This window comes from Callionymus lyra, chromosome 10, assembly GCF_982586985.1.
Source record: "Callionymus lyra chromosome 10, fCalLyr1.hap1.1, whole genome shotgun sequence".
NCBI classification, from domain to species: Eukaryota; Metazoa; Chordata; class Actinopteri; order Syngnathiformes; family Callionymidae; genus Callionymus; species Callionymus lyra.
The window spans coordinates 3446755-3590933 of NC_141827.1; the positions used below are offsets into that span (position 1 = coordinate 3446755).

At 38.7% G+C, this 144179-nt stretch overlaps 7 protein-coding genes, 1 long non-coding RNA gene and 1 other non-coding gene across 9 annotated transcripts in view; 3 read left to right on the forward strand and 6 right to left on the reverse strand.

Annotated features, from left to right (window-relative positions):
* The window catches only part of LOC148069926 (G protein-coupled receptor 22-like), a 30851-nt gene extending 23954 nt beyond the window's left edge, over positions 1-6897 (reverse strand). The window contains exon 1 of the mRNA XM_087800484.1: positions 6813-6897. The gene's annotated coding sequence lies outside the window, so the exon portion shown is untranslated. The remainder of the gene's footprint in view (positions 1-6812) is intronic.
* A 5058-nt stretch (positions 6898-11955) lies between these two features.
* cidec (cell death inducing DFFA like effector c) lies at positions 11956-15549 on the reverse strand. Its single transcript, XM_087801014.1, has 5 exons — positions 15284-15549; positions 15082-15223; positions 13482-13631; positions 12283-12461; positions 11956-12213 (listed from the first exon to the last, which is right to left on the reverse strand). The coding sequence occupies exons 1-5, from the start codon at positions 15334-15336 to the stop codon at positions 12009-12011; spliced, it is 729 nt and encodes a 242-aa protein (XP_087657140.1). The 5' UTR covers positions 15337-15549; the 3' UTR covers positions 11956-12008.
* Positions 15550-46685: 31136 nt separating this feature from the next.
* Positions 46686-46983, reverse strand: LOC148069928 (uncharacterized). Its single transcript, XR_015712929.1, has 2 exons — positions 46898-46983; positions 46686-46820 (listed from the first exon to the last, which is right to left on the reverse strand). It is a non-coding gene; the product is annotated as an uncharacterized LOC148069928 (long non-coding RNA).
* Positions 46984-48913: 1930 nt separating this feature from the next.
* On the reverse strand, positions 48914-53283 carry efcab10 (EF-hand calcium binding domain 10). The gene is made up of 4 exons (XM_087801486.1): positions 53181-53283; positions 51759-51923; positions 49126-49216; positions 48914-49048 (listed from the first exon to the last, which is right to left on the reverse strand). The coding sequence occupies exons 1-4, from the start codon at positions 53281-53283 to the stop codon at positions 49003-49005; spliced, it is 405 nt and encodes a 134-aa protein (XP_087657612.1). The 3' UTR covers positions 48914-49002.
* Positions 53284-54409: 1126 nt separating this feature from the next.
* trnaf-gaa (transfer RNA phenylalanine (anticodon GAA)) lies at positions 54410-54482 on the forward strand. The gene has a single exon. It is a non-coding gene; the product is annotated as a tRNA-Phe (tRNA).
* Positions 54483-55147: 665 nt separating this feature from the next.
* Positions 55148-63393, reverse strand: uqcrc1 (ubiquinol-cytochrome c reductase core protein 1). The gene is made up of 13 exons (XM_087801334.1): positions 63283-63393; positions 62355-62495; positions 61768-61854; positions 60781-60910; positions 60508-60706; positions 60349-60428; positions 60175-60290; positions 56959-57102; positions 55995-56155; positions 55844-55929; positions 55691-55779; positions 55549-55624; positions 55148-55482 (listed from the first exon to the last, which is right to left on the reverse strand). Exons 1-13 carry the CDS (start codon positions 63343-63345, stop codon positions 55418-55420), a joined length of 1437 nt encoding a protein of 478 aa, XP_087657460.1. The 5' UTR covers positions 63346-63393; the 3' UTR covers positions 55148-55417.
* Positions 63394-65724: 2331 nt separating this feature from the next.
* On the reverse strand, positions 65725-72767 carry LOC148069932 (gamma-glutamyl hydrolase-like). Its single transcript, XM_087800731.1, has 9 exons — positions 72671-72767; positions 71320-71434; positions 71150-71200; positions 69859-69943; positions 69620-69758; positions 67409-67515; positions 67239-67329; positions 67045-67182; positions 65725-66079 (listed from the first exon to the last, which is right to left on the reverse strand). The coding sequence occupies exons 1-9, from the start codon at positions 72765-72767 to the stop codon at positions 65958-65960; spliced, it is 945 nt and encodes a 314-aa protein (XP_087656857.1). The 3' UTR covers positions 65725-65957.
* A 3379-nt stretch (positions 72768-76146) lies between these two features.
* Positions 76147-79448, forward strand: LOC148069933 (gamma-glutamyl hydrolase-like). Its single transcript, XM_087800976.1, has 4 exons — positions 76147-76255; positions 79021-79148; positions 79228-79318; positions 79375-79448. Exons 1-4 carry the CDS (start codon positions 76147-76149, stop codon positions 79446-79448), a joined length of 402 nt encoding a protein of 133 aa, XP_087657102.1.
* Positions 79449-81961: 2513 nt separating this feature from the next.
* On the forward strand, positions 81962-90151 carry LOC148069934 (gamma-glutamyl hydrolase-like). Its single transcript, XM_087800448.1, has 9 exons — positions 81962-82477; positions 83252-83366; positions 83486-83536; positions 85149-85233; positions 85329-85467; positions 86826-86932; positions 87012-87102; positions 87159-87296; positions 89791-90151. Exons 1-9 carry the CDS (start codon positions 82381-82383, stop codon positions 89910-89912), a joined length of 945 nt encoding a protein of 314 aa, XP_087656574.1. The 5' UTR covers positions 81962-82380; the 3' UTR covers positions 89913-90151.
* The last annotated feature ends 54028 nt before the right edge of the window (positions 90152-144179 follow it).

The window sequence follows — 144179 nt, forward strand, 5'->3', positions numbered from 1 at the left end:
GACACATACACACACCTATGTACACACCTACACACACACACACACAGACACACAGACACATACACACACCTATGTACACACCTACACACACACACACACACACACACACACAGACACATACACACACCTACGTACACACCTATACACACACACATAAACACACTGGTCGAGTTAACATGTCGCACACAAACACGACAATAGTTGTATCTGGAAAAGACGACGACTGTAGAATTAAATCATTTTCTCGCGTAAGAATTTTCTCTTTTTCTGCCTTTTTTTGTCGTCGACTCGACGTAGAATCACGTCTTGACGAATAATAACTGAGTTAAGATGTTTTTAAAAAGTGGTGTTTCCTCCGATCATCGGAGAGAAGCAACACTTTCATCCTTCTGTGCTCCGTCCACCTCCACTCATCCCTCCTTCACGAATACCCATCATGCCGCTGTGTGCGACTGCATTTGTCGTACTTTCTAGCCTCGTTGTGTTGTTGCTCGCGTGTCTCCTCGAGTCAGTTTCCACCGACGGGTTCGAACGAAGAAGTTCAGAGACGTCGTGACAGTGAAGCGAACGACTGAAGAGTCGAAGAGAAACGATTGCGTTGAACAACATTTACACCGTAGTCTGTGTCAGAGGATAAAAATACCAGATTCGTCAGAATTTGATTCATTTCAGGCTAAATTTATCACAAATCTTTTCATAGTTTCAGCTTCTGTGTCAAACTCCAAACTTCACTCATTTTCTCATGTCGACTGATATTTTCAGAGTAATGTGTTGTTTTTAGTGTTATAGACAAAAATGTTTGTTCATTTTCATGTAGCGAGTAATGTGTTGTTTTTAGTGTTATAGACAAAAATGTTTGTTCATTTTCATGTAGCGAATAATGTGTTGTTTTTAGTGTTATAGATAAAAATGTTTGTTCATTTTCATGTAGCGAGTAATGTGTTGTTTTTAGTGTTATAGATAAAAATGTTTGTTCATTTTCATGTAGCGAGTAATGTGTTGTTTTTAGTGTTATAGACAAAAATGTTTGTTCATTTTCATGTAGCGAATAATGTGTTGTTTTTAGTGTTATAGATAAAAATGTTTGTTCATTTTCATGTAGCGAGTAATGTGTTGTTTTTAGTGTTATAGACAAAAATGTTTGTTCATTTTCATGTAGCGAATAATGTGTTGTTTTAAGTGTTATAGATAAAAATGTTTGTTCATTTTCATGTAGCGAGTAATGTGTTGTTTTTAGTGTTAGAGACAAAAATGTTTGTTCATTTTCATGTAGCGAGTAATGTGTTGTTTTTAGTGTTATAGATAAAAATGTTTGTTGATTTTCATGTAGCGAGTAATGTGTTGTTTTTTGGTGTTATAGACAAAAATGTTTGTTCATTTTCATGTAGCGAGTAATGTGTTGTTTTTAGTGTTATAGATAAAAATGTTTGTTCATTTTCATGTAGCGAGTAATGTGTTGTTTTTAGTGTTATAGATAAAAATGTTTGTTGATTTTCATGTAGCGAGTAATGTGTTGTTTTTTGGTGTTATAGACAAAAATGTTTGTTCATTTTCATGTAGCGAGTAATGTGTGGTTTTTTGGTGTTATAGATAAAAATGTTTGTTCATTTTCATGTAGCGAGTAATGTGTTGTTTTTAGTGTTATAGATAAAAATGTTTGTTGATTTTCATGTAGCGAGTAATGTGTTGTTTTTTGGTGTTATAGACAAAAATGTTTGTTCATTTTCATGTAGCGAGTAATGTGTTGTTTTTTGGTGTTATAGATAAAAATGTTTGTTCATTTTCATGTAGCGAGTAATGTGTTGTTTTTTGGTGTTATAGACAAAAATGTTTGTTCATTTTCATGTAGCGAGTAATGTGTTGTTTTTAGTGTTATAGACAAAAATGTTTGTTCATTTTCATGTAGCGAGTAATGTGTTGTTTTTTGGTGTTATAGATAAAAATGTTTGTTCATTTTCATGTAGCGAGTAATGTGTTGTTTTTAGTGTTATAGACAAAAATGTTTGTTCATTTTCATGTAGCGAGTAATGTGTTGTTTTTAGTGTTATAGATAAAAATGTTTGTTCATTTTCATGTAGCGAGCAATGTGTTGTTTTTAGTGTTATAGACAAAAATGTTTGTTCATTTTCATGTAGCGAGTAATGTGTTGTTTTTAGTGTTATAGACAAAAATGTTTGTTCATTTTCATGTAGCGAGTAATGTGTTGTTTTTAGTGTTATAGACAAAAATGTTTGTTCATTTTCATGTAGCGAGTAATGTGTTGCTTTTAGTGTTATAGACAAAAATGTTTGTTCATTTTCATGTAGCGAGTAATGTGTTGTTTTTAGTGTTATAGATAAAAATGTTTGTTAATTTTCATGTAGCGATTAATGTGTTGTTTTTAGTGTTATAGACAAAAATGTTTGTTCATTTTCATGTAGCGAGTAATGTGTTGCTTTTAGTGTTATAGACACAAATGTTTGTTCATTTTCATGTAGCGAGTAATGTGTTGTTTTTAGTGTTATAGATAAAAATGTTTGTTCATTTTCATGTAGCGAGTAATGTGTTGTTTTTAGTGTTATAGATAAAAATGTTTGTTCATTTTCATGTAGCGAGTAATGTGTTGTTTTTAGTGTTATAGATAAAAATGTTTGTTCATTTTCATGTAGCGAGTAATGTGTTGTTTTTAGTGTTATAGATAAAAATGTTTGTTAATTTTCATGTAGCGAGTAATGTGTTGTTTTTAGTGTTATAGACAAAAATGTTTGTTCATTTTCATGTAGCGAGTAATGTGTTGTTTTTAGTGTTATAGATAAAAATGTTTCTTCATTTTCATGTAGCGAGTAACGTGTTGTTTTTAGTGTTAGAGACAAAAATGTTTGTTAATTTTCATGTAGCGAGTAATGTGTTGTTTTTAGTGTTATAGACAAAAATGTTTGTTCATTTTCATGTAGCGAGTAATGTGTTGTTTTTAGTGTTATAGACAAAAATGTTTGTTCATTTTCATGTAGCGAGTAATGTGTTGTTTTTAGTGTTATAGATAAAAATGTTTGTTCATTTTCATGTAGCGAGTAATGTGTTGTTTTTAGTGTTATAGATAAAAATGTTTGTTCATTTTCATGTAGCGAGTAATGTGTTGTTTTTGGTGTTATAGACAGAAATGTTTGTTCATTTTCATGTAGCGAGTAATGTGTTGTTTTTAGTGTTATAGATAAAAATGTTTGTTCATTTTCATGTAGCGAGTAATGTGTTGTTTTTAGTGTTATAGACAAAAATGTTTGTTCATTTTCATTTAGCGAGTAATGTGTTGTTTTTAGTGTTATAGATAAAAATGTTTGTTCATTTTCATGTAGCGAGTAATGTGTTGTTTTTGGTGTTATAGACAAAAATGTTTGTTCATTTTCATGTAGCGAGTAATGTGTTGTTTTTAGTGTTATAGATAAAAATGTTTGTTCATTTTCATGTAGCGAGTAATGTGTTGTTTTTAGTGTTATAGATAAAAATGTTTGTAAATTTTCATGTAGCGAGTAATGTGTTGTTTTTAGTGTTATAGATAAAAATGTTTGTTCATTTTCATGTAGCGAGTAATGTGTTGCTTTTAGTGTTATAGACAAAAATATTTGTTCATTTTCATGTAGCGAGTAATGTGTTGTTTTTAGTGTTATAGATAAAAATGTTTGTTCATTTTCATGTAGCGATTAATGTGTTGTTTTTAGTGTTATAGACAAAAATGTTTGTTCATTTTCATGTAGCGAGTAATGTGTTGTTTTTAGTGTTATAGACAAAAATATTTGTTCATTTTCATGTAGCGAGTAATGTGTTGTTTTTTGGTGTTATAGATAAAAATGTTTGTTCATTTTCATGTAGCGAGTAATGTGTTGTTTTTAGTGTTATAGACAAAAATGTTTGTTCATTTTCATGTAGCGAGTAATGTGTTGTTTTTAGTGTTATAGATAAAAATGTTTGTTCATTTTCATGTAGCGAGTAATGTGTTGTTTTTAGTGTTATAGACAAAAATGTTTGTTCATTTTCATGTAGCGAGTAATGTGTTGTTTTTAGAGTTATAGACAAAAATGTTTGTTCATTTTCATGTAGCGAGTAATGTGTTGTTTTTAGTGTTATAGACAAAAATGTTTGTTCATTTTCATGTAGCGAGTAATGTGTTGTTTTTAGTGTTATAGACAAAAATGTTTGTTCATTTTCATGTAGCGAGTAATGTGTTGTTTTTAGTGTTATAGACAAAAATGTTTGTTCATTTTCATGTAGCGAGTAATGTGTTGTTTTTAGTGTTATAGACAAAAATGTTTGTTCATTTTCATGTAGCGAGTAATGTGTTGTTTTTAGTGTTATAGACAAAAATGTTTGTTCATTTTCATGTAGCGAGTAATGTGTTGTTTTTAGTGTTATAGACAAAAATGTTTGTTCATTTTCATGTAGCGACTGGAGCTAAAAACAACCTTAAAATATTGACCGGTTCATTTTTTAACGTGGAGCTACAGACGAGCAGTTTGAAGGTATTTGGATGTTTTTAAGTGTCTTTTCGGAGAAGATAACAATGAAGACAACTGAGCTCCAGTCGCTACATTAAAATGAACAAACATTTGTGTGTATAACTCTAAAAAGAACAGATTACTCTGAAGATAATCAACATTAGTCGACATGAGAGTAGAAAACAAGTGTCACTTTAAATTCTTAATTCTTTTCAGTTTTTGGAAGATTTTTCTTGTCATTTTTATGAAACAAACAAAGAGTTTCTGTCACGACGCCAGCAGATCTCGAGGCAGAACTGACTTCACTCTTGAGCTTAACTTTGTATTTTAAAGTCACAAGAAATAGGTTGCAGTTGAACATCTGAAGAACATTATGAAGGTCATCGGTGCGACTCCTGCATAAGGAGAGAACGCCATGATTTAAGACGATCAAGAGACAAATCTCAGGTGGAGAACGGAGTTCCCCAGGGTCAATCCTTGGACCGCTTCCATTCACAGCGAGTCACGTTTTAGCTTCTTTAGCTCTGATCTGCTGGAGCTGTTGATGTGTTTTGTGAGGTTCCTCCAGCGTCACGTGTCTCTGGTGATGGACGTTCATGAGACTTGAGCCAGTGTTCACCCACCACTGTTCTCTGAAGCCTCCACACTCCATCGTCTACACAAGCTTCAGGTCGACACGACAACATCAGACTGACGACACTCGTCAGCGGTTAACTTTCACCACAAATTGTTATTATTCGTTTAAATTCATTGTTTTTATTTCCGTTTATAGAGCTAGAGGGGCTGGAGCGTGTCCCAGCTTGTCGGGGCGATAGACACTCAGTCCATAGCTGGATGTGTATGAATAGATAGGACTTTTTTTCTTAGTTAATTAGAAAAAACATGTTGATATTTATTATATTACTATTATATTATCATAAAAATAAACTTCTGAATTCTATATTTTTTGAAAACTTTTTATTATTATTATTATTATTTTGTGTTAATTTTAATTAATTAATTTTTGAATATTCATAAGTAATTTAATGTAAATATAAAGAAAGAAAGAAAAAGCTATAAAAATACTTTATATAACAATAATAGTATAATAATTATAATAAAATCCTCAATATCATCTTATTTTCTTTGATCATAACAAAGATTCAATAATTAATGATCTGGTTATTATAATATATTTAAATGATAAGATCTTTCATTTTTAAAGGACGAGACGAAGAATCAGCGACTTCACTCAGTAGAATCTAAAAGTAAAATAATAAAGTTAACATTTCTGTCTCAACCTGTTTGTGTCTCTGTGTGACTTTTTTTTACATTTATATTATTATTATTTATCATTTGGAGTTTCATGGAACAAACTCAAATCTAATGATACTTTTTAAATAAGCATTTGTCACATATGTTTTTTTTCATTGTCATTATTACTTGTAATTACAATGTAATTAAATTTATAAATTTTTATAGTTTAATTAATTAATTAAAAATAAATGTTAACATTTTAATAGTAACAACCTTGTTACTGTAAACTTGTGTATCTTTGAAATTTATTTTGAAGATAAAGATTCTCCTAAACTCAATTAAAAACAACAAACCTCATATATCTCATATAAAATGAATGGTTTTCATTAAAATCAAGTGTATTTTCATTAAAATCAAGTGTATTTTCATTAAAATCAAGTGTATTTTCTTTAAAATCAAGTGTCTTTCCATTAAAATCAAGTGTATTTTCTTTAAAATCAAGTGTATTTTCTTTAAAATCAAGTGTATTTCCATTAAAATCAAGTGTATTTTCTTTAAAATCAAGTGTATTTCCATTAAAATCAAGTGTATTTTCATTAAAATCAAGTGTATTTCCATTAAAATCAAGTGTATTTTCATTAAAATCAAGTGTATTTTCATTAAAATCAAGTGTATTTCCATTAAAATCAAGTGTATTTTCTTTAAAATCAAGTGTATTTTCATTAAAATCAAGTGTATTTTCTTTAAAATCAAGTGTATTTTCATTAAAATCAAGTGTATTTTCTTTAAAATCAAGTGTATCATTAATGTAATGAATTATTTGAATAAACTCACTTCAGGATTTGTTTGTGTAACAAATTAAATTCATTTAAAAAAAGGAAGCGAGAGTTGATGGTCTTCCTGGGATGTGTTGAGTAAACACTCGTGCACGTGCACACGCACGGCCAGCGGATGAAGTGTGTGTCGGATGTGCAGTTCCACAGGAGCGTGGGAGAAACACACACTCGTGTCGAGAACCGACTCCCACGTCCAGAGAAAAGTCTTTTATAACATACGTGACATGTTTCTCTTCTTGACTCACTTTAAAGAATGTTGTGAGAGTCTTACCTGCAGCGCAGTGGTCAGTGGTCAGTGGAGGAGAGAGTCGCGTGTCCGGAGAAGAAGAAGAACATGTTGTGAACGAGAAGATCCTCTGATATGATCTGCAGCCTCACGATCATCCCGGTGAAGAGGGAGAGAGAGAGAGAGAGAGAGAGAGAGAGAGGGAGAGAGAGAGGGAGGAGGAGTACAAATGGAGGGAGAGATGGAGGGAGGGAGGAGGGAGAGATAGAGGGAAGAGTAAAGATGGAGGGAGGGAGGAGGGAGAGATGGAGGGAAGAGTAAAGATGGAGGAAGAGATGGAGGGAGGGAGGAGGGAGAGATGGAGGGAAGAGTAAAGATGGAGGGAGAGAGGGAGAGAAAAAGGGGGGGAGGAGGGAGAGATGGAGGAAAAGGGAGAGATGGAGAGAGGGAGGGGGGAGAGATGGAGGGAGGAGGAGTAAACATGGAGGGAGAGATGGAGGGAGGAGGATTAAAAATGGAGGGAGAGATGGAGGGAGGGAGGAGGGAGAGATAAAGGGAGGAGTAAAGATGGAGGGAGAGTTGGAGGAAGAGGGAGAGATGGAGGGAGGAGGAGTAAAAAAAGAGGGAGAGATGGAGAGAGGAGTAAAAATGGAGGGAGGGAGGAGGGAGAGATGGAGGGAGGAGGAGTAAAAATGGAGGGAGAGATGGAGAGAGGAGTAAAAATGGAGGGAGGGAGGAGGGAGAGATGGAGGGAGGAGGAGTAAAAATGGAGGGAGAGATGGAGAGAGGAGTAAAAATGGAGGGAGGGAGGAGGGAGAGATGGAGGGAGGAGGAGTAAAAATGGAGGGAGAGATGGAGAGAGGAGTAAAAATGGAGGGAGAGATGGAGAGAGGAATAAAAATGGAGGGAGGGAGGAGGGAGAGATGGAGGGAGGAGGAGTAAAGATGGAGTGAAGATGGAGTGAAGATGGAGTGAAGATGGAGGGAGAGATGGAGGGAGAGATGGAGGGAGAGATGGAGGGAGGAGTAAGGAGGACTAATCTATGTCGACTTCAGTTTGTGGATTTTAAAAATAAGAAAATAAAAGTTTTTGTTAGATTTAATTTAATCTATTTTACTCTCAAACAACAAAAAAGGAAAACAACAAATATTTCTCTTGAAATTAAACGTCAAACATTTTAAAAATGTATATTATTGTTGTTTCTACGTTGGATTGAAGTCACGACTGAAGAAGAGAAAGAAAAGAGAAAACCTCTCGTTCTTTCGATCTCAACATGTTTATTCAGATGAAGTTGATGTTATGAAAGTCAAGAAGATTCAATGAATTATAATATTATTTGATTCTCATCATTATTGTTGTTTCTCAAGAATCCAGACTTGAAGTCGACGATGAAAACTGTGAAAATATGTTGAACTCAGTGGTGGTTGTGAAGGAGCTGCTTGGCAGAGGTCTGCGCTCAAGGTCATTAGATTGACCTCGATGTCAAAGATTGTTTGTCCTCGACGAACACAACAAACACCGGCTGCTCCCGGAGGTCCTGCGAGCTCGAGGAATCCTGCGACTCTGAGGAGACGATGAAGCGAAACCTTTTATTGTAACGATCATTGAACACATCGTTGATGCGACGATTGATCACGTGATCGAGTTGATCACGTGATCGAGTTGATCACGTGATCGAGTTGATCAGTGTCGGATATTAACGGTTGAATGTAACGCTTAAAAGGTTCTACTTTGAATTGTTTTATTGACATTTTGTTGTGTTTTTAAAAACATTTTTTAATAATTGATTCCAATAATTGATTGATATATATATATATTTTTTATTGAATAATTTAATGAAAGTATTTGTACATTCAAAGTAATTTGTTTTTCAATAATTACATTTTAGAAATTGAATATTTTTTTAAATGAATGATCCTGAAAGAGATTTTCAATAGTTAAAAAAAAAATCTCATTTTTTTTAATAATGTGATTTATTATTAAAAGATATTCTGCACTCAATATTTATTTGATAGTCTTTTATTTATTTTTTATTATTTTTATTATATAATTATTATTTTCTTTTAATACTTTTTTTTATGATTCATAGCCTTTTAAATTTAGATAAAAACCGTTGGTATGAAACTGACTATTTTAATAATACATAATAATATTGGAATAATATTTATTATTACAATATATTATTATATATTATTAAAACGTTATTTTTAATGGATTCATTAGAAAAAAACTAATTAATTTCAATATAAAAAAATAATAATTAAACTTTTCAATAAACCTGATTCAACCTTTCACTATAGAAGTGATTTAATTCAATAATTAAAAAAAAAAGATCACATTTATTTAATAATGTGATGTATTATTAAATCATGTATATTACAATATATTTTTTAATGATATTCTGCACTCAATATTTATTTGGTAGTCTTTTTTTATTTTTATTATTATTATATAATCATTATTTTCTTTTAATACTCTTTTTTTAAATTTTTTTTATGATTCATAGCCTTTTAAATTCAATATAAACTGTTGGTATGAAACTGACAATTTTAATAATACATAATAATATTGGAATAATATTTATTATTACAATATATTATTATATATTATTAAAATGTTATTTTTAATGGATTCATTAGAAAAAAACAAATTAATTTCAATATAAAAAATGAATAATTAAACTTTTCAATAAACCTGATTCAACCTTTCACTATAGAAGTGATTTAATTCAATAATTAAAAAAAAATCACATTTATTTAATAATGTGATGTATTATTAAATCATGTATATTACAATATTTTTTTAAAAGATATTCTGCACTCAATATTTATTTGGTAGTCTTTTTTTATTGTTATTATTATTATATAATCATTATTTTCTTTTAATACTTCTTTTTTTTTTTTTTTTTATGATTCATAGCCTTTTAAATTTCGATAAAAAAATCGTTGGTATGAAACTGACAATTTTAATAATACATAATAATATTGGAATAATATTTATTATTACAATATATTATATATATTATTAAAATGTTATTTTTAATGGCTTCATTAGAAAAAAACAAATTAATTTCAATATAAAAAAATAATAATTAAACTTTTCAATAAACCTGATTCAACCTTTCACTATAGAAGTGATTTAATTCAATAATTTAAAAAAAAGATCAATTTTTTTAAATAATGTGATGTATTATTAAATCATGTATATTACAATATATTTTTTAAAGATATTCTGCACTCAATATTTATTTGGTAGTCTTTTTTTATTGTTATTATTATTATATAATCATTATTTTCTTTTAATACTCTTTTTTTTATTTTTTTTATGATTCATAGCCTTTTAAATTCAATATAAACTGTTGGTATGAAACTGACCATTTTAATAATACATAATAATATTGGAATAATATTTATTATTACAATATATTATTATATATTATTAAAATGTTATTTTTAATGGATTCATTAGAAAAAAACAAATTAATTTCAATATAAAAAAATAATAATTAAACTTTTCAATAAACCTGATTCAACCTTTCACTATAGAAGTGATTTAATTCAATAATTAAAAAAAAGAAATCACATTTATTTAATAATGTGATGTATTATTAAATCATGTATATTACAATATATTTTTTAAAGATATTCTGCACTCAATATTTATTTGGTAGTCTTTTTTTATTTTTATTATTATTATATAATCATTATTTTCTTTTAATACTTATTTTATTATTTTTTTTATGATTCATAGCCTTTTAAATTCAATATAAACTGTTGGTATGAAACTGACCATTTTAATAATACATAATAATATATTGGAATCATATTTATTATTACATTATATTATTATATATTATTAAAATGTTATTTTTAATGGATTCATTAGAAAAAAAAATAATTTCAATATATACAAATTAAATAATTAAACTTTTCAATAAACCTGATTCAACCTTTCACTATAGAAGTGATTTAATTCAATAATTTAAAAAAAAAGATCACATTTTTTTAATACTGTGATGTATTATTAAATCATGTATATTACAATATATTTTTTAAAGATATTCTGCACTCAATATTTATTTGGTAGTCTTTTTTTATTGTTATTATTATTATATAATCATTATTTTCTTTTAATACTTATTTTATTATTTTTTTATGATTCATAGCCTTTTAAATTTCGATAAAAAATCGTTGGTATGAAACTGACAATTTTAATAATACATAATAATATTGGAATAATATTTATTATTACAATATATTATTATATATTATTAAAATGTTATTTTTAATGGATTCATTAGAAAAAAACTAATTAATTTCAATATAAAAAATGAATAATTAAACTTTTCAATAAACCTGATTCAACCTTTCACTATAGAAGTGATTTAATTCAATAATTAAAAAAAAAAGATCACATTTATTAAATAATGTGATGTATTATTAAATCATGTATATTACAATATATTTTTTAAAGATATTCTGCACTCAATATTTATTTGGTAGTCTTTTTTTATTGTTATTATTATTATATAATCATTATTTTCTTTTAATACTTCTTTTATTATTTTTTTTATGATTCATAGCCTTTTAAATTCAATATAAACTGTTGGTATGAAACTGACAATTTTAATAATACATAATAATATTGGAATAATATTTATTATTACAATATATTATTATATATTATTAAAATGTTATTTTTAATGGATTCATTAGAAAAAAACAAATTAATTTCAATATAAAAAAATAATAATTAAACTTTTCAATAAACCTGATTCAACCTTTCACTATAGAAGTGATTTAATTCAATAATTAAAAAAAAAAGATCACATTTATTTAATAATGTGATGTATTATTAAATCATGTATATTACAATATATTTTTTAATGATATTCTGCACTCAATATTTATTTGGTAGTCTTTTTTTATTGTTATTATTATTATATAATCATTATTTTCTTTTAATACTCTTTTTTTTAATTTTTTTTATGATTCATAGCCTTTTAAATTTCGATAAAAAATCGTTGGTATGAAACTGACAATTTTAATAATACATAATAATATATTGGAATAATATTTATTATTACAATATATTATTATATATTATTAAAATGTTATTTTTAATGGATTCATTAGAAAAAAACAAATTAATTTTAATATAAAAAAATAATAATTAAACTTTTCAATAAACCTGATTCAAACTTTCACTATAGAAGTGATTTAATTCAATAATTAAATCAAATTAATATTCCGGTCCATGCGTCTTCACGACGGGGGTCGTGGGGCCCATGATCATGTTCTGAAACTGCCGGATCCGTCCTCCCTGCGGCAGCATCAGCGTCTTCCAGGCGTTCTGGTCGTCCAGCAGGTGTTCGATGTAGCAGGAGGAGCAGAGCAGGATGTGACCCGTGGCCTGCATGGACAGCGTGGTCCACCTCAGCGCCTCCCTGTGGAAGGTCACAGTCGGGAGTGGAACCCTCAACCCTCTGGACCCGCGTCCCACCCTCAGCGCTCACCTCAACACCTTCTTGGCGGCGTAGCCTCGGAGGTCGTAGGAGAGCGAGTAGGCGCCGTACAGCGTCGCCTTCACGTTCAGGCAGCCCAGGAAGTCTTTGGGGTCGTTCTTGTAGAGGTCAAAGGTCACCTTGGCCACGTCCGTCCTGCAGCTCAGGACGTTCTCTCTGGACGAGGAGCTCTGAGGAAACACCAGGAGGGTCTTTACTCGTCAATCAATCATTTCTACGTTGAAAATGTGAATTTGTTTTTATTAGATTCTTCTTTCACACATAGAGTCGGTTATTCTTATTGAAACAATTCAAAAATCAAATTTATAAATTCAATATTGTCAATGCATAGTATTTTAAATTCAATATAAAGTCACCAGACTAAACCAACAGAGCTCAGAGCTACTGATCGAACTTTCAGCCAATCATGGCTCAATTAAAGCAACATTTTTACATTTATTTAAAAGTCTACGAATACAAAATATTTTTTAATTATTCAAAATTGTAAATCTATGTCAAAAAACATTAAAATATTTCAATTGTTTTTTATTCAAATTATATTTATTTAAAAAAAATAAATCAAATTCAACCTTTGAATATAGAAATTATTTTATGAATTAATATATTAATTTAATTATTTCTAAACCATAAACTAATGGTGTAAAAAATAATCTTTATTTAAAATGTTTAATTCAATATTCTTAAATAATTTAATCCAATAATTCATATATTTAAATCTTAAATTTAAATTTAAATAATTTGTATATGAAAATAAATTCGTTTTTTATAAATTTAATTACAAAAAAATGTTCTTAATTAATTTCCTTTACATTAATTTCAATAATTTAAAAATTCTCTAAACCATAAACTCTAGACTATATTATATTATCTAAAAATACCTGAATTCAATGTATTTTTTTCGTAGCATTTTCATTATTTGTTCTTTTTTTTAACGTTAACTTCCCAAATGTTTAATAATAATAGCCTTAAAAGAAATCTACATTTAAAATGTTTAATTCAATTTTCTTATTTCACTGACATATTTGTGTCCCGCCCATTTATAGGATAATTTTAAAAAATATTTTTTTAAATAAATAATTTGATAAGCAAATGAAAATAACAAGATTTATATGTTTCTTATATAATGTGTTTACGTCTGACGTCACAAGAGTATCAACGAGACAACACCGCCCTCTGGTGGTTGAACTCACCAGTGCATGGATCCACTTCTGGTCTTTCTCCAGAACCACCAGCACACAGTTGTCGGGAAGAGTCTGGAAGAAGTCCTCGTTGTCCACGTCAGTCCCGTCTTCATCCAGGACCAGAGCACTGACGCAGGACAGGTCCAGAGAGTCCTTCACCTGCGGTAGGAGACAGGTGTGCGGTGACGTCACAAATGTTTTGTCACGTTAATGTTGCTTTTGTGTCCAAAAGTTTGTCAAATGGACCAGATTTGTGTAGATTCTTGAATATGAATCAAATATAAATACAATATTTGATAAAACGATTGAAAATGAAAGACTTTTTTAAATTTACAAAATAAATAAATCATTTTTTTTCATGTAAAGATGAAAAATCCGAAAATATAAATAATCGATGTTAATGAAATGCATTTTATTTATTTTCTTTCCAACTATATGAATAAGTTAATCATGAAAATTATAAATCACTGGATTTAAGTCTGAACCTTTTTTATGGTCATTAAAGCATTAGTTTAGAGTATTAGCATCTTGCTAATAACTACTATTAGCATCTTGCTAATTAACTACTATATGCATTTTTCTAATTCACTACTTTTAGCATTTTGATAATTAAAGAGTATTAGCATCTTGCTAATTAACTACTATAAGCATTTTTCTAATTCACTACTTTTAGCATTTTGCTAATTAAAGAGTATTAGCATCTTGCTAATTAACCAGTGTGAGCATTTTGTTAACTAAACAGTCCTATCATTTTGCTGATAAATGAGTATTAGCATTTTTCTAATAAAGAGTATTAGCATCTTGCATGTACAACAGCTGTACAAAATCTTCTAAAACTTAAGAGAGCTAATACTCTTAAATATATAATATTTAGCGGTCATGTTAGCAAGAAAGCTAACGCTCTTGACTATATGATATTTAGCTCTTGTGTTAGCAAGAATGCTAATACGCTTGACTATATGATATTTAGCACTCGTGTTAGCAAGAATGCTAATACACTTGACTATATGATATTTAGCACTTGTGTTAGCAAGAATGCTAATACTCTTGACTATATGATATTTAGCACTCGTGTTAGCAAGAATGCTAATACTTTTGAATACATGATATTTAGCACTCGTGTTAGCAAGAATGCTAATACTTTTGACTATATGATATTTAGCACTTGTGTTCGCAAGAATGCTAATACTCTTGAATACATGATATTTAGCACTCGTGTTAGCAAGAATGCTAATACTCTTGACTATATGATATTTAGCACTTGTGTTAGCAAGAATGCTAATACTTTTGACTATATGATATTTAGCACTTGTGTTCGCAAGAATGCTAATACTCTTGAATACATGATATTTAGCACTTGTGTTCGCAAGAATGCTAATACTCTTGAATAAATGATATTTAGCACTTGTGTTCGCAAGAATGCTAATACTCTTGAATAAATGATATTTAGCACTTGTGTTCGCAAGAATGCTAATACTCTTGAATACATGATATTTAGCACTTGTGTTCGCAAGAATGCTAATACTCTTGAATAAATGATATTTAGCACTTGTGTTAGCAAGAATGCTAACCCTCCTGCTCAACACAAGCACCACCTCCCTCCTCTCACCTTGGTCATCAGGTCCTCCAGGGACTCGGCCATGATTCCTTTCTTCACGCTCCGGTCGGCCTTGGTGACCCTGAAAGGCTTGGACCGAGGGGCCCGAGCTGTTAGCGTCATGCTAGCAGCCGACATGCTAGCTGTCACACACCTGAGACAGACGCCACTTTATCAAACGTTCTTCAGAATCTTGGGTTTAGTCTCGACTTACTTGGAGAGCGACGTCGGGGTGAAAATGCTGAGAGACTTCATGGCGTAGTCCATGGTCCACGCCGGAGAAGAACCATCCAAAACAAGAGGGTTATGTATCGATAACTTGGCTCCACAAAACTGCACTTTGCTCTGTTTTGAGCGACACTTGCAATCTATACTTTAAACGCCGCTCAGACATTGACCTTTGACCCGGTGATGGTACGTTCTGTTCTGCTGACGTCGAGGTTATTGAGCAACTCATGAGATTTAAGTGTCAGAAAACAAATTTTGACCCAAAATTCAGGACGAGCCAGTTTCTATTTTAGTATCTAACATGAGAGGAACAAAGTTCAAATCCTCCCTTATCTCGGTTCATGTTGCTATGGCGACCTTTAAAGATCGATCATTGAACACATCAACTACTATAAGCTTTGAGATCATTGATGAAATTATTGATTATGTGATCATTGACATTTCAAATGTCTATTTTTATTATTATCTTAAATAAATGATTTGAAAATTATTATTATAACACATTAATCATAAACATAATTATAAAAGTGTTAGCATCAAGCTAATACTCTTGAATACATGATATTTAGCACTTGTGTTAGCATCAAGCTAATCTTGAATACATGATATTTAGCACTTGTGTTAGTATCAAGCTAATACTCTTGAATACATGATATTTAGCACTTGTGTTAGCATCAAGCTAATCTTGAATACATGATATTTAGCACTTGTGTTAGCATCAAGCTAATACTCTTGAATACATGATATTTAGCACTTGTGTTAGCATCAAGCTAATCTTGAATACATGATATATAGCACTTGTGCTAGCATCAAGCTAATACTCTTGAATACATGATATTTAGCACTTGTGTTAGCATCAAGCTAATCTTGAATACATGATATTTAGCACTTGTGTTAGCATCAAGCTAATCTTGAATACATGATATTTAGCACTTGTGTTAGCATCAAGCTAATACTCTTGAATACATGATATTTAGCACTTGTGTTAGCATCAAGCTTATCTTGAATACATGATATTTAGCACTTGTGTTAGCATCAAGCTAATACTCTTGAATACATGATATTTAGCACTTGTGTTAGCATCAAGCTAATACTCTTGAATACATGATATTTAGCACTTGTGTTAGCATCAAGCTAATACTCTTGAATACATGATATTAAGCACTTGTGTTAGCATCAAGCTAATCTTGAATACATGATATTTAGCACTTGTGTTAGCATCAAGCTAATACTCTTGAATACATGATATTTAGCACTTGTGTTAGCATCAAGCTAATACTCTTGAATACATGATATTTAGCACTTGTGTTAGCATCAAGCTAATACTCTTGAATACATGATATTTAGCACTTGTGTTAGCATCAAGCTAATACTCTTGAATACTTGATATTTAGCACTTGTGTTAGCATCAAGCTAATCTTGAATACATGATATTTAGCACTTGTGTTAGCATCAAGCTAATACTCTTGAATACATGATATTTAGCACTTGTGTTAGCATCAAGCTAATCTTGAATACATGATATTTAGCACTTGTGTTAGCATCAAGCTAATACTCTTGAATACATGATATTTAGCACTTGTGTTAGCATCAAGCTAATACTCTTGAATACATGATATTTAGCACTTGTGTTAGCATCAAGCTAATACTCTTGAATACATGATATTAAGCACTTGTGTTAGCATCAAGCTAATCTTGAATACATGATATTTAGCACTTGTGTTAGCATCAAGCTAATACTCTTGAATACATGATATTTAGCACTTGTGTTAGCATCAAGCTAATACTCTTGAATACGTGATATTTAGCACTTGTGTTAGCATCAAGCTAATACTCTTGAATACATGATATTTAGCACTTGTGTTAGCATCAAGCTAATACTCTTGAATACATGATATTTAGCACTTGTGTTAGCATCAAGCTAATCTTGAATACATGATATTTAGCACTTGTGTTAGCATCAAGCTAATACTCTTGAATACATGATATTTAGCACTTGTGTTAGCATCAAGCTAATCTTGAATACATGATATTTAGCACTTGTGTTAGCATCAAGCTAATACTCTTGAATACATGATATTTAGCACTTGTGTTAGCACCAAGCTACTCTTGAATACATGATATTTAGCACTTGTGTTGGCATCAAGCTAATCTTGAATACATGATATTTAGCACTTGTGTTAGCATCAAGCTAATCTTGAATACATTATATTTAGCACTTGTGTTAGCATCAAGCTAATACTCTTGAATACATGATATTTAGCACTTGTGTTAGCATCAAGCTAATCTTGAATACATGATATTTAGCACTTGTGTTAGCATCAAGCTAATACTCTTGAATACATGATATTTAGCACTTGTGTTAGCATCAAGCTAATACTCTTGAATACATGATATTTAGCACTTGTGTTAGCATCAAGCTAATACTCTTGAATACATGATATTTAGCACTTGTGTTAGCATCAAGCTAATCTTGAATACATGATATTTAGCACTTGTGTTAGCATCAAGCTAATCTTGAATACATGATATTTAGCACTTGTGTTAGCATCAAGCTAATCTTGAATACATGATATTTAGCACTTGTGTTAGCATCAAGCTAATACTCTTGAATACATGATATTTAGCACTTGTGTTAGCATCAAGCTAATACTCTTGAATACATGATATTTAGCACTTGTGTTAGCATCAAGCTAATACTCTTGAATACATGATATTTAGCACTCGTGTTAGCATCAAGCTAATCTTGAATACATGATATTTAGCACTTGTGTTAGCATCAAGCTAATCTTGAATACATGGTATTTAGCACTTGTGTTAGCATCAAGCTAATCTTGAATACATGATATTTAGCACTTGTGTTAGCATCAAGCTAATACTCTTGAATACATGATATTTAGCACTCGTGTTAGCCAGAAAGCTAATACTCTTGAGTGTGTGTCTGTGGATTTTTGAGAAAATAAATTCGACTTATAGTCCAAGAAATACGGTACTTGATGTGCTCAGCGTGGATTGAGACCTGGCCCTCGGAGGGACCCCATTGGTTGCCCGCCTTCCTCGTCCGGAACCAATCGGAGACGTTCACTCGTCCTGGCGTCAGAACCTCAATAAAGTCAGGATTCGTTAACAAGACGTTAACGATCGACTGACTCCGTCTCTTATCAGCTCCGATCCGACCAATCACACGACCGGAGCGACGAGCCTTAAGGTCACGGTCGTGACCCGCGAACGAGGAGAAACAAACGCCGGGATCTGATGAAGACTTTATTTCACTCGGTTGCGTCACACGTGGCGCTCGTGGCAGGAGAAGAGAATGAATCACGAGCAGATAAGAACACGAGATAAAGATCCTGGAATAGAACAGAAGTCGTGAATCATCCGGAGTCTGTCGCGGTGTCAGAGGTCAATATCCTGCCGCCGCCTGTCGCCTTATCGGCCATCGAGTCGTGAGGGTTGTGCGTCTGACGATTATCATCATCATGTGTGTGAGTGTGTGAGTGTGTGTGTGTGTGTGTGTGTGTGTGTGAGTGTGTGTGTGACATGAATGAAGAAAGGGATATGATTGTCCTCCCGTCATGCAAACACAACGTGTGATGTTGACACACACTTAGTGTGCACACTAAGTGTGTGTGTTCAACGACACTATAAGTGTGTGTCTGACGACACTCTAAGTGTGTGTGTTCGACGACACACTAAGTGTGTGTGTGTTCAACGACACTCTAGGTGTGTGTGTTCAACGACACTCTAGGTGTGTGTGTTCAACGACACTCTAGGTGTGTGTGTTCAACGACACTCTAGGTGTGTGTGTTCAACGACACTCTAGGTGTGTGTGTTCAACGACACTCTAGGTGTGTGTGTTCAACGACACACTAAGTGTGTGTGTTCGACGACACACTAAGTGTGTGTGTTCAACGACACTCTAGGTGTGTATGTTCAACGACACACTAAGTGTGCGTGTTCAACGACACTCTAGGTGTGTGTGTTCAACGACACACTAAGTGTGCGTGTTCAACGACACTCTAGGTGTGTGTGTTCAACGACACACTAAGTGTGCGTGTTCAACGACACTCTAGGTGTGTGTGTTCAACGACACTCTAGGTGTGTGTGTTCAACGACACACTAAGTGTGCGTGTTCAACGACACTCTAGGTGTGTGTGTTCAACGACACACTAAGTGTGCGTGTTCAACGACACTCTAGGTGTGTGTGTTCAACGACACACTAAGTGTGCGTGTTCAACGACACTCTAGGTGTGTGTGTTCAACGACACACTAAGTGTGCACACTAAGTCTTAGACAACATACTAAGTGTGTGTGTGTGTGTGTGTGTGTCTGTGTGTGTGTGTGTGAGTGTGTGTGTGTGTGTGAGTGTGAGTGTGTGACATGAATGAAGAAAGGGATATGATTGTCCTCCCGTCATGCAAACACAACGTGTGATGTTGACGATTAAACACAGGAAGTCTGTGTGTGTTCAACGACACACTAGATGTGTGTGTTCAACGACACACCAAGTGTGCGTCCGTCCTCCTCGTGTGAACTTTCCTATTTGCGTCGTCCGATCCGAGCCATCAGTTCGGCGTTGGCCGCGGCCTTGGTCCTCAGGTCCTGGTTCTTGGCCAGGTCTATGAGGACGCTGAGGATGCTGGTGGGCACGTCCAGGGACAGGGCGAAGCGGGACCCCTGCTGGGCTCTCTTGGGGACCTGGGAGAGCGGGCGAGGGGCTCGGACGCCCCGCAGCACCGCACGGCGGGCGAGGGGCCGCAGCCACGAGTTCAGGAGCCCGGCCAGCACGTCCGTGTCCGGGTCCAGGTCCAGGTCCAGGTCGGAGTCCAGGGAGGCGTGAGCCGTGACGCTCCACAGCAGCAGGACGACACACCAACACACACACACACTCCTCATGCTGTGGAGACCAAGACGTTCCGTGAAACACATTTTCATTGACGGCGTTTTGATGTCAAACGAAGACAAAATGAATCTGAGATTATATTACGAAACATCTTTTATTTTAGATTTGATTCATATTTTCGGTTCAAATCCACACAAACGTTGAATTAATGTGAGTTTATGATGTTGATGTGCAGATAAAAATACTGTTGCACGTTTAAATCTAACATAATTACATTTAAAAAGTTTCTTATATCATCTTAAAACATGTAATATCTAATAATTAACATAAATTAACTTAACAATGCAATACTCCAGACAAGAAATAAATAAATTATGGAAAGATTTATTAAAAAATGCAAAGATTTTATCGGATCCTTGTTATGATGCAAATGAATCAGAAAGATAAGGATCGTTTGATGCTTTGATTCTGAAATCATGATCTTTATCTTTAACATAAATGACTTTCAATTATAAAATATCATTTTATATTTATTTAAATCTAGATCATCGTATTATTGCACAAAAAAATGATTTAATCAATAAAAGGAATCAAAATAACTCTTTATTTTTCCTGTGATACTGATATTAAATTATATTTTTTAACTGCTTTAGTTGCCTGTCAATCATGATGTAATTATATATTTATTTTAAATCCTCATCTAGATGTGTTTTATTGCACAAATGAGAAAAGAAAAAATATTTATAATACTCACAAAATGACTATTAATATATATTATATATTATAATAATAAATTAAGGATCCTCTAATAATAAATAATAATTATGTATCTTTAATATATAACTAAATTATGATCATTTAATGTTAATTTAAATTTGGTCGATATAGATCTGAACTAAATCTGCACCAAAATTCACTAAAATTATTTATTCTATGATGTAAAAGCAATAAAAATCATCTTTACTGATGTTAAATGTTGATGTACTGATGTTAAAATCATCTTCTCTAAAATACTTAAATGGTCAATTATGAAAACAAAGTTTTTATTGCATAAAAATAAATAAAAACACATAAAATAATTATCTATGATCATCGTATTGATATAAAAAGTAAATATAAAGAGAATAAAATTCCTCCCATTACAACTAATTTAATCAATAAAGTTTTACCTTAAATCTTCAACATGTAACTGCTTTAATCAACTGTTAATATTGACTTACATTTACTAAGAATATTTACTAAGAATTGGTCGAACTACTTGTGTATTATTTCACAAAAATAAATAAAAAACACGAAAATTGCTCAGAAATATATATAATCATATGTTAAAAAAAACATAAAATCAAACTTGAATTCATGAAACTTACTTTCTTGTCGCCTCCGTGTGAAGTTCTCAACTTGATGATGTCAAGAGTGATGGTCGGAGCTCGAAGTCTCTCCTGCGTCTGATCCACGACTGGCTCTTGATCATCACGTCTTCTCGCTCATGTCTTCCCCTCCCTTCCTTCATCTCCGCTCCTCTAAAAATAACCGTCATCGCGTCTCGCGAGCTGGACCTTCACGTCCACTGGTGAGGGACCATCAGGTGGAGACACTTCAGATCTCATTGATCCATGATTCTAAACGCTGGTCACCAGTTGAAGCTGCTGAAGAAGGTTCTCCAGGATGGTGGGACTGAAGAGCTTCTCCATCCCAGCAGGAGCCCAACATCACGTGACGATGATGAGAACGTACGTCTTGTTTGGAGCTTCTGAGGCGAGGACTTCAAAGCAGTTGCGTAAGAAACGTGACTAAAGATTTTTATTGCTCCCGTGACTCGCATTAGTCAAAACCACTGATCGTGATCCAGAGACGAAGACGCTGAAGACGCAGAAGACGCTGAAGACGCTGAAGACGCTGAAGACGCTGAAGACGCTGAAGACGCTGAAGACGCTGAAGACGCAGAAGACGCTGAAGACGCTGAAGACGCTGAAGACGCTGAAGACGCTGAAGACGCTGAAGACGCTGAAGACGCTGAAGCCCAAAGGGAACAAACTTTTACCTTCATGACTCGAGCGTCACGGCTTTGATCTTCATCTGAATAATGATGCGAGTTTTTTACTGCTGTTGACTCATGACTGCAGGCTCTGATGATGATGATGATGATGAAGATGATGATGATGAAGATGATGATGATGAAGATGATGATGATGATGATGAAGATGAAGAAGACGAAGATGATGAAGATGATGATGACCAAGACCAAGACCAAGACCAAGACGAAGGCGAAGACGATGACGAAAACGAAGACGAAAACGAAGACGAAAACGAAGATGAAAACGAAGACGAAGACGATGACGATGACGATGACGAAGACGAAGACGAAGACGAAGGCGAAGACGATGACGAAAACGAAGACGAAAACGAAGACGAAAACGAAGACGATGACGATGACGATGACGAAGACGAAGACGAAGACGAAGACGATGACGAAGACAAAGACGAAGACGAAGACGATGACGAAGACGAAGACGATGACGATGACGATGACGAAGACGATGATGAAGACCAAGACGATGACGAAGACGATGACGATGACGATGACGATGACGATGACGAAGACGAAGACGAAGACAACGAAGACGAAGATGAAGAAGATGACGAAGACGATGACGATGACGATGATGAAGACCAAGACGATGACGAAGACCAAGACCAAGACGAAGACGAAGACAACGAAGACGAAGACGAAGAAGCTGACGAAGACGAAGACGCTGCCGAAGACGATGACGAAGACGCTGACGAAGACGAAGACGAAGACGAAGACAACGAAGACGAAGACAACGAAGACAACGAAGACGAAGACAACGAAGACGAAGACAACGAAGACGAAGACGATGACGATGACGATGACGAAGACGAAGACGAAGACGAAGACGATGACGATGACGAAGACAAAGACAAAGATGAAGACGAAGACGAAGACGAAGACAAAGACAAAGACAAAGACAAAGACGAAGACGAAGACAACGAAGACGATGACTAAGACGAAGACGAAGACAACGAAGACAACGAAGACGAAGACGATGTCGAAGACGAAGATGAAGACAACGAAGACGATGTCGAAGACGATGTCGAAGACGATGTCGAAGACGATGATGATGACGAAGACGATGACGAAGACAACGAAGACGCTGCTGACGCTGACGAAGACGATGACGAAGACGATGACGAAGACGATGACGAAGACGAAGACAACGAAGACGAAGACGAAGACGAAGACGAAGAAGATGACGAAGACGCTGCCGAAGACGAAGACGATGACGAAGACGAAGACGATGACGAAGACGAAGACGAAGACGAAGACGAAGACAACGAAGACAACGAAGACGAAGACAACGAAGACAACGAAGACGAAGACAACGAAGACAACGAAGACAACGAAGACGAAGAAGATGACGAAGACGAAGACGAAGACGCTGCCGAAGACGATGACGAAGACAAAGACGAAGACGAAGACAACGAAGACGAAGACAACGAAGACAACGAAGACGAAGACGATGACGAAGACAACAAAGACGAAGACGAAGACGATGGCGAAGACGAAGACGAAGACGAAGACGAAGACGAAGACGATGACGAAGACGAAGACAACGAAGACGAAGACAACGAAGACGAAGACAACGGAGACAACGAAGACGAAGACGCTGACGAAGACGAAGACGAAGACAACGAAGACGAAGACGAAGACCATGACGAAGACGAAGACGAAGACGAAGGCGAAGACGATGACAAAGACGAAGACAACGAAGACAACGAAGACAACGAAGACGATGACGAAGACGAAGACAACGAAGACGAAGACAACGAAGACGAAGACGATGACGAAGACGAAGACAACGAAGACAACGAAGACGAAGACGATGACGATGACGAAGACGAAGACGATGACGAAGACGAAGACAAAGACAACGAAGACGAAGACGAAGACGAAGACAACGAAGACGAAGACAACGAAGACGAAGACGATGACGAAGACGAAGACAACGAAGACAACGAAGACAACGAAGACAACAAAGACGAAGACAACGAAGGCGAAGACGATGTCGAAGACGATGATGATGACGAAGACGATGATGATGACGAAGACGATGACGAAGACAACGAAGACGCTGCTGACGAAGACGAAGACAACGAAGACAACGAAGACAACGAAGACGAAGACGAAGAAGATGACGAAGACAAAGACGCTGCCGAAGACGAAGACGCTGACGCTGACGAAGACGAAGACGAAGACGAAGACAAAGATGAAGACGAAGACGAAGACGAAGACAAAGACAAAGACGAAGACGAAGACAACGAAGACGATGACTAAGACGAAGACGAAGACAACGAAGACAACGAAGACGAAGACGATGTCGAAGACGAAGATGAAGACAACGAAGACGATGTCGAAGACGATGTCGAAGACGATGTCGAAGACGATGTCGAAGACGATGTCGAAGACGATGATGATGACGAAGACGATGACGAAGACAACGAAGACGCTGCTGACGCTGACGAAGACGATGACGAAGACGATGACGAAGACGATGACGAAGACGAAGACAACGAAGACGAAGACGAAGACGAAGACGAAGAAGATGACGAAGACGCTGCCGAAGACGAAGACGATGACGAAGACGAAGACGATGACGAAGACGAAGACGAAGACGAAGACGAAGACGAAGACAACGAAGACAACGAAGACGAAGACAACGAAGACAACGAAGACGAAGACAACGAAGACAACGAAGACAACGAAGACGAAGACGAAGAAGATGACGAAGACGAAGACGAAGACGCTGCCGAAGACGATGACGAAGACAAAGACGAAGACGAAGACAACGAAGACGAAGACAACGAAGACAACGAAGACGAAGACGATGACGAAGACAACAAAGACGAAGACGAAGACGATGGCGAAGACGAAGACGAAGACGAAGACGAAGACGAAGACGATGACGAAGACGAAGACAACGAAGACGAAGACAACGAAGACGAAGACAACGGAGACAACGAAGACGAAGACGCTGACGAAGACGAAGACGAAGACAACGAAGACGAAGACGAAGACCATGACGAAGACGAAGACGAAGACGAAGGCGAAGACGATGACAAAGACGAAGACAACGAAGACAACGAAGACAACGAAGACGATGACGAAGACGAAGACAACGAAGACGAAGACAACGAAGACGAAGACGATGACGAAGACGAAGACAACGAAGACGAAGACGATGACGAAGACGAAGACAACGAAGACGAAGACGATGACGATGACCATGACGAAGACGAAGACGAAGACGAAGGCGAAGACGATGACAAAGACGAAGACAACGAAGACAACGAAGACAACGAAGACGATGACGAAGACGAAGACAACGAAGACGAAGACAACGAAGACGAAGACGATGACGAAGACGAAGACAACGAAGACAACGAAGACGAAGACGATGACGATGACGAAGACGAAGACGAAGACGATGACGAAGACGAAGACAAAGACAACGAAGACGAAGACGAAGACGAAGACAACGAAGACGAAGACAACGAAGACGAAGACAACGAAGACGAAGACGATGACGAAGACGAAGACAACGAAGACAACGAAGACAACGAAGACAACAAAGACGAAGACAACGAAGGCGAAGACGATGTCGAAGACGATGATGATGACGAAGACGATGATGATGACGAAGACGATGACGAAGACAACGAAGACGCTGCTGACGAAGACGAAGACAACGAAGACAACGAAGACAACGAAGACGAAGACGAAGAAGATGACGAAGACAAAGACGCTGCCGAAGACGAAGACGCTGACGCTGACGAAGACGAAGACGAAGACGAAGACAAAGATGAAGACGAAGACGAAGACGAAGACAAAGACAAAGACAAAGACGAAGACGAAGACAACGAAGACGATGACTAAGACGAAGACGAAGACAACGAAGACAACGAAGACGAAGACGATGTCGAAGACGAAGATGAAGACAACGAAGACGATGTCGAAGACGATGTCGAAGACGATGTCGAAGACGATGTCGAAGACGATGTCGAAGACGATGTCGAAGACGATGTCGAAGACGATGATGATGACGAAGACGATGACGAAGACAACGAAGACGCTGCTGACGCTGACGAAGACGATGACGAAGACGATGACGAAGACGATGACGAAGACGAAGACAACGAAGACGAAGACGAAGACGAAGACGAAGAAGATGACGAAGACGCTGCCGAAGACGAAGACGATGACGAAGACGAAGACGATGACGAAGACGAAGACGAAGACGAAGACGAAGACGAAGACAACGAAGACAACGAAGACGAAGACAACGAAGACAACGAAGACGAAGACAACGAAGACAACGAAGACAACGAAGACGAAGACGAAGAAGATGACGAAGACGAAGACGAAGACGCTGCCGAAGACGATGACGAAGACAAAGACGAAGACGAAGACAACGAAGACGAAGACAACGAAGACAACGAAGACGAAGACGATGACGAAGACAACAAAGACGAAGACGAAGACGATGGCGAAGACGAAGACGAAGACGAAGACGAAGACGATGACGAAGACGAAGACAACGAAGACGAAGACAACGAAGACGAAGACAACGGAGACAACGAAGACGAAGACGCTGACGAAGACGAAGACGAAGACAACGAAGACGAAGACGAAGACCATGACGAAGACGAAGACGAAGACGAAGGCGAAGACGATGACAAAGACGAAGACAACGAAGACAACGAAGACAACGAAGACGATGACGAAGACGAAGACAACGAAGACGAAGACAACGAAGACGAAGACGAAGACGAAGACAACGAAGACGAAGACGATGACGATGACGATGACGAAGACGAAGACGATGACGAAGACGAAGACAAAGACAACGAAGACGAAGACAACGAAGACGAAGACAACGAAGACGAAGACGATGACGAAGACGAAGACAACGAAGACAACGAAGACAACAAAGACGAAGACAACGAAGGCGAAGACGATGTCGAAGACGATGATGATGACGAAGACGATGATGATGACGAAGACGATGACGAAGACAACGAAGACGCTGCTGACGAAGACGAAGACAACGAAGACAACGAAGACAACGAAGACGAAGACGAAGAAGATGACGAAGACAAAGACGCTGCCGAAGACGAAGACGCTGACGCTGACGAAGACGAAGACGAAGACGAAGACGAAGACGAAGACGAAGACGATGACGAAGACGAAGACGAAGACGATGACGAAGACGAAGACAACAAAGACAACGAAGACGAAGACAACGAAGACGAAGACAACGAAGACGAAGACAACAAAGACAACGAAGACGAAGACAACGAAGACGAAGACAACGATGACGAAGATGAAGACGATGACGATGACGATGACGATGACGATGACGATGACGATGACGAAGACGATGATGAAGACCAAGACGATGACGAAGACGATGACGATGACGAAGACGAAGACGAAGACGAAGACAACGAAGACAACGAAGAAGATGACGAAGACGATGACGATGACGATGACGATGACGATGACGATGACGATGACGAAGACGATGATGAAGACCACGACGATGACGAAGACGATGACGATGACGAAGACGAAGACGAAGACAACGAAGACAACGAAGACGAAGACGAAGAAGATGACGAAGACGATGACGAAGACGATGATGAAGACCAAGACGATGACGAAGACCAAGACCAAGACCAAGACGAAGACGAAGACGAAGACGAAGACGAAGACGAAGACGAAGACAACGAAGACGAAGAAGATGACGAAGACGAAGACGCTGCCGAAGACGATGACGATGACGAAGACGCTGACGAAGACGATGACGAAGACGAAGACGAAGACAACGAAGACGATGACGAAGACGAAGACGAAGACAACGAAGACAACGAAGACGAAGACAACGAAGACGAAGACAACGAAGACGATGACTAAGACGAAGACAAAGACAAAGACTAAGACAAAGACGAAGACAACGAAGACAACGAAGACGAAGACAACGAAGACGAAGACGATGTCGAAGACGATGTCGAAGACGATGTCGAGGACTATGATGATGACGAAGACGATGACGAAGACAACGAAGACGCTGCTGACGCTGACGAAGACGATGACGAAGACGATGACGAAGACGAAGAAGATGACGAAGACGAAGACGCTGCCGAAGACGAAGACGATGACGAAGACGAAGACGAAGACGATGACGAAGACGAAGACGAAGACAACGAAGACAACGAATACGAAGACAACGAAGACAACGAAGACAAAGACGAAGACAAAGACGAAGACGAAGACGAAGACAACGAAGACGATGACGAAGACAAAGACGAAGACAAAGACGAAGACAAAGACGAAGACGAAGACGAAGACAACGAAGACAACGAAGACGATGACGATGACGATGACGATGACGAAGACAACGAAGACGAAGACGAAGACGAAGACGATGGCGAACACGAAGACGAAGACGAAGACGAAGACGAAGACGATGACGAAGACGAAGACGATGACGAAGACAACGAAGACGAAGACGCTGCTGACGCTGACGAAGACGAAGACAACGAAGACAACGAAGACGGAGACCATGACGAAGACGAAGACGAAGACGATGACGAAGACGAAGACAACGAAGACAACGAAGACGAAGACCATGACGAAGACGAAGACGAAGACGAAGACAACGAAGAAGAAGACGATGACGAAGACGAAGACAACGAAGACAACGAAGACGAAGACGAAGACGAAGACGAAGACGATGACGAAGACGAAGACGATGACGATGACGAAGACGAAGACGAAGACGAAGACGAAGACAACGAAGACGAAGACAACGAAGACAACGAAGACGAATACAACGAAGACAACGAAGATGAAGACAACGAAGACAACGAAGATGAAGACAACGAAGACGAAGACAACGAAGACAACGAAGACAACGAAGACAACGAAGACGAATACAACGAAGACAACGAAGATGAAGACAACGAAGACAACGAAGATGAAGACAACGAAGACGAAGACAACGAAGACAACGAAGACAACGAAGACGATGACAAAGACGAAGACGAAGACCATGACGAAGACGAAGACGAAGACGATGACGAAGACGAATACAAAGACGAAGACAACGAAGACAACGAAGACAACGAAGACGAAGAAGATGACGAAGACGCTGCCGAAGACGCTGCCGAAGACGATGACGAAGACGCTGACGAAGACGAAGACCAAGATGATGACGAAGTCGATGACGATGACGAAGACGAAGACGAAGACGAAGACGAAGACAACGAAGACAACGAAGACAACGAAGACAACGAAGACGAAGACGAAGAATATGACGATGACGATGACGAAGACGATGATGAAGACCAAGACGATGACGAAGACCAAGACCAAGACCAAGACGAAGACGAAGACAACGAAGACAACGAAGACAACGAAGACGAAGACGAAGACGAAGACGAAGACGATGACGAAGACGAAGACGAAGACGATGACGAAGACAACGAAGACGAAGACGCTGCTGACGCTGACGAAGACGAAGACAACGAAGACGAAGACCATGACGAAGACGAAGACAACGAAGACGAAGACAACGAAGACGAAGACAACGAAGACAACGAAGATGAAGACAACGAAGACGAAGACAACGAAGACAACGAAGACAACGAAGACAACGAAGACGATGACAACGAAGACAACGAAGACGAAGACGATGACAAAGACGAAGACCATGACAAAGACGAAGATGAAGACGATGACGAAGACGAAGACGAAGACAACGAAGACAACGAAGATGACGAAGACGCTGCCGAAGACGATGACGAAGACGCTGATGAAGACGAAGACGAAGACAACGAAGACAACGAAGATGAAGACAACGAAGACAACGAAGACAACGAAGACGATGACGAAGACGAAGACAACGAAGACGAAGAAGATGACGAAGACAACGAAGACAACGAAGACGAAGACAACGAAGACAACGAAGACGAAGACAACGAAGACGAAGACAACGAAGACGAAGACAATGAAGACAACGAAGACAACGAAGACAACAAAGACAACGAAGACGATGACGAAGACGAAGACAACGAAGACGAATACAACGAAGACAACGAAGACAACGATGACAACGATGACGAAGACAACGAAGACGAAGACAACGAATACAACGAAGACGAAGACAACGAAGACAACGAAGACAACGAAGACAACGAAGACATCGAAGACGAAGACGAAGACGATGACGAAGACGAAGACAACGAACACGAAGACAACGAAGACAACGAAGACAACGAAGACGAAGACAACGAAGACAACGAAGACAACGAAGACAACGAAGACAACAAAGACGAAGACGAAGACAACGAAGACGAAGACGAAGACGATCACGAAGACGAAGACGATGACGAAGACAACGAAGACAACGAAGACGAAGACAACGAAGACGAAGACAACGAAGACGAAGACAACGAAGACGAAGACGAAGACAACGAAGACAACGAAGACAACGAAGAGGAAGACAACAAAGACAACGAAGACGAAGACAACGAAGACAACGAAGACAACGAAGACGATGACGAAGACGAAGACAACGAAGACGAAGACAACGAAGACGAAGACAACGAAGACAACGAAGACGAAGACAACGAAGACGAAGACAACGACGACAACGAAGACAACGAAGACGATGACGAAGACAACGAAGACGAAGACAACGAAGACGAAGACAACGAAGACAACAAAGACGAAGACGAAGACAACGAAGACGAAGACAACGAAGACGAAGACAACGAAGACGAAGACAACGAAGACGAAGACAACGAAGACGAAGACGAAGACAACGAAGACGAAGACAACGAAGACAACGAAGACGATGACGAAGACAACGAAGACGAAGACAACGAAGACGAAGACAACGACGACAACGAAGACAACGAAGACGATGACGAAGACAACGAAGACGAAGACAACGAAGACGAAGACAACGAAGACAACAAAGACGAAGACGAAGACAACGAAGACGAAGACAACGAAGACGAAGACAACGAAGACGAAGACAACGAAGACGAAGACAACGAAGACGAAGACGAAGACAACGAAGACGAAGACAACGAAGACAACGAAGAGGAAGACAACAAAGACAACGAAGACGAAGACAACGAAGACAACGAAGACGAAGACAACGAAGACGAAGACAACGAAGACAACGAAGACGAAGACAACGAAGACGAAGACAACGACGACAACGAAGACAACGAAGACGATGACGAAGACAACGAAGACGAAGACAACGAAGACGAAGACAACGAAGACAACAAAGACGAAGACGAAGACAACGAAGACGAAGACAACAAAGACAACAAAGACAACGAAGACGAAGACGAAGACAACAAAGACAACGAAGACAACGAAGACAACCAAGACGATGACGAAGACGATGACGAAGACGAAGACGATGACGAAGACGAAGACAACCAAGACAACCAAGACAACCAAGACGAAGACGATGACGAAGACGAAGACGATGACGAAGACGAAGACGAAGACAACGAAGACAACGAAGACAACGAAGACGAAGACAACGAAGACGAAGACAACGAAGACGAAGACAACGAAGACGATGACGAAGACGAAGACGAAGACGATGACGAAGACGAAGACGAAGACGAAGACGAAGACGATGACGAAGACAACAAAGACGAAGACAACGAAGACGAAGACAACGAAGACAACGAAGACGCTGCTGACGCTGACGAAGACGAAGACGAATACAACGAAGACAATGACGAAGACGAAGACAACGAAGACAACGAAGACGAAGACAACGAAGACGAAGACGAAGACGAAGACGAAGACAACGAAGACGAAGACAACGAAGACAACGAAGACGAATACAACGAAGACAACGAAGACAACGATGACAACGATGACGAAGACAACGAAGACGAAGACAACGAATACAACGAAGACGAAGACAACGAAGACAACGAAGACAACGAAGACAACGAAGACATCGAAGACGAAGACGAAGACGATGACGAAGACAACGAACACGAAGACAACGAAGACAACGAAGACAACGAAGACGAAGACAACGAAGACAACGAAGACAACGAAGACAACGAAGACAACAAAGACGAAGACGAAGACAACGAAGACGAAGACGAAGACGATCACGAAGACGAAGACGATGACGAAGACAACGAAGACAACGAAGACGAAGACAACGAAGACGAAGACAACGAAGACGAAGACAACGAAGACGAAGACGAAGACGAAGACAACGAAGACGAAGACAACGAAGACAACGAAGAGGAAGACAACAAAGACAACGAAGACGAAGACAACGAAGACAACGAAGACAACGAAGACGATGACGAAGACGAAGACAACGAAGACGAAGACAACGAAGACGAAGACAACGAAGACAACGAAGACGAAGACAACGAAGACGAAGACAACGACGACAACGAAGACAACGAAGACGATGACGAAGACAACGAAGACGAAGACAACGAAGACGAAGACAACGAAGACAACAAAGACGAAGACGAAGACAACGAAGACGAAGACAACGAAGACAACAAAGACAACGAAGACGAAGACGAAGACAACAAAGACAACGAAGACAACGAAGACAACCAAGACGATGACGAAGACGATGACGAAGACGAAGACGATGACGAAGACGAAGACAACCAAGACAACCAAGACAACCAAGACGAAGACGATGACGAAGACGAAGACGATGACGAAGACGAAGACGAAGACAACGAAGACAACGAAGACAACGAAGACAACGAAGACGAAGACAACGAAGACGAAGACAACGAAGACGAAGACAACGAAGACGATGACGAAGACGAAGACGAAGACGAAGACGATGACGAAGACGAAGACGAAGACGAAGACGAAGACGATGACGAAGACAACAAAGACGAAGACAACGAAGACGAAGACAACGAAGACAACGAAGACGCTGCTGACGCTGACGAAGACGAAGACGAATACAACGAAGACAATGACGAAGACGAAGACAACGAAGACAACGAAGACAACGAAGACGAAGACAACGAAGACGAAGACGAAGACGAAGACAACGAAGACAACGAAGACGAAGACAACGAAGACAACCAAGACGAAGACGATGACGAAGACGAAGACGATGACGAAGACGAAGACGATGACGAAGACGAAGACGAAGATGCTGCCGATGACGATGACGAAGACGCTGACGAAGACGAAGACAACGAAGACAACGAAGACAACGAAGACAACGAAGACAACGAAGACAACGAAGATGAAGAAGATGACGAAGACAACGAAGACAACTATGACGAAGACGAAGACAAGAAGACAACGAAGACAACGAAGACGAAGACAACGAAGACGACGAAGACAACGAAGACGAAGACAACGAAGACAACGAAGACGATGACGAAGACGATGACGAAGACAACGAAGACAACGAAGACGAAGACAACGAAGACGAAGACAACGAAGACGAAGACAACGAAGACAACGAAGACAACGAAGACAACGAAGACGAAGACGATGACGAAGACGAAGACAACGAAGACAACGAAGACAACGAAGACGAAGACGATGACGAAGACAACGAAGACAACGAAAACGAAGACAACGAAGACAACGAAGACAACGAAGACGATGACGAAGACAACGAAGACGATGACGAAGACAACGAAGACAACGAAGACAACGAAGACAACGAAGACGATGACGAAGACGAAGACAACGAAGACAACGAAGACGAAGACGAAGACAACGAAGACAACCAAGATGAAGATGAAGACGAAGACGATGACGAAGACGAAGACGATGATGAAGACGAAGACGAAGACGATGATGAAGACGAAGACAACGAAGACAACGAAGACAACGAAGACGAAGACAACGAAGACAACGAAGACGATGACGAAGACGAAGACAACGAAGACGAAGACAACGAAGACGAAGACGAAGACGATGACGAAGACAACGAAGACGAAGACAACGAAGACGAAGACAACGAAGACTAAGACAACGAAGACAACGAAGACAACGAAGACAACGAAGACGAAGACAACGAAGACAACGAAGACGATGACGAAGACAAAGACAACGAAGACGAAGACAACGAAGACGACGACAACGAAGACGAAGACAACGAAGACAACGAAGACAACGAAGACAACGAAGACAACGAAGACAACGAAGACAACGAAGACTAAGACAACGAAGACAACGAAGACAACGAAGACGAAGACAACGAAGACAACGAAGACAACGAAGACGAAGACGATGACGAAGACGAAGACAACGAAGACAACGAAGACAACGAAGACAACGAAGACGAAGACGATGACGAAGACGAAGACAACGAAGACAACGAAAACGAAGACAACGAAGACAACGAAGACAACGAAGACGATGACGAAGACAACGAAGACGATGACGAAGACAACGAAGACAACGAAGACAACGAAGACAACGAAGACAACGAAGACGATGACGAAGACGAAGACGAAGACAACGAAGACAACGAAGACGAAGACGAAGACAACGAAGACAACCAAGATGAAGACGAAGACGATGACGAAGACGAAGACGATGATGAAGACGAAGACGAAGACGATGATGAAGACGAAGACAACGAAGACAACGAAGACAACGAAGACGAAGACAACGAAGACAACGAAGACGATGACGAAGACGAAGACAACGAAGACGAAGACAACGAAGACGAAGACGAAGACGATGACGAAGACAACGAAGACGAAGACAACGAAGACGAAGACAACGAAGACGAAGACAACGGAGACAACCAAGACGAAGACGATGACGAAGACGAAGACGATGACGAAGACGAAGACAACGAAGACGAAGACAACGAAGACGAAGACAACGAAGACGAAGACAACGAAGACAACGAAGACAACGAAGACAACGAAGACTAAGACAACGAAGACAACGAAGACAACGAAGACGAAGACAACGAAGACAACGAAGACGATGACGAAGACGAAGACAACGAAGACGAAGACAACGAAGACGAAGACAACGAAGACAACGAAGACAACGAAGACAACGAAGACAACGAAGACAACGAAGACGAAGACAACGAAGACGAAGACAACGAAGACAACGAAGACAACAAAGACGAAGACAACAAAGACGAAGACAAGGAAGACAACGAAGACAACAAAGACAACGAAGACAACGAAGACGATGACGAAGACGAAGACAACGAAGACAACGAAGACGAAGACAACGAAGACAACGAAGACAACGAAGACGAAGACAACGAAGACAACGAAGACGAAGACAACGAAGACGAAGACAACGAAGACAACGAAGACGATGACGAAGACAACGAAGACGATGACGAAGACGAAAACGAAGACAACGAAGACAACGAAGACGATGACGAAGACAACGAAGACGATGACGAAGACAACAAAGACAACGAAGACGAAGACAACGAAGACAACGAAGACAACGAAGACGATGACGAAGACGAAGACAACGAAGACAACGAAGACGAAGACAACGAAGACAACCAAGATGAAGACGAAGACGATGACGAAGACGAAGACGAAGACGATGATGAAGACGAAGACGAAGACGAAGACAACGAAGACAACGAAGACGAAGACAACGAAGACAACGAAGACGATGACGAAGACGAAGACAACGAAGACGAAGACAACGAAGACGAAGACGAAGACGAAGACGAAGACGATGACGAAGACGATGACGAAGACAACGAAGACGAAGACAACGAAGACGAAGACAACGAAGACTAAGACAACGAAGACAACGAAGACAACGAAGACGAAGACAACGAAGACAACGAAGACGATGACGAAGACGAAGACAACGAAGACGAAGACAACGAAGACGAAGACAACGAAGACGAAGACAACGAAGACAACGAAGACAACGAAGACAACGAAGACAACGAAGACTAAGACAACGAAGACAACGAAGACAACGAAGACGAAGACAACGAAGACAACGAAGACGATGACGAAGACGAAGACAACGAAGACGAAGACAACGAAGACGAAGACAACGAAGACAACGAAGACAACGAAGACAACGAAGACGATGACGAAGACGAAGACAACGAAGACGAAGACAACGAAGACAACGAAGACAACAAAGACGAAGACAACAAAGACGAAGACAACGAAGACAACGAAGACAACAAAGACAACGAAGACAACGAAGACGATGACGAAGACGAAGACAACGAAGACAACGAAGACGAAGACAACGAAGACAACGAAGACAACGAAGACAACGAAGACGAAGACAACGAAGACAACGAAGACAACGAAGACGAAGACAACGAAGACGAAGACAACGAAGACGATGACGAAGACGATGACGAAGACAACGAAGACGAAGACAACGAAGACAACGAAGACAAAGACAACGAAGACGAAGACAACGAAGACAACGAAGACGAAGACAACGAAGACAACGAAGACGAAGACAACGAAGACAACGAAGACGAAGACAACGGAGACAACCAAGACGAAGACGATGACGAAGACGAAGACGATGACGAAGACGAAGACGAAGACGATGACGAAGACGAAGACGAAGACGATGACGAAGACGAAGACGAAGACAACAAAGACGAAGACAACGAAGACAACGATGACGAAGACGAAGACAACGAAGACAACGAAGACAACGAAGACGAAGACAACGAAGACAACGAAGACGATGACGAAGACGATGACGAAGACAACGAAGACAACGAAGACGAAGACAACGAAGACGAAGACAACGAAGACGAAGACAACGAAGACAACGAAGACAACGAAGACGAAGACGATGACGAAGACGAAGACAACGAAGACAACGAAGACGAAGACGATGACGAAGACGAAGACAACGAAGACAACGAAAACGAAGACAACGAAGACAACGAAGACAACGAAGACAACGAAGACAACGAAGACGAAGACGATGACGAAGACGAAGACAACGAAGACAACGAAAACGAAGACAACGAAGACAACGAAGACAACGAAGACAACGAAGACGATGACGAAGACAACGAAGACGATGACGAAGACAACAAAGACAACGAAGACGAAGACAACGAAGACAACGAAGACAACGAAGACAACGAAGACGATGACGAAGACGAAGACGAAGACAACGAAGACAACGAAGACGAAGACGAAGACAACGAAGACAACCAAGATGAAGACGAAGACGATGACGAAGACGAAGACGATGATGAAGACGAAGACGAAGACGATGATGAAGACGAAGACAACGAAGACAACGAAGACAACGAAGACGAAGACAACGAAGACAACGAAGACGATGACGAAGACGAAGACAACGAAGACGAAGACAACAAAGACGAAGACGAAGACGATGACGAAGACAACGAAGACGAAGACAACGAAGACGAAGACAACGAAGACTAAGACAACGAAGACAACGAAGACAACGAAGACAACGAAGACGAAGACAACGAAGACAACGAAGACGATGACGAAGACAACGAAGACGAAGACAACGAAGACGAAGACAACGAAGACGAAGACAACGAAGACAACGAAGACAACGAAGACACGAAGACGATGACGAAGACGAAGACAACGAAGACGAAGACAACGAAGACAACGAAGACAACAAAGACGAAGACAACAAAGACGAAGACAACGAAGACAACGAAGACAACAAAGACAACGAAGACAACGAAGACGATGACGAAGACGAAGACAACGAAGACAACGAAGACGAAGACAACGAAGACAACGAAGACAACGAAGACGAAGACAACGAAGACAACGAAGACAACGAAGACGAAGACAACGAAGACGAAGACAACGAAGACAACGAAGACAACGAAGACGATGACGAAGACAACGAAGACAAAGACAACGAAGACAACGAAGACAAAGACAACGAAGACGAAGACAACGAAGACGAAGACAACGAAGACGAAGACGAAGACAACGAAGACGAAGACAACGAAGACAACGAAGACGAAGACAACGAAGACAACGAAGACGAAGACAACGGAGACAACCAAGACAAAGACGATGACGAAGACGATGACGAAGACGAAGACGAAGACGATGACGAAGACGAAGACGATGACGAAGACGAAGACGAAGACAACAAAGACGAAGACAACGAAGACAACGATGACGAAGACGAAGACAACGAAGACAACGAAGACAACGAAGACGAAGACAACGAAGAGAACGAAGAGAACGAAGACGAAGACAACGAAGACAACGAAGACAACGAAGACGATGACGAAGACGATGACGAAGACAACGAAGACAACGAAGACAACGAAGACGAAGACAACGAAGACGAAGACAACGAAGACGAAGACAACGAAGACAACGAAGACGAAGACGATGACGAAGACGAAGACAACGAAGACAACGAAGACAACGAAGACGAAGACGATGACGAAGACGAAGACAACGAAGACAACGAAGACGAAGACAACGAAGACAACGAAGACAACAAAGACAACGAAGACGATGACGAAGACAACGAAGACGAAGACAACGAAGACGAAGACAACGAAGACAACGAAGACGAAGACAACGAAGACGAAGACAACGAAGACAACGAAGACGAAGACAACGAAGACGAAGACAACGAAGACAACGAAGACAACGAAGACAACGAAGACGAAGACAACGAAGACAACGAAGACAACGAAGACAACGAAGACGATGACGAAGACGAAGACGAAGACAACGAAGACGAAGACGAAGACAACGAAGACAACCAAGACGGAGACGATGACGAAGACGATGACGAAGACGATGACGAAGACAACGAAGACAACGAAGACGAAGACAACGAAGACGAAGACAACGAAGACGAAGACAACGAAGACGATGACGAAGACGATGACGAAGACAACGAAGACGAAGACAACGAAGACAACGAAGACGAAGACAACGAAGACAACGAAGACGCTGCTGACGCTGACGAAGACGAAGACAACGAAGACGATGACGAAGACGAAGACAACAAAGACGAAGACGCTGCTGAAGCTGACGAAGACAACGAAGACAACGAAGACGAAGACGAAGACAACGAAGACGAAGACGAAGACAACGAAGACAACGAAGACGAAGACGAAGGCAACGAAGACAACGAAGACAACCAAGACAACCAAGACGAAGACGATGACGAAGACGAAGACGATGACGAAGACGAAGACGATGACGAAGACGAAGACAACAAAGACGAAGACAACGAAGACAACGAAGACAACGAAGACAACGAAGACAACGAAGACGAAGACAACGAAGACAACGAAGACAACGAAGACGATGACAACTAAGACAACGAAGACAACGAAGACGAAGACGATGACGAAGACGAAGACGAAGACAACGAAGACAACGAAGACGAAGACAACGAAGACAACGAAGACAACGAAGACGATGACGAAGACGATGACGAAGACAACGAAGACGAAGACAACGAAGACGAAGACAACGAAGACGAAGACAACGAAGACAACGAAGACGAAGACAACGAAGACAACGAAGACGCTGCTGACGCTGACGAAGACGAAGACAACGAAGACGATGACGAAGACGAAGACAACAAAGACGAAGACGCTGCTGAAGCTGACGAAGACAACGAAGACAACGAAGACGAAGACGAAGACAACGAAGACGAAGACGAAGACAACGAAGACAACGAAGACGAAGACGAAGGCAACGAAGACAACGAAGACAACCAAGACAACCAAGACGAAGACGATGACGAAGACGAAGACGATGACGAAGACGAAGACGATGACGAAGACGAAGACAACAAAGACGAAGACAACGAAGACAACGAAGACAACGAAGACAACGAAGACAACGAAGACAACGAAGACGAAGACAACGAAGACAACGAAGACAACGAAGACGATGACAACTAAGACAACGAAGACAACGAAGACGAAGACGATGACGAAGACGAAGACGAAGACAACGAAGACAACGAAGACGAAGACAACGAAGACAACGAAGACAACGAAGACGATGACGAAGACGATGACGAAGACAACGAAGACGAAGACAACGAAGACGAAGACAACGAAGACGAAGACAACGAAGACGAAGACAACGAAGACAACGAAGACGAAGACAACGAAGACGAAGACAACGAAGACAACGAAGACAACGAAGACAACCAAGACAACCAAGACGAAGACGATGACGAAGACGAAGACGATGACGAAGACGAAGACGATGACGAAGACGAAGACAACAAAGACGAAGACAACGAAGACAACGAAGACAACGAAGACAACGAAGACAACGAAGACGAAGACAACGAAGACAACGAAGACAACGAAGACGATGACAACTAAGACAACGAAGACAACGAAGACGAAGACGATGACGAAGACGAAGACGAAGACAACGAAGACAACGAAGACGAAGACAACGAAGACAACGAAGACAACGAAGACGATGACGAAGACGATGACGAAGACAACGAAGACGAAGACAACGAAGACGAAGACAACGAAGACGAAGACAACGAAGACAACGAAGACGAAGACAACGAAGACAACGAAGACGCTGCTGACGCTGACGAAGACGAAGACAACGAAGACGATGACGAAGACGAAGACAACAAAGACGAAGACGCTGCTGAAGCTGACGAAGACAACGAAGACAACGAAGACGAAGACGAAGACAACGAAGACGAAGACGAAGACAACGAAGACAACGAAGACGAAGACGAAGGCAACGAAGACAACGAAGACAACCAAGACAACCAAGACGAAGACGATGACGAAGACGAAGACGATGACGAAGACGAAGACGATGACGAAGACGAAGACAACAAAGACGAAGACAACGAAGACAACGAAGACAACGAAGACAACGAAGACGAAGACAACGAAGACAACGAAGACAACGAAGACGATGACAACTAAGACAACGAAGACAACGAAGACGAAGACGATGACGAAGACGAAGACGAAGACAACGAAGACAACGAAGACGAAGACAACGAAGACAACGAAGACAACGAAGACGATGACGAAGACGATGACGAAGACAACGAAGACGAAGACAACGAAGACGAAGACAACGAAGACGAAGACAACGAAGACGAAGACAACGAAGACAACGAAGACGAAGACAACGAAGACGAAGACAACGAAGACAACGAAGACAACGAAGACAACGAAGACGAAGACAACGAAGACGAAGACAACGAAGACAACGAAGACAACGAAGACGATGACGAAGACGAAGACAACGAAGACAACGAAGACGAAGACAACGAAGACAACCAAGACGAAGACGATGACGATGACGAAGACGATGACGAAGACGATGACGAAGACGAAGACGAAGACAACGAAGACAACCAAGACGAAGACGATGACGAAGACGAAGACGATGACGAAGACGAAGACGATGACGAAGACGAAGACAACGAAGACAACGAAGACAACGAAGACGAAGACAACGAAGACGAAGACAACGAAGACGAAGACAACGAAGACGAAGACAACGAAGACAACGAAGACAACGATGACGAAGACAACGAAGACGAAGACGATGACGAAGACGATGACGAAGACGAAGATGAAAACGAAGACGAAGACGCTGACGAAGACGAAGACAACGAAGACAACGAAGACAACGAAGACAACGAAGACAACGAAGACAACGAAGACAACGAAGACAACGAAGACGAAGACGATGACGAAGACAACGAAGACGAAGACAACGAAGACGAAGACAACGAAGACGAAGACAACGAAGACAACGAAGACAACGAAGACAACGAAGACGAAGACAACGAAGACGAAGACGATGACGAAGACGAAGACGAAGACGAAGACGATGACGAAGACGAAGACAACGAAGACGAAGACAACGAAGACGAAGACAACGAAGACAACGAAGATGACGAAGACGCTGCCGAAGACGATGACGAAGACGCTGACGAAGACGAAGAAGTTTCAGATCAAAGAACAAAAAGGCTGTCAATCAAATGTCAATCAACGAAGACAACGAAGACGAAGACAACGAAGACAACGAAGACAACGAAGACGAAGACGATGACGAAGACAACGAAGACGAAGACAACGAAGACGAAGACAACGAAGACAACGAAGACAACGAAGACAACGAAGACAACGAAGACGAAGACAACGAAGACGAAGACAACGAAGACGAAGACGATGACGAAGACGAAGACGAAGACGAAGACGAAGACGATGACGAAGACGAAGACAACGAAGACGAAGACAACGAAGACGAAGACAACGAAGACAACGAAGATGACGAAGACGCTGCCGAAGACGATGACGAAGACGCTGACAAAGACGAAGACAACGAAGACGAAGACAACGAAGACAACGAAGACAACGAAGATGAAGACGATGACGAAGACGAGGACGATGACGAAGACAACGAAGACAACGAAGACGATGGCGAAGGCGAAGACGAAGGCGAAGACGATGACGAAGACGAAGACAACGAAGACGAAGACAACGAAGACAAAGACGAAGACCATGACGAAGACGAAGACGATGACGAAGACGAAGACAACGAAGACGAAGACAACGAAGACAACGAAGACGAAGACAACGAAGACGAAGACCATGACGAAGACGAAGACAACGAAGACGAAGACGAAGACGATGACGATGACGAAGACAACGAAGACGAAGACGATGACGAAGACGAAGATGAAAACGAAGACAAAGACGATGACGAAGACGAAGACGAAGACGCTGACGATGACGAAGACGATGATGATGACGAAGACAACGAAGACGCTGCTGACGCTGACGAAGACGAAGACGAAGACGATGATGATGACGAAAATGATGACGAAGACGAAGACGAAGACGAAGACGATGAAGATGATGATGATGATGATGATGATGATGATGATGAAGATGAGGAAGATGATGAAGATGATAAAAGGTTAAAGTTCATTTACAGTATAAATGCATCATTTTATTGTTTATAAATATTTGTACAAGTTTCAGATCAAAGAACAAAAAGGCTGTCAATCAAATGTCAATCAAAGACGAAGACAACGAAGACAACGAAGACAACGAAGACAAAGACGAAGACCATGACGAAGACGAAGACGATGACGAAGACGAAGACAACGAAGACAACGAAGACAACGAAGACAACGAAGACAACGAAGACAACGAAGACGATGACGAAGACGATGACGAAGACGAAGACGATGACGAAGACGAAGATGAAAACGAAGACGATGACGAAGACGAGGACAATGACGAAGACAACGAAGACAACAAAGACGAAGACGAAGGCGAAGGCGAAGACTAAGACGATGACGAAGACCAAGACAACGAAGACGTAGACAACGAAGACGAAGACAACGAAGACAACGAAGACAACGAAGACAACGAAGACGAAGACAACGAAGACGAAGACGATGACGAAGACAACGAAGACGCTGACGAAGACGAAGACAACGAAGACAACGAAGACGAAGACAACGAAGACAACGAAGACGAAGACAACGAAGACGAAGACGAAGACGATGACGAAGACAACGAAGACGAAGACAACGAAGACGAAGACAAAGACAACGAAGACAACGAAGACAACGAAGACGAAGACGAAGACAACGAAGACGAAGACGATGACGAAGACGAAGACGAAGACGATGACGAAGACGAAGACAACGAAGACGAAGACAACGAAGACAACGAAGACAACGAAGACGAAGACGATGACGAAGACGAGGACGATGACGAAGACAACGAAGACAACGAAGACGAAGACGATGGCGAAGGCGAAGACGAAGGCGAAGACGATGACGAAGACGAAGACAACGAAGACGAAGACAACGAAGACAACGAAGACAACGAAGACGAAGACGAAGACAACGAAGACGAAGACGAAGACGATGACGAAGACGAAGACGAAGACGAAGACGATGACGAAGACGAAGACAACGAAGACGAAGACAACGAAGACAACGAAGACAACGAAGATGACGAAGACGCTGCCGAAGACGCTGACGAAGACGCTGACGAAGACGAAGACGAAGACAACGAAGACAACGAAGACAACGAAGACAACGAAGACAACGAAGACAACGAAGACGAAGACGATGACGAAGACGAGGACGATGACGAAGACAACGAAGACAACGAAGACGAAGACGATGGCGAAGGCGAAGACGAAGGCGAAGACGATGACGAAGACGAAGACAACGAAGACGAAGACAACCAAGACAACGAAGACGAAGACAACGAAGACAACGAAGACAACGAAGACAACGAAGACGAAGACGCTGCTGACGCTGACGAAGACGAAGACGAAGACAACGAAGACAACGAAGACAACGAAGACAACGAAGACAACGAAGACGAAGACGAAGACGAAGACGAAGACGAAGACAACGAAGACGAAGACGATGACGAAGACGATGACGAAGACGATGACGATGACGATGACGAAGACGAAGACAACGAAGACGAAGACAACGAAGACGAAGACAACGAAGACAACGAAGATGACGAAGACGCTGCCGAAGACGATGACGAAGACGCTGACGAAGACGAAGACAACGAAGACGAAGACAACGAAGACAACGAAGACAACGAAGACAACGAAGACAACGAAGACGATGACGAGGACGATGACGAAGACAACGAAGACGATGGCGATGGCGAAGGCGAAGACGAAGACGATGACGAAGACGAAGACAACGAAGACAACGAAGACGAAGACAACGAAGACAACGAAGACGAAGACAACGAAGACAACGAAGACAACGAAGACAACGAAGACAACGAAGACAACGAAGACAACGAAGACAACGAAGACGCTGCTGACGCTGACGAAGACGAAGACGACGAAGACAACGAAGACAACGAAGACGAAGACGATGACGAAGACGAAGACAACGACAACGAAGACAACGAAGACGAAGACAACGAAGAAAACGAAGACAAAGACGAAGACGAAAACGAAGACGAAGACGATGACGAAGACGAAGACGACGACGAAGACGAAGACGCTGACGCTGACGATGACGAAGACGATGACGAAGACAACGAAGACGAAGACGATGACGAAGACAAAGACGAAGATGAAAACGAAGACGAAGACGAAGACGATGACGAAGACGAAGACGAAGACAACGAAGACGAAGACAACGAAGACGAAGACAACGAAGACAACGAAGACAACGAAGACAACGATGACGAAGACGATGACGAAGACGAAGACAACGAAGACGAAGACCATGACGAAGACGAAGACAACGAAGACGAAGACGATGACGAAGACGATGACGAAGACAACGAAGACAACGAAGATGAAGACGATGACGAAGACGAAGACGAAGACGATGACGAAGACGAAGACGAAGACGATGACGATGACGAAGACGAAGACGAAGACGATGACGAAGACGCTGACGATGACGAAGACGATGATGATGACGAAGACAACGAAGACGCTGCTGACGCTGACGAAGACGATGACGAAGACGATGATGATGACGAAGACGATGACGAAGACGAAGACGATGAAGATGATGATGATGATGATGATGATGATGATGAAGATGAAGATGAGGAAGATGATGAAGATGATAAAAGGTTAAAGTTCATTTACAGTATAAATGCATCATTTTATTGTCTATAAATATTTGTACAAGTTTCAGATCAAAGAACAAAAAGGCTGTCAATCAAATGTCAATCAAAGACGAAGACAACGAAGACAACGAAGACAAAGACGAAGACCATGACGAAGACGAAGACGATGACGAAGACAAAGACGAAGACAACGAAGACGAAGACAACGAAGACAACGAAGACGAAGACGATGACGATGACGAAGACGAAGACAACGAAGACGAAGACAACGAAGACATCGAAGACGAAGACGAAGACCATGACGAAGACGAAGACAACGAAGACGAAGACGATGACGATGACGAAGACAACGAAGACGAAGACGAAGACGATGACGAAGACGAAGACGAAGACGCTGACGATGACGAAGACGAAGACGATGATGATGACGAAGACAACGAAGACGCTGCTGACGCTGACGAAGACGAATACGATGACGAAGACGATGATGATGACGAAGACGAAGACGAAGACAATGAAGATGATAAAAGGTTAAAGTTCATTTACAGTATAAATGCATCATTTTATTGTCTATAAATATTTGTACAAGTTTCAGATCGAAGACGATGACGAAGACGATGATGAAGACGAAGACGCTGACGATGACGAAGACGATGATGATGACGAAGACAACGAAGACGCTGCTGACGCTGACGAAGACGAAGACGATGACGAAGATGATGATGATGACGAAGACGAAGACGATGACGAAGACGAAGACGATGAAGATGATGATGATGATGATGATGATGATGATGAAGATGAAGATGAGGAAGATGATGAAGATGATAAAAGGTTAAAGTTCATTTACAGTATAAATGCATCATTTTATTGTCTATAAATATTTGTACAAGTTTCAGATCAAAGAACAAAAAGGCTGTCAATCAAATGTCAATCAAAGAGGATGATTGACTCCAGAAAGCTGCTCCAGACCGTGAGCCCTTGAAGGAGAAGAAATGAATGTTAATGGTTAAGTTAATAATTAAGTTAAGTTAATAGTTAAGTTAATGTTTCTTACACTTCACTCTTGAACGTCTGGAACGATATTTTATCTTCATTGAATCCTTCAGGACATTCATTCACGTCCTTCAAACCCAGAACCATCAGAGCTGAAGAACACACAAGTTTGATCAACACAATTATTGTGTTACTGTCATGTAGTTGATATGATTGTGTTACTGTTAGTAGTTGATCTGATTGTGTTGACTCACCGTGCTTGTATTGTGTTAAAGTGATGTAGTTGTGTTGACTCACCATGTTTGTATTGTGTTAAAGTGATGTAGTTGTGTTGACTCACCATGTTTGTATTGTGTTAAAGCATTGACTCACCATGTTTGTACTGTGTTAAAGTGATGTAGTTGTGTTGACTCACCATGTTTGTATTGTGTTAAAGTGATGTAGTTGTGTTGACTCACCATGTTTGTATTGTGTTAAAGTGATGTAGTTGTGTTGACTCACCATGCTTGTACTGTGTTAAAGTGATGTAGTTGTGTTGACTCAAAATGTTTGTACTGTGTTAAAGTGATGTAGTTGTGTTGACTCACCATGTTTGTACTGTGTTAAAGTGATGTAGTTGTGTTGACTCACCATGCTTGTACTGTGTTAAAGTGATGTAGTTGTGTTGACTCACCATGCTTGTATTGTGTTAAAGTGATGTAGTTGTGTTGACTCACCATGCTTGTACTGTGTTAAAGTGATGTAGTTGTGTTGACTCACCATGTTTGTACTGTGTTAAAGTGATGTAGTTGTGTTGACTCACCATGCTTGTACTGTGTTAAAGTGATGTCGTTGTGTTGACTTAGCATGCTTGTACTGTGTTAAAGTGATGTAGTTGTGTTGACTCACCATGTTTGTATTGTGTTAAAGTGATGTAGTTGTGTTGACTCACCATGTTTGTATTGTGTTAAAGTGATGTAGTTGTGTTGACTCACCATGCTTGTACTGTGTTAAAGTGATGTAGTTGTGTTGACTCAAAATGTTTGTACTGTGTTAAAGTGATGTAGTTGTGTTGACTCACCATGTTTGTACTGTGTTAAAGTGATGTAGTTGTGTTGACTCACCATGCTTGTACTGTGTTAAAGTGATGTAGTTGTGTTGACTCACCATGCTTGTATTGTGTTAAAGTGATGTAGTTGTGTTGACTCACCATGCTTGTACTGTGTTAAAGTGATGTAGTTGTGTTGACTCACCATGTTTGTACTGTGTTAAAGTGATGTAGTTGTGTTGACTCACCATGCTTGTACTGTGTTAAAGTGATGTCGTTGTGTTGACTTAGCATGCTTGTACTGTGTTAAAGTGATGTAGTTGTGTTGACTCACCATGCTTGTACTGTGTTAAAGTGATGTAGTTGTGTTGACTCACAATGCTTGTATTGTGTTAAAGTGATGTAGTTGTGTTGACTCACCATGCTTGTACTGTGTTAAAGTGATGTAGTTGTGTTGACTCACCATGCTTGTACTGTGTTAAAGTGATGTAGTTGTGTTGACTCACCATGCTTGTACTGTGTTAAAGTGATGTAGTTGTGTTGACTTAGCATGCTTGTACTGTGTTAAAGTGATGTAGTTGTGTTGACTCACCATGCTTGTACTGTGTTAAAGTGATGTAGTTGTGTTGACTTAGCATGATGACAATGAAGACGAAGACGAAGACGAAGACGATGACGAAGACAACGAAGACAACGAAGACAACGAAGACAACGAAGACGAAGACGAAGACCATGACGAAGACGAAGACAACGAAGACGAAGACGATGACGAAGACGAAGACAACGAAGACAACGAAGACAACGAAGACGAAGACGAAGACGAAGACGATGACGAAGACGATGACGAAGACGAAGACGAAGACGCTGACGATGACGAAGACGATGATGATGACGAAGACGCTGCTGACGCTGACGAAGACGAAGACGATGATGATGACGAAGACGATGACGAAGACGAAGACGATGAAGATGATGATGATGATGATGATGATGATGATGATGAAGATGAAGATGAGGAAGATGATGAAGATGATAAAAGGTTAAAGTTCATTTACAGTATAAATGCATCATTTTATTGTCTATAAATATTTGTACAAGTTTCAGATCAAAGAACAAAAAGGCTGTCAATCAAATGTCAATCAAAGAGGATGATTGACTCCAGAAAGCTGCTCCAGACCGTGAGCCCTTGAAGGAGAAGAAATGAATGTTAATGGTTAAGTTAATAATTAAGTTAAGTTAATAGTTAAGTTAATGTTTCTTACACTTCACTCTTGAACGTCTGGAACGATATTTTATCTTCATTGAATCCTTCAGGACATTCATTCACGTCCTTCAAACCCAGAACCATCAGAGCTGAAGAACACACGAGTTTGATCAACACAATGATTGTGTTACTGTCATGTAGTTGATCTGATTGTGTTACTGTCAGTAGTTGATCTGATTGTGTTGACTCACCGTGCTTGTATTGTGTTAAAGTGATGTAGTTGTGTTGACTCACCATGTTTGTATTGTGTTAAAGCATTGACTCACCATGTTTGTACTGTGTTAAAGTGATGTAGTTGTGTTGACTCACCATGTTTGTATTGTGTTAAAGTGATGTAGTTGTGTTGACTCACCATGTTTGTATTGTGTTAAAGTGATGTAGTTGTGTTGACTCACCATGCTTGTACTGTGTTAAAGTGATGTAGTTGTGTTGACTCAAAATGTTTGTACTGTGTTAAAGTGATGTAGTTGTGTTGACTCACCATGTTTGTACTGTGTTAAAGTGATGTAGTTGTGTTGACACACCATGCTTGTACTGTGTTAAAGTGATGTAGTTGTGTTGACTCACCATGCTTGTACTGTGTTAAAGTGATGTAGTTGTGTTGACTCACCATGCTTGTATTGTGTTAAAGTGATGTAGTTGTGTTGACTCACCATGCTTGTACTGTGTTAAAGTGATGTAGTTGTGTTGACTCACCATGTTTGTACTGTGTTAAAGTGATGTAGTTGTGTTGACTCACCATGCTTGTACTGTGTTAAAGTGATGTAGTTGTGTTGACTTAGCATGCTTGTACTGTGTTAAAGTGATGTAGTTGTGTTGACTCACCATGCTTGTACTGTGTTAAAGTGATGTAGTTGTGTTGACTCACAATGCTTGTATTGTGTTAAAGTGATGTAGTTGTGTTGACTCACCATGCTTGTACTGTGTTAAAGTGATGTAGTTGTGTTGACTCACCATGCTTGTACTGTGTTAAAGTGATGTAGTTGTGTTGACTCACCGTGCTTGTACTGTGTTAAAGTGATGTAGTTGTGTTGACTTAGCATGCTTGTACTGTGTTAAAGTGATGTAGTTGTGTTGACTCACCATGCTTGTACTGTGTTAAAGTGATGTAGTTGTGTTGACTTAGCATGCTTGTACTGTGTTAAAGTGATGTAGTTGTGTTGACTCACCATGCTTGTACTGTGTTAAAGTGATGTAGTTGTGTTGACTCACCATGTTTGTACTGTGTTAAAGTGATGTAGTTGTGTTGACTCACCATGTTTGTACTGTGTTAAAGTGATGTAGTTGTGTTGATTCACCATGCTTGTACTGTGTTAAAGTGATGTAGTTGTGTTGACTCACCATGTTTGTACTGTGTTAAAGTGATGTAGTTGTGTTGACTCACCATGTTTGTACTGTGTTAAAGTGATGTAGTTGTGTTGACTCACCATGTTTGTACTGTGTTAAAGTGATGTAGTTGTGTTGACTCACCATGCTTGTACTGTGTTAAAGTGATGTAGTTGTGTTGACTCACCATGCTTGTACTGTGTTAAAGTGATGTAGTTGTGTTGACTCACCATGTTTGTATTGTGTTAAAGTGATGTAGTTGTGTTGACTCACCATGCTTGTACTGTGTTAAAGTGATGTAGTTGTGTTGACTCACCATGCTTGTACTGTGTTAAAGTGATGTAGTTGTGTTGACTCACCATGTTTGTATTGTGTTAAAGTGATGTAGTTGTGTTGACTCACCATGTTTGTATTGTGTTAAAGTGATGTAGTTGTGTTGACTCACCATGCTTGTACTGTGTTAAAGTGATGTAGTTGTGTTGACTCACCATGCTTGTACTGTGTTAAAGTGATGTAGTTGTGTTGACTCACCATGCTTGTACTGTGTTAAAGTGATGTAGTTGTGTTGACTCACCATGTTTGTATTGTGTTAAAGTGATGTAGTTGTGTTGACTCACCATGTTTGTATTGTGTTAAAGTGATGTAGTTGTGTTGACTCACCATGTTTGTATTGTGTTAAAGTGATGTAGTTGTGTTGACTCACCATGCTTGTACTGTGTTAAAGTGATGTAGTTGTGTTGACTCACCATGCTTGTACTGTGTTAAAGTGATGTAGTTGTGTTGACTCACCATGCTTGTACTGTGTTAAAGTGATGTAGTTGTGTTGACTCACCATGCTTGTACTGTGTTAAAGTGATGTAGTTGTGTTGACTCACCATGCTTGTACTGTGTTAAAGTGATGTAGTTGTGTTGACTCACCATGTTTGTATTGTGTTAAAGTGATGTAGTTGTGTTGACTCACCATGTTTGTACTGTGTTAAAGTGATGTAGTTGTGTTGACTCACCATGTTTGTATTGTGTTAAAGTGATGTAGTTGTGTTGACTCACCATGCTTGTACTGTGTTAAAGTGATGTAGTTGTGTTGACTCACCAAGTTTGAACTGTGTTAAAGTGATGTAGTTGTGTTGACTTAGCATGCTTGTACTGTGTTAAAGTGATGTAGTTGTGTTGACACACCATGCTTGTACTGTGTTAAAGTGATGTAGTTGTGTTGACTCACCATGCTTGTACTGTGTTAAAGTGATGTAGTTGTGTTGACTCACCATGCTTGTACTGTGTTAAAGTGATGTAGTTGTGTTGACTCACCATGCTTGTATTGTGCGAAGGTGATGTAGTTCTGTTTGGCCGGGTCCAGGATCCCGAAGACGGCGTCCAGGTTGGAGTCGTTGAAGAGACTCGGAGCTCTGGCTCGTAGTCGTTGAGCCGCTCGCATGTTCTCCAGCTGATGGATGAGGAACTTCTGAGGGTTTTCTGGACGAACAAATGTTGAGTCGAGGTCAAGAACAGAATGTAAATCGTTGCACGGATAAATATCAACGATCAATACACATGAACAACTCATGAACACACGCTAATAACATGTATTTGAAGAAGAAAGTGTTTAAATACAAACATTTAGATAAACTTAAATGAACTTTTCAGAAATAATGATGATAATAATAATATAATAATAACAACTAAAATAATAATAACAATATTAATAATAATAATAGCTACACATTGCTATTCTAACATCATTTACAATTAATTTAACAAACGTATTTACAGTAATATTTACGTGTTTGTGTAAAAATGACATTAATGTGAATTTTGATATTAGTTAAACCAATAAATACATTTTAACAGTAATGTTGATGTAAATAATGATATTGATGTCAACAAATAGATAAATGTTAACAATTATATTTACATTAATGTAAACAAACATGTTTATGTAAACAATGTTATTAATTTAAATAATAATAATATATATTTTAACAGTAAAATTGATGTAAATAATTACATTGATGTCAACAAATAGATACATGTTAACAATTATATTTACCTAAATAGTAACATTTATGTAAACAAACATGTTTATTTAAACAATGATATTTATTTACATAATAATAAAATATATTTTAAAAGTAATATTGACGTAAAAAAACATGTTTATGTAAAACATGTTTATGTAAATAATAATATTAATGTAAACAAATATAGACATGTTAACAATTATATTTACATTTATGTAAACAAACTTGTTCATGTAAAACATGTTATGTAAACAATGATATTGATGTAAATAATAATAACATTTATTTTAAAAGTAATATTGATGTAAATAATGATATTGATGTATATAAATAAATACAGTATATGTTAACAATTATATTTACATTTATGTAAACAAATAAATACATGTTAACAATTATATTTACCTAAAGAGTAACATTTACGTAAACAAACATTTAAACAATGATGTTGATTCAAATAATAATATTTATTTTAACAGTGATATTAATGTAAACAATGAACCAGCTTCAAAGGGTTAACCTGAAGACACGTTACTAGAACATAAACATGTTAATATTTGAGCGTATTTTATATTTAAAATATTTAATTGACATGTTATGAAGATTTTAATGGAATTATTTGTTAAAACTGTGTCGTCTTGACATGTTTGATGGAAGAACAAGAGTCTGAGACTCGAGCTCATGCGTTAAAGTCTGATCCAAACACAAATACCTGGTCTGTTGGCGAAGATCATCTTCACCAGAGTCTCCATCAGATCCAGGATGTTGTGTCTCTTCAGATACTCGGCGGCGTCTTCCTCCTTCGCGGCCGCCATCTTAACACGCTTGTGTTTACCTCGGTTGCTAGGATACGAGTCGAGGCGGAAGTTGATGTCGAACGAAGAAAAAACGTGAAAACTTGAACCACAAACTAGTTTTGAAATAATATAAAAATATCGCTTAACTCTGTCGGAAACGTTTAAGCTGAATAATAAGTACTTTGTATTTATATTAATAAAAAAAACATATTTTTATTTCATAATAAGTTCTTTAAATCAGCAACAACTTCGCGGCTACGACTGTTGTGCGTTAATCTTTGATTTAATAAATAATATTAATTTAAACATGTAAATTCAGCGAGTAAAAGCTTATCATTAGCATTTTAAATGTTTTATAATGAAAATAAATATAATTGAGTTTTGATCAATGCAGAGAACTCACGGGTACGGTGGCCAAGACAGGTCATATCAGTGCATAAAAATACATTTTAAATAAATATTTATTTGAAAATATTGGCGTTTTTTTTCAATAGCTTCCAGATATTTGGATACAATCAATCAAAATCACTTTGAGATCATAGAACTAAATAATATTCTTAATATGTAACCATTGTTTTTACTATTGACCTCTGAAAATATTTAAAATAAATATTTATAAATAGTATTGTAGTTTTTTCTCAATAGCTTACAGATGTTTGGATAAAATCAATCAAACTCACTTTGAGATCATTGAACTAAATCATATTCTTAATATGTAACCATTGTTTTTACTATTATTCACCTCTGGAAATATTTTAAATAAATATGCATTTGTAAATATTGTAGTTTTTTCCCAAGAGCTTCCAGATGTTTGGATGAACGTCTGTCGAATATAAACTAACTTAACCGCAGCACAGAAAACAACAGAGAAGTTAAACAACAGAAGTTACATCTTCTGACAAATATTCATGAACGAAGTTAGAAAATAAAGTCCTCAATGATATCAAGTTGCTTTTCTAGTTATTGTTAATTTCTTAGTACTTTAGTTGTAATTTATAGAACATATTAACACAAGAGCAAGTGCCCGTAAGTTCCTAACATTTTCTATCAGTCGTTTTATACATTTCTATACGTTATAGTTTAAACATATATGGTCGTGTCTGTATTTGTATAAAAACGCTAACTCTACCTTCATTCTCTCACCGCCGAAATAGCTCAGTTGGGAGAGCGTCAGACTGAAGATCTGAAGGTCCCTGGTTCGATCCCGGGTTTCGGCATTTTGTTCCTTCCATCGAGAAAAGGGCGGAATAGTTTTATGCATTTTTCGAGACTATTATTTGTGCTCTTGGAAAAAAACATGCACCAGTCAGTACAGGAGAAGATTACCATTAGGTTCCGTCCTGCCATTTGGTACCGGGTACTTCCTACGTCTTTTTAAAATCTTTGAGTCAAAGAAACGTCAACAGAAGTGTTTCATGGTATTTTTACCAAAAATAAAACATTTATATTAACAAAAATACGATCTTTATCAACCAAATCACTTTCCGTTCCACATTTCCTGGTCTGACGACACGTGACTTTCAACGGAATGTGTAATATTTTTAGGACTTTTCTAGACCAGGGTCACAAGGCCGTCAATCAAAACCCAATAATAGTGATGAACAGATCACCAAATCATTAGTTTAATTTAAAAAAAAGTTAGAATATTCCAGTTTCATAACTAATTTCACCTGTTTAGTTTGGATCATACCTCAGTAATAGAATTATTTAGTCTTAATTTAGAATGTTTTCCAATTCAAATTATTTATTGTATATATACCATCAAATATACTTCATTTAAAGTAGGAAAGTACATCAGTTCTTCGTCGCTTTGAGAAAAAGTTACACATTTTTATTGTCGTCAATCCAAATTAATCTCGTCGACTGATCAGTGAAACAAACGTGTTTATACTTTTTTTATTATCACCAGGACAAGTCCCGTTATGTACAATAGACAGAATTATAAATACACTCTTGCTCCGCGTTGAAGTTTTTCTCCTCCAGACTCATGGTGTGACAGACGAACGTTTGGGATTTATTTTACCTGAAGTACCAGCAAGAGCTCCCTCTAGCGGACAAACAGATTCACGATCAAATTAAAACGGAGGGCAGGAGCCACGTGACCGTTCAGGACCGCCATGGTTGGTGACGTCGATCCGGATCTCACGCCTCTTTAGAACCTCAGCCAGTACATGGCGCTGCGCATTCTGTTGTAGTCGGGGAGCTGCTCGATGGGGCCTGAGAGAGACGGACGTTAAATAAAGAAGTTCTTGATCCGAGTTCATCCAAAAACCGTCGACTCACCGACACCGACGACCGCCGGACACTTGTCGTACAAGTACCTGGTGCAGACCTCACGTACCATCTTAGGGGTCACGGCCTGAAGAACCACAGGTTCGTTTTAAGAAAAGTGTGACGAGTTGAACTTTAAACATTCTAGACTCACGTCGATGCGAGCGTCCCACTCTGACAGGGGAATGCGCCGGTCGTAGTTGAGGACGTGTCTGCCGATGTCGTCACAAATGGGAGTGGTTCCTTTTTGAGAAGAATCAAAAGTTCAGCGAGAAGGTTCCAGATCCGAGCCCTCGTGTCGTCTTACCGTTGAGTTGTCCGATCAGACTGGACTTCAGGGCGACCTTCCCTCGGGTGACGTCGCTCTCCGTCACGGTCGTGCACAAGTTCATCCTGCGGCAAAACACACCCGTGAACGTTCGGAGGTCTGTGGACGTCACACCAGTCTCTCCACTGACCAGGCGTTCTGGGACCAGTGCATCATGTCCTCGATGTTCATCTTGTCCGTCACGAAGTGGATGCCCAGCAGGCTGGTGTCGCTGTAGGAGGCCAGGAAGGACTGGAAGCTGTGGCACAGGTTGTGTTCCGCAGCCAGACTGGCCAGACGACTGCTCAGGTTCTGAAAGAAGTCGACGGTCATTTTAGAAACACGCGTGTAAAACACATCCAATTACATCCAACTACTGAACATCAGCTCGTCTTCGCTGGTTGTGACTCTCTGAGGAGTCGCGTTCCTGCTTCTGGACCCAGACTCAGGCTCTGAGAGGACAAAAATCTACCCCTCAATAAGGTAAGGTAGAACTTTATTGATCCCTCAGCAGGTCTCCTTCGGGAAATAGTTTTTTATAGAAGGTCCTTCATCCCAACTGGTGTCAGGATATTTAACTCTCTACTTTAAATATCCTGATGCTAATCCGTAGTGTGTTTTTCTTCTCGTGTGCTTTTTATTTTTATTTTTATTTTTTTCCCGTTTTTATTTCTATTTTATTTTATTTTATTCTATTTTATTTTGTTAATAGTGTTACATTTCTAATTTTTGTAAATAATTGTATATTCTTAAGATCGTTTTTATTTTATTTTGTATTATCTCTTTTATTATTTCTTTTTCCTTGCACTTTATTTTTTAAACTGCGCTGTTGTGAAAGTGTGTTTCCCCTCTGGGGATGAATAAAGCTTTTCTATTCTATTCTATTCTATTCCAATTATCCACAGCAAATACAGCAATTTTTTCATAAATAATAAATCAAAATCAAATAAGAACAAGAACAAAGAGAAATAAAGAGAAAGAACAAGATGATACGATCCAAGTCTAAAGATAAAGAACATGGATCAAATAATACTAAAACACTTGGAGCTTCAAGTGGACAAATGTCAAAAAAAAAAAAAGGGTGTGAATTTTTCAGCCAAACACTGGTTCCATACCTTTCCTCCGCCGAAGGTCAGGTCGTAGCTGCCGATGGTCGCGTTCGCCACCAGGAGAGGAACCACGTCGGCGCTGGCGGCTCCGGGTCCTTCTACGGCGATGGCGACGTGAGCGAGAGGTAGAGCGTCGTCACGGACGCGGATCTGAGGAGCAGAGAGAACGTTCGTGAGCGACGACTAAACACGTGTTCAGGTGAAGAAACACAAGTACTGCAGCAGTTTGAAGAGAATGAACGGAGAAGAATCTGTGTTTTGGATCTAGACGCCACTACATTGGATTTAAAATGAAACGAACAAGATGTGCTTTAATTTGAGAGCATTTACAGGTGAAAACGTGCAGAAATTAAAACGGTTTCTATAAGCGCCTCACACTTTGTAGGCGACCAAAGGTAACATGACAATAGATTCAAAAGCGAATCCATGGACAGCTTTCATTTTATCATCATCGATTAAGCAGGTGAAAGGTCAGGAGTCGATTCCAGGAGTGACTTTTGCATTTGGAATCCGTATCACGAATCTACCACTCAGTAATGGCCACTAAAAGCTTCAAGTGGACAAAGTTTAAAAAAGAATGGTTGTGTACACTTGAACTAATGTCACGCTAGTTTTCATTTTCAAAGCAGTATACATTAAGTCATTTACTTAGATAAGTTATTTTGTATATTTTGGTCAAATTAAAAGGTCTTCGTTAACCTCAAAACCCTATTATTTGAGACATACTAACAATAACAAATGATGTGAATAACAACTATATTGTCTGAAAGTTCAGTATTTAAAAAGTGCATCAGGGGTCTAATGTTGTGTTAATATCACTGCTAAAGCAGTTAGCCAGGAGGCTAAAGTATGTTGAGGACGAACAACATTAATGTCACCAATAACACTCATGAAAAGCCAAGTTAAAAATATTGTGGCAGTTTTGTGGTAAACATTTCTTGACAGAGTCATAACTGTATTTTGTATTAAAGAAAAAAAAAAGGTCTATAGATCAGCATCAAAAGCTACTGGAGTCAACTGTGTCCTCAGTCATAAATATTATTCAATAAAATGTAGTGCATTTTACTTTTGTTCATTTAGAAATGTCTCTTAATAAAATGTGATGAATTAAAATAAATTATTATTTATTTAATGAATCATTTTTGATCCTTTTATTCTGTAATGACGCTACAGAAAATCACAACACTGGCAATAAAAGTTTGTGATTCTGTGCTTTTACTCGACTTGTTTATTGTCGTCCTAAAAACACCTTCATAATGTTTTTGGATAAAGAAAACAAAGTTAAATAATTTCAGCGTGTTTAAGTACTTTTTGTAATAATTGATAATCTTCGGTCTCAAAAACGGTCACGTGCCATATCCATGACGTTATAGTTATTCTACTAAAGTGTTACATTTTATTTTGTTCAAGAATTGCAGGGTTGTTTTCACCATGTTATAAAAGTATATTGTTACACAGGCTCTCTTCATTATTTGTAGGTTAAAGGTTGAAGTTTACCATTGAACTGCATTGTCATAATGTTCCATTATGTCCATTAGTTAAAATGATTGTAAACATTGAATTATCTAAATAAACAGAAACTTTGTAATTCAATAATAGTCATTTTTGCTTTTTATTTAAAACATCACCAGCGTTATATCACAGGAGAGCGAGAAAGTTAATTTGTAATAATGGTTTTGGTTGTAAAAGTCAGATCTGTGCCTCCTCACTATAAAACCACTAAAGGGTTAAACGTCTCCATTCAAGCACCTTTGAACCCAAATACATTAAAGCTCCAGATCCAACAGTTATCAAACATTATACCCTGGACAAGTCAAATATAAACTTGTTTATGAAAAATAAAATATTTTATATTGTTCATCGAAGCCGTCAAAGTCTCAACTTCATTGATACTAGTCACTCTTCTCCACCATCACATGACCAAAACACAAACGCCTCATTGGTCAACAGCAGCGTCGCTCTGCAGTATATTTCGGTGAAAATGTGGAGGACGAGAAAGAAAACACGTACAACATTATGGATTTCTCTAGACCAGGGGTCGGGAACCTTTTGACTCAGAGAGCCATGAAAGCAAAATATTTGGAAATTTATTTCAGTGAGAGCCATATAAATAATATTCAGATGTAAGAATCTGTGCTTGACACGAATTCAAGCCCTTTTCCTTTGTTCATCAAAATCAAGAAAGAATTCAGACGGGTTCATCCCTTTCCATGCCTCCATTTCAATATGTCCATCATATTTAAATGAAGCACAAGACTAAAATTTCTCCATTTCTGTGATCATGAAAAAACAATAACAAATGAAAACATGAATTCAAACTAACAGTTTATATTTGTTAATTTTAAACATGTCTGATATGAATCACACAAGTGGATTAATTAAATTTCAGATGAAGTTTAACGAGAATAAAACTGTTCATCAGTAACTTCACATCATCATCGCTTTGTCTGATCGTCTCTGACGTCATTAGAATGTGTGTCTCACCTGTTTAACGTGTTTGTGTTTCTGCGTATTCTTATTACATTCGTGAGATAAAGGTAATTTACAAATAGTCATCATGTGATGGTGTATTAATGCAAGTGTGTTTTAAGGACGCGATCACAAAAGGAAAACCAGCATTTGTTGCGCTTTCATTGAAACCTGCAGCTTAACTTTGATGGAACTGACGTCATGTTTCTGTGACTCTCGTAGAGAAGAACCTGAAGCGATCAAACGCGCATTATTTTGTTCGATATATTATTAAAAAAAAACAAGCTTATAATTCTATATCGTTTTTCTGAATTGCGTAAAATGACTGTCACACGTTTTGCTCTTTTTATTCTCAATTCATATGATCTTTTCCGTGCGTTCAGTGGAAGAGGCAGGAGCTCTGATTGGCTGCTGTGCATGTCAATCAAATTTTCAACCAATCGGCACAATAACCATTTGATTGACATGCACAGCAGCCAATCAGAGCTCTCTTTACTATTTTCTTATATCATATTTTATTAAATCACGCGATCTACTCGCAACAGCTTCGCGATCGACCGGACGTATTGCCCACCCCTGAAACAAGTGATAATATTTTATGTTTTGTTTTATGTTATTTTCTGCGAGCCAGATGCAATCATCAAAAGAGCCACACCTGGCTCGCGAGCCATAGGTTCCCGACCCCTGCTCTAGACGGTTAAGATTAGTCAACAGTAGTCGACTACACTTCTCCTGGACGTTAAGGTTTCTTACCTCACTGCCTGTGAACCTGCAGGGAGCCAACACGGGCGCAGCATCTCCAGCGTACTCGAACGAAACGCCGCCGAAGTGACTCTTGGCCAGGCTCACCAGCTCGTCATGGTTCACACCTTTGAAACAAGACAGCGGCTACAAACTGCTTTACACGACAGAAAGAGCTGGACTGACCTCCTGCAGCAGCCAGAACCATGCGCGGGGCTTTGTAGTGACTTTCAATGTATTCAACCAAGTCCTGGCGAGTCAAAGACCTGAAGAAGTTCAGAGTTACTGGTCCATTTGAATCCAAAACCATGAGAATCACCATAGAGTTAACAGGGGTTGGATTACTTGGCGTTGCTGGAGGGTCCCAGGACACTTTGGCCCAGCGGGGTTCCCTGGAAGGCTGTGGCGTGCAGCAAGTCCAGACAAACCTCCTGCAGGTTTCCTTCCACTTCCTGCAGCTCGCGGAGCACGACTCCTCTCTGCTGCTCGATCTCGGCCTCGCTCAGAGAGCAGCTCTGCACCACCTCAGACAGCAGCTCCACAGCTGTGGACCAGTTGAGATGGAGAGCGTCAGATCTCGACAGACACACGTTGCAGTTGGAGAATGACCGACTTTACCCTTTGGCAGGTCTTTGGCCAAAGTCTTCATGTAGTAAGCGCTGTGCTCCCGGGAAGTGTATGAGCTCAGGTGAGCACCCATGGACTCCACCTGTTGCTCCAAGGCAGTCTGAGGGTGTTTTTTAGTTCCCTGTTGAAAAAAAAAGATATAGATGGTAACTGTGTCCCTCCATCACATTCTTTAGAACAAGGGTCTTAAACCCGTCGAGAATAGGGCTCAGATGATGCAATTTTTTTTGTTACAACCAGTTGAGCACACGTGAGTTAACAAATCAGGCGTCAGCTTTAATAAGCAGCACTTGACTGTCAATCAACTGATTACAGTCTCCAGACACACGATTGGTTCAACTATCTGTGATTGACTGGTTGGATCCAAAATCTGAACAATCTCAGCTCTTTTCTGGACAGGTTTGAAACCTGTGCTTTTGAATGTTCCAGAATGCCTTTCAATGATATGATCTCTAATGTAGTAACAAGGATTTATGTGTAGTATTGTCCAGTACTTGACTCTGGTGTTGTAGTATTTACAGACCACATGACTCTTGACAAAGTCATAACTGCCTTCATTTGTTTTCAAACCAAAATATGTCCAAACATCAACTTTAAAAGCTGCTGTGGCCGGAAGTTTAATAAAAAAATAACGGCATGAATATTATGTCAATTAAAGAAACATTTTATATATTGAATATATTATTGACATATAAACCATAACATAATGACTATAAAATATGATTTGCAAGCAAAATTAAATGCTGTACCTCACTTTGGGTCCAGAAGCAGGAATGTTACTCCTGATTCTGGCTCCAAGTGAGGACTCTGATCTACCCCTCATTAATAGCCACTAAAAATATTGAAAACTTCAAGTGCACAAAGCTTGAACAGGGTTATATTCACTGGAACAAATCAAGCATTAAATAATCTACTGTAAATGTACAATGACATCACACATTTCTACAGCAGCACAAATTAAGAATCCCCTGACATTACCTTGAAAGCCATGTGCTCCAGGAAGAAACCAGCTCCATTGCGCTTCTCGCTCTCATACCGACTGCCGACACTGATCCACAAACCAACCTGCCAGAGTGAAGATGCAGCACATGTTTAACATCTTCAGGAACTGATGCGAGGTCTGATGTGTTTGAACATCCTGGTGTAGAATTTTGTAATTTCCATATGTTAAGCACATTTACCACTTGCATTAAGAAGGAATATTAAGATGCTAGAATCCACATCACGGAAGAGGAAATGTGCATAAAACTTTTGAAAATAAATCTTTACTTGACCATTGATCATCTTGGGGGAAAAATCTAAATAGTCACTTCATTTTAATAAAGAAATGACAAAAATCCATATCACAGGAGCTCAGACCTATCAAGTCCTGTTCGCTGTGCCCCTTTTTGGGTCCAGAAGCAGGAATGCGACTCCTGATTCTAAGAGAACACAATAATCTACCCCTCAATAATGGCCACCAAAATCATGTCAAGCTTCAAGTTGGTAAATCTTAGAAGGACGAAGTTATCAATACGAAAAGCACCTTTAAAATTTCAGCAACATTTTTCAATAGATTTTCTTACCGTGCATGTACCATGTCCGGTTTCCTGGGATGCTACTCTAAAACCATTGTCCAAGGTAGTAAGTTGGGTGTCAGGGGCTCCCAGCAGAGACTGTGCATAACTGACTGAGGCCTGTCCACGCCGCAACGACAGGAGGACGGGCTGGAAGAGATTGGGGAAGTTTTTAATGACATATTCAAAGTGAAAACATGTTAGCGCTGTGATACAATTATCTCTTGATTGTCATTAATGTAGTAACATTAACACAGCAAATAATATCTATCACTTATACACGGTCTGACATATTTTGGTGATGACTCTGATCTAACCTTCAATAATAACCACTTAAAACATGGAGAGCTTCAAGTGAACACATCTTAAAACTAGTTATATACACTAAACAAATGAAGCACTAGTTGACAAATCAACTAGTTATTAGATACTTTTAAAGAATAATCAAAAACAATGTACTCGAATCATCAGATTTGTCTTATATTTTAGCAAAAGGAAATGTAGACAAAGGTCTGGCGTCTAAATATTAGAGAAACACTGAACACCAATACTAATGAGAATAATAGTTTAACTATATCTTCCAAGTGTGTATCAGGAGGTCTAGTGTTTTGCTAATGTCATTGCTAAAGCAGTTAGCCAGGAAGCTAAAGTATGTTGAGGACGAACAAGGACGCACAAGCACCACTGGTGTCACGACATACATTCACGAATAGCGAAATGAAACAATAATATTAGCGCAGTTATATGGTAGACGTTATTAATAAAGCATTATTGTTTAGATTTACAACAAAACTGGAAGGTTGACCTTGTGTCGACCAGATGCTAACCGGTTAGCTTCTCTCCTTGACAACTGACCATCGCGCTTAAGGTCTTTCCATGGAGAAAAAACGTGCAATTAGAGGTTAAACAAGAAACAAAGAGATAGAATTCATCTTACATTGCGGGCTTTGGCGAGAGCTCGGCCCACCGTGCTCCCAACTCGGCACACGTTCGCCGCCATTTCTCAGCACAAGTTGCAGAAGACAGCGGAGGATTCAACGTCTTCTTCGCCTCTCTTATTGTACAAGCTGGCTCGCCGCGAATGATGGACAAAGTACCGCCACCCCGCGTTCATTTTATGTTACTACATGAAGGAAAGCGAACATTGACCATTGTTTTGTTATTAAAAATGAAACTTTATCAATAAATCGACCGTGAGTCACTCCAAAAATAACCCTCGTTGTTATAGATGAAAGACAATCTATTTTCGATCTTAATGTGGAAAAAATCGGAAAGATTAACTTTAGTGACTTGGATAAACTAAAGAACTACAGCCTTTAACATTTAATTCGTGATTCGGAAAAAGACTTGTTTATTTTAATGAAAACTAAGTCACTAAATAGAACTACTTTGGTCACTTTTAGCTGAAGTATGGTGAACTAGTGCGACAAAATAACACTAGTCATAATATATAAGTATCTAAAGTTCCTCCATGTCACCTCAGGGACTCGGTATAAAACAACTTGAACTTGAAGTTCAATATTTATATTTATAAATAGGTTTTAAGAGTCTGTTGAGATATGAAACACAAACGCACAACTGTTAAATATTGATATGTATGTTCTCAGTGTTTTTTTTTATATGTAGTCACAAATTGGAGCACCAGCCTAATGTATGTAGCAATCACAAATACTAGTTCTACTTATAAATCTCTTTTTCTACTTTTCCAAAAGTTGTACTTTTCCTCCACTCATGCAATAGTTAACAACGAACCTCAATAACAACTATAGTCTTTTTTAATATATGTGAAACAATTCAGGAAGTTTGTGGCTTTCAGTTTGAAGGTCAACTAATGATCAACTCTCCTGACATGTAGTGAATGTTCTTCTCTCTGAGATGCAGTAAGTTCTTCATCATGACCATGTTTTACACTTATTACTTTATAAAGTTGCTCTGAAGATACCTGAAGGCTGAGAAGAACCACGGGGGTCAATGTCTTTTATTTCTCCAGGAAGATGGAAGTCCTTGTCACCTTCCATGGTGGAGATGAAGTCCTTCTTCCCGTCTGTGTTGACGCTGAGAATCTTGTAGAACTTCCTCAACTTTGCGTTCCTGCTGAAGTTCTGCAGGAACAAACACTCATCATTCTTGGTTGACTCTTGTCCAGAGGTGTGACCCGTCCAGGTGTGTCATCAGAACTACCTGTGGCGTCAAACTCCAGCTGTGGAAGTTGGACGTGATGTTTTCCTGGGCCAGAGACTGGAGAACATCTTTGGGGAAGGTTCTGAACAGTCGACTGGACTGAGCAGCTGGAAACAAGAGAGGACCAACTATGATTAGAGAGAACTTTAAAGTTACACTTTTTTACTTTTTTATTGTTTAATTTTTCCATATTTTCTGTCGTCACTCCTCAATAACTTCAACCTTCATCCGTCAGAAACATGAGCACCGTGAGTAAGACTGGTGACACCAGCAAAGTGGTGACTAGTCAAGTGTCTTAACTAGCAGGACTAAAAGCTCTTTAGACAATTTTCCAGCAGGACTTCTATAATAGAAGTTCCACACTTATGTATAAAACAAAGCAACAATAATTGAATACACATGTTTATTTCTATCAAACACAGATAGTAAAACATTCTCCTGCTGGTGTTGATTCATTCTTTACATCTTTAATGAACATTTATGTCTTGAATGAAGGTGAGTTTACACCAAACAACATGTTGAAACATTGAAAACAAAAAGGGTTTTACATGTTTATATCTATTGTGCTACGATACACTCAAGTTTGATATGAACTGAGCCAACATTTAAAGTGATGTCAGAAGATCTGCCTCTCAGATCCACGATTTTGACTTTCTACTTACTTTAGACCCACTTTTTTATACGCAATGACAGGAAGTCGTTCTGTCGCCTGGAATCCACGGATACTACCGAACCTCATGCAACTCACCTGTGAATACAATGAAACAAAAATGACAAATCAATCGTTTCCAAATGTTACATTCAGATTTTTGATTTTCCGCCAACCAAAAAAAAAACTGTCGAGGCGTAAACCATTTAAGAAGGTAAGACGTTTAGATACATTTCAAAGTTGGATTTACAAAATAGAAAAAATGTTTTCCATCGAAACATTTTTTAATGACAAAATCATGTTTTTCAAGAGTCAAAATACGTCTCATGCTTGTGTCATCATCAGTATTTGTCCAAGTGTTGATCCACTGCTGCTCATTGAGCAACTGTTTGTCAATGTTTGTCGACATTACATCAAAGTGAAAACTACTCTTGAAAAAACGTTATAAATAAATAAATTGTCCTTCGTTTTAGTTGCTCATAAATTACGTTCTGCTGCCCTCTAGTGGACAGTTGGATTTATTCTACAATAGTGGATCTGAACAAAACAAACGTTGATCATAGTTTTATTGACTGCAGAGTAAATAGAATCCAAAGAAACAATTGATTAAAACAGAACATTCAGAATCATTGCTGTGAAGTTACATGTTATTAAAGTTCTAATGACCATAAACATATTTATTTTAGTTTTTATTTATTTTTAACTTCAATGATTATTTCTCAAGATCAATGGATCACCAGCCGATAAAACAACATCTGTCTATTACTCTGTGTTTGTCGCTGTCAATCAAAATAGTAACTCTGCACATAATAAGTGTCGCCTCCTCTGTAGACGGGCAGGAAGTTGTAGATCAGAGCTTTTTCTTCCTCCTCTGGACGAGAGAAACTGTGGTTGTTCTTCATGGCTGCAGCAAAGAGAGACAGAAGATTGTGAAGCTGTTTAATGTTCACTTTGATTGACAGATTACTTTGAAAAACATGTGAAATCAGCTTCTTTTGTTGTATTGTTTTTAAAAGTTCAACTAATGGTCAACTCTATCTAGTAAATGTTCTCCAAGACGCAGTAACTTCTCATCATGACCATGTTTTACACTTTGTTACTTTATAAAGTTGCTCTAAAATCTGGGCGAACGAGAGGTTACGAGAGTCCATTATGACGTAATAATGTCTTCACTCCTCCTCCAGCTGTGATCACGGTTTGTTTATACAATGAGTCCCCTTAGAGGTGGAGACTTCCATGAGTGATGACGTGCGGTGACAAACCTCAATGCTAGACCAATCACAGCAGAGTGGGTGTGGTTATGATCAATACGATTTAATCTCCAGAAAACAAAGTGTTTTCAGTGGGCAGAGCTTAAGATCATTTTCTAATGTCAATATTTCAATGAAAAGAGAGTTTTGTACAAACACACACTGATGATACAATAGAGTCACACATCACAACAACACACACACACTGATGATACAATAGAGTCACACATCACAACAACACACACACTGATGATACAATAGAGTCACACATCACAACAACACACACACACTGATGATACAATAGAGTCACACATCACAACAACACACACACACTGATGATACAATAGAGTCACACACCACAACAACACACACACACACTGATGATACAATAGAGTCACACATCACAACAACACACACACACTGATGATACAATAGAGTCACACATCACAACAACACACGCAAAATTAATAGCCGTTTGTTTTTAGCGCCCTCTGGTGGCGATGCTCCGCACTATCGTGTCCATGCGTTAGAATATTCTACACAAAAGTTAATATTGAAACATTTCTTCTTCAGGTCAAGAGAAGCTGGTGTCAGAGTCGCAGCAGTGTTTTGGTTTCACCTTCAGAGACGAAGAATCTGGACGTGTAGAAACTGGCCGTCACCGCCGCGCTCGAGTGACTCATCCCGGCCTTGACGATCCACTCAAAGGGACTTTTCTCCGGATGCCACTGAACAGCGTAGAAGGGATACCTGAAGGCTGAGAAGAATCACAGGGTTAATGTCTTTCTCCAGGAAGATTGAAGTCCTTGTCACCTTCCATGGTGGAGATGAAGTCCTTCTTCCCGTCTGTGTTGACGCTGAGAATCTTGTAGAACTTCCTCAACTTTGCGTTCCTGCTGAAGTTCTGCAGGAACAAACACTCGTCATTCTTGGTTGACTCTTGTCCAGAGGTGCGACCCGTCCAGGTGTGTCATCAGAACTACCTGTGGCGTCAAACTCCAGCTGTGGAAGTTGGACGTGATGTTTTCCTGGGCCAGAGACTGGAGAACATCTTTGGGGAAGGTTCTGAACAGTCGACTGGACTGAGCAGCTGGAAACAAGAGAGGACCAACTATGATCTAAGAGAACTTTAAAGTTACACTTTTTTAATTTTTTATTGTTTAATTTTTCCATATCTTCTGTCGTCACTCCTCAATAACTTCAACCTTCATCCGTCAGAAACATGAGCACCGTGAGTAAGACTGGTGACACCAGCAAAGTGGTGACTAGTCAAGTGTCTTAACTAGCAGGACTAAAAGCTCTTTAGACAATTTTCCAGCAGGACTTCTATAATAGAAGTTCCACACTCATGATGTTTAAAACAAACCTTATAAAGTGTTGTTCACATTGGTTAATTCCAAGACAGAGAAAGTTTGAAATCTTGCAGCACCAAGTTCACAATAGGAGAGATTGTTGTTCAAATTTTAAGATAAGATATTCCTCTATTCACACATACTGATTACTGAGCTCAACTCAGGTTAGAGTCAATTCACCAGTAGAATAAACTTTTCTGTCTGCCTGGCATCAACACCAGTAGATGTGCACAAAAGTAGTGATGGCGAGATGAAGCCTCATGAAGCACTGAAGCCTCGCAGCCGAGTAGTTCATCTTTGGAGCAAAGCCTCATGAGGCTTCATTTGCACGACCATGTGGACAATTGGGAGCATTGCATATTTTGTGCGCAAATGATAGTGATAATAAAAAAATGTGCTTGACTGTGTTTTCTGAAAAACCTATTATTTTTTATTTAAAAAAAGCAGTGCTTGGCTTCAGTCTGTTTCTTTAAAAAAAAAAAAATTTCACCAGCTTTGGAAGTTCCCGAGCGATTACCCAACCGGTCACGTGACGAGCCGATTCAAGCAGCGCTTCTCGAACCAGTCACATGACCGTCCGGTTCGCGATGCCTCGAACGTCATCACTACGTCACCACCTACGTAACCAACACACGCCTCGATACACGCTTCATGAAAAATTTCCTGGATTACTCGACACACACTTCGAAGCCTCGACACAGTCGGACACATCATTAATTGATGTTCAAATTTTGAGATAAGATATTTCTTTATTCACACACATACTGATTACTGAGCTAAACTCAGGTTAGAGTCAAGTCAGCAGTAGAATAAACTTTTCTGTCTGCCTGGCATCAACACCAGTAGATGTGCACAAAAGGACAAATGGGCGAGACCCCAGGGGGGGGGGGGGGGTGGAAGACAGGAACAAAAGGCCATAACGAGTGTGACCTCCGCCCGGGAACATTTGAATTATTCGATCACATGACAACAGACAAGCTCTCCCAGCAGGACACCGGGGAGCAGAAACATCAGAGGACAATATTGCCAGAAGGTGGATGTAAATAGAGCGAGGTTTCCACAGCTCGAGGCTCTTCTGTCCTGGACTCTCAATTTGTTGAGTCGCAGGAAGAACGAGGCTCAGTTGATCTTGAAGAAGCTTGTATTTCTTTTGCTTGGAGGTGGTAAATAAACAACCCGAACATACTCTGGATTGTTCATCTTTCTCCACAAACCCAGGACAGGAGTGACCAGTGTCTGTGCGCAGACGCCATGTTTGACTTGAATAAAACCCAATTTGGATTAAATATGTAAATAAAAAATACTATATATTACAATACAGTGATGATGAAATAAAAGGTTGGCGGGAACTTAAGCTCTTTCAAACATTTTCCTGTTAAGATGATTTCCTTTTCATGATGATTTATAAAGGCTTGTGTTTTAATGGTGGTAGTGACGTTGTAGTAATTGAGTGCAAAGGTGTGTCTGAATTACGCCCCTAGTGGTCATTTTGAGTATGCCAGGGGTCGTCGTCATTAGTGAGACGATTGAATAAAATTATAGAGTTATCACACAAACACAAGAACTAGTCAAGAACTAAAGCTCTTTATACAATTTCCCAGCAGGACTCTTATAGGTGTTCCTCACCATTCCTAATCAAAACAATATAAAATTCTTCTTTACTTTGTACTTAAATGGTTATATAAGGTGATATTAAAGCCTTTTATTGAGGCTTAACAAGAATATGTTGAAAAACATAAATAAATGAGAAGCTTTTTAAGAAAAAAGTTGAATTTTCTTTAATCTATATTTATTTCTGGTAGTCATGAAACCTGATTCTAGCCTCACAGAGTTAAGGAGTACCTGGAGTAAACTTGAGCGGGAGAGCCACCGCTTTGGTGTCGGTGAGTGTGAGAAGGTTCTTGTCGGCCGTGAGCACAGAGAGCTGCTGGAAGCCCTGACAGGTTCCCCACAGCGGGAAGTAGTCGCCTGCATCGTTGGCCTGTAGGGGGCGATGTTGAGTCGACTCTAGTGTTAATCTTCATCGCTCAGATTATTGACGTGTTATCGTGAGAATGATTGTGTGGTTTGATCTCCTTCACCTTCAGAGCCAGGTCGTAGAAGATCTTGGAAGTTCGGCTGTACTGCGACGTCAGGATATCCAGTTCTCCTTCTGGCAGCAACACCCTGGGAATTGAACCGTGAACCAATAAAGTTAACAAACTTTCTCCTCAGATACAAATCTATGCAAGTGTATCAGTGTGAGCAGAATATTGTGTTTTAAATTCAACATTTCAAATGTTGAAAAATGTATATATTATTGGGAATAGAGCAATCCTGCTGCTACACCCACACGTTCGTTGTTCCAAATACGACCTCAAATAGTACCAAAAACACCTGCTGTATTTATTGATTCTGACTTAGACAGAGGAGTCTAACATAAGTTCAGAATTCTGGGTCAGTGACAATACCTAGCAGGTGCTTGAGTGAAGTGCCGAAGACTGACGACGAATGTTTACAAACAGTGGCATTTATACAGTCGAACTTGGGCGCGACACTTCCTCATTGGATCCTGATTCGGGAGGTCAGATCCTGATCCAGGTCTCGTCTTAGGACGTCTCTTCTCTTGTGTCAGGCACCACTTTCCACGAGCAGGGTGGGATGATGTTGCTCCATTGAGGCAGTTTGCCTGAGGTGTTTACTGCTTTTTAGTCACCGTCATTCTTGCACAATCACTCGATTCTCTTCACATGTGAAGCATGATCTGTCACAAGATCAGTCAACACTTTTCCACATGCTCCAGGTGTAAGAGATGCCATCCACGCATCAGCTTCTGTTGGATTCAATCTTTTATTATTAATTGTTATTTACATTCATTATATGATATATTTACCTCTCCTATGATCTTTACGTATTTATTTTTATTTAAATGTTGTTGGTCTTTTTTTTAAGCATCGAATATTTTTTGCAATCATTGAATTGAATTGAATTGAATTTTTTTTCCGAATAATTGAATTTAAAAAATCGGACATTTTGAAAATGTAATAATTTCGTTGACACGTCGAGTTCGATTTCTAATAACAATCATTCAAAAATAACTTTTGTTTCAGTAATTTTTAACTATTTGATTTATACATCAAACTCTATGAAATGGTTCATTAAACGATTTTCAAAAAATTAAATTTTTAAAAATATAACCTTTCAATATAGAAATGTTTGGATTCAATAATAAAATAATCAGTTCAATATTATAATGCAACTGATATGTTTTCATATGAATCCACTTTTATTTTTGACAGGTTAAATTTTTTATTGTGAAGAAAATCTCAAATTCTAGCAAAAACTGTATCATTCCATGTTGATTTTAGTCAAAAGAAAAGAGGACAAACTCACCCGTTGATGGAGTTGAAGATCTTCACGTACTCCTCCACAGTTTGGTTGATTCTGATCATGAAATGAAGATTTTGGATGAGAACGTCTGCAGCTTCGTTTCAATATTTCACGCTGAAGGTGAATAATCTTTTCAAATAGACAACCTTTGATGAGTCAGAAGGAGGATCTACCTGATAGGAACCACTCTGGCTCCGGCTGCTTCCACGTACTTCACGTAAGAGGCGGCGATGTAGGACGAGCCCTGAGCGAACTGGTCATCGGGAAGGTTCTCCTGAGCCAGCACACCTGAGGAGCAGACGTGGATGGATCACCTCAGTATAAGTTTGCTCAGTCAACATTAAATAAGAAAAACAATAACCTGCCTTTTAAAAAAAAACTACATCGGTCTCTCTCTTTTGAACAAAAAAACTTTATTTTTGTTTGACTCAACGTATACGTAAATCAGTGGCGGCTTCAACATAATCAGAAAATAAATGTAATTGAAATCGACGGCAGCCGAAGGATTGTGTCAACCAATCAGATTCGAGTTGGCGACACAGCGTCAGCGCTTTGGAAGCTACATGCGTCACGGCTTCCACGACGCTGGACGTGTGTTGAACGCGTGACACGTTCCCGTCCTCTGATTGGATAGAACTGAGACTCGTCACATGGAACTGAAACGATGATTTGAGTTAATTTATCTGTTTGCTGTTCAACACAATGGCTGAAGAGCTTGATCTGGTCGCGGATAAACATGCAAAGCCATTTTTCAAGAAGGACTTTTCAAGAAAAGCTGGACGTTGTTAAGAAAGTTATGCTAACTCTGAGACGAGTCTTTCACGAGCTTCAAATTATTTATTTATTTCCTTCATGAACTACGTGGGTAAATACATTTTTTTCTTAATAATGTTGCACTTTATGAGATCAATAGTGGTGCTTGTGTGTGTGTGTGTCGCTTAGGCGTGTGTGTGTTTGTCGCTGAAGTGCGTAGAGTGTGTGTGTCGTGGCCATGGAAACCACACAGACTGTAGTGGGAGTGATATTTCGATATAATGCACTGATGTTCATTTTATGATAAACATCTTATTGACCTATAAAAGTTCACGCTCAGATCACTGTGGTGTATAAAGAATCTTAAAGTAGTTGTTGAGTGGATTATTCAAACGTGCGCCACTGAAGGTCTATGTGTGAAATGCACGGCTCGCCACTGATGTAAATTGGTCTGTTGGGGACACTGTAGTTTCATAATAACATGTTTGTATTGTATTATTTGCTGTATCTTGAGTTGAAGCTACGATTTGTGCCTGAAGTTTGTAATAACCTTCATATGTATTATAATGCATTAATATGAGTTTAAAGTACACGTGCGTCGATGAGGCTCGTGCTGCGTCATAAACATGTAATAAACGTCATTTAAGCGACATGTTTAACGTGTGTTGAGTCCGTTGACCGTCGGAACATAAACCCAAACACTCGGCTCCTCCTGGGAGGTTCTGGAGCATCAAGGACAGAAGAAGGACGGTGGTTCCTGAAGGTTCTCACCGATGATGGGTCGGGAGTTGAGCGCGGACGAGCACAGACTCGAACACAGAGTCAGAAGCGACATCAGAACCGTCGCTCCTGGATCCAGACGCATCATCGGGACACGATGGTCGAGCCTCCGAGGAGTCCTTCGAGGGGTGAAGGTGATGAGAGGAGCGTCCGTCTGGTCTCTCTGGGTCTGCGGAGGAATCCAGAATCGCACGACAAATGTGTTCCTGCCTCGCCTTTGTCTCGCTGCAATGGCTAGAAGATACAGATTTTGTCGTGTGGATGAACAAGTGGAAGTACATCAGTGTCATCAGAATATTGAATTGTTAAATTATTTTGAATTGTTGAATTGATTTCAATGATTCAATATTTGTTATATTTAAATTTAAATTGCTCAATATTTGTTATATTTGAATTTCAATGATTCAATATTTGATATATTTTAATTTTAATTGCTCAATATTTGTTGTATTTTAATTTCACTTATTCAATATCTTTTAATTCATAGCGTTTTGAATTCAATACAAGAAAATCCAAAGCCTTTTGAATTCAATATAAAAAATGAGAAACTTTTAAATTCATCATACCAGAGCCACCAAACGAGTACCGAGTTACTGGATCATACATAAACGATCAGGTGACGTCATCACTGCTGCATCACTTTAGATATTTTCATGACAAAGTATCAACTATGTTTTGACGTCTGTAGTTTAAACATGTTAAACTACATCTTACGATCAATCACTAGATTCTGACGTCAAAGGATTTTAACAGGAATGATTTTTTAATTTCATGGTCACTTCCTTTTCCACGTTCGTTTGGCTCAGTGAGTTAATAAGTTGTCTTGTCTTTTGGAGTCGCGGGTCTGAAACCTGCTCTAGAACTTTTGTCAAGCGATGTCATGTTTTAGAATTATCTCAACTGGTGAGACTGACTCTCAAAACATGGTATCGCTTTACAAAAGTAAACGATATGTCACTTTTCTCGTTTTCTTCAGAGGTAAATAAGGAAAAAAATAAAGTAAATGCAATGTATAAATCTAAATAAACTTTGTTATTTCTTTACATTTCCTTTGTAAAGTATGACATTCTTATCACTTCACATGAAGGAGGAAGACAATCCGTATCTTTGGTTATCAAGCTTCACCAAACTTGTCAACCATCTTTATTTGAGAGAATCTTCACTTTGCTCTTCATCATGGTCAAAGTCAGATCTACAATTGTAAGAAATTAAAATGTGTTTTATTTAAACTATTCATCCGACAGCATTCAACTGTTTATGAGCACTCACACCTACACAAATGATTATGTTTATACAATTTATATTCACTGTTAACAAATAAAATTATGTGTGCAGCATATATTTAAAAGTAATTACTTTTTTAACTTTATTATTACTTTTATTAGGGTGTGTTAATCAGTTTTAATAAAGTAAGATAAGATTGTCTATCAAAACTAATAATGATAGATCACAGGAAACACCTGACAGTTTAATAATGATGACAATGCATTGCATTTTAATCCAAGAACACAATCGATTTTTCTTATATCGATAAATAAAAGGTTTTTAAATAATCCCCCAAAAAAGCCACTTACCATGCAGAGTTGTTGGTCTCTTGAATAAAAAGGATAAATGATGTTTTTTCTGACTCACTCCTGATAAAATGACGAGGTCCCGAGGTTGTTCATTTGTCTTCGCCTTTATAAAATGATCCACGTGATTGATTTGTTTGTTTTAACGTGTTCAGTTTTGACAGATGCCATCAAAGTTGGCTCAGAACTGATTTAAAAATGTTTTAATGAGTCTAACTTCTTGCAGTCAGCAAACCAGAACAAGTTTGATGTTTGTCATGTCGATGTTTTGATTGGCTGTGGGTTCCGGAAACATCCCCTCGGCCGTGTACGTGAGAGCAGTTCTGGACATGCTCAGTAGGATTCTAGCAACACGCCGAAGGGCCACTTTTCATGTTGAGAGCAAAGACTTCAGAGGATTATGATCAATATTTCTAATTTAGTAACATAAGGTGTCTTTATTTTTTTAAATTATGGAAGTAAATCAATGACCGAGGTGTGAGCTTCTCTCTCGCCTACTGTCCTCACAGTGACATCTGAAGGGACCAGTCAGAAGATCTCTCAGGAGGGGCCACCAGTCAGTCACACCAGAGGAATGTGTAGAGGATCATGGGTACATGGTGAGCAAAGACGCTTTATCTGTTCATTTGAAGCTTCTTCTGGATCTGTCTGGACTCTCGTCAGGTGAAGCAAATGTTCTTCCTGCTCTTAAAAAAAGCTTCATCAACTCTTTCCGTTTTTTTCATACTCTACGAAAGTAAACCATGGCTGAAGCATCCAAGAAACAATGAGTTCGTTTTTCCTCCACAAGTCTTTACGATAACAAACCAATCCAATGTTAGAAGTTCTATATACTAATATCAGGTTTATTTTAAAGCCATTATTGCGAAACATCTCAAAGAAAGAAAAAAAACCTGTGTTTTTCTTGTAATCAAGTGAGAAAAGCTGTGGAGCTCACCATCGGAGTGAAGCTGTGGAGCTCACCATCGGAGTGAAGCTGTGGAGCTCACCTTCAGTGTGAAGCTGTGGAGCTCACCATCGGAGTGATGCTGTGGAGCTCACCATCGGGGTGAAGCTGTGGAGCTCACCGTCGGAGTGAAGCTGTGGAGCTCACCGTCGGGGTGAAGCTGTGGAGCTCACCGTCGGAGTGAAGCTGTGGAGCTCACCATCGGAGTGAAGCTGTGGAGCTCACCGTCGGAGTGATGCCGACATCAAGCGTTGACGGTGGATGAGGAAGCAAAAGTGACGCAAATGGCGTGAAAACTGACATATAATTAAAAGTTCAAGTAGTTTCCACTAGATTCACTTTAGCTCGGAGCAAATAGATTGCTAAGCTAAACACCAGCTTATAGTGAGTCACTTTTGTCAAATTGACATTTGATCATTTTTATTTTTCTCACTTCATTTTTAAAAGAAGTTAAAAAACAGGACCTTTAGCTTGATTTTCTGGAACTCCTGTTGTTGTTATCAGTTTTATCTTGACCTTTAAAGTATATACTTTATTGAATATTGTTTTGATTGTTTAAGCGCTTTGTGACCCTGGTCTGGAAAAGCGCTATACAAATAAAAATTACTTACTTACTTACTATTATATGCCTTTAAACTATGTTAATGTGATGTTCATTTTTTTTAAAGTGCCAGGTTTTTAAAAATGTACTGATAAAAGTGACAAAGTAAATTGAATGAAGCAATAATTATGTTTTCAGATGAACTGCATTAAAATAGCGTGAATCATGTGATTTCACAACAGTTTCCGTTGTTGCTTCACATCTGATAAAGCTAACAGGAAGTAGCAGGCAGAACATCCTCTTGATATTATCGTCTAGTTCCACCAATCGTAGACGAGAAGATGCTGATGGTGAAGAGATTGACATCAGGAAGTCGCTGCAGAGTCGTCTCTCACTCACAGACGAAGACATGGCTGCTCTGATCCTGCTGATGGTGACGTTCTTCTCCAACAACATCCTCGCTGAGATCCTCAAGATGAAAGGAACGTTTCATGAATTCATCCTGAACAAACCAGCTGGTGACGTCTGCTTGATCTCAAGATGGATCGGTGAGGAGAAGAAACTTCTGTGGAACTCTTCACAGCATCATGACTCCAGTCTGCAGACAGAAGATTCTTATGCAATATATCGTCTGAAGGTTTCTGACTCGGGTCAGTACCAAGAACAGTGCTGGACCCAGAACAACGTGACGCACGAGAAGAACTCCACTCTCCTGGTTTGTGGCACACGAAAGATGAGACGTTACTCTTTTGACCCTTATGTTGGACAGACACTGGAGCTGAACTGTGACAGTCTGGGACCAAACCAGAGTGTCCAGTGGGCTTTAGAGCAATATGAACCCAGAACACAAAGTAGTAAATTAACTTTAATCGATGATGAAACACTTTCAATGTACAAACTACAGCAAGTGAAGAACAAACCATCTCTTCTGGTAACGTTTGATGTAAATTATGGTTCGTTCAATTATTACTGTCTGAAGAAGAACCATCAGAGCTGTGAACTACTGAAAGAGTTTTATTGTCTTGTTCAGCCAAATTACATTCACAGCTGGGAAGGAGAGAGTCTGGAGCTGAACTGCTCTGACGTCAGTGGAAACAAACCACATGTGTGGAGGATCTTTAATTCAGTGATGAAATATGAACAGAGTCACAACTACACTCTGATGTTTCCATCACTGACCTTGAACCACACAGGTAAATACATCTGTAAACGCAGTAATCGGGATTATTATTATTTCAACCTGTATGTGTGTCCTGAGTCTGACCCGCCTGCTGATGTGTTCTTCACTGGAGGAGAGAACGTGACTTTACAATGTGGCGACTGGAAACAGCCTGGTTTGATCCGCTGGTTCATGAAGACAAACAGAACTGAAGGAAGACCATCACGTGTACATCAAGAACAGAGAGACAGAATCTTTCTCTCCGACACGAGCCTGGTGATCACTAACATCTCTCTGGAAGACAGCGGAGAGTTCTGGTGTGTGATCATGAAAGACGATCATTGTGTGTTCACATCTAAGACCCTTGTAAAGTTCAGAGAGCCAGAGGTTGATCACCATCTAGTGAGGTCTGTGCTGCTCAGTGTTGTGATCTTCATGATGTGTGTTGTTGTTGTTGTTGAGGTCTGGAGGAGCAGGAGTAGAGAGCAGCTCCCAGTACCTGTGGAGGAAGTGGAGTTGTTGGATGTGTCTCCAGCGTCAGCAGATGTTCAGCCAGAGACTCTCTAAGGTTTCAACATGATCCATGAGTGTTTGAATGAATCTTTCTTTGACTGTTTGTTTGTAATCATTGTGACTCTTGTTTCCTCTTTAGTGTCAATAAAGTTCAACCATTGACCTCCAATTAAAAGACTCTAGTTTTCTTTCTGTAGAGATGAAGTCAATGAAGTGTACGTCAGATATTATTCTGACTTTTTTCTTCCTGTTTTCCTTCTTTCTGCTCCTCAGTCTGGTTCTCTACATGTTTCTCAATGATGTCTCTTCTTTTTTCAAATATGTTCTTCAGAAAACAAGATCAATAATGTCCTTTTTTAATCTCCTTTCTGATCACATCACCATCTATCTATCTATCTATCTATCTATCTATCTATCTATCTATCTATCTATCTATCTATCTATCTATCTATCTATCTATCTATCTATCTATCTATCTATCTATCTATCTATCTGTCTGTCTGTCTGTCTGTCTGTCTGTCTGTCTGTCTGTCTGTCTGTCTGTCTGTCTGTCTGTCTGTCTGTCTGTCTGTCTGTCTGTCTGTCTGTCTGTCTGTCTGTCTGTCTGTCTGCCTGCCTGTCTGTCTGTCTGTCTGTCTGTCTGTCTGTCTACGTATCCATCCATCCAGAATGACTCCTTAGTGATGTGTGGTTTGTATCAGACCTAGTGGGGGGAAGCCCAGGGTCAGAACCAGTAATAATCAAACTAAAGGTGTAACCTCTCGTTCATTCAGATTTCAGAGCAACTTTATAAAGTAATAAAGTGTAAAACATGGTCATGATGAGGAACTTACTGCATCTTGGAGAACATTTACTTCATGTCAGGAGAGTTGATCTTTGTTGAATTCCACACTTAAAGCCAAAAATAGTTTTATATGTAACATAGTGACCTTATTAAGAGAATGAATCATTAAACACACTCATACACACATAAAAAAAAAAAAAATGTTTTCAACAACAGTTGTGGGACCTCTATTATAGAAGTCCTACTTGAAAATCGTCTAAAGAGCTTTAGTTCCTGTCTGTAGCCATTAACACAATAATGACTGAACTGATCTCCCTGCTGTTTTACTCACGGTGCTTCACTAACTTAAAACTTTTTTTAATGGATTTGATGACAGTTTATGTTTAAAGTTATGATGTATTATTATTGATTGTTATTTAGTATTGTTTGATTATGTTTATTGTTACTTGATATATGAATTTTGTTACTCTGTATAAATATTTAATTATATTGTAATTTTTGCTGGACTTTTCAAAATTCTCCAATTTTGGAATCTTAAGTAAACACTTATCTTGTGCAGTTTATGAATCTTCATTTGTTTTGAACATCATGAGTGTGGAACTTCTATTATAGAAGTCCAGCTGGAAAATTGTCTAAAGAGCTTTTAGTCCTGCTAGTTAAGACACTTGACTAGTCACCACTTTGTTGGTGTCACCAGTCTTACTCACGGTGCTCATGTTTCTGACGGATGAAGGTTGAAGTTATTGAGGAGTGACGACAGAAAATATGGAAAAATTAAACAATAAAAAAGTAAAAAAGTGTAACTTTAAAGTTCTCTCTAATCATAGTTGGTCCTCTCTTGTTTCCAGCTGCTCAGTCCAGTCGACTGTTCAGAACCTTCCCCAAAGATGTTCTCCAGTCTCTGGCCCAGGAAAACATCACGTCCAACTTCCACAGCTGGAGTTTGACGCCACAGGTAGTTCTGATGACACACCTGGACGGGTCGCACCTCTGGACAAGAGTCAACCAAGAATGACGAGTGTTTGTTCCTGCAGAACTTCAGCAGGAACGCAAAGTTGAGGAAGTTCTACAAGATTCTCAGCGTCAACACAGACGGGAAGAAGGACTTCATCTCCACCATGGAAGGTGACAAGGACTTCAATCTTCCTGAAGAAAGACATTAACCCCGTGGTTCTTCTCAGCCTTCAGGTATCCCTTCTACGCTGTTCAGTGGCATCCGGAGAAAAATGTTGTGATGTGTGACTCTATTGTATGATCAGTGTGTGTGTGTTTTTGTGATGTGTGACTCTATTGTATGATCAGTGTGTGTGTGTTGTTGTGATGTGTGACTCTATTGTATCATCAGTGTGTGTGCGTTGTTGTGATGTGTGACTCTATTGTATCATCAGTGTGTGTGTGTTGTTGTGATGTGTGACTCTATTGTATGATCAGTGTGTGTGTGTTGTTGTGATGTGTGACTCTATTGTATCATCAGTGTGTGTGTGTTGTTGTGATGTGTGACTCTATTGTATCATCAGTGTGTGTGTTGTTGTGATGTGTGACTCTATTGTATCATCAGTGTGTGTGTGTTGTTGTGATGTGTGACTCTATTCTATCATCAGTGTGTGTGTTGTTGTGATGTGTGACTCTATTGTATCATCAGTGTGTGTGTGTTGTTGTGATGTGTGACTCTATTGTATCATCAGTGTGTGTGTGTGTTGTTGTGATGTGTGACTCTATTGTATCATCAGTGTGTGTGTGTTGTTGTGATGTGTGACTCTATCGATCATCAGTGTGTGTGTGTTGTTGTGATGTGTGACTCTATTGTATCATCAGTGTGTGTGTGTTGTTGTGATGTGTGACTCTATTGTATCATCAGTGTGTGTGTGTTGTTGTGATGTGTGACTCTATTGTATCATCAGTGTGTGTGTGTTGTTGTGATGTGTGACTCTATTGTATCATCAGTGTGTGTGTGTTGTTGTACAAAACTGTCTTTTCATTGAAATATTGACATTAGAAAATAATCTTAAGATATTTTCTGGAGATTAAATCTTGTTGACCATAACCACACCCACTCTGCTGTGATTGGTCAAGCATGGAGGTTTGTCACCGTGCATCATCAATCCTGGAAGTCTCCACCTCCTGCTGGAGGAGGAGTGAAGCCATTATTACGTCATAATGGACTCTCGTAACCTCTCGTTCGCCCAAATTTAACTTTGTAAAGTAATAAGTGTAAAACATGGTCATGATGAGGAACTTCTCGTGCATCTTGGAGAGAAGAACATTTACTACATGACAGGAGAGTTGATCATTAGATCAGAGTGAACAGTGTGTGTGCAAAGTTTTCAAGATGGCGCCGGTGTGTTTGGCTGCTCGTCTACCGCTCCTGCTATGCTTAGTTTTAATGTTAATTCTGACACTTGTCACTGCACAGCTCGAGCCGCGGCTTGTCTATGATCGTCAGCTCCTCATTAGTTTTCAACCGAATTTCGGAAAACTTGCTCCGTTTGTCCATAACGGACAAAAAACTTTGCACTTTCCAACCAGGACATGGATTATATCTTCCTCTCGCTGTCTCCTGACGCTTCCTGGATCCGATCTGCTAGCTGATGTTGCCGAACTATGACCATGTGCTTATTGTTGGTGATTTTAATGTGCATGTGTGTTGCCCGGATAAGCCGTAGGTGAAAGACTTTTTAAGCATCATTGACTCTTTTAACTTGGTTCAGTGGGTATGTGGTCCCACACACGAACAAGGACCTCGTGTTGTCTTTTAGTCTATGTTTGTCTCATATGGAGGTCTGTGACAATACGATCTCAGATCATAGACCTGTTCTGTTTGAAGTGGACTTTTCCTGTCTCCTTCCAGATTTCAAAGGACTGCTGGTTTAGATACCAGTCCATTGGGAAAAATTCAAGAAGGGATTACTTGGCGGAGATTGTGGAAGCGAATCGCCACAACCCACGGGTTTTATTTAGAACAATAGACTCTGTTTTAAACAACCCTCAGTCTGATGACTTAGAAGAATCTCCTCTATTGTGTAAACGCTTCCTGCACTTTTTTATCAACAAAGTTATCTCTACCCGGGCTCTTATCTCGCCACCCGACCCCTCTGTCCCTTCTCCTAGTCTGGCCGAGCTAAACATTTTTGAACCTGTGACTCTGGAGGTTTTAAATGACCTGGTTGGCCACAGCAAGATGATGCTGTACCTTCTCACTTTTTTAGGCTAGTTTTTCTGAGCTTTTAGCTCAGGCGGTGTTGAGCATAATTAATAGCAGTTTGTGTTCCGGTGTTAAAGAGGTTAAAGCATGCTGTCATCCAACCACTGCTTTCTTTTATGTCACTGTACAGCACTTTGTAATGACTGTTGTTGTTTTTAAAGCGCTTTATAAATAAAGTTGAGTTGAGAGTTAGTTGAACTTTTAAAAAACAAAACAACACAACCAACTGATTTCACATGTTTTTCAAAAGGAATCTGTCAATCAAAGTGAACATTAAACAGCTTCACAATCTTCTATCTCTTTTTGCTGCAGCCATGAAGAACAACCACAGTTTCTCACGTCCCGAGGAGGAAGAAAAAGCTCTGATCTACAACTTCCTGTCCGTCTACAGAGGAAACGACACTTATTTTGTGCAGAGTTACTATTTTGATTGACAGCGACAAGATGTTGAATTTCCCCTCGCGGGACTAATAAGGGATTCTTAAAAAGATTCTTAAAAAGATTCTTAAAAAAGATATACTGTATATCGTCTTCCTATTTCATGTGAAGACTTTACCAATGAAATTTATTCAGATTTATACATTGAATTCACTTTTTTTTTCATATTTACCTCCGAAAAAAACTACAAAAGGGACATAATTCGAAAAGTAATTCAAATGCTTTTTTTTTTAATAAACATTTTGATATTTTTTTCTGATTTGTTCCTTTGTTTCTATATGAATTGTATCGTATCTTAGACGTATTTCTCCAAATACGGCATTTTAACAAACAGATGTGGTTTATTTTCTTTCATATCATTTAACTCGACGGAGGGAAGTTGTCAGCGAGACAAAGGCGAGGCAGGAACACGTTTGTTCTGCGGTTCTGGATTCCTCCGCAGACCCGCTGAGACCAGACCTTGATCTCAGATCGTCTGGACGGTTCTGGATCCACCCGCCCCGGCACCCCTCGAAGGACTCCTCGGAGGCTCGACCATCGAGTCCCGATGCGGCGTCTGGATCCAGGAGCGACGGTTCTGGTGTCGCTTCTGACTCTGTGTTCGAGTCTGTGCTCGTCCGCGCTCAACTCCCGAGCCATCATCGGTGAGAACCTTCCAGAACCACCGTCCTCCTTCTGTCCTTGATGCTCCAGAACCTCGACTGTGTTTTGGTTTCGGTTCCGACGTCAAACACGTCATTATTGATTCATATGAATGTCGCTTAAATGACGCGTATTACATGTTTATGACGCAGCACGAGCCTCATCCACGCACGTGTACTTTAAACTCATATTAATACATTATAATAGTATGAAGGTTATTTATTATTAACTTCAGGCATGAATCGTAGCTTTAACTCAAGATACAGCAAATAATACGCAATATAAACATGTTATTATGAAACTACAGTGTCCCTTACAGACCAATTTACATATACGTTGAGTCAAAGAAAAATAAAGTTTTATTGTTCAAATTGTTTTTTTTAAAGGCAGGTTATTGTTTTTCTTATTTAATGTTGTGTGGTCGTTGTATATATTAGAATAAAATTCTGTTTATTTTTCATTTTATGGTATTTCTTGAGCAAATGTTTGAATAAGACACGATCAAAGATAACATCTTTGGAACAAAAGTGACATTGAATTTGTCCACGAACAGTTCAGCCTGAAAAACCAGTTCCAAGTGACCTGAATAGAATCTTTAGATCCTGACCTGTTTGATTTACAGTTCAAATAAACTACATGAGATCAGAAAGTGTCTTATTATGAACTTGTCTCATGTCGAATTATTTCATGGATCATTCCTCTGTGTACGTCACACACACACACTGAGCAAACACACACACACACACCTGTCTGATCCATCCACGTCTGCTCCTCAGGTGTGCTGGCTCAGGAGAACCTTCCCGATGACCAGTTCGCTCAGGGCTCGTCCTACATCGCCGCCTCTTACGTGAAGTACGTGGAAGCAGCCGGAGCCAGAGTGGTTCCTATCAGGTAGATCCTCCTTCTGACTCATCAAAGGTTGTCTATTTGAAAAGATTATTCACCTTCAGCGTGAAATATTGACACGAAGCTGCAGACGTTCTCATCCAAAATCTTCATTTCATGATCAGAATCAACCAAACTGTGGAGGAGTACGTGAAGATCTTCAACTCCATCAACGGGTGAGTTTGTCCTCTTTTCTTTTGACTAAAATCAACATGAAATGATACAGTTTTTGCTAGAATTTGAGATTTTCTTCACACTAAAAAATTAAACCTGTCAAAAATAAAAGTGTATGAAAGCATATCAGTCGCATTATAATATGGAATTGATTGACATTATTTTATTATTGAATCCAAACATTTCTATATTGAAAGGTTATATTTTTTATAAATTGTTTTTTTTTTTTAATCGTTTGTTTTCTAAATTAATTAAATAATGAACTATTTTATAGAGTTTGATGTATAATTACAATAATTAAAATTACTGAAACAAAAGTTATTTTTGAATGATTGTTATTAGAAATCGAACTCGACGTGTCAACAAAATTATTACATTTTCAAAATGTCTGATTTTTTAAATTCAATTATTCGGAAGAAAATAATTTTTCAATATAGAAAATAATGAATCTAATGATTGCAAAACGTATTCGATGCTTAAAAAAAAGACCAACAACATTTCCATAAAAATAAAAATGATTCCGCATATACAGTACTGTATATATATATGTATATACAGTACTATATATATATGTATACAGTACTGTATATATATATATATATATATATATATATATATATACAATTTACACTATGCAAAGTGAACAAAACAAAAAGCTAAATCAAGTCAATATTTGTTGTTACTTCTCTTTGACTTCAAACCAGCATCAATTCTTAAAGTTCATTTGCACAAATGTTTTGTTAGATTCTAGTGTTTGATCAACAATTAAACCAAAACAGCTGCTAATGATCCTCAAGTAGTTGAAACAGTCATGAAGTGAAGAAGATCCAGATGTAGGAGCTTCAGACTGAGGAACAAACTCCAGCTGAGGTTCAGGCCAAAGGTCACACACCTTGACTGAGCAGCAGGTTCTCCTGCATCAATGTTTCTCCCAATAGATGTTTCAAGACGTTCAAGCTCTTTTGAAGAAGCACAAAGAAACAAGGTTGAGGATCCTAGACTCAGTGGTCGAGGAAACTCAGTGCAGCAGATGAAAGATTTGAAGATGTCCAGCCGTGACATCACCTCAGAACTGGCAGAAACCAGTGGGACCAGGTCCACCATCTACTGTCTAGTAATGGTTTCCTCAATGCTGAGAAAATACAGGCAGATAGTTATCCATCATCAATACCATCAGGTATGATTGGACCAGAACGTATTGTGCAGCAGGACAACGACTCCAAGCGTACAGTCAATGTCAGGAAGAAATATCTTCATTGTGAAGAAGCAGAAGAAGAAGAAGAAGTGATGGTATGAACCCCACAGAGCCCTGAACACAAGGAGTGTGTCCAGGATTACATGAGGAGACAGAAGGATTTGAGAAACATTAAGTTAGTTCTCAAGATGTTTGGAACAACCTACCAGCCCAGTTCCTTCAACAACTGAGTGCAAGTGAACCTCGAAGAACAGATGCTGGTTTGAAGGCAAAGGATGATCACACCAAATATTGATTTGATTGACATTTGAAGTGTTGAATATTAAAACACAATATTCTTCTGACACTGATACACTTGCATAGATTTGTATCTGAGGAGAAAGTTCGTTAACTTTATTGGTTCATGGTTCAATTCCCAGGGTGTTGCTGCCAGGAGGAGACGTGGACCTCCAGACGTCGCAGTACAGCCGAACTTCCAAGATCTTCTACGACCTGGCTCTGAAGGTGAAGGAGATCAAACCATCATTCTCACGATAACACGTCAATAATCTGAGCGATGAAGATTAACACTAGAGTCGACTCAACATCGCCCCCTACAGGCCAACGATGCAGGCGACTACTTCCCGCTGTGGGGAACCTGTCAGGGCCTCCAGCAGCTCTCTGTGCTCACGGCCGACAAGAACCTTCTCACACTCACCGACACCGAGGCGGTGGCTCTCCCGCTCCAGTTTACTCCAGGTACTCCTTAACTCTGTGAGGCTAGAATCAGGTTTCACTAGTTCTTTACCACTTATTGTTCCTTCGAATACTAGTTTAACATTCACCAAATACTACTTGCTCGTCGATACCATGACTCACGTCAGTGGTCCCTGAACTTTTTTGACCCCCGGACTGGTTTAACGTCAGGATTGTATTCAAGGGCCGACATTCATTCTTTTACTGTGAATTCAGGTATTTTTGGTCAAATGCTTTTCCATGTTGATGATATAATCAAAGTTTGATAAATGACAACATTTCATAAACACGTTGATGTTAAACAGAATATTGGCAAACATGTCAACATCACTATTTTAAAACAAACTCAAGAACATTTCTACTCAAAGGTGCTTCACAATTAACCCTTATTTACAAATCTGAAATGTGTTTTTTTATATTCAACAGCAGTTGTGGGACTACTTTTATAGAAGTCCTGCTTGAAAATTGTCTAAAGAGCTTTAGTTCCTGTCTGTAGCCATTAACACAACAATGACTGAACTGATCTCCCTGCAGTTTTACTCACGGTGCTTCACTAACTTAACACTTTTTTTTAAATTGATTTGATAGTTTAGGATTTGATTTTGATGTATTTAAAAAAAATAATCGATGCATTGTTTACATCTGAATTTTCTCCACAAGTATAAAGGAACATTATTCTCTTGTATTGTGAACTTGTTGCTGGAAGAGTTAAAATGTTTTATATCTTTGAAAATATGTAGGATATGAAAGCAACATGTCTAAAGGTTTGTTTTATACATACGTGTGGAACTTCTATTATAAAAGTCAAGATCAGATCAAACTTGAGTGTATCGTAGCACAATAGATATAAACACGTAAAACCCTGTTTGTTGTTTTCAACATGTTTGGTGTAAACTCACCTTCATTCAAGACATAAATGTTCATTAAAGATGTAAAGAATTAATCAACAGAACCTTTAGATCTGAATCAATGTAGAAACAAAATCACTTTCATTTTGTTAAACAAGTGTTTGCTAAAAGTTCAACAGATGTTTTACTATCTGTTTGACAGTAATAAGCTGCTATATAACATATGTTTTGAATTATTGTTGCTTTAAACATCATAAATTTGGAACTTCTATTATAGAAGTCCTGCTGGAAAATTGTCTAAAGAGCTTTTAGTCCTGCTAGTTAAGACACTTGACTAGTCACCACTTTGTTGGTGTCACCAGTCTTACTCACGGTGCTCATGTTTCTGACGGATGAAGGTTGAAGTTATTGAGGAGTGACGACAGAAAATATGGAAAAATTAAACAATAAAAAAGTAAAAAAGCGTAACTTTAAAGTTCTCTCTAATCATAGTTGGTCCTCTCTTGTTTCCAGCTGCTCAGTCCAGTCGACTGTTCAGAACCTTCCCCAAAGATGTTCTCCAGTCTCTGGCCCAGGAAAACATCACGTCCAACTTCCACAGCTGGAGTTTGACGCCACAGGTAGTTCTGATGACACACCTGGACGGGTCGCACCTCTGGACAAGAGTCAACCAAGAATGACGAGTGTTTGTTCCTGCAGAACTTCAGCAGGAACGCAAAGTTGAGGAAGTTCTACAAGATTCTCAGCGTCAACACAGACGGGAAGAAGGACTTCATCTCCACCATGGAAGGTGACAAGGACTTCAATCTTCCTGAAGAAAGACATTAACCCCGTGGTTCTTCTCAGCCTTCAGGTATCCCTTCTACGCTGTTCAGTGGCATCCGGAGAAAAGTCCCTTTGAGTGGATCGTCAAGGCCGGCATGAGTCACTCGAGCGCGGCGGTGACGGCCAGTTTCTACACGTCCAGATTCTTCGTCTCTGAAGGTGAAACCAAAACACTGCTGCGACTCTGACACCAGCTTCTCTTGACCTGAAGAAGGAATGTTTCAATATTTACTTTGTGTAGAATATTCAAACGCATCGACACGATAGTGCGGAGCATCGCCACCAGAGGGCGCTAAAAACAAACGGCTGGTAATTTTGCGTGTGTGTTGTGATGTGTGACTCTATTGTATCATCAGTGTGTGTGTGTGTTGTTGTGGTGTGTGACTCTATTGTATCATCAGTGTGTGTGTGTGTGTTGTTGTGATGTGTGACTCTATTGTATCATCAGTGTGTGTTGTTGTGATGTGTGACTCTATTGTATCATCAGTGTGTGTGTGTTGTTGTGATGTGTGGCTCTATTGTATCATCAGTGTGTGTGTGTTGTTGTGATGTGTGACTCTATTGTATCATCAGTGTGTGTAAGGCTGGATCAGATCACTGATGGAAGGTCTGACCATGAATAGATCTGAAAGTAAGAACCAGAATTTTAAAGTTGATCCTGAAAGAAACTGGAAGCCAGTGAAGAGTTTGAAGGAGAAATGTGAGTTCTTCTACTAGAGCGGCTCAGAATTCTGGCTGCAGAGTTCTGAATCAACTGCAGACGAGACGATCCTTCTTGTTTAGACATGAAAACAAACTGTTACAATAGTCCAGACGAGAAGAAACAAACACATGGATTATAAGATCCAGATCATGTTGTGACAACATTTTCCTAAGTTTAGAGATTTTTCTCAGTTGAAGGAAACAGTTTCTGGTCAGTTTTCTTCAGTGTTGAACAAGAGACATGTCTTTATCAAATACAACACCCAGGTTTCTCAGGCTCAGTTTGACAGACTGACCTAAGTCACCCAAGTACTGACTCAACCCTGGAATCTTATCATCATCAACAATCACCAGTGTTTCAGTTTTGTCCACATTTAGCTGTAAAGTGTTTTCACTCATTGTTGGATTTCTAGCAAACAATTGACTAAGCTGTTCAGCCTTTGGGGCTCAGTTGGATCAACAGAGCAGTAGAGCTGGATGTCATCGGCAAAAATGTGATAAGAAACATCTGGAAATCTCTGAATGATTTTACCGAGGGGAATCAAGTACAGCAAAAACAATAAAGGACCCAGAACAGAACCTTGAGGGACTCCACACAACAGATCTGCCGATTCAGACCTCATTTGATTGGCAGATACACTAAAACTGCGCCCAGAAAGGTAAGATGAGAACCATTCTAACACAGACCCAGACAGTCTTCATCCCTCAGTCTTCTCAGCAGGATCTGGTGATCAACTGTGTCAAAGGCTGACGACAGATCCAACAGAACCAGAACAGTGAATTTACCAGAGTCAGCCGACATCATGATGTCACTGGACACTTTCAATAAAGCTGTCTCCGTAGAGTGATGTTTACGGAAGCCAGACTGAAACTTCTCATGGATGTCGCTCTGATCCAGGAACAAAGACAGCTGCTCAGACACCACCTTCTCCAAGATCTTGGACAAGAAAGGGAGCTTAGAAATAGGCCTGAAATTACTGAGGTCAGTTGGGTCTAAGCCTGGTTTTTTGAGCAGAGGCTACACAATGGTTGTGATGTGTGGCTCTATTGTATCATCAGTGTGTGTGTGTTGTTGTGATGTGTGACTCTATTGTATCATCAGTGTGTGTGTGTTGTTGTGATGTGTGACTCTATTGTATCATCAGTGTGTGTGTTGTTTTGATGTGTGGCTCTATTGTATCATCAGTGTGTGTGTGTGTTGTTGTGATGTGTGACTCTATTGTATCATCAGTGTGTGTGTTGTTTTGATGTGTGACTCTATTGTATCATCAGTGTGTGTGTGTTGTTGTGATGTTTGGCTCTATTGTATCATCAGTGTGTGTGTGTGTTGTTGTGATGTGTGACTCTATTGTATCATCAGTGTGTGTGTGTTGTTGTGATGTGTGACTCTATTGTATCATCAGTGTGTGTGTGTTGTTGTGATGTGTGACTCTATTGTATCATAAGTGTGTGTTTGTACAAAACTCTCTTTTCATTGAAATATTGACATTAGAAAATGATCTTAAGCTCCGCCCACTGAAAGCACTTTGTTTTCTGGAGATGAAATCTTGTTGACCATAACCACACCCACTCTGCTGTGATTTTTCTAGCATTGAGGTTTGTCACCGCACGTCATCACTCATGGAAGTCTCCACCTCTAAGGGGACTCATTGTATAAACAAATCGTGATTACAGCTGGAGGAGGAGTGAAGCCATTATTACGTCATAATGGACTCTCGTAACCTCTTGTTCGTCCAGATTTCAGAGCAACTTTATAAAGTAATAAAGTGTAAAACATGGTCATGATGAGAAGTTACTGCGTCTTGAAGAACATTCACTTCATGACACCAGAGTTGATCATTAGTTGAACTTTTAAAAAACAACAAGCTGATTTCACATGTTTTTCAAAGTAATCTGTCAATCAAAGTGAACATTAAACAGCTTCACAATCTTCTATCTCTCTTTGCTGCAGCCATGAAGAACAACCACAGTTTCTCACGTCCTGAGGAGGAAGAAAAAGCTCTGATCTACAACTTCCTGCCCGTCTACAGAGTAGCCGAAAACTATTTTGTGCAGAGTTACTATTTTGATTGACAGCGACAAACACAGAGTAATAGAAAGATGTTTTTTTATCGGCTGGTGATCCTTTGATCTTGAGAAATAATCAATGAAGTTAAAAATAAATAAAAACTATATACTAGATAAATATGTTTATGGTCATTAGAACTTTAATAACATGTAACTTCACAGCAATGATTCTGAATGTTCTGTTTTAATCAATTGTTTGTTTGGATTCTATTTACTCTGCAGTCAATAAAACTATGATCAACGTTTGTTTTGTTCAGATCCACTATTGTAGAATAAATCCAACTGTCCACTAGAGGGCAGCAGAACGTAACTTATGAGCAACTAAAACGAAGGACAATTTATTTATTTATTATGTTTTTTCAAGAGTAGTTTTCACTTTGATGTAATGTCGACAAACATTGACAAACAGTTGCTCAATGAGCAGCAGTGGATCAACACTTGGACAAATACTGATGATGACACAAGAATGAGACGTATTTTGACTTTTACACTATTTTTTCGGTGGAAAATCAAAAATCTGAATGTAACATTTGTAAACGGTAGATTTGTCAGTTTTGTTTCATTGTATTCACAGGTGAGTTGATTGAGGTTCAGAAACATCTTCTCGAGAATCCATGGATTCCAGGCGACAGAACGACTTCCTGTCATTGCGTATAAAAAAGTGGGTCTAAAGTAAGTGGAAAGTCAAAATGGTGGATCTGAGAGGCAGATCTTTTGACATCACTTTAAATGTTGGCTCAGTTCAGATCAAACTTGAGTGTATCGTAGCACATTAGATATAAACACGTAAAACCCTTTTTGTTTTCAATGTTTCAACATGTTGTTTGGTGTAAAATCACCTTCATTCAAGACATAAATGTTCATTTAAAGATTTAAAAATTAATCAACAGAGCCTTTAGATCTGAATCAATGTAGAAACAATCAGTTTCATTTTGTTAAACAAATCTTTTACTATTTGTGTTTGACAGTAATTACATGTTATACATCACATGTTTTAAGTTAGTGTATTTTTTTCTGGTTTATTTTATACATCATAAGTGGAACTTCTATTATAGAAGTCCTGCTGGAAAATTGTCTAAAGAGCTTTTAGTCCTGCTAGTTAAGACACTTGACTAGTCACCACTTTGTTGGTGTCACCAGTCTTACTCACGGTGCTCATGTTTCTGACGGATGAAGGTGGAAGTTATTGAGGAGTGATGACAGAAAATATGGAAAAATTAGACAATAAAAAAGTAAAAAAGTGTAACTTTAAAGTTGTCTTTAATCATAGTTGGTCCTCTCTTGTTTCCAGCAACAATGTTAGCATCGCAGCTAATGCTAATCAAAGGTTTTTGGGAAGTTAATGTCAGTTTCTTAAATAAATCACTTTCTATCTTAGTCAAGCTAGAGCAGGAGTGGGAGGGTTTTTCATTTTCAACTATTTTTTCTCCACTTTTGATTTAAGTGTCAATTTTTACCATAAAAATAAAATCAAATGTAATATTTTTTCCATTTGATGATATAATCAAAGATAAAGACATTAACTCATCTTTCAACACAATCCAGAGGTGAAGTGAGTGTTTGTTGTGTTGTCGTTGTGTTCCCTGATACATGCCTGTTCAGATCGTCCCTCGCCTCTTCCCCTGGGTAGCTAGGATAGATGGAGATAGAGTTTGTGACTCTCAAATTGTCAGGAGTGAGTGGTTGTCTGTTTCTGACGATCTTTCCCGCCTCTCACCCCGAGTAGCTGGGATAGTCTCGGCAGAAACTCAGCATAAATGAACATGTGAGGTTCGTATCCGGTCTTTTAAGCAGCAAAGGTTTAATAAACTGGTGAGAAAAATGTAAAGTAAAACGCGTAGAGTAACAAAAAAGACAAACACTAATGTGTGAGGATTTAGTTCGAGTGTGAGGGGTTTCTTTTGGACAAATTGTGAGACCAACATTATTATTATCAAACTTGTCTGTATTTACTATAGTTCTCTGAGTTTGTAGCTGCATTGAAATACAGTGGTGGGTCGTGCATTTCACACATAGGCCTTCAGTGGTGCACATAATAATAATAATAATAATAATAATAATAATAATAATATAATAATAATAATAATCTGAAACATCTGAATGAATCCACGTCTCAATAACTACTTTAAGGTTCTTTATACACAACAGGGATCTGAGCGTGTTATAGTCAATAAGACGTTTATCATCAAACGAATAAGTGTACATTTTTACCATTAAAAAAAAAATCTAAAGTAATATTTTTTCCATTTGATGATATAATCAACTCAACCTCTATTAACTCATCTTTCAAAAGTCTTTTATTCAAACATTCTGTTGTGACTTATTTATGTGTTCATCGTTTTGTGTTATATATAATCAATCATGTGCTATTGAATAAAGTGAAATAAAGGTGTTTATCTGTGACTTGAAATTTCTACATGAAGTTTTATTTAATAAAGATTGTTAAGACATCAGTGGATGTTAAAGAGTTTTGTTTAAACATCATAAATGTGGAACTTCTATTATAGAAGTCCTGCTGGAAAATTGTCTAAAGAGCTTTTAGTCCTGCTAGTTAAGACACTTGACTAGTCAGCACTTTGTTGGTGTCACCAGTCTTACTCACGGTGATGATTTGTGATGTCACTTCCTCGTCCTGTACCTCAACAAAACTCTGTGTTCAATGTTTGATTATTTCTTCAGATCTTCTTACAAATGTTTCGTCCAAACAGCTGTAGTTAATCTTCTCAGCTGATCTAGACGACCGGTTTGGTCCAGAACATCAACGTAGTTCAAGAAGTTGACATAACTCTTCAGCTTTTTGTCTGTATTGCTGAAATACTGCCAATGTGACGGGATAAACAACAACGCTAGCAGCTAGCTACGACTTCCTGTAGTCCACAAGTCTGATAAAGTAGTGCTGTGTCTCAAATCGCATACTAACGTACTAAAAGTTAGTATTTTTAGTGCGTTAGTGCGTCTCAATTCTTAGTATGCGAAATTTAGTGCGCCATGCACACTAAATTGGCGTACTAACACGCCCACAAAACTGAGTATGGATCGATGGACACTAACCACACTAAACAGCCGCCATCTTAGTGACGTTTTAAACGGAAGTTACGTCATATATAAATGCATATATATATATACTTACAGGTGCATTTTCAGCAGCAGTAGGAGGATAAACACGTCTTCGCTGCTGATATCAGCTTAAATATCTCGCGAATATTTCAATTCTCATATTTTTTCTTTATTTCTTTTTCCAAAGTTGCAATACGTGCTGCCAGCAGGTGTCGGCGATAGCGTTCAAACAGCTGCTTGAAACATCGTTAAATAGAAGTAGAAGAAGAAGCTGTCATGTGATCTCCGGTTAGTGTGTAGCAGCAGTGTTTGATTTGAGACATACTATCTGTGGAGAATTTGCGTACTAGTTAGTATGCATACTAAACTGATGCATACTAACTTCTAGCATACTAAGAGTAGTATGCGATTTGAGAAACAGCCTAGGTCAATCTTCCCAGGGGCGGGTCTAAATTCAGTGGAAAGTCAAGATGGTTGGATCTGATGTCGCTTTAAATCTGGGATCTAATTGGTGAGCGCCACAACATTTCTGAAATCACACTTAAAATTCACTTTAAATAGTTTATAACGTGGAGTGAAAAGACGTCAAATCAAGACAAAAAAAAGGTATTTTAATTTGAATTGTCAGATCTGAATCAGCAAAGCAACACATCAGTTACTACTCCAGGCCACTGGGGGGAGCTGTGAACGAGCATCGTGCCGTATGAGCCACAAGTTTTCAACCGATCGATGGTTCGGAGCGAAAATCTTAGGGTCACAAGTGTCAGTGGTCGACGTGTCTGAGCCTCAATGAAGTTTCTGACGAGAAGAAACAGCTTTAGCTTGTAGCTGCTACGCTAACAGAAGAAACATCTTCTTTCATCTCAAAATGCACTTTAGATTCTTCCTAATCTCCTCATGAAAACCTTGATGACGTCTATTATTCCTTCAACAATGAATCAACATGGAAACGTCTTGGTTCTCCTGCATCACGGTGACCATGGAAGCGTCCGCGCTCGCGTCTGATGAATGATGCTTTTAATGAAACGCTCGCACCAAGGACCGCCAGCGTTGCTATATTTGTCCCCGGGAGCCACGAATCACTTCAGCTTCTCTCATCAGCTCGTGGAATAAGTACGTTTTCTCCCACATTACTGGAGCACAAGGACACGAGGACTTCATTAGATGATGTTCTTTTCAGCGACATCTTGAACCAACAAACCTTTATGTTCCTAAACATGCATTAGATGATCAGATGTATTAAAAGTTCCTTTTCCATCGACCCGAGTATTTTCTGTAGAGCTTGAACGTCCTTCCTGTGTTTGTGTGTTGACTCTGATTTCCTCCCACAGCCCAACACAATACAGAGGTTTGTTGTCTTGTCGTTGGGTTTCCTGATTCATGCCGGCGACCTGTTTAGATCGTCCCTCGCCTCTTCCCCTGGGTAGCTAGGATAGATGGAGATAGAGTTTGTGACTCTTAAATTGTCAGGAGTGAGTGGTTGTCTGGCGATCTTTCCCACCTCTCACCCCGAGTAGCTGGGATAGTCTCGGCAGAAACTCATCATGAATGAACATGTGAGGTTCGTATCCGGTCTTTTAAGCAGCAAAGGTTTAATAAACTGGTGAGAAAAATGTAAAGTAAAACGCGTAGAGTAACAAAAAAGACAAACACTAATGTGTGAGGATTTAGTTCGAATGTGAGGGGGTTTCTTTTGGACAAATTGTGAGACCAAAATTGTTATTATCAAACTTGTCTGTATTTACTATAGTTCTCTGAGTTTGTAGTTGCATTGAAATGCTCAAGAAAGATTAATTTAAACCAGACTCTCTGCTGTAAATAAAAAAAAGGATTAATTTTGACTAAATAATCAAAGTTGTACAAATGATTTAATGTGATGATCTTTATTCATGAACTATCTGAGGTTGAACAAAGATAATGTTTTTTTGTTTTACGTCAGTTATTCCATTAACTTCGTTAAATTATTATTTTTAATCATATTCAAGTTGTCATTTGTGTTTTTTTAAACTCTTGTTTGTCGTGTTCAACTTTACGATTGTTCATTATAATTTATTCTGTAAAGCACTTTGCGGAACTCATTAATATTTATGATTTATGTTGTAATTTATCCCCTAATGAAGCCCAAAATTTATTTTAACAGCGAACATCACTGATTTTTAATCAAATATGCTACTTAGCATTGAGGTTAGCTTTAACTAGTCTCTGCTGGAGGATTCCTTCCCAATACAAACACCTTCTCATTAATCCTATTAAAGCAAAGCCCTTCCAGTAAAAACAATATTTATTCTTGTAGATTGGCGTCAAATATGTTCAAAATGTTCATCATTTCCTCTGCCAAGGAGGTTATGTGATCTTTCTGTTGGCAAAGGTATCTGATAATTTTTGATTATTAAAAAAATCAAAAAAATCAGATAATGGGACGAGAAATGACTCGATTCTTTTCTTAAGTTCCATCTGGTTAAAGGGAGGTTTTAAGGGTTAAATCATTCACTCGATTGGCTTCTCACTGTTCCTGCTTTCAACTTTTTAAACAATTTAATTATCAAAGTAAACCAACTCTTCTGTGACTGTCGTGACAAGATGTGATGTTATTTTCTCTGAACTTTGTTTTATGGTTTCAAGGTGTGACTCTTTGCTGCCTTTTGAGAGATCGTTGTTGATTCAGTGGTGATAGATTTTGACTCAGGGTTTTAAACAATGTAAAATGAGCTCCTTGGCAGAAGTATGAACAACCTCAGTCCATTTCTAGTGTAACCCCCAATCAGAACTTCAGGCTTCACGACAAAAGCATTTATGTCGTCGACAAAATCCTGAATAAGAAGTCGAAGCGTGACCTTCATTTGCCTTCAACCATCTTCTCCGACATCTCAAAGAACTTCAATCTTGGTCAAAGTTGCAGCAACTTATCGGGCCCGACCTGCTAGCGGAGATGAATGGAGGGACGGAATCTGACAATTTCCCAAAGAAAATGCGACGAAAATGTCTCCACTTATGTGTTTCCAGGAGTTTTGAGCACATTTGGTTCCCGGAGATCAGACACGAGTCTGGAGGAGGCAGATAGTTGTGATCGCTCCGGGGCTGCCTGGTCGAGCGAACGTCGGAGAGAAGAACGTATAAACTCTGATGATATCGCAGGTTTAAACATTAGTTTGATGATCTAAAATACCTTGAAAGATTTTGTGAGGTTTATCGACCTGGATGATGATGGATCGGCCTTCAGATGAAAATACAACTCATTGTGACGCTGAATCAGCAGAAACCCTCATAGAACGATGGTCCATACGTGCCGTCTTTCTGTCGCAGTTGCGCTATGTCACCACTAGAGGGTTCTGTCTCCATTCAAACACCTCCGATCTAATCTCATTCCAGCAAAGCCCTTGCAGTAAAAACAATATTATTCTTGTAGACCGACGTCAAATATGCAGTAAATTAAAGCAAACATAGCAGACGAATCAAGGAACTTCATTTACTATATTTTCCGGACAACAAACCTTACAAAAAATCGATAGTACATTTCAAACGTATTATGTATTGGTTTTACTTATCGACCTGGAACCTATTTGATGCGATTCAAGACCTTTATGAAACACACTCGTTTGTAATTCACAAACATTTTAAACTATGTATAAATACAGTAAACACTTATTTATGAATCAAATCATTGTATTTGTCGTATCTTTTAACAGTCTCCCATTGTTGACACCCCTAGTCAATATAGACTTTGTGTTTCATTCATTTTTAATAGATTACTGATGTACTATTTGATTAACCCTTGAGTTGCTTCCGTTTCAAAATGAACGACCTCCAGCACTGCATATGTATTGATGGAAGCCAGGGAGGTCGTTGACCTTTGACCCAGAGACAACACAAGGGATACCAAAAATGTATTTGTTTTCAGGCTTTTGGGTTTAAAAGTTAGTATTAAAGTTTAAAAACTAAGAAATAATACAGTTTTATTAATAATCCTGTGAAACAAATGACATTTTTCCTACGTGTGCTATAGTTTTATCTATATATGTGTCTCTCCTTTTACCCTTTCTGTTTTTCCTCTGGTTTATATGAAACTGTGAGTCCCAGGTGTGATTATTCATCCTTCTTCAGTGAAAGACTCGGTCGTCTCCTCGTCTACCATAGTTTCTTTGAAAATTCAACATTTAGACGATTTACACGACCAACTCTTTGGTGGTCATAATGTTTTGATGGTTTTAAGTGGAAATATAAATCTGTAGCAAGTTCATCTCACATTATTTAATCCTGTTTGACATTCTTTCTATTCTCAGCCCAACTCCTCTATATTTAAACTCCAGCTTGTCTCGGCTGCTGCCGAACTCTTGGATCTGGAACTTCAGCTTCAGCTCTGGTGCCGCGACACGAGTGAAACCGTGAGTGACGAGGAGGAGAGAAGGTTAGAGGGAGAGTCGTGACGCCGAGAAAATAAAGATGGATGAAAAGATGAGGAGCGAGTGTCGTGATCCGACAGTTCTATGACGAGGAGAAGACGTTTCTCTCTCCTCTCTGCTCTCTCTTTCTATTCCCAACATCCCTTCTTTCCTCTTCTCTATTCCTTCATCAGCTGTAATGATGCATTAAAGGAGAACTTTTAAAAAGGAGACTTTTAAGCTGATCAACATTTAATTTTCCAATAATCCTTCAACAAATGTTGATTTAATGTAAATAAGTAAATAACAGTTATTTGAAAAGATGTTTCTAGACCAGGGTCACAAAACTCTCGAACAATCAAAAACAATAAACAGTTAAAATATATACTTTAAGAGGTCAAGACATAGAGAAAAACACAGCAACAACAAGAAAGTTAAGAAAAAGCTCAAATAAAAGTGTCTTGAGATGTTTCTTGAAGGAGTCAGTAGATCATCAAACACAGATGTTTCTTGAAGGAGTCAGTAGATCATCAAACACACATGTTTCTTGAAGGAGTCAGTAGATCATCAAACACAGATGTTTCTTGAAGGAGTCAGTAGATCATCAAACACAGATGTTTCTTGAAGGAGTCAGTATATCATCAAACACAGATGTTTCTTGAAGGAGTCAGTAGATCATCAAACACAGATGTTTCTTGAAGGAGTCAGTAGATCATCAAACACAGAAGTTTCTTGAAGGAGTCAGTAGATCATCAAACACAGATGTTTCTTGAAGGAGTCAGTAGATCATCAAACACAGATGTTTCTTGAAGGAGTCAGTAGATCATCAAACACAGATGTTTCTTGAAGGAGTCAGTAGATCATCAAACACACATGTTTCTTGAAGGAGTCAGTAGATCATCAAACACAGATGTTTCTTGAAGGAGTCAGTAGATCATCAAACACAGATGTTTCTTGAAGGAGTCAGTAGATCATCAAACACAGATGTTTCTTGAAGGAGTCAGTAGATCATCAAACACAGATGTTTCTTGAAGGAGTCAGTAGATCATCAAACACAGATGTTTCTTGAAGGAGTCAGTGGATCATCAAACACAGATGTTTCTTGAAGGAGTCAGTAGATCATCAAACACAGATGTTTCTTGAAGGAGTCAGTAGATCATCAAACACAGATGTTTCTTGAAGGAGTCAGTATATCATCAAACACAGATGTTTCTTGAAGGAGTCAGTAGATCATCAAACACAGATGTTTCTTGAAGGAGTCAGTAGATCATCAAACACAGATGTTTCTTGAAGGAGTCAGTAGATCATCAAACACAGATGTTTCTTGAAGGAGTCAGTAGATCATCAAACACAGATGTTTCTTGAAGGAGTCAGTAGATCATCAAACACAGATGTTTCTTGAAGGAGTCAGTAGATCATCAAACACACATGTTTCTTGAAGGAGTCAGTAGATCATCAAACACACATGTTTCTTAAAGGAGTCAGTAGATCATCAAACACACATGTTTCTTGAAGGAGTCAGTAGATCATCAAACACACATGTTTCTTGAAGGAGTCAGTAGATCATCAAACACAGATGTTTCTTGAAGGAGTCGGTAGATCATCAAACACAGATGTTTCTTGAAGGAGTCAGTAGATCATCAAACACAGATGTTTCTTGAAGGAGTCAGTAGATCATCAAACACAGATGTTTCTTGAAGGAGTCAGTAGATCATCAAACACACATGTTTCTTGAAGGAGTCAGTAGATCATCAAACACAGATGTTTCTTGAAGGAGTCAGTAGATCATCAAACACAGATGTTTCTTGAAGGAGTCAGTAGATCATCAAACACAGATGTTTCTTGAAGGAGTCAGTAGATCATCAAACACACATGTTTCTTGAAGGAGTCAGTAGATCATCAAACACACATGTTTCTTGAAGGAGTCAGTAGATCATCAAACACAGATGTTTCTTGAAGGAGTCAGTAGATCATCAAACACAGATGTTTCTTGAAGGAGTCAGTAGATCATCAAACACAGATGTTTCTTGAAGGAGTCGGTAGATCATCAAACACAGATGTTTCTTGAAGGAGTCAGTAGATCATCAAACACACATGTTTCTTGAAGGAGTCAGTAGATCATCAAACACACATGTTTCTTGAAGGAGTCAGTAGATCATCAAACACAGATGTTTCTTGAAGGAGTCAGTAGATCATCAAACACAGATGTTTCTTGAAGGAGTCAGTAGATCATCAAACACAGATGTTTCTTGAAGGAGTCAGTAGATCATCAAACACAGATGTTTCTTGAAGGAGTCAGTAGATCATCAAACACAGATGTTTCTTGAAGGAGTCAGTAGATCATCAAACACACATGTTTCTTGAAGGAGTCAGTAGATCATCAAACACACATGTTTCTTGAAGGAGTCAGTAGATCATCAAACACAGATGTTTCTTGAAGGAGTCAGTAGATCATCAAACACAGATGTTTCTTGAAGGAGTCAGTAGATCATCAAACACAGATGTTTCTTGAAGGAGTCAGTGGATCATCAAACACAGATGTTTCTTGAAGGAGTCAGTAGATCATCAAACACAGATGTTTCTTGAAGGAGTCAGTAGATCATCAAACACAGATGTTTCTTGAAGGAGTCAGTATATCATCAAACACAGATGTTTCTTGAAGGAGTCAGTAGATCATCAAACACAGATGTTTCTTGAAGGAGTCAGTAGATCATCAAACACAGATGTTTCTTGAAGGAGTCAGTAGATCATCAAACACAGATGTTTCTTGAAGGAGTCAGTAGATCATCAAACACAGATGTTTCTTGAAGGAGTCAGTAGATCATCAAACACAGATGTTTCTTGAAGGAGTCAGTAGATCATCAAACACACATGTTTCTTGAAGGAGTCAGTAGATCATCAAACACACATGTTTCTTAAAGGAGTCAGTAGATCATCAAACACACATGTTTCTTGAAGGAGTCAGTAGATCATCAAACACACATGTTTCTTGAAGGAGTCAGTAGATCATCAAACACAGATGTTTCTTGAAGGAGTCGGTAGATCATCAAACACAGATGTTTCTTGAAGGAGTCAGTAGATCATCAAACACAGATGTTTCTTGAAGGAGTCAGTAGATCATCAAACACAGATGTTTCTTGAAGGAGTCAGTAGATCATCAAACACACATGTTTCTTGAAGGAGTCAGTAGATCATCAAACACAGATGTTTCTTGAAGGAGTCAGTAGATCATCAAACACAGATGTTTCTTGAAGGAGTCAGTAGATCATCAAACACAGATGTTTCTTGAAGGAGTCAGTAGATCATCAAACACACATGTTTCTTGAAGGAGTCAGTAGATCATCAAACACACATGTTTCTTGAAGGAGTCAGTAGATCATCAAACACAGATGTTTCTTGAAGGAGTCAGTAGATCATCAAACACAGATGTTTCTTGAAGGAGTCAGTAGATCATCAAACACAGATGTTTCTTGAAGGAGTCGGTAGATCATCAAACACAGATGTTTCTTGAAGGAGTCAGTAGATCATCAAACACACATGTTTCTTGAAGGAGTCAGTAGATCATCAAACACACATGTTTCTTGAAGGAGTCAGTAGATCATCAAACACAGATGTTTCTTGAAGGAGTCAGTAGATCATCAAACACAGATGTTTCTTGAAGGAGTCAGTAGATCATCAAACACAGATGTTTCTTGAAGGAGTCAGTAGATCATCAAACACAGATGTTTCTTGAAGGAGTCGGTAGATCATCAAACACAGATGTTTCTTGAAGGAGTCAGTAGATCATCAAACACACATGTTTCTTGAAGGAGTCAGTAGATCATCAAACACAGATGTTTCTTGAAGGAGTCAGTAGATCCATCAAGCGCAAAGAGAGAGAAGATGGTTCCAAAGCTTAGGAGCAACAGTCTGGAAGGATTTCTCTCCTCTGGTCCTGAGCCGTGTTCGTGGAACCATAAGTAGATTCTGATCCACAGACCTCAGAGCCCGAGCTGGGGTGTAAGTCTGGATCAGATCACTGATGGAAGGTCTGACCATGAATAGATCTGAAAGTAAGAACCAGAATTTTAAAGCTGATCCTGAAAGAAACTGGCAGCCAGTGAAGAGTTTGAAGGAGAAATGTGAGTTCTTCTACTAGAGCGGCTCAGAATTCTGGCTGCAGAGTTTTGTATTAACTTTAGGCGAGACACATCCTTCTTGTTTAGACACTATCTATGTTAACTTAAGTTCCTCATCCTCACGTCGGAGTTGATTTAAAGAGCATTTTAAAGGAAAATAAACTATATTTAACATCTATATATAGTTTACAGTGAAGAAGCAACATTTAACGTGTTTAAAATGTAACTTTTTTCAATCTATTAAAAATGTTATCATCGTAAAAAAAATAAAGTGAGTTGAGGATAAGAAAACTGTTAATATCAGTAGAAAACTAGTTTGTAAAAAACATTCTTGACCAATTTAGTTAAAGTTTGTCTACTTTATCCTATTAGAGAACATTAAGTAATGGTAATAAATACGCTGGACGGAGAAAAAGAAACGCATAAAAACGTATGAACGACGGATGAAAATCATGTTCAATAACATTTTTTTCTTATTGTTTAAAATAAATAAATACACTATAAAATGACACTGTTTCATGAAGCTTCATCAACACATCAATACCATCTAGTGGACTCTGAAGATAATGACACTGTTTCATGAAGCTTCATCAACACATCACTACCATCTAGTGCACTCTGAAGATAATGACACTGTTTCATGAAGCTTCATCAACACATCACTACCATCTAGTGGACTCTGAAGATAATGACACTGTTTCATGAAGCTTCATCAACACATCACTACCAACTAGTGGACTCTGAAGATAATGACACTGTTTCATGAAGCTTCATCAACACATCACTACCATCTAGTGGACTCTGAAGATAATGACACTGTTTCATGAAGCTTCATCAACACGTCACCACCATCTTGTGGACTCTGAAGATAATGACACTGTTTCATGAAGCTTCATCAACACGGCACCACCATCTAGTGGACTCTGAAGATAATGACACTGTTTCATGAAGCTTCATCAACACATCACTACCATCTAGTGGACTCTGAAGATAATGACACTGTTTCATGAAGCTTCATCGACACATCACTACCATCTAGTGGACTCTGAAGATAATGACACTGTTTCATGAAGCTTCATCAACACATCACTACCATCTAGTGGACTCTGAAGATAATGACACTGTTTCATGAAGCTTCATCAACACATCACTACCATCTAGTGGACTCTGAAGATAATGACACTGTTTCATGAAGCTTCATCAACACATCACTACCATCCAGTGGACTCTGAAGGTAATGACACTGTTTCATGAAGCTTCATCGACACATCACTACCATCTAGTGGACTCTGAAGATAATGACACTGTTTCATGAAGCTTCATCGACACATCACTAATGAAGATATGAAATATAGTCGTCATATAACTGGATCACAGGGATTTTCAAAGCGTAATAATATAATAAAAATAATAAAAAAGATGTTGTTCTTATTCCTGAACGTATCAAGTCAAGATAAGAGAAGAAGAGACAACACAAGACTCAGTTCTTCGTCTCTGGATACTGGGATTAAACTGTCGAAACTCTGTGATGACCGGAGGAGATGATTGACAGGTGAGCGTCAGAAGATAAAAAGGAGAGAAGGAGGAAATGAACGATGAAGGGAGGATGAAGGAGAAGATTTGCTGCAGGAGAATTCATTGATGCGTTCATCCTGAATATTGCATCCATTTACTTCACTCATGTTCGTTTCCCTTCAAACTTTTCAATTTCCAGCAGAACGACGAGTCCTTCTCCAACATTGTGACCAAAGAATCTTTAAGTGTTTCAAAGCAGCTTCAGCTCAGAGACTCCATCTGAACGTAATTTCACATGAACGTCCATTTAGAGCTGGTTCAGTGGAAGTTTATTGAAGCTCTGCACTTTCATCTACTCTTTACTTCAAGAAGTTATTCCTGGAAAACTCTTCATTATAATTTTACAGTTTCATAACCTTTTAATTTTATTATTTTATAATTTTATAATTTTATAATTTTATAATCTTATTTTATCTTTATCTTTTTTAAATATTACAGTTTTATAATCTTACAATGTATCAACCTTTGCACTGTTGGAAGTTCCCAGATTAATTAGAATGATTTTAAATCTACTTTCTACTTAAAAACCGGTCAAATATTGAATCTAAAGCACTAGAATTTTATTCCATTTTTATATTTTAAGCTTCTTCAGGCAACACACACATTTTGAGTTTGTTTCTCTCCTTTCCATATCCAAAAAATCCACATTCAGAAAATGTGGTATTTAAAAAAGAAGATTAAAGGAAAAAACTCTCTGGTGATCATGTCGTGTGAAAACACAGGAATAAAACCTGTTAAAGTCCCAAACTGTAACATTAACATTAGTGTTTCTGGCTCCCCCTTCAGTCGAAATGATGTTAACACTTTCCTGATTTTATTTCAGTAAAAAAAAACAATAATAAAGAGAAACTATTGAGAGACAAATGAGATGAATATAAAAAATGTGATTGAATAATTACGTATAGAAGTATATATAAAGAATGAAGGACATATTACAATTAGTTTAATACGTTTATTATTATTATTAATATTAATAATATTATGTTTTATTGTATTTTTTTTCTATTTATGTTTCTATAGTTTAATAATCACGTTTTTTTTGGCCAGAATTAAAAGCAAATAAATGATTGTTTAATTTTTGGCAACATATATGAAGATTGAGACACGAAGCAAATAAATGAAGTTTATTATAAAAACAGTTTTTGCACGACAATGCAAAACTATGTAGAAAAATATATGCACAAAATGTGCAGCTGTTTTAGTAAGTTGGAAATTCTTTCCGTTTTAAATGTGATTGAAAGTCTATTTTGGGACGATTGACTTCTTGATGCTCAGACTCCACCTGTGATCACATTTAATCATCTTCGTTCTCGTCTCACTCGTTAAATCGACGAGAACATCATAATAATCACGAAAATAATTGATTTCCGAGATAATTAAATGGACTTCAGTCACGCTCTAGCCCGAGTGACCACTAGAGGGAGCCCAAGTCTAAAGAAACCAGCGAGAATGAAGCAGCAGGAGGAGGTTCTACTGAGTTGTCAGGATGAAGGTTCACATAAAACAAACAGGAAACGCTTCGGTCTTGGCGAGTCTTCTCGTGCGAGTCCCACACACCTGAGTGAGTCCCTGTGAAACTATATACATCTCATTACGAGAAATTAAATGGAACAGGGTTTAGAATCCAAGAGTCCCACACACCTGAGTGAGTCCCTGTGAAACTATAAACATCTTATTACAAGAAATTTAATGGACCAGGGTTAAGAATCCAAGAGTCCCACACACCTGAGTGAGTCCCTGTGAAACTATATACATCTTATTACGAGAAATTAAATGGAACAGGGTTTAGAATCCAAGAGTCCCACACACCTGAGTGAGTCCCAGTGAAACTATTTACATCTTATTACGAGAAATTAAATGGAACAGGGTTTAGAATCCAAGAGTCCCACACACCTGAGTGAGTCCCTGTGAAACTATAAACATCTTATTACGAGAATTTTAATGGACCAGGGTTTAGAATCCCAAGAGTCCCACGCACCTGAGTGAGTCCCAGTGAAACTATATACATCTTATTGTCAAAGCGCTTTGTGACCCTGGTCTAGAAAGGCGCTATATAAATAGAGATTATTATTATTACTATTACGAGAAATTAAACTGACCAGTGTTTAGAAACCCAAGAGTCCCACACACCTGAGTGAGTCCCAGTGAAACTATATACATCTTATTACAAGAAATTAATTGTACCAGGATTTAGAATCTTGGAGTCCCACACACCTGAGTGAGTCCCTGTGAAACTATAAACATCTTATTACGAGAAATTTAATGGACCAGGGTTTAGAATCCAAGAGTCCCACACACCTGAGTGAGTCCCTGTGAAACTATAAACATCTTATTACGAGAAATTAAATGGACCAGTGTTTAGAATCTAAGAGTCCCACACACCTGAGTGAGTCCCAGTGAAACTATATACATCCTATTACAAGAAATTAATCGTACCAGGATTTAGAATCTTGGAGTCCCACACACCTGAGTGAGTCCCTGTGAAACTATAAATATCTTATTACAAGAAATTAATTGTACCAGGATTTAGAATCTCAGAGTCCCACACACCTGAGTGAGTCCCTGTGAAACTATAAATATCTTATTACAAGAAAATTAATTGTACCAGGATTTAGAATCTTGGAGTCCCACACACCTGAGTGAGTCCCTGTGAAACTACATACATCTTATTACAAGAAATTAATTGTACCAGGATTTAGAATCCAAGAGTCCCACACACCTGAGTGAGTCCCTGTGAAACTATATACATCTTATTACAATAAATTAAACGGATCAGGGTTTAGAATCCAAGAGTCCCACACACCTGAGTGAGTCCCTGAGTAATTAATGGATTATCTAGAAGTGATTCAAACACCAAAACAAGGCTGGAGTCTCTCAGCATGTTCTCCAGGTTTCATCAAAACCATTTACTCATTTTTATTTTATAACTAACTCATTAGCTAAATAACTCGTCTGCAGTGTGTTGTGCAAGCGAGTTAGGAATCGTACCCAGTGCTATCAGGGATAACGAGCTGCTTGGCAGGGGTCTGCGCTCTCTAGAGTGAGGTTCATTATTCATATAAACTGATGAAACTTTGTGAAAACAGATCCAAGTGTCATGTGACACATCTTTCTCATGAACCTTCACGTCGAGTCCGCCTTCGTTCCACCTGAGATGACAACTGGTCCACCTGCCGGGGCTCGGACCTCACGCCTGGGGGGTCGTGATCCCACCTCGACATGAAACCATGTGACTCGCGAGGAGTCGCTCGCTCGTGAAACACACACCAGCTGCAGCGACACATGGCGTCTGAGGACGACACACACTTCATATTGTGAAGACCTGCCTTGCTGGAGGGATCTGGTCCTTCAGCCTCTTTCCAAGCAGTCGTCGAGGATCCACCGGTTCAACGGATCTCATCATATAGTTACAAACATTTGTTACAAAACAGGTTCTCGTGAAGTCATGCTTCTGCTCACGTCAAGCTTAAGGTCAATAAAACATCAATAAAAACACCATATATGGTGATTGTTGTGTATAATTTAGCTTTTTGTGATGAATATTTTTACATTTTATTTCACTTCACACTTGTTTTTTTTAAGATGGAATCCAAATAAATAATGTGTGTAGTTAGTATGTTCTCCTCTGTGTTGCCCGGGTTTACTCCGGACACTCCGGTTTCCTCCCACAGTCCAAAAACATACAGGTTCATTGAGAACTTGAGGGAAATTGTCCGTAGGTATGAGTGTGTGTGTGAATGGTTGTCTGTCTTTGTGTGTCCTGAGAAAGACTGGCGTCCTGTCCAGGGTGTCCCCTGCCTCTCGCCCTATGACACTGGGATAGACTCCAGTCTCCCCGCGACCCTACGAGGGATAAAGGTGTAGAAAATGAATGAATGATATCAATATAAAAATAGAAAGATCAATTAATTATGACTCATTATTGAAATAAATTACTTATAAATGACTTATGAAATAAAGTAAGTAAGTAAGTAAGTCATTTGTATTTATATTTCCAGACCAGGGTCACAAAGCGCTTAAGCAATCAAAGCAATATTCAATAAAGTATATAAATAAATAAAGTATAAAAAATAAATAAATAAAATAAATAAATAAATATATGTAAAGTATATAAATAGCATATAGTTCTTATAACTTACGTTTTTAACTACAACTTTTAAAACATTTATATTGTTGCAGATTAGAAGATTAATGTATAAGGAACACATATTAGGTATTTAATAGTTTGGAACAGACTTATACAGCAAAGATAAAGTGATGATTAAAAATGGTATTTGTCCAATTAAAGAAAAAGAAGAAATGTTGCAATATTTGAAACTTGCTATAAACAAACTGTTATAATTGTAAACCCACGAAAAAACAAAAACATTGTTATATATTTGTGTTTGTTTTACAAACCTGATCTTTTTGTTTAGTATCCTGGGCTCTGATTGGCTCGTCGTCTTCAGCATCATCATTCAGCGTCTGCTTACTTTTATGTTGTGATTTCTGCTCTTTTCAAGTCCAGTTGTGTTATTTAAAGTGTGTACGTGCTGCTGGGATCGCTCGAACATGGAGGCCTGTCACCGCGCGTCGTCAATCCTGGAAATCTCCACCTCCAAGGGACTCGTTGTATAAACAAAGCGTGATTAAAGCTGGCTGGAGGAGTGAAGCCATTATTACGTCATAATGGACTCTCGTAACCTCTTGTTCGTCCAGATTTCAGAGCAACTTTATGAAGTAATAAAGTGTAAAACATGGTCATGATGAGAAGTTACTGCGTCTTGAAGAGGAAGATTCAACATTTTGATCATTAGTTGACATTTAAATATTATTTAAAGATCAACGATGACGGTCACATGTCTCCTACTATTATAACTAAACAGTTAGAGATGGTTCATCTGGTTAAAGGTGAGTAAGAGAGTGAGGGAGGGATTTAAAAGCTTAATAAATATATATTAATCCTGACAAATCCTTGGCAGGAAAAGTATGGTTTGAAGAAGCGTCGTATCAAAGCGGTTCGATGAAGACGCACGAGAACAAACATTGTTACGATGAAGAATGAAAACACGTTTCTCTGACGACCCTTCGCTCACGACGTAAACATTCCTCTCCTCGTCGGCGATGGTTCCGGAAGGTTCCAGAAGGTTCCGGAAGGTTCCGGAAGGTTCCGCGGCCGTGGATCCAAACGCGAGCTGACACTCCAACAATCAGGCGCCGATGATGGCGTAGGTGAGCGAAGGATTAGCGTGTGCGACCAGAATAGAGCGACACACACACGACCGTGATCACGAGGAGGACGAGATGAACATACAGTCGTTGTTAAAGGATTATATTGTATTTAAATGTTTCTTATTTTATTCCTTTATTTCATCTTCATAAATCATTTTATTTTACCAGTTTTTATTTCTTTATCTAATTTCCTGCACATTCATATGGAGCTAGTAGAGCTTTAAAAAACACAAAATTAATCACTTTTTGACTATATTAATCTTACTTTATTAATACTAATAACCATCTAGATATAGTTTACACTCAATTTGTAAGTTTAAAGAAATATATTTATTATGTAATATAATCTTTTTCCATCTTCAATATTCTTAAAATGTTTCTAGATGAATGTATTTCCTACAAAGTTATAAATTCTCATCTTTAATCAAATAAAAACCAACGATCAATAATCATTTTCTCTTTCTATTCCTCTTTAATGTGTTTAAAATACATTTGATGTTTTATTGAAATATTTATTCAACATAATATACATTTTTTTTACTATTGTTAATAAATACATTCAATTTAATGGAACCTCAAATAGGTTTAAACTTTTTATACATTTTTCTTAAAACCTTAACCCTGTTGTCTCTGGGTCAAGATGACCCGAAGGCCCGAAAACAAATTTGTTTGTGGTATCCCTTGTACTGTCTCTGGGTCAAGATGACCCAAAGGCCTGAAAACAAATGTGTTTGTGGTATTCCTTGTACTGTCTCTGGGTCAAGATGACCCAAAGGCCTGAAAACAAATGTGTTTGTGGTATTCCTTGTGTTGTCTCTGGGTCAAGGTGACCTGCAGGCCCGTAAACAAATGTGTTTGTCGTATCCCTTGTGTTGTCTCAGGGTCGAGGTGACCCAAAGGCCCGGAAACAAATGTGTTTGTTGTATCCCTTGTGTTGACTCAGGGTCGAGGTCAGGTTAATGTAAAAAACATTTACATTTGTATTTTATTATAATTGTTTTCCGCCTTCACAATTTATTCCTTTTTATGTCATTTATATTTGTAAAGCTACTTTCATAATAACGTGTAACAAATGTATCGTCCGCTCACACACGTGTGCACTGATAGTGTTGAATCAATACTACACATGTACTACACATGTTCTACACATGTTCTACACATGTTCTACACATGTACTACACATGTTCTACACATGTTCTACACATGTACTACACATGTTCTACACATGTTCTACACATGTACTACACATGTTCTACACATGTTCTACACATGTACTACACATGTTCTACACATGTTCTACACATGTTCTACACATGTACTACAAATGTTCTACACATGTTCTACACATGTACTACACATGTTCTACACATGTTCTACACATGTTCTACACATGTTCTACACATGTTCTACACATGTTCTACACATGTTCTAAACATGTTCTACACATGTTCTACACATGTTCTACACATGTTCTAAACATGTACTACACATGTTCTAAACATGTACTACACATGTTCTACACATGTTCTAAACATGTTCTACACATGTTCTACACATGTTCTACACATGTTCTACACATGTTCTACACATGTTCTACACATGTACTACACATGTTCTACACATGTTCTACACATGTTCTACACATGTTCTACACATGTACTACACATGTTCTACACATGTACTACACATGTTCTACACATGTTCTACACATGTTCTACACATGTACTACAAATGTTCTACACATGTTCTACACATGTACTACACATGTTCTACACATGTTCTACACATGTTCTACACATGTTCTACACATGTTCTACACATGTACTACACATGTTCTACACATGTTCTACACATGTACTACACATGTTCTACACATGTTCTACACATGTTCTACACATGTTCTACACATGTACTACACATGTTCTACACATGTTCTACACATGTACTACACATGTTCTACACATGTACTACACATGTTCTACACATGTTCTACACATGTACTACACATGTTCTACACATGTTCTACACATGTTCTACACATGTACTACAAATGTTCTACACATGTTCTACACATGTACTACACATGTTCTACACATGTTCTACACATGTTCTACACATGTTCTACACATGTTCTACACATGTTCTAAACATGTTCTACACATGTTCTACACATGTTCTACACATGTTCTAAACATGTACTACACATGTTCTAAACATGTACTACACATGTTCTACACATGTTCTAAACATGTTCTACACATGTTCTACACATGTTCTACACATGTTCTACACATGTTCTACACATGTACTACACATGTTCTACACATGTTCTAAACATGTTCTACACATGTTCTACACATGTTCTACACATGTTCTAAACATGTACTACACATGTTCTAAACATGTACTACACATGTTCTACACATGTTCTAAACATGTTCTACACATGTTCTACACATGTTCTAAACATGTTCTACACATGTTCTACACATGTTCTACACATGTTCTACACATGTTCTAAACATGTTCTACACATGTTCTACACATGTTCTACACATGTTCTACACATGTTCTAAACATGTTCTACACATGTGCTACACATGTTCTAAACATGTACTACACATGTTCTACACATGTTCTACACATGTTCTAAACATGTTCTACACATGTTCTACACATGTTCTACACATGTACTACACATGTTCTAAACATGTACTACACATTTTCTACACATGTTCTACACATGTTCTACACATGTTCTAAACATGTTCTACACATGTTCTACACATGTTCTACACATGTTCTAAACATGTTCTACACATGTTCTACACATGTTCTACACATGTACTACACATGTTCTAAACATGTACTACACATTTTCTACACATGTTCTACACATGTTCTACACATGTTCTACACATGTTCTAAACATGTACTACACAGGATGTTCATCAAATAAATAACGTTACGTCTTCGCTCCCGTGAGACTCGCGTTGATCGTCCGCCGAGATCCTCGGATGATAAAGATGCGAACAAACGATCCTGCTTTAAAACTTCTCCGGCGCTCGTAGCTGCTTTAATTTGGTCACTACGTCATCTTCAGACACGAGCGCCAGAGGATTTACTCCGGACACCAGAGAAGCCTGTAGTTTCATGTATTTTTTAAAAGCCTCCATTACTGTGTTTCTGTGGAAGAAAATCTTGAAGCAGTCGAGCGTAAAACTCACTTCTGCTGAACAACATGCTTCACGGTGGACACTCTACCTCTGACGCCAGTTGTCGCCAGAAACCGTTGGATTATTTGAATTAAAACCTCACGTCATATCGTGTGTCGTAGTGTGACGTGAAAGTCGAATAGTGAAGAGAAAATATCATCATTGTTTCAATGTTTTTAAGGTTAAATTTACTAATTTCTGCAGAAATAAATGTTTTAACAAACTCATTTGGTTTGATGAAAATCCAAATTATGGGTCATAATTAACAGATTATTCTATTTTTTAATCTATTGACATCATATATGATTTTTTTGGCTTCGTCTTTTAACTTAAACAAGAGTGAATTGAAATTAAAAGTACATTTTTTTATCCCAAAACCCCAAATTATACCCAACAATCTGCAATTTTTGTTTGTTTTTATTGATGTTTCAATGATATAAAACTGGAGAAGAGCAGACGGAATAATGTAAGTAGATTTAGAGTCTTTTAGGGATACAGGTGTAAAAATGATAATAATAATAATAAATAAATGGTCCCAAATCAGATTGTGTTGATACAAAACAAAACACAAAACAATGTTATGAAAGTGGTTCAGAAAAAGGTTGTGTGATGACTATGGACTCTGCAAAAACACAAATAATCATAACAATAAGAAAACACAAGAATCATTTTCTAAAAAAAACCATCAAAAACAAAAAAAACACGTAAAATCAAGATTGGTCTGATTGTAAGTAAGTAAGTAGTTTGTATTTAAAGAGCGCTTTTCCAGACCAGGTGTGCGTTATTTAAAAACTATCAATAAAACACAGAGAAATACACAATAACACAAAATAGAAATGAGATTAGATGAGATAGACTTTATAATTTTTTTTATCTTATATTATTAATATATATGTACAGTATATATATTTATATTTTATTATTTTATTATTATATTTTAGACTTTATTATCACATTAAAATTGTATCAAAGTCGCGCAAAAAATCAAACAAACAAATGGTAAAGAACGAGTTGTTACTTTGGTTCTTGAAATGTTAAAAACAAATAGAAATAATAGAATAAAAACACAAACTGAAGACGAATACAATTAAACACAATCACTATAATAATCAAAGCGAGGTAAACATAGCAAAAAACTGAGGTGGAATAGTTTTCTTTAAAGACAAACAAAGCAAACTTTTCTTATTGTGCGTCTTATTTGAACCCTTGTGTTATTTCAGGGTTAATTACATGACTTTTCGGGCCTTTGGGTCATTTTGACCCTAAGATAACACAAGGGTTAAGAATACAAATACAACAAAGTAAAACAAATAAAAAAATCCACGAATCTTAAAACAAAACAAATGCTTGAAGTGTTAATAATTCTTAGTTATTAAAAGTGATGGTGGACGTGAAACGACAAAAATACAAAACAGACGATGGAGAAAAAAAATGCTACATTTAGCATAGCCAGCTAACCGTAGTAAAAAGTAATAAATGACAAAATATTCCTGATCTTCGACGTGTAAATGAAACACGAGATGTCTTTGAACGCAGCACGGATGTTTTTCTACAAACAAATTGAACATTTCACAATAGAATCCACACAATAGAACATCTTTGGTGTTTAAGCTTTAAATGGATAAAATGAACATGTTTCTACGATGTCTTGCTCAGAAAATTGACTGTTTTTTTCTCTCTGGTCCTCGAACCATCTCTTCCTCTTCCCTCCTTCCTTCCACCTGTCTGAGCTCGACCGTGAGTGATTGACGTTCAACAACCCTCTCTGTGTGTCCTTGTTCAAGACAGTGATTGACAGGCGCTCGTCTCCGACAGCAAACCCACATTTTCTCATCAATCCGACCCGAGTTTTCGACGGCGTCGGCGACACAGACTGAGGTTCGTCCGCGGACGAAGATAAACGATATTAACGTCCTGTAAGTAATTGTCTTCGGCAACAGCTTCTTGTGGAGCTCGGTTCAGATCCTGGAGAGACGTTCTCACGACACGTTTAATGAGTCGCCATAAAACCTGGAGCCACGTCTGAGACACAATAAAGTCTCTTTTAACAAAACAGTCGATGTCAGTCGCAGCCATCAGCGTTAAACGCTCCGTGTTCGTCTGATTTATTCCAGGAATAAAACCCGTTTTAATGTTTCTCCACTTTGTAAACAACACAAATGACTTGTGTCTCGGTTGTAAAAGTGTCGATTCAGGAGGTTTTTCTCTCAACTGTTTCACTTCAGAGCACTTGAAGTTGATCCTGCAGCGCAAATCAAAATAAAACATCATTTTGACTGGAATAGAGAAGAATCAGGAGGATTAATCAAACCCAGAGCAAGAATAATCACGTAAACAGTTGCTGATAATATTTCTCTGCAAAACAACCATTTGTGTACATAATTGAACACGTTACTTATTATAACGTATAGTTTCACACAGAACTTCCTGAACTTCCTTTTCATGCAACTTGACTTCCTGTTTCACTGACGTTTGACGCATCTGTGGTTAGCACCTATGGTTAGCAACTGTGGTTGGCATCAGTGGTTAGCATCTGTGGTTAGCATCTGTGGTTAGCACCTGTGGTTAGCATCTGTGGTTAGCGTCTGGGGTTAGCATCAGTTAGCATCTGCGGTTAGCGTCTGGGGTTAGCATCTGTGGTTAGCGTCTGGGGTTAGCATCAGTTAGCATCTGTGGTTAGCATCTGTGGTTAGCATCTGTGGTTAGCACCTGTGGTTAGCATCTGTGGTTAGCGTCTGGGGTTAGCATCTGTGGTTAGCGTCTGGGGTTATCATCAGTTAGCATCTGTGGTTAGCGTCTGGGGTTAGCATCTGTGGTTAGTGTCTGGGGTTAGCATCAGTTAGCATCTGCGGTTAGCGTCTGGGGTTAGCATCTGTGGTTAGCGTCTGGGGATAGCATCAGTTAGCATCTGCGGTTAGCGTCTGGGGTTAGCATCTGCAGTTAGCGTCTGGGGTTAGCATCAGTTAGCATCTGTGGGTAGCGTCTGGGGTTAGCATCTAAAAATTCACATGCTGAAGGAAATGGATGAAAGAACTAAATTTAGCAAGAAAACTTAGTGATAAAAAAAAAAAGATTAATTAAAATTTGAAAACCATGAAAGACAAAAGTAAATAAATAATATAAAACAATTCTTTATTGATGAACGATACAAACAATAGAAAAGAGACAAAAAATAAATACAAAATGAACATTTTTTAATTTAATGACAACAACAATTAAAACCAAAAAAGTGGAATTGTAAGAGTTGACAACAAAATAAAAAAAAGTTGAATTAAAACACAAAAAACAACACTGGAATTAATAATAGGTTGAATACTATCAAAGGTGGTCAAACAAAACACAACAAACTAGAAGTGAACTTTAAAAAAACAACACACTGAAGCAATAATAAAAAAGTGGAAAATAACTAGTTAAACTGTCAAAAAAAGAGAGACAGACCTGAAAAGTGTAATAAAATGGCATCACATAGAGGCGTCCAGGATAAATAACAAACCAAATAACCAATTAAATAATAAACAAATAAATAATAACAACCCACAACTAAATCATTGATTAAAACATTTGGATTTAAAAAAAATATTGTAAATGATGAAAGTTCTGAAGTTAAAATTAAATGTTTTTATTCCACTCCCGATGACAGAATAATCTCAACTCAGTGTTTAAATCCCGTACATGTGAGTGAAACCAGCGAGCGATCCATCTGTTCAAAGTGTGTCGAGTGTGTCATTAGTCCTGCTTAATAAAGTGTAAAGGATTTTCATTAGTGCTGACGAGCCGAGGACAGTCAGGTCCACGAGGAGGAAGGAAGGAAGGAGGCGAGGACACGTTTGTCGAGAGTCGGAGCAGATATGAGGCCGACGATCATCTCAGGAACTCATTAAATCAGCCTCAAGTATTTCATTCTTCCAGGTGTGTTTCTGCTTCTCTGTCGCTCTTGAGGAAAATGAAGAACGAGAGCAAACATCGTCTGTCGTGTGAATCCTCGCAAACATTGACTCGCGTGGAATCTTCCCGGAGACTCTCATTTCCTCCGAGAGTAAAGATCCTTCGTCTCCGGAGCCCTTCCTGTCCTGAGCGGCCGTGGAATGATTTTCTTAATATTTAATGATCGTCTAAACGAATCCTTCGCCTCCTGTTTGCACCGTTTTCAAGCCGAGGATCGGCGGCGAAACTTCGTCGGCCTCGGATATCGCCGCGGGTTTTGCATTTAAGTGTGTGATGGAGAGTGTGCGTTTCTTTGGGTGTGTGGCGACTTGGGGGAAAGAGCCATTACCGCGGGCTAAATGACGACGAGGACCTCCCTCGGTGCCTGTTGAGATGCCCGACTAGAATGATGGCGTCTCGGTTCAGATGAAGGGGTCCTTCAGGCAATAAGTCGGCTGACAATGATCAATTACCGTGGAAAAGGCCTGTTCCTGTGGGACGCACACGGACTCACACTCGCTCCGACTGTGCTTGTTTACACACACACACACACACACACACACACACACACACACACACACACACACACACACACACACACTCCTCTCATCAATTATTTAACGTGGAACTCCCATCGAGCGGCGTGGAGGTGCGAGGCCGAGTCATGGCGGATGAATGCCCTAATTAGACGACTGCATGGAAAAAAATTGGCCCCGGGTTATGAAAAAGAGCAGCTGGGAGTCGAGTATGTCGCTGAGCACGAGAGGAGACACGAGAGACGGATAAAGTTTTGAGGAGATTTTTTGAGGTGACGGACAAGAGAAGAGATGAAAACAATTGTATAATGTGTAATAAAGTTCTGAAAAATGTTTTTAAATCGTCAACATTTATTAAAAAACATTTATTTGAGCCTTAGTAACTCCCATGATGCATTGCCGCCCAGCCAACCAATCACAGCTGTTGATGACTTTTGACTTGGCAACAATTTACTTAAATATGTATGTAGTACTACGTAAAAAACAACAACTAAAACAGTGAGACCACAGTAGGAGAGCCACGATATGTAGAAGGAACACTGTGTATTATTTACGTACATTATTATTTATTTTTCACATTAATAAAGTTTTTACCTTACCTTACCTTAAGGCGACGACTTATTTCATTTTGAACAGCCATTCCTACTTTCATACATTTGTATCATGACTGAACCACTCAGAAGACTCTTTGAATCTTAAGGAAAATATTAAAACAGCCTTTCTCTTGGTTTGTGTCCATTAAGGCTGGAGACGCTTCAGTTTTCATGACAATGCGATTACACTGTTATAACAGTGGAGGGAGCCAGAAACACATCTTTTCAATTTTCCAAACTCAAATGTCCAATTTTGATGACATTTTAAACCACATACATATGTGACATTTAGTCATTAAGGTATATTCCCAGAATTTAAGCTCCTTTTCTTTGTTAAATAAGAAAAGACCCGAAGACCGATTTAAAAGAAAAAGGAAAAGAAAAATGTCTTATTTTGATGAAGAGAAAACTACTACTACTACTACTACTTTAGACTACTGACCTCTCAGTGAAGGTTTAAACCATCCCTAACTAGCAAAAGAGGAAAAGAAGACCCCCATAAAAATGTAACATTTTAACCATATTATTATATTAATACACTACGTTACATAAGACATATTTACAGAATTTCAGCACCTTCTGCAAAAGACACTAAGTTAAAAAATAAATATATATATACTGTATATATATATATATAGATAAATGTATTTTAGTTACATGTAGTTGAGGGTTGTAACCGTCATGTAATCGGTTACACGCAGTGGTGGTGTATAACCACTAGAGGGTTCTGTCTCCATTCAAGCAGCTAATCCTATTAGAGCAAGGCCCTTCCAGTAGTTATCAGAGAAAAAAACATCTATTCTTTTGGACCCGCTACAAATAGGTGCTAAATTATCAAACCGATTTCATGAGGTACACAGTGGTCCAAAATCTGCCGAAATGTTTGTTAAAATATGAAGCTGCACCGTAGTATTACTCCGCGGGGCGCCATAGTTACGCCTCGCGGAGTAATACTATGAATCTGCAATATATTTATTTTGTACTTTATGAACTCTGTATGAGTACAAGTTAACTTTGTTGATTTAATGAACCAAAATGATGTGTTTTGTCCATCAATACTGGAGCATCAGTGGTTCAATAACGTGTCGTGAACTCGTCAAAATAACGTGAATATAACAAGAATATATGTAATTACATTCATAACACCTCATGTACTATCACTTGCAACACATAAACAAATACTTATTCATGATGTGGTTCATTGCTGATTCTTTCCTTCAGCTGTTGCTCGATATATTTTCAACTAATTGGGAAACTTTATAGAATAAAATAAAAAACAACCTCCTGACTTCTCCTTCAAGCCAACAATGGCTGAGTTTGAGGTACAACTGTGAAAGTGTGGCATCAACAGGCAGGTAAACACAGAAACCAGACATTAAGAGTCCATTTAAGAGGCGCATCCGTCTTCAGAGTCTGGCTCCTTGAATCTACATCAACATCAAGCTGCCGCTCGTCCTCCCACACAAGGTCTCGTCATTATCATTATCGAGCCCAACAGCATTAAAATCTTCACATGCCATCAACAAACAGGATTTATTCCACTGCTGCCGAAACACGACTTCAACACACCGGGTTTTTATCAAGAAGAGATTTAATTACTCGGCGCCGTAATTGGACGGACTCGCAGGAACCTGGAACTAAAACAATGAGTGACGGGACAAAAGGCGAGGAGGGAAGAGACAGTAAAGCACAGACGCCCGAGGTTTTTTAATTGAAAGTAATATGCGTCTCATTAAACGTCTTCTCTAATATTCCTCCTCCAGCGTGAACTTTATTCCGATCGGTCCAGTGACAGCAGGAAGACACTGAGCGCTGATTAAGATGTGCGTCGTCACGCTTTTAATTAGCGTTTATAGTTTGAATGTTTTCAATCACGCAGAGTCTCCACAGAACTTTTGTCTGTTATTAACCTTTATTTCTGATATCGTCCTGAAAGTTTTACCTGATCCTGAGGTCGACACACAGCAAATGTTGCTCGTCAGTCAGGATATTGAAGTGCTGGATTCTTGTAATATTACTCTGCGATTCTTGTAGTATAACTCCGTAAGTCACCAAAGTATTACTCAGTGAGTAACCGTAGTATTACTTCTCTATCCTCTAAGTATTACTCTGCAAGTAACTGTAGTATTACTATGCGATTTAACGTAATATAACTCTGCGATTCTGGTAGTATAACTTGGTAAGTGACCAAAGTATTATTCAGTGAGTAACCGTAGTATTACTCCTCTATTCTCTAAGTATTAATCTGCAAGTAACTGTAGTATTACTATGCGAGTCAAAGTAATGTTTCTTTACGAGTCACCATAGTATTACTCCGCAATTCTCGTAATATGACTCTGCGATGCTGGAAGTATAACTACCTTAGTGACTAAAGTATTACTCAGTGAGTCGCCGTAGTATTACTCTGCGATTCTCATAATATTACTCTGCGATTCTGGTAGTATTACTCTGTTAGTCACCAAAGTATTACTCAGTGAGTAACCATAGTATTACTCTGCTATTCTCTAAGTATTACTCTGCAAGTACCTGTAGTATTACTATGCGAGTCAACGTTATGTGTCTTCACAAGTCACCGTAGTATCACTCCGCGATTCTCGTAATATTACTCTGCGATTCTGGTAGTATAACTCCGTCAGTCACCAAAGTATTACTCAGTGAGTAACCGTAGTAGTACTTCACTGTTCTATAAGTTTTACTCTGCAAGTAACTATAGTATCACTATGCGAGTCAAAGTCATGTTTCTTCACGAGTCACCGTAGTATTACTCCGCGATTCTTGTAATATTACTCGGCCATTCTGGTAGTATTACTCCGTTAGTCACCAAAGTATTACTCAGTGAGTAACCATAGTATTACTCCTCTATTCTCTAAGTATTACTCTGCAATTAACTGTAGTATTACTATGCGAGTCAACATAATGTTCTTTCACGAGTCACCGTAGTATTACTCCTCGATTCTATATATCATAGTTTGAATGTTTTGAATCACTGCGTGTCTCCACAGATCTTTTGTCTGTTATTATACTTTATTTCTAAAATTGTCGTGAAAGTTTGACCTGATCCTGAGGTCGACACGCGACAAATGTTGCTCGTCAGCCGGAGAACAGGAAATTGAAGAGCTGGATACCGAGAAGGAAAACACCTGAAATGAAGAAGTGTCAGTCGGTGGGGGGGGATGAGAAGAAAGTGATTTTGAAGATGGAGGTTTTGATCCTCGCTGATCTGAGCCGGCGGCCTCGAGGGAGCAGTTTAAAGGTGACCAGAGCGAGGAAGACGAGAGCAACAGGGATGTACGAGGGCAGCGACTGACCTCCTCTGACCAGACACTGATACGCCAGCCTGGACAGTAGCAGCCCAGTACCACGCAGGGATGGAGGAGGAGATTTCATTACGACCGTTTCTCATAAAACATGTTTGTTCTTTATCAAAGAATTTCGGAAAAACACGTAACCGAAGCTTCTAACCGTTGTGTAGTCGATAACATGATGAAGATTTATGATCTGCCATCTATGGTAGTTCTGCTATTTAACCACTGGATGGTTCCGTCTTAAATCAAACACCTCCGACCTAAACCTTCCCAGACATTCCAGTGGTTAAGACGAAACATTGTTTTTGTAGACACACAACAAAACAGATAAATAAAAGGACTTTGTTAACCCTTTTTTTCCAGCTACACAGCGCATGCTTTCATTTTCTCAAAAATCGACAGCGTGTCTCATAAATTAATTCTGGTTGTACTTACTGACCTAGAACTAACTTTGTATGATACCTGGCGCTCAAAAATCGTTTAAAATGTTGGTAGACTTTAAATCTGCACCGCGAGTCACCGTAGTATTAATAACAAATCTCGTAATATTACTACACGAGTCACCGTGGTATTCCCGTAGTATTACTACTCTATTCTCAAAGTATTTCTGGCTATTGGTAAAAAACAATTTCCCGAAGGAGACCTCCTGAGGGATCAATAAAGTTTTACCTTACCTTACCTTACCTTATTACTCTGCAAGCAACTGTAGTATTACTATGCGAGTCAGTGTAATGTTTCTTCATGAGTCACTGAAGTATTACTGTGCGATTATCGTAATATTACTCTGCGATTCTGGTTGTATTAGGCTGTTAGTCACCAAAGGAATACTTTTTTTTTAAGTATTTCATTTTAAATGAATATATAAATGAGTATTTGACGGTTGGTACATTTGAACAATGTATCATGTTTAATTGAATTCCATTCACAGTTCTTAACCGTTTAAAAACGTTTTAACTACATTTTTCACGTGACAGCGGTTTCTTTGAATGACCAACATTTTTTCATCGTATCTACATTTCAATCATTAGAAGCGAAACCAAGTCAAAATACAAAAGCTTTAAGCTCCGAACATCGTCTCTAAAAGGTTCGGTCGATCAGTTCAAGGCCGTTAAGAAAGAAATCAAGGGATTAATTTGAGTAAATCAACGCTTCAGTGTGTTTTAAATCCAAACGCAATAATCCGTTCTGACTCCACAACAGTTGAGCTCCGAGCAGCAGACGAGCCGAAGCCTTCAAAACTGGATGTTTCCGCACATTTTTTACTGGCATGTCGACACCTGCTGAGATTGTAATGGTGCCGAGCTGCAGGAGCGAGTCCAGAGATATTCTGGCTCCGACGGGAACGTCAGCTGCTGTTTGGCTTCCAGGTTAATTGTTCAAGCACTTCCAGGAGCCCCGGAGCTGCCGGAGTGTTGGATCCTGCAAGAGAGGGTTGAGATCACAAGAACCGCCGGGTAATGTTTCAACTCCATCCGTTTTTCTTCTTTTTTCAGGTATTTGTTCACAGCAACCCACACATGAAAAGGTGAAGTGGCCACTAGGGGGTGTTGATTTATCGCAATGTTTATTTTCATGATACTGTATATTCCACTAGCTAGCAATCACTTTAATAATATTCACTGAATTTGTTTATTTTCATCTTGCAATTAAACTTTCAGCCTCTAGATGGCAGCAGTCATTATGTACTCCACAACTAATGGATTAATGAAATCCTGCAAGATCCTGGTGAAGACTGAGGACGAGAGGATACAGTGAGTCCAGCAGCTTTTAAAGCTGATGTTTGGACATATTTTGGTTTGAAAACAAATGAAAGCAGTTACGACTTCGTCAAGAGTCATGTGGTCTGTAAATACTACAACACCAGAGTCAAGTACTGGACAATACTACACATATATCCTTGTTACTACACTATCACAACACCAGAGTAAAGTACTGGACAATACTACACATATATACTTGTTACTACACTATCACAACACCAGAGTCAAGTACTGGACAATACTACACATATATACTTGTTACTACACTATCACAACACCAGAGTCAAGTACTGGACAATACTACACATATTTACTTGTTACTACACTATCACAACACCAGAGTCAAGTACTGGACAATACTACACATATATACTTGTTACTACACTATTACAACACCAGAGTCAAGTACTGGACAATACTACACATATATACTTGTTACTACACTATCACAACACAAGAGTCAAGTACTGGACAATACTACACATATATACTCGTTACTACACTATCACAACACAAGAGTCAAGTACTGGACAATACTACACATATATGCTTGTTACTACACTATTACAACACCAGAGTCAAGTACTGGACAATACTACACATATATACTTGTTACTACACTATTACAACACCAGAGTCAAGTACTGGACAATACTACACATATATACTTGTTACTACACTATCACAACACCAAAGTCAAGTACTCCATGATACAACACATACATCCTTGTTACTACACTATAACAACACCCGAGTCCAGTACTCCACAATACTACACATATGTACTTGTTACTACACTATCACAACACCAGAGTCAAGTACTCGACAATACTACAAATATATCCTTGTTACTACACTATCTTTTATTATGTTTAGCATGTTAGCATCAGTCTGCTTATAGTAAGCTAACCATAGATAATGTTTAGCACGTTAGCATCAGTCTGCTTTTAGTAACTTAACCATAGATAATGTTTAGTACGTTAGCATCACTCTGCTTAGAGTAACTTAACCATAGATAATGTTTAGCACGTTAGCATCAGTCTGCTTATAGTAACTTAACCATAGATAATGTTTAGCACGTTAGCATCAGTCTGCTTATAGTAACTTAACCATAGACAATGTTTAGCACGTTAGCATCAACCTGCTTATAGTAACTTAACCATAGGTAATGTTTAGCACGTTAGCATCAGTCTGCTTATAGTAACTTAACCATAGATATTGTTTAGCACGTTAGCATCAGTCTGCTTAGAGTAAGTTAACCATGGATAATTTTTAGCATGTTAGCATCACTCTGCTTATAGTAACTTAACCGTAGATAATGTTTAGCACGTTAGCATCAACCTGCTTATAGTAACTTAACCATAGGTAATGTTTAGCACGTTAGCATCAGTCTGCTTATAGTAACTTAACCATAGATAATGTTTAGCACGTTAGCATCACTCTGCTTATAGTAACTTAACCGTAGATAATGTTTAGCACGTTAGCATCAACCTGCTTATAGTAACTTAACCATAGGTAATGTTTCGCACGTTAGCATCAGTCTGCTTATAGTAACTTAACCATAGATAATGTTTAGCACGTTAGCATCAGTCTGCTTAGAGTAAGTTAACCATGGATAATTTTTAGCATGTTAGCATCACTCTGCTTATAGTAACTTAACCATAGATAATGTTTAGCACGTTAGCATCAGTCTGCTTATAGTAACTTAACCATAGATAATGTTTAGCACGTTAGCATCAGTCTGCTTAGAGTAAGTTAACCATGGATAATTTTTAGCATGTTAGCATCACTCTTCTTATAGTAACTTAACCATAGATAATGTTTAGCACGTTAGCATCAGTCTGCTTATAGTAAATTAACCATAGATAATGTTTAGCACGTTAGCATCACTCTACTTATAGCCTCACGCTTCATTTACCTAACATTTAACTCATGCTGAAGTGGTCCACCTAGTGGTGAGCAGCAGAACACCATCCTGTGGATGATTCTCCTCTTCCTAACCTGCTGGGCCAAAGACTGCAGCAGGGGATGATGGGAACTGGCAGAGTAATCCTTCCAGGGTGAAGGTGCCACGGGCTGTGGGTTTGCACCAGTACGAGTGTGTGTTCACATCCCAGATGAATCCATCAACACACTTGGCCTCAGACCAGCTCCAGGATCCCCCCCGACTCTCTCCTCTGTTGTGTGTCTGTGTGTGATTGTTTATGTGTGTGTTGGACATTCATGGTTCTTTGTGTTTCTCCCTGATGGTTGGGATGTTGTCGGACCCTCGTGCCGACACTGACTGTACGCCAAGTGTGTTTCTTTCTGTGTGTGTAGACCAGTGTGTGCATGTCTATTAGTGTGTGTGTAGATGAGTGTGTTGGTGCGTGTGTGTGTGTGTGTGATGACGAGTGTGTGTGTGTAGATGAGTGTGTGTGTGTGCATGTAGACTAGTGTGTGTGTGTGTAGATGAATGTGTGTGTGTGTGAGTGTGCATGTAGACTAGTGTGTGTGTGTGTGTAGATGAGTGTGTGTGTGTGTGTATATGTGTGCATGTAGACTAGTGTGTGTGAGTGAGTGTGTGTGTGATGACAAGTGTGTGTATGTGTGTGTGTGGGTGATAACAAGCGTGTGTGTGTGTTCATGTGCATGTAGACTAGTGTGTGTGTGTGATGACGAGTGTGTGTGTGTGTGGGTAGGTGATAACATGCGTGTGTGTGTGTGTGCATGTGCAGGTAAACAAGTGTGTGTGTGTGTATATGCTTGTGTGTGTGTGTGTGTGTGATGATGAGTGTGTGTTTAGACGAGTGTGTGTGTGTATATGCTCGTGTGGGTGTATGTTTGTGATGACAAGTGTGTGCGTGGATGAGTGTAGGTGTGTAGACGAGTGTGTGTGGACAAGTATATGTGTGTAGACGAGTGTGTGTGTAGACAAGTATGTAGGTGTGTAGAGAAGTGTGTGTGTAGACGAGTGTGTGTGTGTGTGTAGAAGAGTGTGTGTTCACAGGTGCTTTTACAGTATGTGTTCTCATGAAACCTTGTCTTTTATTGGATCATTTATTCTGTAAAGTTGTTGCCTACAAAAATAAACCTATAAAAGTGAGTGATATTGTGTGTTTCCTCTCACACTGGTAATGTGTGTGTTGATCTCAGCTGCGCTCACACTTGTTATTTAAACCTTTTATTTTCCAAATAACCCTAAAAGAATGAGAAATAAGTTATTTTAGTCAAATATGATTCATTTAATCTCCCAATTCTACACATTTAATCCAACAAAAACAGGATTATGAGTGAAAAAAAGTCTTTATTCTCAAACCCTGAGCTGCAATCCAACAAAAATCTGCTTTTCAACTTCGCGAGAAGATTTCAGCAGTTTTCCTCGCAATAAGCCTCGTACCCTCCCGATGGTCGTCGTCCAATTATGCGCCTGTGGAATTGGGATAATGCCGACTCTGCACGGCGCTCGCTCCCGTTGGAAGGAATCCTGGGGAATGCGGTGAGCGAGGAGGCCAGAGGAACGACAGGGACGACGAGAGGAAGACGTTTCTGGCTGTGGGTGAGAATCCAGAGTGGTTTACCTCTATCTCCCCTCCTGCAGTCTGTTGTCTTCCACCGCCGGATTTAGAGGTCTGTGCCTCAGCGTCCAAATCCATTGTGTTCCCCGAACGTTCCCTTCCATCTGCCTTTATCCTCCATACCTTCTCCCACCTTCTTATTTCCTCTCCATCTCTCTCTCATCCCCAAATCTCTGGTTTAATCCTGCTTGTTCTTCTGCTGCTGCACAAATTGTCACGTTTGTGAAAAGTGTTCGTTTGAGAGAAAACTGTGATTTGTCTGAATAAACTGTACGAAGAGAAACGGATCGTATTCAAAGAAGAGAAGGAACTCAGTGGTTGAATGATCCGGAGATGTTTGCAACTGGTATGAACTTAATTTAGGACTTTTTTGAATAAATAAGCTCCATAACAAATCTTGGTTCTTTTTCTTGCAATTTAATCACAAGTCTTGTTGATTTTATAACCCGAGAAATCAAAGCCATATCAATGAAAATAAAGAAGTATAAAGTAAGACGTAGAAGTTCCAAGGAAGGCAGACAACAATCTGCACTTGATCATCAAGATCTTTCCATTTTTAAACATTAGATCATCAAAGACAGATTTTTCTTGAAGGAGTCAGTAGATCATCAAACACAGATGTTTCTTGAAGGAGTCAGTAGATCATCAAACACAGATGTTTCTTGAAGGAGTCAGTAGATCATCAAACACAGATGTTTCTTGAAGGAGTCAGTAGATCATCAAACACAGATGTTTCTTGAAGGAGTCAGTAGATCATCAAACACACATGTTTCTTGAAGGAGTCAGTAGATCATCAAACACAGAGATGTTTCTTGAAGGAGTCAGTAGATCATCAAACACAGATGTTTCTTGAAGGAGTCAGTAGATCATCAAACACAGATGTTTCTTGAAGGAGTCAGTAGATCATCAAACACAGATGTTTCTTGAAGGAGTCAGTAGATCATCAAACACAGATGTTTCTTGAAGGAGTCAGTAGATCATCAAACACAGATGTTTCTTGAAGGAGTCAGTAGATCATCAAACACAGATGTTTCTTGAAGGAGTCAGTAGATCATCAAACACAGATGTTTCTTGAAGGAGTCAGTAGATCATCAAACACAGATGTTTCTTGAAGGAGTCAGTAGATCATCAAACACAGATGTTTCTTGAAGGAGTCAGTAGATCATCAAACACAGATGTTTCTTGAAGGAGTCAGTAGATCATCAAACACAGAGATGGTTCCAAAGCTTAGGAGCAACAGTCTGGAAGGATTTATCTCCTCTGGTCCTGAAGTTCAGGAACCATCAGTAGATTCTGATCCACAGACCTCAGAGCCCGAGCTGGGGTGTAAGTCTGGATCAGATCACTGATGGAAGGTCTGACCATGAATAGATCTGAAAGTAAGAACCAGAATTTTAAAATGATCCTGAAAGAAACTGGCAGCCAGTGAAGAGATTGAAGGAGAAATGTGAGTTCTTCTACTAGAGCAGCTCAGGATTCTGTCTGCAGAGTTTTGTATGACGGGAAGGAACACAGGCACATGTCTCAGGTCTGGACTCGGGTGATTGAACTTGTTGATGGTTCTTGATTGAAGAGGAAGAGAGAACAGGAACAGGAAGAGAACAGGAAGTGAGGGCACAAAATAAAACAACAAAATAAAAGTGGACAGTCCTTGCCTTTAGTCATAGTCAAGCAGAAATTGTTACTAAAAGAATAGAGTTAGGTTGTTTCGTATTAAACAAACAAAAAAACAAACACAAGGAAAGGAAAAAAAGTTTAATAAATGTATTTCATATAGAAAATATAAAAATGTTTAAATTGTGCTTCAAAAAATTCTTTATCAGTAGCAGATTGATGTCTCGGCAGCCATTTTGTTTTTCTATAATTATTACCTTGTTGTGATTGTTGACTTGAGGTTTGAGGGAAGGGACACCCTGGACAGTTCTTCAGGCCACATACATGTATTTGAACACAAACTGTTGTGCGTCTTTTGATATCAACTCCAGACATCAAAGCCTTGAGGTGGAATTGAACCTGCGACCTTCTCGCTGAGATGATGTAGCATCATGCTAACCTTCCGACGTACTTTTCTAAAAGCTCTTCACCTTAAATAAGTGGACGTTAATCATTCCATTATCTCCTCCACAACGTTCCCAACATCCCAGCTCTTTAATATCTTTGAAATAATCTTCAACATTTTCACGTCTCATTTCGAAGACGATCGCAAACCATGTCCTGCTGAGAAGATTCTCTGCAGAAGACCATACGTCTCGCGGTTATTGGACTCTGTATATTTCTTTTTATGGGTTTATTACCAGAAGAAAGCGAGAGCCAGGTTCGCTGTGGGAGGCGAGCGAACGAGCGGCTCGGCCAATTAAAAGAGAGGGAATATTAGAGAAGGAGACGCTCAAGCTGCGATGTGTGTTTATCACAAAGCCTCATTATAGCTGCGAGGCGTGAGCGAGGCGTGAGCATCTTCCTCCGCCCACTCCGGTCCATGAGCAGCAGAACTCCCAGAAGAACCGGACCCGGGAGCAGCGCCACGTGCTCACGGAACCTGACTCCGACTGACGGGGAGGACGATGATGATGATGATGATGATGATGAAGACCAACCCAGGCACGAGTCAAATAAATGTTCGTGGGTGTTTATCAGTTTAGAAAAGGAGGAATTTATGTTTCAGGTTAAAGTTAAATTCAAACTTCACTCATTTTCTACTCATGTCGACTAATGTTGATTATTTTAATCTGTTCTTTTTAGAGTTATAGACAAAAATGTTTGTTCATTTTAATGTAGTGACTGGAGCTCAGTTGTCTTCATCTTCATCCAAAAAGACACAAACATCTGTCTTCCAAAGTTTGAGCTCATAGCCCCAAAACAGATGTTTTGTGGTATCCCTTGTGTGGTCTCTGGGTCAAGGTGACACAACGGCCTGAAAACAAATATGTTTGTGGTATCCCTTGTCTTGTCTCTGTGTCAAGGTGACCCAAAGGCCTGAAAACAAATGTGTTTGAGGAATCCCTTTTGTTTTCTCAGGGTCAATGGCTCCTCCCTGGCTTCCATAAATACATATGCAGTGGTGTAGGTTGTTGACCTTGACCCAGAGACAACACAAGGGTTAATTACATGCTCCTAAGCTTTGGAACGATCTTCATCTCTCTTTGCGCTTGATGATCTACTGACTCCTTTAAGAAACATCTTAAGACGTTTCTATTTGTTCAGGCTTTTCCTTGATTTTCTGAAACTCCTGTGATGTTATCAGTTTTATCTTGATCTTTAAAGTATGTACTTTATTGAATATTGTTTTGATTGTTTAAGCGCTTTGTGACCCTGGTCTGGAAAAGCACTATATAAATACAAATTACTTTCTTACTTACTTACATTAATGCCTTATTTTCGGACTATGAGGTACAAAGGACAAACCTGATCCTATTTCCTGACCGTCCAGGAACGATTATCATGAATTAATATGTAGATTCCTACAATATAACCCTTTTAAGGCTAATGTGAACTTGTTAGCATGTGGTTAGCTAGGCAAGCTAACGTAACGTGTTTGCAGTTTATTCTACATACCTGTGTTTGATCCAGAAGTGAAGCCAAGCGTAAAAAACTCTTTGAACCAATGAACGGTAATAGTGACCTACAGGTTTTGCTCATAAGACATTTTTCAAGTAGTCATGAATTAATATTGTACACGTTAACTCAAATACTAAATCGTTAGTGGATTCATAAAATATTACTGCTTTAACGCTAATGTAAACATTTTATGTTAGCATGTGCTTAGCTCGGCAAGCTAACCTACAACAGTACGTACATACCTGTGTTTGATCCAGAAGTGAAGCCAAGCGTCAAAAACTGCCTGACGGCTGATAATCGTGAAAACATATCGTATCTGTTTGTTCCATTTCGATAACGATCCTCAACCCTTGGTTTTGAGGGCTCGCTCTCAGGAGGTCAGAGGTCGTGGACTGAGGATCAGGGTCAAGGTGATAAAAATGATTCGGTCCTTGACGACCTTTTAGAAACGACGTGACTCGCACGTCCTCGACGTTCATCTCCAGCGACGTTGACACGAAGCAGCCGCGACGACACAAAGACCCCCCCCCCCCCACACACACCTCACTATGGTCTGACCCAGTTGAAAGTGATGTGTCAGGGTTTCATAACAACAACCTGAGAAGAAAAGGTCGGGATGCCAAATTAGGAAAAATAGGTTAGGAACGCGGGAGTGTATAAAAAGAAAAGTCCAATCTTGCAATGTCTTGTCCCAGATCTTGAATTCTTTGTTTATCATTACCCAAATAAACCAGCTCTTGTGGGAGCGCCATCTTGCTCGTGTGTTGGCATTTATACTTGACTCTTTGATGAAGATGAAGCGAGCGCAGGAAAGCAGGAGACTGTTGTTTTTTTTGTTGCTTTGTAAATCTTGATGCATGACTGTCAGTCAGCCTCACCAGCGCCGGAATCTACAAAGACTTCCACCTTTTTTATCTTCTAAAAAGACTTCCGGAGTTTAATTGTGAAATACGCTTCTACTCTGCGTGAATGAGTATTTATCAGAAGCAATACTTCGATCGCTAATCACGTACTCGCACCACGATGTATGAACGGCACCGGGAAAGTGCATACTTCCCCCAAGGACCTCAATTTCACAAGATTTCAATAAAAACTACTTTTATGATTGAATGATTATTTTGATGAAAAGTAAGGAAAAATAAGGAACTGAGACTGGGGAAATAACTGATGCATTGTGGGTGAAAGATGTCCTCGTCCACAAGGCCGCCACCACGTTAGCTTAGCAACATTCCCTTAACAACCCTAAGATGGTTCAAATGGATAATGACAACATTTTGTTGCCACAAAAGCTTAAAAAGTGTTTAGTTTTATCATCAATTAATTTCTCCATGTTCTATGATTTATAAATAAATCATCTTAGAATAGCGTAGACGATCCGTACAATTGAACGACACTACCTTAAAATAAGCTACTAAATCCAAATGAAACTCCAGATAAATAAAAGTTAAACTTTATAACGATTTCTTGTCCTATTATCAACATGCCTTAAAAAGTTATAAATATCTTCAGAATTTTTCGTTTCTTTGCTAAAAAAAACGCCGACGTAAAAAAAGAACCTCCTTGGCAGATGTAATATAGCTCTATATGACTAAAACACAATTATTTGATAACAAAAAAACACAAAGGGCCTCATAGATTTAAAGATTAATAGAATATAAAACAAACACAATGATAGTTGGCAGGAGATTAAAGGGTGAACACAGGATAATACACAGAGTCTGCAGTACTGACTTCAAAATATGTATAAAATTGACCCCAAAAACATTAGTTACTTGGAAATGTTATCTTCGGTTTAAATATTTCTACAGTCGTCACGAAGGCAGGAAGTAAAGATCAGAACAGAGAAGATGTTCGAGTTGATGATTTAAAGTTTTAAAACAGATCTTTATGATAACTTCAGTAAAACAAGATTTATTTGATCAAGAGACAACATTTGGTCTATTCTTGACACTCGCACAAAGACGCACACAAAGTGTTAAACCATTCGTTCTAAACTCGTCACATTAGTTTGACACTCACACAGCAGAGGAGGAGACGCCAGCAGTTCAGGAGCAGAAGTCAGCGCGAGGACGAAGATAATCTCAAATGATGCCGGAGAATATAAAACTCAACGAACTCTCATGATCATAAACAGGATTGTATTTAGATAATATCCAAAATAATCTGACGTTAGACGAGAGGCAGCAGGATGAGCAGGTGATAATAACGAACGAATGAATGAATAGACGACTTAAACTTTATGTCCTAATTTCCATCTTATTTGTACTGACTTTAAGGTACTGACCACTGCAACGAGAAGTCAAAATCAAATTTAAAAAAAAAAGGAAAAATAATGTGTTTTTCCTTTTGCCACATAATAAAAGTCTAGTAATCTGTACATGAATTAATTCCATAGATGAGTTTCAGTCACTTCTCTATGACCTCATCAAGATACGCTACGTGTTCCGACCAAAAGGGGGAGGCAGTGTTTCACTGACGATTGTTCCGGAACAACAGACGCTCAGCTGAAGACATTGGACGTGTGTGAGTGGAGGAACTATTTAAGAATGACGGACGAGATAAAATGGTTCCTCTGAAGGTACGTGACGTTTTTAATGTGATGCCATAACATTATGACTACCTTCCCAAATGCTGATGCTGTAGAAGCTGAAACTCTTGTCTATCGCTGGGAAAAACTTCCACGAGCAGAACCACGTACTCGAGCTGTTACTGTGTTTCACCTTTGACCCCTCATGGTTGAGCTGTAGGAGTCTGACCTCTCATTAAGTTGGTGAGGAGTGCCGAGGTCAGCTGACTGCATCCAGGGACCGAGAGTGTGTGAGGCAGCAGAAAACTTTATTGTAACTAGAAAAAAATATATTTCGACTTCTAGTGTTTCAAGAAAAAACATTTCCACGAGTGAGAGCTGCTACAGAAAACAAGCAGTTTTCTGATTTTATTGAATTGTTCCCTCAAAACAGTAGATTTATTTGTGTCTTCAAAACGTCTAGAACATTAAATAATCTGAGTAGGAAAGAAAGATCTGACGGAGCAGAAGCAAAATCTCTGTGATGATAATTTCATGATTCATTTTGTTGATGCTCTTGAAATCCATCTGGATTCAGGAAGTTTTGCAGGTTTTGTGATTCACTTGTATGGATTCTTACTGTTTCGTCAGATTTATTTTATCATTTTAGTCACTATTTCTGATATAATTTGTTTAGTTCTGAACAGTCTTGACTCAGTAAAACCCTTATTATAAGCATCACTCTTTTAACGATCACTGTGTTTCACAACTTTTCCCAGTTCACCTTCCAGGAGAGGAGCGATCTTAGCTCAAGAAGATCTTTCACTAAGAAGGAAATGTAAGCTGGAGCTTAATCACCTCGAACACATCTGATCGACTTCCCTGGCATCCGGTGAAATGGTTTCAGCACCACCACGGTGGACAGCTCCCACCAAGAACCATCTTTGTCTAGACCTCAAGATTCTCTTAAGAAGGCATCTGAAAAACTCCCGTATATGGTCCTTCTTAAGAGCCTTCTTTCGTCCATAATCCCTTGTGTTGTCTCGGGGTCAAAGGTCAACGACCTCCCTGGCATTCATACATACACATGCCGTGCAAGAGGTCGTTCACTTTGACCCCAAGACAACACAACTGTTAAGATTCTCCTAAGAAGAAGGTAGTAACGTGAAAGTTCTTGAGAACCTTCTTTCATCGTTGAATCTGGGAAACCCGGCCACCAAGCTGACCCTCTGCATGCTGGGAAACCACACAGAGGACACAATAGGTGGTCATAATGTAAAGAATAATTGGTGACTAGAAAACCAGCAGGAATCCAGTTATAACTCCGACTGTCGAGAACCGTCTTCTCGGAAAAGGTCTTACATTTTCCAGTGAGAAGAATCCAGCGTCTCGGTGGATCCGGGCTCATTAAAAGCTGCCAGTCCTGCAGTCAGAGGAGACGAAACCTCATGTCAACTTCAGCCTGTGACCCACTTTCTAATCACCTTTTAGTGAAGGTACTCGGTTACACAACACTGCTGAGGTTATTTCAGGAGCGTACAATTCTTTTAACGATAGTCTTTAACATCTTCAGAAACAAACTAGGAACGTTATGCTAATGAAATATTAGGATTGACCCTGAACCCTCTGATGTTGTGTGACCTCAGTGGTCATGTGACTGACTGTTTGTTGGTGGAACGTTGAATAAATAAATACACATTTTCCTAAACTGAACTAAACTGGTGTGTGACCTTGTACATTTTTAATCTGGCTTGTAATTAAACTCTTATATTAGATGGATTATTGTGATGTTCTTGTAAAATAAACTTGTTGTGACACGAAACAATTAATTGCCTTCATTGTAAGACGATGACCAAACAAACAACAAAAACACTCGTTGAATATCAAGTAGGTTTTTATTATTTCCTGCTTTTCTATTCCGAGGTTTTCGTCATCATTTTCATTCGCATGAACTATAAACAAAGATCATCTTCTAAAATCATATCTACGTCACACTGACATGATAATGAATTTCTTTGACCTTTTTAATCAGTATTTTAATGATTAATAATACAATTTAATAACAATTATTTTAAACACTTTAACAATTTAGATTTAAATCAGCATCTCTAATCTCATCTCAAATGTTTGACATTATTTCAGATAATATTTTAGTATAATATTGTTTATATAGTAAAAAAACGAAAGAAAGAAAAACATAGCAAAAAGTTTCACTTCTTTTGAAATCAAACCTTTTTTACAGTGTGTGTGTTGCTGACACCGACCCACACACACACACACCTAGACACACACACAGTGTGAAATGAGTGGGTGTCCTCCATGACTAAGCTGTCGTACATTCATCTGATTGAACTGCTGCCTGTCACTCGAGACTGATTAGCTGACAGGCGGTGATGACCTCATTAGACGTCTCTGTCCGGAGGACGAGTCTCGACACCTTCGTCCTCGCAGACATGTCCTGCCGTGAGAAGACGATCCAGGACGAGGATAAGAAAATGTAAATACAGTCACTTTTACCAATTTCACTGAACACAGAGGTCGATAGGCCAGTGTTGACACATGTGTGTGTGTGTGTGTGTGTGGGTGTGTGTGTGTAGGTGTGTGTACATGTGTGTGTGTGTGTACATGTGTGTGCAAGGTCTTCAATCTCCCTTGTGAGTTATGATTAGTTGGTGCATGAGATGTAAATGGAAATGTGCGTTGGTCGAATTATGGATAGCTGTCGAGGGCAGAGCACCACGTCACGTGTGTGTGTGTGTGTGTGTGTGTGTGTGTGTGTGTGTGTGTGTGTGTGTGATTACTGGTGTGAGTTATGGCTCTCTGTGTGTAATAACTAAAACTTGCAGGATATACAGGAGCAGACGATTATTGAGCCATTTCTCAGCTCAAGGTTGACGCCACTCATCACACAAACACACACACACACACTCACACACACACACACGCACGCACACACACACACACACTGAAGAAAGACACACAACGATGAGACCAGTTTAAACTAAATTGTGAGTCTCTCGATCAACTCCCACGTTTTCTTCAAGCGTTTTCCTGCGAACGTTATTAAAACATTTGTCAGAAAATGAAATCATCTCAAGACTCGAACGGATCATAGAACTGTTGCTGAACCATTCTGTGATCTGAACCTTAAACTTGACCACATGGACTTTTTTTTAAATCCTCCTGGTCCTGAGGTTTTCTAAAGATCTTATCTTGTTGGAAAACTGTTAGTTTAAAAAAGAAGATTAATTCATTAATATCTGCGATTAATTTATCAAATTAATCTGTTTTTTTCTGATTTTACCGAACAATAGTTGATAATAAACTTAACTTGAATTTGTTTTTTACTTTTATTTTGTTATTGTGGACGATCAAAAGATTGATTCACAAGACAGTGTCTTTATAAAGTAATTAAGATGCAGTTCTGGTCATTTCTGTTGCAATATTTAGTTTGACCAGCAGGGGCTGAATCTTTTCCTCTTTGTCTAAATCATTACGAAATAAACATCTAACATCAGCTCTTTTCAATGTTGTTTAATTAAAAAGAAAAAAGTATTAGATTATAAGATTCACCAGAACAAGAAGATGAAAAAGAACCATCTTAAAATCATAAAAAGGAAACAATAGAGTTGGAGAAAAAAACAATAATTTTGACAGTTGATCTGACAGAACTCACAATAAAACAATCACACAAAGTAAAACTTTACTCATGGAAAATATGAATAAAAACGAAACATTTAACAGCTTATCTTATCTTATGTAAACACATATTTGAAAAGATTATTTGTGTGATACAGACATTATGAGGCTCTTCTTTCAAGTGTTGATCTGATCATTTATTGTCAGTGAACCTCAAGAGATCTTTAAACGTGTTGCCATGACGATACACGTCAAGCAGAAATAAACTCGCTCAATAATGCTCTCATTATCTTCACTCTTCACTTTATTCGACCGTTTAAGAGGGAATTTCACGGACAAGTTTTGATGGGTTGAGAGTTTGGATCCAAATATTGAAACTAGTTAAGAATTTTGTTCGATCGACACAAACAGGATCAGGTTGAAATTCTGAGCTTTTTTTTGTTATAGCTTCAGACAAAGAAACGTCTTCAAGGAAACACATTTCTGTGGTTCTATCTTCACATTTAGAAGCTTTTTTATTCATTTAGGAATTCATTAATCTGGTTTCTGTTTTGGGAAAGTAATTCAAGTACAACATATTTTTAATTTCCTTTAAATAACATTTATAAACTGGTTTAAAAAAACATATCATTAGATAAATGTATATTTTTTTGCTTGTAAAGTGAAAAATATCTCTGAAAAGAAGTACAAATTCAAGATATTTAAGATTAAATTTCTAAAAAAATGGAATTTGGAAAAGAGATTCATTCAATTAAATACAATGAGTTAAATATACATTACCATAAAATGACAAATACATAATTAATGAATTTTGAATGAAAATAAAATACATTTTATAAAACAATATTCATGATCCGAGTAGAAAGGATTCTTGAACCTTGATGTTCTGGTTCGTATGGATGTCAGTCTTGAGTGACAGGATGAGCTACGATCCTTCACGCCTCGAGGTCCTGGTGACGGACGGTTCCTGCAGCCAATCAGCTTCTCAGCAGGAAAGATGATCTGCTGCAGTCTGTTCTCGTCTGTCGCTGTTGCAGCAGAGAACCACACGGTGATGATGGATCCACAATGACTGTGTAAAACTGCACCAGCATCAACTGTGGGGTTTGTACTACTAATGTACAGTAAAATATTCAGCGGTGTGTATTTACTAGTATCACTACCATATTTGTAGTATTGCAGTACTAGATCAACACTTTCTGCTGCCAGAGCGAACAACCAAATGAATCCAGGTCTCTCAAGGGCCCCCTGGTGGTCACATGTACACAAGCTTTTGAACCCAAAACGTGTATTTATTTATTTAATTGCGAAGGCAAAAAAACCCATCAAGCTTCTGTGTTGTCGAGCCGAGACACAAGTTTGCGCCGAGGTTTTCCTCACTAAAAGTTTCCATCCCGCGGTGATTCCTCTGATCCGTGACAAAACGCTCGTTAACATCCTCGTATACGGCAACAACGTTTCTCCTTGAATCGATCGCCGTCACTCAAGCTGTCGGTCGGACTAGTTTCGCTTCAGTCCACCAGCTCCCCGTTGACTTTTTAAATACCCAGGATCCTAATGTTGTTGTGAAGGTGCACACGATGACTTCTGCTGACATTGTTTTCTGCCTGACAAGGAAAATAAATTGTGCTCACACCCCTGAACACACAGGCGTGCACGTGCACCTGCGCACACACTCACACACAGACTCACACAGTTAGGAAAGAAAACTGCAGTAAAGTCAGCAAAGGTCGTTGGTTCCTGTGAGGGTTGTGGTTAAGTCCATGTTTATCCTGTTTGAGCGTGAGGTGGAGGCGCCGCATCTCCTGGTGCGTCTCATTAGTGCCATGTGTGCCGAGAGTTCGGCTGCGAGAGGCAGTTGTGTTGCATTTTACAAACATTTTTGTGACATGAAAAACTCAAATGCTGTTATAACATGTGATCAGTTCCTCCGGTCTTGGTTTAGTTTGGGTTAAACTGGACCACGTGTCTGGATCAGAGTCGAGAGACTCTCGAACAGAACGTCAACAAACGAAGCCTGTAGCTCTGAACCCAAGAGACTCTTGACACCATCCAGGTCGTCACGAAATGATCTTCTTTCTTCTTTCTTCTCAGCTCCGCCCCTTCAGCTGACCCTTGCTCTGAATACTGATAGCTAGAAAAGCACTGAAACACTGCATACCTCTGCCAAGGCGCTCATTTGACAATACTTAAAAAATGAAAAAAAATACAATTACATCACAACATACCTACCATTATCTAAAGTAATAGTTTACCCAAAAATATATACTTCACTAATTTTCTACTCACTCTCATGTCGACTAGTGTTGATTATTTTCAGAGTAATCTGTTCTTTTTAGAGTTATAGACAAAAATGTTTGTTCATTTTAACGTAGCGACTGGAGCTTAGCTGTCTTGGTCTTCGTCCAAAAAAACACTTAAAAACATCCAAATACCTCCAGTGTGCAATGAAATGACATTGATTCTTTATAATAGAAAGTTTTGAAATATTCAAGAATAGTGAGAAGTTTGAATTTTTTATCAAGTTTATAAAAAAAAACCCCAAAAAAACAAACAAACAAACAACCAGAATCCTTAAAAACTGTAACCACTCATGCGAGTCCTGAGCTAAAGTATGTTTATCAAATATACTGAACCACAATCATTTTCTTCCACAACTGTTTGGCGCAGTTTGTGAGTGAAAGGAATGTTGTGAGTCATTGTCTTTGATAATAACGTATTCAAGTTTGTGTTTGTGCCTGAATATATAACAGCGAACTAACAGCTCTGTGCTTCAGAAAGGTTCCAGACAGACATGTAAACTCTGTCTCCGTCTTTCTCGGTTGCAAGTAAAAACGCGTCACTTTAAACTTTGATCTCTATTCTTTGTTTAAGTTAAAGCGTTCAGTCATATTTCTAACCTAACACCACTAAGTGGGCCCTCAAATGATATTTTAGTTTACAAAAAAATATATTTGAACGTTTGTTTCATTTATTTTTTTAACCCAACAGTGAGTGCAGAACCAGGTCACGAGGAATTCGATGCCTGATCAATGTAACTAAAGGATTGTCTTGTAATTACCACTGGATTGAATTCTATTCTATTTTGACACAACAGTCTGTGCAAGAAAAGCCGACATTACTAGTCAGTAGAACGCTGCTCCTACTGGACGGTTCTAGTACCACGCGAGGGAAGAATTCTGTGTTTGATGTTTAATGGATTCGAACAAGTGCAGCTTCGACGATACTTCATGACCGGCTGCGAAGGAGAGAGACTTCATATCAGATTCAGCAGTGACTCACACTTCTTTATAAATTAATCACCAAACCCTGATTCTTGTTAGTGTAGCGTCGTCTGCATCTGTACGTGTTCAAATATTCATGCGCCTCTCGGATCACCTTTCTGCAGCTTCCACCCGTAGAAGTATCTTTTCTTAAAACTTTAATGGAATCTCTGTCACATTATTTCGGTCCCGTCGTCAGCGAGGAAGAGCAGCATGAACGGCCGGTGTTCTGAGGACGTGACGGGCTGTCAGAGAACCTGCCGGACTTGGATATTTCTGCCGAACGTGGAGGTGGAGAGAGCGGGCGACCAGAGGGCGACATGTTCTCTTGTCGGCGGAACCGACCGACACTAGAGAGCAGCTCGTCGTTGAACTTTGATTCCACTGTTGCTTGTTACACACCGACGTCACACAGAACACTGTGTTAAAAAAACATATTTCTATCACATTTATTCTCATATCTTCTGCTCTGCTCTTTACAATTTTATCCTCAAACTGCCTAAACATTAACATTTTTATCAGATTTTTTTAAAGTCTAATTCATAGATACACTTTACCAATAATTAATATAAAGTTTTTATAATAATTAGTCATAAGTTTGTCTTTGAAACTAAATTCAAACCTTTTTTTTGACATATTGTCATATTGATTTTATTTGGTTGTGTATTTATTTCTATTATTCCCTTTTTTTCAATTAACATTCATTCATTTTCTACCTCTTTATCCCTTATGGGGGTCGTAGGGAGACTGGAGTCTATCCCAGTTTCATCGGGCGAGAGGCAGGGGACACACTGGACAGGAAGCCAGTCTGTCTCAGGACACACAAAGACACACAACCATTCACACACACATTCATACCTATGGACAATTTCCCCAAGGTTCAATCATCGAATGTCTTTGGACTGTGGGAGGAAACCAGAGTGTCCGGAGTAAACCCAGGCAACACAGGGAAAACCTTGTATTTATTTTTTTTACTATATTTATTCATCTATTCATTAATTTTAATTTAAATTTTTAATTTTACGTGTTGTGTATATTTGATTGTTTGCTGTGAGGTCAAGAGGTCAAGAGAAGCTAAAACTGGTTCCTCCGTTCAGTTTCAATGTAATACTTTCAAAGTAAAACTAATAAAAGTAAAAGTAAATTATATCATTATTATTTGTTGCTAAAATCTTTAAACAGTTTGAGTCGCTGATGAAAAAGTTTATCGAACTATAATCTCTTCAACGTAACCATGATCGAAGGTCATATCAACAGTAACAATAAGATACTTGTGAAAATGTCAAGTTCTCACAGAAAACCATGAACAAATGAAGAGTTTAACAGTCTCACCTTTGACCTTCTGATCCCACAGAACCTCAATGGTGCTCCTTCAGACCTTCAAAACGACCTTGATTGATTTCTCAAAGAAGAATCTTGAACCCACGTTTGGTCGTAGGTGAGTAAAAAAAAGACAAACAAACGCTCTGGACTCGAAGGTCTTCCTTTCACAAACATGAGCTGTTTTTCTCAGTTGTGTATTTTCAACGTCATGTGGCGTATTTATATGACATCTGACCTCTGACCTGTTGCATCACTCACCGCACAGGCTTATAGAGATTCCACGGAATCACACGGTCAAGGACTCCAAGAAGGACCGACACATAATTCAAACTTCATTCAGTTGATGCTCCTGTAGTCGGAACCAAATACTGTATTTTCCGGACTATAAGTCGCAGTTTTTTTCATATATTGTCCGGGGGAGCGACTTCTACTCTGGAGCGACTTATGTGTGAAATTATTACCACATTATTATATCATTTCACATGTTATTTTCACACTAAACCACCAGAGGGCGCTCTAGGCCTGTGTTGATCATTTCCACGTAGAAGAAGAAGCATCTTCTACCTCCGGAGTTAGTTAGTTGTTTAAAAGTGACACGAGGATGAAGAGTTATTTGGAGTTACACGGATGGTTTGGTAAACTTGTTAGTTATTGATGCTATAGTTCTCTGAATAACTCTTCATATGTTATGTTAACATACCAGGTTCTCACTTCATGGAACGTAACATACAATTATTCTGTTGTTGCCTCTAGTTTTATTTTAGACTGTCTTTCAAGATCACATGTCTGTTCTTGGATTTTATCAAATCAATTTCCCCCCAAAAGGCGACTTATACTCCAGTGCGACTTATATATGTTTTTCCTTCTTTATTATGTCTTTATGACATTTTATGTCTGGAGCGACTTGTGCTCCGGAGACACTTATAGTCCGGAAACAATGGTAACAAATCTCCATCTCAGTGTGTTTATTGGGTTGAAACACATTTAATATGTTATCATAATTAAAAGTAAAATGCCAGAAAATATAGAGATTAAAAAAAAACAAGTTTCCACAATGATGATATGCGATCATTTTAAAACTTCCGATGTTTATTCAGACTCAACATAACCTTCCAGATTATAAAAGGATTAGGAAGGAAAAGGTCAGTATTTGTTTATACGCAGACGACATCCTCTTGTGACTTCTGACATTTAGAATCTCAATGAATCCAATTGTTTGTTGTTTTGTTTGCTCCTCCTGCTGCTTCTGTATTCAAAGACTCGTCCGACTCCCAGAAGAGCCTTCGGTCGGGAGCGTCTGATGGAAAGAGTCTTAATTCCCTCGTCTCATGATCGCAGCTCATCTCGCGGCGCAGCAGGAGCTCCTGGAGTCGTCTCTGGAACATTGATGAGGATCTGAAGATCGTCCAGGTATCCTGGTCCTGGATCTCTAGTCTCGTCGCTCAGACTCACGGACAACTTTTGAAAACTCCAACAGCCTCTGTTTGTCTCTAGACTGAGGGAGGAAACCGGAGCAAACCTATGAAAGCACTGATGGTACAAACAGAACCAACAACCTTCTTGCTTTGAGTTGCACTAATAACTTCACCACGAGAGACAACTAAGACGTATTTTTTAAAATCTTGAATGGCTAAAAATGATTTAGTTGTTTAAAAAAAGAAATAGTGAAGTCATTTAGAGACACAAACACATGAGGGACATTTTTTTGTGTTATTTATGGAAGTACATCAGTGTCATCAGTACATTCAATGGTTGATTTGTTTTTTTTTAAACATTGAAAGGTTGAAATAATTTCAAATATAATTTTTTTTCTTATATTTTAATTTCAATTATTCAATATTTGTTATATTTTAATTTCAATTATTCAATTTTTTTTAATTCATAGCCTTTCAAATTCAATATAAAAAAAAAATCAAAGCGATTTTTATTCAATATGAAAACAACAACAACAACAACAACGACAACAACAACAACGACACACATCATGATCAAAACACTGAGCAGCAAAGTTTCGTATTTTTTTATATCGAATTAAAAATGCTTCAAAAAATGTTATATTGAATTTAAAACAATAAGAATTTAAAAACATTTAATAATTGGAATAAAAATATAACAAATATGGAATCATTGAAATGAATTCATCCATTAAATATTCTGATGATTTACTTCCATAGTTATTTGTTCCAACATTCTGACTATAAGTGAAGAAAGGAAACAGTTAAAGTACATTTATATTTGTTTCTTTATTTTCCTTGTTTTATTCCAGTTTTTGATCTTTATCTTTTTAATCTGTATGTATTTTAAAGAAAAGATTCATGTATTCTTAACCTGAATACTGCGGTTTTCAATTATCATTAAAAAAGTAAAACTCCTTTTCAATTCTGTCAACTATTCAAAAATGTTATCATTTGTTATTAAATAATTAGGTAGAACTTTATTGATCCCTCAGGAGGTCTCCTTTTTTTTCCAATTAGACACAGAAATAATAAAGTCTAAATAATAAAGTCTGATATAATCTTTTAAAACTTCCTGCTTCAATTATAGTTTTAAACGTCTCAACAGATGCTCGTTCATCTGTTTATGAGAGCAGAGCTGTCGTCAGAATGCTTTGATTGACATGTCATCAGAAGTCATGTGATCTTCAACTCATCAAAAACATGGATTCACGACGACTCCAGGTTGATATCTGACGATGTTTCCCCGATGATGGAGTCTCAACAATCCCTCCTGGTTCTTCCCTGCGGTTGATCTCAGGCATGTGTCCGTCAATCATCCGGCGTCTGTTGGCGTGAGCGACGCGGCACGTTGCCGTGGCGACGCTCTCCGAGGGCGTGCCAGCCTGGTAATGGTCGCCCGGTGATGGAGGAGCTTTTTCAACGGAGTGGACGTGAGATCCTGACACGGTGGGAAGTTCACAGTGTCTCCATGTCGGGGGTCGTGATCTCAGCAGGGGGTCCGGGGTTTGGAGCAGCAAACGTGTCGAGATCAGCTCGGCTTTTGATCGCGAGAGTATTTTAGGAAATTGTTCTTTTTAAGCAGAATTGACTGATGATACAAATCCTTTTGAAGTCTGTCCTGATGGACATAATTTTAGAATAAGCAAACTATTATTAAAGTACTCGTTTATTTTGTGATTTTTGGCACATTAGCAGGAAAACCTAACAACAGATTCCATTTAAATATCCAGGAAGTTACGGTCATGTGACCCAACAGGAAGTCAGTGTGGCTACAGGAAGTCTTGAGGTCACTGGAGGAACGGTGTTCAAGGTCATGTGGTCTTTCTCATCGAAACTTGTTTGTTCGCAGACGTCGACGCTCCACGAGTTCTTTTCTAGTTCAGCACGATCTCAAAGTACTAAAGATCAACTTGAAAAACTGAAATTCTAAGCAAGTATTTAATATATTGTGACAAAGTGACTCGATCATCATCGTTGCAAAGGAAGCTTTCGTGTATTTGTGATGAGTAGGAAAGTACTGTATGTCAGTTTACTTTAGTTGTTTAATACTTTGATTTATTTTCTGTATCACGTACAATATAGTTAACATGTGTTTTCACTTTGTAAACAATCTAAACAAGGAGGATAATAAATGTTCATTCATTTTTATCATTAAATGTCAAAGCGTTGATTTAATATTAAAGGGCTCCTTATGTGCTGATTTAAGTGTGTCTTAAATTCTTCTAGGACCTCTATTATACTCTATTATACTCTATTATACACCAGTTTCTTTTTGCACAAAACTCTCATTTAATAAAGATATTTACATTAGAAAATATGCTTAAGCCCCGCCCACTTAAAATGCCCTGTTTCAGCTCAGACTATAAATCTCGTCCAAGAAACCACGCCCACTCTGCTCTGATTGGTCACAAAAACACGAGTTGCATTCAAGGACTCACGTACATTTTTGACTCCGCCCTGAAACTCCCGTTTTGTACATTAAAAAACGAATAATAAAACTAAGGTTTGCTGCTTAATGTACACGTTACAAAAACACTTAAAGGCAGAAGTAACTCTCACCATGTTTACATAAATATTTATTTAGTTTATTAACATGTAGGTTCTTCACTGATGTAGATCTTCTAGAGACACCTGCACCAGAGTGATGTCAGAATGTATAATTTAAACCGTGATCTCGTTTGGAGAGATTTTAGACGAGAACTTTATTAAGTAATACGTTCAAAACGGATCAACGTCATGATGAACGAACTACTGCATGTTGAAGACTTTAATATTTACAACATGTGTATGAGTCACGAGAGTTTTCACATGAGGTGAACTTTAAGCAATATTTGTTAATATAGTAGTTTCTACCGTTCAAATGCACTCTTGTGTACAAAGAGCAACAATATATATTTCACCGGCCGCCACTGGGTAAAATGTACTTTTTATTGACGTTTAAACTTTTTATCTGAAGGTCGGTTGTTACGACGATAAACGAGTCTGTGGCGTTTAAAAATGTTTGGGAAGCGACTCAGAGTAAAAGTGAGTCAATCTTCTCTCTTCTTACGTGTCGTTACATCAGTCCAGAGCCACACAAGTCTTCCACGAACACAACCTCAGTTCAAATATGTGTGTAATTACTCGGCGCCGCGCACTCATTGGTCACAGGTGTTGGCGCCAAACGAGTGTAAATGAAAGCCATTAATCGTTGCCGCGGGCGACGCTGAGAAAGAGCGATTAGCAACAAGGAGGCTCGCGGACGATGATGGATGGATGGACGTGAGCGGAGATGAGTGGACGAAGGTGGCGTGAAGACAT

Coding starts and splice junctions, on each gene's coding strand:
- uqcrc1 (XM_087801334.1), bottom strand. CDS start 63,345: ATGGCGGCGAACGTGTGCCGAGTTGGGAGCACGGTGGGCCGAGCTCTC. Junction 60,707..60,780: donor GGCCAAAGACCTGCCAAAGG/GTAAAGTCGGTC, acceptor ACTGGTCCACAG/CTGTGGAGCTGCTGTCTGAG. Junction 55,483..55,548: donor TCCGGCGGTCGTCGGTGTCG/GTGAGTCGACGG, acceptor CGTCTCTCTCAG/GCCCCATCGAGCAGCTCCCC.
- LOC148069932 (XM_087800731.1), bottom strand. CDS start 72,767: ATGATGCGTCTGGATCCAGGAGCGACGGTTCTGATGTCGCTTCTGACT. Junction 69,944..71,149: donor ATCTTCAACTCCATCAACGG/GTGAGTTTGTCC, acceptor TTCAATTCCCAG/GGTGTTGCTGCCAGAAGGAG. Junction 67,183..67,238: donor CTTCATCTCCACCATGGAAG/GTGACAAGGACT, acceptor GATTCTTCTCAG/CCTTCAGGTATCCCTTCTAC.
- LOC148069934 (XM_087800448.1), top strand. CDS start 82,381: ATGCGGCGTCTGGATCCAGGAGCGACGGTTCTGGTGTCGCTTCTGACT. Junction 82,478..83,251: donor CAACTCCCGAGCCATCATCG/GTGAGAACCTTC, acceptor TCTGCTCCTCAG/GTGTGCTGGCTCAGGAGAAC. Junction 83,367..83,485: donor GCCAGAGTGGTTCCTATCAG/GTAGATCCTCCT, acceptor TTTCATGATCAG/AATCAACCAAACTGTGGAGG.
- LOC148069933 (XM_087800976.1), top strand. CDS start 76,147: ATGGCTGCTCTGATCCTGCTGATGGTGACGTTCTTCTCCAACAACATC. Junction 76,256..79,020: donor CATCCTGAACAAACCAGCTG/GTGACGTCTGCT, acceptor CTCTAATCATAG/TTGGTCCTCTCTTGTTTCCA. Junction 79,149..79,227: donor GCTGGAGTTTGACGCCACAG/GTAGTTCTGATG, acceptor TTGTTCCTGCAG/AACTTCAGCAGGAACGCAAA.
- cidec (XM_087801014.1), bottom strand. CDS start 15,336: ATGGACTACGCCATGAAGTCTCTCAGCATTTTCACCCCGACGTCGCTC. Junction 15,224..15,283: donor ACCCCGACGTCGCTCTCCAA/GTAAGTCGAGAC, acceptor CGTCTGTCTCAG/GTGTGTGACAGCTAGCATGT. Junction 13,632..15,081: donor TGGAGGACCTGATGACCAAG/GTGAGAGGAGGG, acceptor CTCCTACCGCAG/GTGAAGGACTCTCTGGACCT.
- efcab10 (XM_087801486.1), bottom strand. CDS start 53,283: ATGGCGGCCGCGAAGGAGGAAGACGCCGCCGAGTATCTGAAGAGACAC. Junction 49,217..51,758: donor CTTCGCACAATACAAGCATG/GTGAGTCAACAC, acceptor TGTGTTCTTCAG/CTCTGATGGTTCTGGGTTTG. Junction 49,049..49,125: donor CAGACGTTCAAGAGTGAAGT/GTAAGAAACATT, acceptor TTCTCCTTCAAG/GGCTCACGGTCTGGAGCAGC.